The sequence below is a fragment of the Parasteatoda tepidariorum genome, chromosome 1 (genome assembly GCF_982258835.1).
Source record: "Parasteatoda tepidariorum strain Cologne lab strain chromosome 1, Ptep-v5.0, whole genome shotgun sequence".
Taxonomy (NCBI): domain Eukaryota; kingdom Metazoa; phylum Arthropoda; class Arachnida; order Araneae; family Theridiidae; genus Parasteatoda; species Parasteatoda tepidariorum.
In genome coordinates, this window is record NC_141755.1 from 45636491 (window position 1) to 45779383 (window position 142893).

Below are 142893 nucleotides of genomic sequence, written 5' to 3' on the forward strand. Positions count from 1 at the left end.
TATTTATTCTTTCTTTTCTTATATTTTTGTATGATTATAATTTCGATAATGCATCAACCATGACGTTGAAATTAAATGTTGAAGAATAAACATTGGTTAATCACATGCCAATTTCCCGTCTGCGTCAAAGTGCCTCATGTGCACGATTACGACGAATTGTTCAAGAACTACGATGAGCTATAATAATAATAATAACATTTTAATACGTAACGGAAATAAGTTAACACAAGCTGCGGAAGACCGCAGGCAATCCTTTCACATCACAATCACGACTACAACTACTGTATTACAAAAAACTTCCGGTTTCCGGAGGCAGCCGGTAGCTGCTTACTTCGCACTTTCGTTATTGGAATGTACGCTAAAGCGCCTTTTGCAAATTAATTCGGCACACCTCATCTACGCCAATTTCTCACTGCCCCATTTGCGTCAAGGATACTAAATGGTACTAAAATAATTTTGCCAACGATGCTTTTTTTTTAACAATATTAAGTAAAAACATTAACTTCCAAAACAGATAACTGTATTTTTTTTACGGTGTTTTATTAACATTTTTTTACGTAATTTTGTAATTTTTCGATTCATAAACTGTTATATATTATACAATATTTAGTTTATAATTCGGTATATTCGGTGTATAAACTGCTTTGTTATGCATGTGGAAAGTAAAGTTAGCAGGTCGGAATACTAAACATCATACTTATGACTTCATAAAGGAATGTTTACTTTTAAGGAATTAAATTAAACAATCCATTCCAGGTAGAAGTAATAGATAAGCATAAATCAGACTCCGAAATTCATTATTTCTGCCTTTATTTTGCGCAAATAAACTTTTTTGCTTACGGCGCTTAGCATATCTCGTTCACTTTTTGCACAAGCCGTAAGCAAAGGGTTAATGAACAGGTAGAAGAATGAAGAAAATCATTAAAAACTGTAGAATTTCAACACTGATTCATAACATTATATTTCACTTTCAGCTTATTTATTCAATTACGCGAAATATATGTCCTGTTTTAGCTATAAAAAAAAAGGATTTTTGTGTAAATGTCTGTTTTTTAGTTCTCTTTCTGTAATACTCTCCTAGAGCAGTTCCCATGAAAATAAATGCAGGGAATATTTAACATGTAAGTATGAAATCATGAACTGAATATCCTGTTTCATTAGGTTTGTTCATAAAATGTAAAATTAAATCATAATACTACTTATTAACATCTGGTCAAACAAAATGCTTAAAAATCAGCTTATGTTTATATTTTTAATATTTATCGAACACGATATTACTTTACTTCATTCATTCAAATACTTATTTGAATGTTATGCATCCAAAAACAATAAAAAAGAAAAAAATATCAAAAAAATCTTTAGTTGTTAACTGTGTTTAACACTAAGTAATTTAAACCTGTTGTAAATGATAAAAGAACCTTCGAGAAAAACTTAACTCATTTGCCTTGGAAAAGTTTAACCATACCCTTCTTAATACCTGGATATCGCATTTTCTGACTATCACATGGTTTTGGGCCACCAATCACCATTAGAGTGAGCACCAGTTACAATGATGTCACGCAGGTTGTGGCGTCGCTGCGGTAGCGATTACTATTGATGAAGCGAACTGAAGTAGTGCAGATCTTCAGAGTATAAAAGTGACGACGTGGATGCGATAATGGCTTTTTTCCACGTATTTTCTTCAACTGCTAGCTGTGCCGAACGAGAGCACGCTGGGCGTGTGAAATGTTTGTTTAATCTAATAAATGTTTTCTTTAGTTGTTTATTAGTCTCAAGTCTTATTTCCGGAACACAGGATAGTTCCAGAGCGTTCACCAGATGAAACTACAAGTGGTGACCCGGTGAGTTTAGCATTTCTTGTCGTAACTTTTCGGTTCAGTCAAGATGCTGAATATGAGATTTAGGTTAAAAAATTTTAAAATGAAATTAGTAGTTTAAATGTTAGACTGATGTTTTCATTGTTTTAAGTACTTAAGAAAAATTTCCCTACCATATTTAGAGTTGTTGCATTTCAAAATATTTACGCTATATTTATTACTGGTTTATAGTATAGAATTTGTAATATATTTTATGCGTATGTAGTTTTTTTTTCTAAATTGTTAAGTGCTACTGTAATGGAAGGGGAAACTTTACTTTCGAATAATGAAAAGTCAGTGTTTAAGAGTAGTTCATTTGGTGAAAATTCTACTGTAGCAATAAAGACTCCAGTTTTTTGGAATGATGAGCCTGAACTATGCTCTGCTCAGCTGGAATCCCAATTTAAATTAGCTAACATTACAGTTGATTCCACTAAATTTTATTATGTTGTTTCATCCTTAGGTAGTGATCATTTAACTTGAGTTTCAGATAATGTACTAAATAGACCTGATAGTGAATTTTAAAATGAAATTAGTAGTTTAAATGTTAGACTGATGTTTTCATTGTTTTAAGTACTTAAGAAAAATTTCCCTACCATATTTAGAGTTGTTGCATTTCAAAATATTTACGCTATATTTATTACTGGTTTATAGTATAGAATTTGTAATATATTTTATGCGTATGTAGTTTTTTTTTTCTAAATTGTTAAGTGCTACTGTAATGGAAGGGGAAACTTTACTTTCGAATAATGAAAAGTCAGTGTTTAAGAGTAGTTCATTTGGTGAAAATTCTACTGTAGCAATAAAGACTCCAGTTTTTTGGAATGATGAGCCTGAACTATGCTCTGCTCAGCTGGAATCCCAATTTAAATTAGCTAACATTACAGTTGATTCCACTAAATTTTATTATGTTGTTTCATCCTTAGGTAGTGATCATTTAACTTGCGTTTCAGATAATGTACTAAATAGACCTGATAGTGAAGCTTATACTCAAAGAAAAACTAGGTTAATTGCACAAAATGCTGATTCTGAGTCATTACGTTTAAAAAAAATTGCCTTCAGGTATTGAGTTAGGCGATAAAAAAAACCTCAAAACTTCTTTACGAGATGCAAAGTTTAGCTGCGGTGGCGATTACTATTGGTGAAGCGAACTGAAGTAGTGCAGATCTTCAGAGTATAAAAGTGACGACATGGATGCGATAATTGCTTTTCTCCACGTATTTTCTTCAACTGCTAGCTGTATCGAACGAGAGCACGCTGGGCGTGTGAAATGTTTGTTTAATCTAATAAATGTTTTCTTTAGTTGTTTATTAGTCTCAAGTCTTATTTCCGGAACACAGGATAGTTCCAGAGCGTTCACCAGATGAAACTACACAGGTCATCGGGCAATTTTTTGGCTCTAGCAACAAGAATATTTTTAAATACTGAGTACATACTCTCCGATTTTATTGGAAATATGTAATTAAATCAGAAAAGAAAGATGTTACGCAGAAAATAATTAGGATACTGAAAAAAAATGAAACAAATACTCTATTCACTTTTTTTCCCATTAAGATTAATAATGAGATATTACCAATGAGATATTAGCTAAAACAGCCGCAACTGCTGCTGCAATAACAATGACCTGGAATAAAAACATATATTTTAGGTTTAAAATTTTAATAAAGTAAACTTTGTTTTGTTAATCAAATAATAGGATGCGCAAAATTTTGTTACATTTGATTTGATTATTTACAGTGCACTAGAGCTAAGCTATTACACTATTTGACACTACTAGAGAATTCTTTAAATTTTGATTTGACTATAAAACTGAAAAAATATGTTAGAAAAATGTATATCAAGATTCAAGTTAGGAAAAAAGTTTTAAGCAATCTTTTCTATTTTTTTAAAAATCATTTTTCTTTTAATGCTAATAAATATTAAATAAATATTAAGTTATTACTGTCCATATTCTTAAACTAGAGTTTTGAATAGTTAAAAGTTAATAGAGCATTTATTTTATTTTATTTTTTCAATTTCAACAGTTAATATAATGAAATAAATGCTCTCATTAACTTATGATTTTAATTAATTATTTCATTGTGATGACGTTTAAGAAATTAAATCAAAATCGGTATTAGTTTAAATATAAGAAATTAATAGTTTTTCAAGTAACAACAAACCTCAACAAACAAGTACTCATAATATATCTTAAATTTCGTCAGGTCACCATAGATGCCCTCATGCTTGAAAAACTTAGCTATTGCTATACTGATGGAGGGTAAAGTGTGCAAAATGTCTTTTTTTTTCAATCTTTCGACCTTATCGTTGAAGTAGCGTGCAAGACTTGTAGCCAATTTGCCTTAATTTTGTTCCGTCAGCACTCCCTGGTTTTTCAAAAAAAGGTAGACTGCTTTAGTGTATTTTTGGAAATCTTGGTCTGATGTAACAATGCTTCCAATTTTTTTTTCCTTCATTAAAAATTTGTTTGGAAAGGCTCTCTGGAATCTTTACACCAGCTGCTTGATTGAAACCATTTATGGACTCACGCACAGCTTCTTTAAATTCCTTCATATTTCCATATGATACTGTAAAAAGTGTGTTGAAATTAATGTCCGGTATTTTGCTTCTTACTTCTTTCACAAATGATGTGCTTTTAAAATCATGACTTTGAGCATTGTCATAAATTTTATCTACCTCATCAAACAAGTACTCATAATATATCTTAAATTTCGTCAGGTCACCATAGATGCCCTAATGTTTGAAAAACTTAGCTATTGCTATACTGATGCAGGGTAAAGTGTGCAAAATGTCTTTTTTTCCAATCTTTCGACCTCATCGTTGAAGTAGCGTGCAAGACTTGTAGCCAATTTGCCTTAATTTTGTTCTGTCAGCACTCCCTGGTTTTTCAAAAAGAGGTAGACTGCTTTAGTGTATTTTTGGAAATCTTGGTCTGATGTAACAATGCTTCCAATTTTTTTTTCCTTCATTAAAAATTTGTTTGGAAAGGCTCTCTGGAATCTTTACACCAGCTGCTTGATTGAAACCATTTATGGACTCACGCACAGCTTCTATAAATTCCTTCATATTTCCATATGATACTGTAAAAAGTGTGTTGAAATTGTTGTCCGGTATTTTGCTTCTTACTTCTTTCACAAATGATGTGCTTTTAAAATCATGACTTTGAGCATTGTCATAAATTTTATCTACCTCATCAAACAAGTACTCATAATATATCTTAAATTTCGTCAGATCACCATAGATGCCCTCATGCTTGAAAAACTTAGCTATTGCTATACTGATGGAGGGTAAAGTGTGCAAATGTCTTTTTTTTCCAATCTTTCGACCTCATCGTTGAAGTTGCGTGCAAGACTTGTAGCCAATTTGCCTTCATTTTGTTCTGTCAGCACTCCCTGGTTTTTCAAAAAGAGGTAGACTGCTTTAGTGTATTTTTGGAAATCTTGGTCTGATGTAACAAAGCTTCCAATTTTTTCTCCTTCATTAAAAATTTGTTTGGAAAGGCTCTCTGGAATCTTTACACCAGCTGCTTGATTGAAACCATTTATGGACTTACGCACAGCTTCTTTAAATTCTTTCATATTTCCATATGATACTGTAAAAAGTGTGTTGAAATTGTTGTCCGGTATTTTGCTTCTTACTTCTTTTACAAATCCTTTCTCGTTGCAGTCACCATTTTTGACGATTCCAGAAAATATAATCACACTGAAAAGGAGTGGCAGTGAACTAGCCATGTTTAAATGATCCCAAGAACTATGTCCTTCGGATAATTTTTGTCGAATGATGGGAACTGCACTGTGACGTGGACAATATATATACACCAGGTAAATTAAAGAGTGATCATATATCATGTAGGATTTGGCACACTATCTAAAATTGATCTCACGTTGATTGATTGTTTGAACAGTTTGTAAAGTTAATTTATTTTAAATTTAATAAGCTCTCGGACACGTAGTGTAATAAAAGTACAATGTGATTTATGATTAAGTTGATGAGCAAATATTTTCGGATAACTGGGCTCATTATTTCATCATACAGTTGCAATTATTTTAGAACATGTGCCAGATCTCTTTTTTCCGTGGTTTGGAATCGGGTAATATTAGAAATATGTCGGATAAAAATTTTAACTTGAGTAGTACATTTTTTATACAACAACTGCATTTGTATATTAATTTTTTAAATTATTAGTTTATGACTAATATTTAAAACTAATTTTAAAATTTAACTACTTTATTTATCTTTATTTTAAAGTGTTTTTTCACTATGTATACTTATGATGACCTCGGAGTTCACACTACCCTCTATTGTTGTCTTCTAAAACAGGGCTCAAACGTACAGTACAGTTTTTGACTTAATGCAGCTACATTTCTGAACTCTTTTTTTGTTCCCATTTATAAATTTTTAAAAAAATACTATTAAGTTTAAATAAATAATTTTATTTCATAACCGTCGTAGAACAGCCGACCCAATTTTTTGGATTTATGACTACTAATGTTCAACAACATAGCCTTGTAATTTTAACCCAAATCTAGAAGACAAGGGAACTCCTGAATCAAGTGTTATTGGAAATTTTTCTTCGTGGAGGATTATTTGATGGAACCAACCCGCATTTGCGTTACAAGGAGCTTCCCACAAAAAAACATAATTAACCGCATAATAATAACCACATAACCAACATAATGATTCATAATTAACCAGAAAAGCTTCCCACGGTTAGCCTGACAGCATGGTGACTCTAAATCATGATCCATCTATCTCTGTGGTTGCTTAACGTCAGCACTGTAGTCGATGCAAGGCAGATGTGGATTTCATATTGATTCATATTTATATATATATATCTAGATTTAAGCATTTTTTTTAAACTTTTATATACTAATTGTCATGGCAATAAAACTCTTTCTGCACTCTAGCATCTTTTCTAATTTTACTTTTAAGATAAATACAATTCTTATTTTTTAGTTTATAAACATAAAACTTATTTTCTAATTTAAACCAGATTACAGTGCTCAAATTTAAATATTTTAATTTAATATTTAAATATTTTAAATTTAAATATTCACTCAAATAAACTAAAAAAGCTAAAAACCTACAACTAATAAACTAATAAATTATATTATTTCCCAGTCTGTTCTAAAGCAGTCATTAAACTTACACTACACCTACCTTAACTGTTAAATATTTTTGAATTTATTGAAACTAATATTTTTATTTCACATTTGTTTTAATTTTATTTTCAACCATGTTTTCTTTCTCTTATACACTAATAAGGAAAACTCCAAAATCCACTCTACACTCAATTGTTTTGCTGTTTATTCTAAAACAATACTTCACTTTAAAACAGTTCTAACTCTAACTGTCAATTTTTTCATTCATGAATTATAAAATAATTGTGAAATTTAAATAATCTTTTATCTTTTTTTCTATTTTTAACGTGTTAATGATTTTTTCTCGCTCAAATATACTAATAGCGATTACCACAAAATCTTTCTTTGCTCTATTGATTTGTTTCTTATCACGAAGCAATTTTTACTTTACTTCCTAACCATCGTTGAACAGCTGACCCAATGTTATAGATGTTTCAACTATCAATAACCAACTGCATAGCTTTCTAATTTTTGACCCAGTCCAGTAGACAAGGGATTTCCTGGATCTAGTTTTTGGAGAAATTTGTAATCGTGGAGGACTTTTTTTTTCTTGAACTAACCCACATTTTTATTAAATGGTGAGGAAAACCATGAAACCAGGTTAGCCTGACGGCATGGGGACTCTAACCCGTAATCCGTTTACCACGGATGTTATTTTAAGTCAGCACTGTGGTCGGTGCAATTATTGCAAAACAATTGCCAAAGTTGATTGCTTTAATATGTTAATCTTAACTCTGTTTTTAAATTAATTCAATTTTCAATTTGATCAATTTACTAAATTTGCTAAACTTTGATTAATTTACTAAAGTATTTTTTCTTTCAAATAACATCATCATGATTATCCTTCTAATAATTTTAACTTAGTTAAATTGCTTAGCTCAGTAAAAAAATACAAAAAAGTAAATAAAATAAAATAAAATAAAACGTAATCCAAAAAAGTTTTTTTTTCTTGCTACAGGTGGAGCAAAAGCACATTCTTCGATCTTGGGATGGTATACAATGAACATGGCATGCTTTTTTAAATTGTTTTACACCGTTAGCACAAACTACATCTTATTACTTTTAGAATTTTACTATTTCATTTCACACTAATACTTCTTTGTTTAACAGAGCTGTACTGTAACTTATACATTTAATTAACGTGCCTGTTGTTGATGCTGAGCTTAAACGTTTTACTTGTCTTTCAACGTCTTTCCTTTATGTTTTAAAAATGTTTATAATGGAAATTGGTGTATTTTCACAGAGAACTATCGAGAGAATTCTATAACGCAAACACTCCATAGAGTGTCAAATAAGAAATAAATAAGAGATTAATAACTTGAACAAATTGAAAAATTCGTAAAAATAATAATGGTGGATTTTGATTGATGTACAGTCCGCAAAAAAAAAAAAAAGATATCACCCTGAATAACTTTCGTTCTAATGATCGGATTTTCACGAACTAAGTGTCAATCTTAATGGTTCCAGGGGGTGACCTCAAATATGCTAATTAATTAGTGCTAACTATTAATTAAGTTACGAAATCAGACACAAAAACGTACTTTCTCTGAATAAACATGTATTTTTTTTTACAAATTTGGAATCCAGACACTTGAATTAGGGGGGGTAGACAAAATTTTGAAAAAATTGGGTCTTAAATTGCGTCACAATAAAGGTTTATATATTTGGCGATAGTCCAGAAAACCGCCAAAAAAACACGCCAGTGCAAATTAATATTTTAAGGTAACCCATTGACTAATTCAAAAGAAGAAGACTTAATTTCACTAGGTTGCTAAGCAACCAATTTCTGACTGTAAAAAAAAAAAAAAAATATATATATATATATATATATATATATATATATATATATATATATATATATATAATGCTCTGTGATTGCTCGGAGAGGTTTAATAGAAATATCTCAAAGTTAATAGAAAATATCTCAAAGTTTCTAGGGTATAAACAATTTTTAAGCTAATTTCTGTCCAAAAAGAAAAAAAAAATTTTATTTTAATCTCCTTTGAAAAGAAAATTTGAATCGATTTATAAATTATTTATGATTTTCTAAGTTTTTAGAATTTAAATACACGAACTTTTTATCTGATATTATTTAGATCAGGGGTCGGCAACCTGTTTGTCCTTAAGGGCGCAATACTAAATTTGAAAATCTCCGAGGGCGCATATTTTACAGATAATCATGCACAATCCTAAACTCAACTGACTACTTGCTGTATATCGCCGTTTGACAAGAGTTAAGTAGATCGTTCTGGCTATCATACATTTACATTAGTCCAGCAAGGGCGCATTAAAAATTGATCGGGGGCGCCATGGCGCCCGCGGGCGCCGCGTTGCCTACCCCTGATTTAGATTATATTGTTTTTGTTATACTTATTCGAGGATTTCATACTAAAATCAAATTAACATAACTTATTATGGCTCTATACAAAATTTTAGGGATAATCATTTTTACAGCTTTAATCGAGTGTTCTAGGCAAGAAAGTTTGAAGAAAAAGAAGTGCTTGAAAAATAAAATGTATATTGTATAGTAATTCTAATGCGCATTCACAAGGTTTTCTATAATTTACGATATTTCTTTTTTCTATAATTCAAGGAATTGCTGAATGTTTAGTGGTATTTTAAAAACATTGAAATATGTTATGTTTAAGAATAAGATATTGAAATAATATGTTGCATATTGTAAGATTCATTGTTTAAAAAATCGCTTCATTCTGCTAGATATTTAGGTTACAAGGCTTTCTTTGGATAAAGATGATTAGCAAATACCATCCTCATCTTTCGATACATTCTGAAACTTACATTCGCAAATTCACCATAAAATGTCGCAGAGCATATTCTTCAAATACGATTACAGCTACATTTACCATCAAATACTGCTACTAAGATTATTTTTGTTTTCTTATATATGTTACCGGACAAAGTATGAAACGCCGGTATTGAAAAGAATGCCTAGGCATTCTATACAATGCCGGATGTTTTCAGCAAAGTATGAAATGTGAGAGGTATTACATACTTTCCCTAGGCATTCTATAGAATGACAAATGTTATTTAGGCAAAATATGAAAAAAACATAGTGATGAGGTCATTATGTTATATTAATGATGTACATGTTACTGTGAATGACCAAAATCGGTGCTTGTTGACTTTCACCGGGGAATGTGGACAATCACATAGTCGCTTTGGTGAATGTCCGAAATATTTACTACATCCGATTTGATATTTATCTATTCGTGGATATAATTACATTTATTCGATATTTTAATACTTACTGACGATAGATTAGAAGAAACATCAGTGTTTGGAGTATCAGGCTAATATGTATCGGGCAATGGCACTGAACCTTAAAAAAACATCGGTGTAGGATATACCGGGCAGTGGCACTTGACCTTAAAAAAGCATCAGTTTCTGGTATACCGGGGAAATGTATACCAGGCAGTGACACTTGACCTTAAAAAAACATCAGTGTCTGGTATACCAGGCAAATGTATACCGGGCAGTGGCAATTAATTAGAACTAGTGTGACTAGACCTTTGGTAAATGCCCGAAATATATACTAAGTCTAGTTAAGTGCCATAACCCGGTAATACATTTGCCCGGTATATCCTACACTGATGTTTTTTTAAGGTCAAGTGCCACTGCCTGGTATACATTTGACCGGTATACCCTACAATGATGTTTTTTAAAGACAAGTGTCACTGCCCGGTATACCCTACACTGAAGTTTTTTTAAGGTCAAGTGCCATTGCCCGGTATGCATTTGTCCGGTTTACCCTACACTGATGTTTCTTCTAATCTATCGTCAGTGAGTGTTAAAATATTGATTAAATGTAATTATATCAGCGAATAAATTAATATCAAATCGGATGTAAGAAATATTTCAGACAATCACCAAAGCGACTGTGTGATTGTTGACATTCACCGGTGAAAGTCGACATTCTCCAGATTTCGGTCATTCACAGTAACATGCATTTCTCAAAAATAAAAATGTCATTCTGAAAAAAGAAAACTGAGAGTTCCTTTAAAAAACATTTATTCAAAATGTGTAAAGAAAAGTAAAAAGTTGTGCAGGACATAATTTATGCCTGTCTTATTAAGGGAAACAAAATTTCCACATAAAAAATAAGAAAATAACCTAATTGTCATTTTTGAATGACATTTTGACGAATGCATTTTATACTTTGCCGGTTTCTCACTTGGCATTCTATAGAATGCCTAGGAAATGTGTGAAATATACACCGAAGAGACATTACATTATAGCCACCCTGCTAATAACACGTAGGACGACCCTTAGCCCTTAAAAATGCTAGTACTCGCCGTGGCATTGATTCCACAAGGTTCTGATAGAGTCTGAGGTATCTGGTACCAAGCGCTCACCAACTGGTCCTGCAATTCCCTCACATTGCGAGGGGGTAGCGTGGCAGTATGAATTTGGTTTTCCAAGTAGGACCACAAATGCTCTATTGGATTAAGGTCAGGTGAATTGGGGGGCCAAGATATGACTTGAAAGTCACTGGAATGTTCCTCGAATCAATCCCTGACGTGAAAAATTTATTAGTATATTAATGATGAAATAATAAACGTAGTAGGGTAAAGAATAAGATTTTTAAAAATGTTAAAATTTAATTAAATAGTTGGTAAAATAGTTCTGCGAAACACTTCCGGATAGGTGATTAAAAAATTACTTTTAAGATTAAGACGACATATAAGATGTTGAGAAATTTACAATGATGTGAGAGATGCTTAAAAATGTTGACTACGTATTTTATTATTATTTATAAAAAATATATTCAAGAAATTGATAAATATTTTATTCCAAATCTATTCATACGTATGTATATTATAGAAATTGTATTAGTTATTGAGAAAAAAAACTAAAAAATAAAAAATAATCACATTAAATAAGCAAAATCTGGTGTATTAAATAGTTTATGTATGTGTTTATGTATGGTTATGTTATAGAATGTGATAGAATCACAAGCATGATTCTATCACAAGCATGCTTTTATAAAACTCAACATTCATTGATTAAAATGTTTTATTCAAATTTCTTTACTAAATTTCAAATAGAATTTTAGACGACTAAAAAAGAAATATCGTATTTTATAGTTTTAAAGAAATAAAAATAAAAAGATTAGCAAACGATTTTTAGCGAAAAAAACATGAATGAAATTTTACGCAACTCGCGCTAAGTCAAGTTCCTCGTAAGTTTATCACATTTTAATATTAATCGCCCCATTAAATCATTTCTTCATTGTCGCCAAATTATTTTTTTTAAATAATTAATTTGAATTTTTCTCATCTTCTAATAAATAAAAACAATAGAAACTTTAGATTTTTCAATTGAAAAATATGTTGATTAAAATGGTATAGAAAAATCCCTACCTTATAATTCAAAATTTTTTCATCCTCACTTTAATTAAATAATAAAAAATAATAAATAATTATTAAAAATTATTTTTTTCATGAAATTATCTTTGGGTAAATGAGTTTTATGAGTGGGTGCAATTTTTTTTTGAATTGCTTCATTAGTTTTTAAAATATGACTGAAAACACAAAAAACGAAATTAACATTAAAGGGTTCAAACTTTGAATCGCTCTCCTGACCAAACCATGGGGGCCACATTTCCCAGATTGCGGCTACCCCCTATATTTTGAAGATAAGGAATCCAAATATGCAAAAAAAATTATATGTTTATTCAGAGAAAGTACATTTTTGTGTCTGATTTCGTAACTTAATTAATAGTTAGCACTAATTAATTAGCATATTAGCCCGGAACCATTAAGATTGACACTTAGTTCGTGAAAATCCGATCATTAGAACGAAAGTTACACAGGGTGATATCTTTTTTTTTTGCGGACTGTACCTATATATATACATATATATACATATATATATATATATATATATATATATATATATATATATATATATATATATATTATATATATATATATATATATATATATATATATATATATATATATATATATATATATATATATATATATATATATATATATATATATATATATATATATTATATATATATATATATATATATATATATATATATATATATATATATATATATATATATATATATATATATTATATATATATATATATATATATATATATATATATATATATATATATATATATATATATATATATATATATATATATATATATATATATATATATATATATATATATATATATATATATATATATATATATATATATATATATATATATATACAATGAATTTTTCAATACGAATTTTTCAATTTGTTCAAGTTATTAATCTTTTATTTATTTCTTATTTGACACTCTATGGAGTGTTTGCGTTACAGAATTCTCTCGATAGTTCTCTGTGAAAATACACGAATTTCCATTATAAACATTTTAAAGCATAAAGGAAAGACGTTGAAAGACAAATAAAATGTTTAAGCTCAGCATCAACAACAGGCACGTTAATTAAATGTATAAGTTACAGTACAGCTCTGTTAAACAAAGAAGTATTAGTGTGAAATGAAATAGTAAAATTCTAAAAGTAATAAGATGTAGTTTGTGCTAACGGTGTAAAACAATTTAAAAAAGCATGCCATGTTTTGTATACCATCGCAGGATCGAAGAATGTGCTTTTGCTCCACCTGTAGCAAGAAAAAAAAACTTTTTTGGATTACGTTTTATTTTATTTTATTTTATTTACTTTTTTGTATTTTTTTACTGAGCTAAGCAATTTAACTAAGTTAAAATTATTAGAAGGATAATCATGATGATGTTATTTGAAAGAAAAAATACTTTAGTAAATTAATCAAAGTTTAGCAAATTTAGTAAATTGATCAAATTGAAAATTGAATTAATTTAAAAACAGAGTTAAGATTAACATATTAAAGCAATCAACTTTGACAATTGTTTTGCAATAATTGCACCGACCGCAGTGCTGACTTAAAATAACATCCGTGGTAAACGGATTACGGGTTAGAGTCCCCATGCCGTCAGGCTAACCTGGTTTCATGGTTTTCCTCACCATTTAATAAAAATGTGGGTTAGTTCAAGAAAAAAAAAGTCCTCCACGATTACAAATTTCTCCAAAAACTAGATCCAGGAAATCCCTTGTCTACTGGACTGGGTCAAAAATTAGAAAGCTATGCAGTTGGTTATTGATAGTTGAAACATCTATAACATTGGGTCAGCTGTTCAACGATGGTTAGGAAGTAAACTAAAAATTGCTTCGTGATAAAAAACAAATCAATAGAGCACAGAAAGATTTTGTGGTAATTACTGTTAGTATATTTGAGCGAGAAAAAATCATTAACACGTTAAAAATAGAAAAAAAGATAAAAGATTATTTAAATTTCACAATTATTTTATAATTCATGAATGAAAAAATTGACAGTTAGAGTTAGAACTGTTTTAAAGTGAAGTATTTGTTTTAGAATAAACAGCAAAACAATTGAGTGTAGAGTGGATTTTGGAGTTTTCCTTATTAGTGTATAAGAGAAAGAAAACATGGTTGAAAATAAAATTAAAACAAATGTGAAATGAAAATATTAGTTTCAATAAATTCAAAAATATTTAACAGTTAAGGTAGGTGTAGTGTAAGTTTAATGACTGCTTCAGAACAGACTGGGAAATAATATAATTTATTAGTTTATTAGTTGTAGGTTTTTAGCTTTATTAGTTTATTTGAGTGAATATTTAAATTTAAAATATTTAAATATTAAATTAAGATATTTAAATTTGAGCACTGTAATCTGGTTTAAATTAGAAAATAAGTTTTATGTTTATAAACTAAAAAATAAGAATTGTATTTATCTTAAAAGTAAAATTAGAAAAGATACTAGAGTGCAGAAAGAGTTTTATTGCCATGACAATTAGTATATAAAAGTTTAAAAAAAATGCTTAAATCTAGATATATATATGTGGCGTCATCAAAGACTCATCACATCGAACGTCACACAGAACGTCAGCTTCATTAAAATGCAACGAGGTTGGAAGAAACCGATCTCTCAAGATGCAAATCAGCTTTCCCGGACTGCGCGTGCCTGCACTCAAGAAGGATAAAAACCAGCTCACCGACGATCAGGATACCACTTCGACTTCAGCTCTCACCCGGAGATGTGTGCAGTACCTAAGCCACCTTGTCCCGAATTACTGATGTCTTCCTACTTACTCTGATGATAGACTTTATTTTGTAAAACCTTTTTTTAGTACTTTAGTTGTTTGTGAAGGAAATAAACCAAGTTATAGTTATAAAATGTCTGGTATCTTCCACATCCTTCCAAACACTAAAGATGGTGACCCCAGGACTAGAACTCATTTGAATGGAGTCTTGCAAGATTCAAGAAATTTCCGCACGTAAGTTCCTTATTTTTGCTCATAAAAGGTTTTTTTGATTGCCCTCTGCCGTACAAGGAATATTCTGTGCCTTTTTTGCATTATTTTCTACAATGCCTACAGATAGTGAAGTCATGCGTGTGGCTGTTAAAACACCTCCTGTTTGGAGGGATAATATAGAGTTGTGGTTTAGTAACATTGAGTCCCAATTCGAAATTGCGAACATTACTGCGGACTGTACCAAATTTCACTACGTTGTTTCTGCATTGGACAGTGAACTTTCGTCTTTTGTCTCTGACATAATAAAAAATCCTCCGGCTGAAGATTCCTACGCAGCTCTCAAAAAACGTCTAATCGATCAGTTTTCCGATTCTGAAAGTGCTCGTATTAGGACTTTATTATCTGATATGTCGTTGGGTGATCTGAGACCGTCTCAACTTTTACACAAAATGACTCAATTGTCCGCTACTAAAGTTTCAGATGAGGTACTTAAAATGCTCTGGCTTCAACGTTTACCATTAAACATTCAACAAATTTTATCAGTCAGTTCGGATAAGTTAGAAAGTTTGGCTACAATAGCCGACAAAATCTCTGAAATTACTAATATAACCCCTAACGTTTCTGCAATACAAGATGACTCTGATAGAATTAGTAGACTAGAAGCAACTGTTGCCGAACTGAATAAAACCATAAAGAGACTTTCATCATTTAGGTCAAAATCTCCCAGAAATAGATTGCGAAGCAAGTCTCCAGCAAGAAAACAGTATTCTACGTGCTGGTACCATTTTAAATTCGGAAATAAAGCGCTGAAATGCAAGCAACCATGCAGTTTTCAGGAAAACTAGCTTGCTCGCAAGTTTCGGCGACGGCTTCTGCGAGTTATGATCATAGTCGCTTATTTATTAAAGACCAAAATTCCGGTACGAAATTTCTGGTAGATAGCGGATCAACAGTTTCGGTTTATCCCGTTCAGCGTCCAGCAAAACATCTTGATAAAAATATCCAATTACTTGCTGCTAACGGCTCGAAAATTTCCACTTATGGGAAAAAGGTGCTTATATTAGATTTAGGATTTCCGCAAACTTTTCGGTGGACCTTCATTCTGACTGATGTGTCACGGCCGATTTTAGGTGCGGATTTCCTTGAACGATTCGAACTCATTCTGGATATTAAAAATCGTCAACTAATCGATAACACATCTGCAAAGCACATTCGTGGTTTTTACGCCTCTCAGCCGAGTAATAGCATTACCGCAATAGGTAAAAATTCGGTATATCATGAACTTTTATTTAAATTTCCGAATTTGACAAATCCTTCAGTTAATGTCGTAGTTAAGGATCACGGAACTACGCACTGTATTATCACAAAAGGTCCTCCTCTCTGTTCCCGAGCTCGTAGGTTGCCGCCTCATAAATTGGCTGCCGTTAAAGAGCAATTTCAGGAGATGGTCGACCAGGGAATTTGTCGTACTTCCAGCAGTCCTTGGAGCAGTCCCATACATCTCGTGCCAAAGGGGAAGAATAATTGGCGTATTTGTGGGGATTACCGCCGGCTCAACAGCGCCACGGAGCCGGACAGATATCCAATACCACACATTCAGGATTTTGCCTCTGAATTACATGGAAAAACAATTTTTACAAAACTGGATCTAAAACGCGCGTATCACCAGATACCTGTTGAACCTAGTGACATTCCAAAAACTGCTTTAATCACACCAATAGGGTTGTTTGAATTTAAGTACATGACTTTCGGATTAAGGAATGCAGCCCAAACCTTTCAACGGTTTATTGACGAAACATTAAGAGGTTTAAAATGTTTCGCATACCTTGACGACTTACTTATCGCGTCAACGGATTTTGAAACACATTTATCGGACTTGGAGGCTATTTTCACGCGTTTAAAGGCTAAAGGACTGGTTTTAAATTTGGATAAATGTATATTTGGTGCAAAAGAACTTACTTTTTTGGGATGTCTAGTTTCGAAAGAGGGAATCAAACCAGATCCCGACAAAGTTGCGGTACTTAGCAACTATCCAAAGCCAAACAAAGTTCGTGCCTTACGACGGTTTCTAGCAATGGTCAATTTCTATCGCAGATTTATTCCCAAAGCTGCAATTCAACAAATGGCACTTTACGATCTAACTAAGGGAAGGAAGAAGAATGACTCCACCCTTTTACAATGGACTGATGAATCTAATAAAGCTTTCAATATTTCCAAGGAATCAATCGCAAACGCTGCACTTTTAGCACATCCATACCCTAATGCTAAAATCTCTCTTTCAGTTGATGCTTCAGACCTTGGCATAGGAGCTGTATTACAACAGCATATAGCTGATGGGACCGAACCACTTGCGTTTTTTTCTCGTCGTTTAACACCTGCTGAAAGTAAATACAGTACTTACGACCGAGAATTGCTTGCGATTTATAGTGCTATTAAAAATTTCCATTATACACTGGAAGGTAGATCCTTCACAGTTTTTACAGACCATAAGCCGTTAATTTTTGCTTTTAGCCAGAAACACGAAAAAATCTCTCCCCGTCTACTCAGACACTTAGATTTTATTAGTCAATATACTACTGACATTAGATTTATTTCAGGCAGCGATAACGTTGTCGCAGATGCATTCTCTCGTATAGAGGTGATAGATTTACCTAGTACGATAGATTACGCAGCAATGGCGGAGGAGCAATCAAAAGACGCTGAGCTGAAGGAATTACAATCTAACCCTTCCTTGACGATCAAGCCTATCGTTTTTAGCTCAAGTGATCTACCACTATTTTGCGATACCTCTACGGGTAACATACGCCCGTATGTTCCAGAGAGCTTTAGACACCTTGTGTTCCAGTCAATACACAGCTTGTCTCATTCAGGCCCCAGACCGACTACTCACGCTGTTAAACAGCGATACATTTGGCGATCTCTGAAGAAAGACTGTGCGGAATGGTGCAAGAAATGTGTAGATTGTCAGCGATCAAAAATTTCACGACACACCAAAACTCCTCTTGGGCAATTTCCAACTGCTGTCGACAGATTTCGACACGTCCACTTGGACATAGTGGGACCACTTCCTCCATCGCAAGGATACACTTACATCCTCACGTGTATCGATCGCTTCACTCGATGGCCTGAAGCTATTCCCCTGAAAGATCAGTCTGCTGAAAGTGTTGCTAACGCTTTCTTTTCAGGATGGGTTGCTCGGTTCGGTGTGCCAGAGATTATTATGTCTGACCAGGGTCGTAACTTTGAAAGTAATTTATTTTTAGCTCTTTCGAAGTCTCTGGGTACCAAACGTAATAGAACCACAGCTTACCACCCTTCTGCAAATGGCTTGATAGAACGCTTTCACCGGCAGTTAAAGGGAGCCCTCAGGTGTAGTCTCGCCGGCACTGAAAGATGGATGGAAAAATTGCCGATCGTCCTCCTGGGAATACGAACTGCCTTAAAGGAAGATCTTAACACCTCGACAGCAGAACTGGTATACGGCTGTAATCTTCGCCTGCCTGGCGAATTTTTTTCTTCTATTTCAGGTACGAAATCTCCACAGCAACTGCTACTATCCTTGAAGGAGCACTTCCGGCAGATTCGACCAACACCTACCTCACGTCATGGATCAACGGAGATGTTTGTCCATGCTTCCCTGAAAGAAACCTCGCATGTTTTCATCCGTGACGATGCTGTCCGTCGTCCATCCCAGTCTCCTTACCTTGGTCCTTATCCTGTGATCGAACGCAAGCCGAAGTTTTTTCAAGTCCAGATCGGAACTAAGAAGAGATGGATCTCCACTGATAGACTTAAGCCTGCCCATTCTTTTTTACAGATTCAAGAGGCTCCAGTCATCCCGCCGTCGATACATCCCGAGAAGTCTGCTCTTAAGACGTCCACAACAACTCGGTCCGGTCGACACGTCCGTTTCCGGATTCCCGTACCTTAGCGTTCTGGACTGGTGGGGGAGTCCTGTGGCGTCATCAAAGACTCATCACATCGAACGTCACACAGAACGTCAGCTTCATTAAAATGCAACGAGGTTGGAAGAAACCGATCTCTCAAGATGCAAATCAGCTTTCCCGGACTGCGCGTGCCTGCACTCAAGAAGGATAAAAACCAGCTCACCGACGATCAGGATACCACTTCGACTTCAGCTCTCACCCGGAGATGTGTGCAGTACCTAAGCCACCTTGTCCCGAATTACTGATGTCTTCCTACTTACTCTGATGATAGACTTTATTTTGTAAAACCTTTTTTTAGTATTTTAGTTGTTTGTGAAGGAAATAAACCAAGTTATAGTTATAAAATGTCTGGTATCTTCCACATCCTTCCAAACACTAAATATATATAAATATGAATCAATATGAAATCCACATCTGCCTTGCATCGACTACAGTGCTGACGTTAAACAACCACAGAGATAGATGGATCATGATTTAGAGTCACCATGCTGTCAGGCTAACCGTGGGAAGCTTTTCTGGTTAATTATGAATCATTATGTTGGTTATGTGGTTATTATTATGCGGTTAATTATGTTTTTTTGTGGGAAGCTCCTTGTAACGCAAATGCGGGTTGGTTCCATCAAATAATCCTCCACGAAGAAAAATTTCCAATAACACTTGATTCAGGAGTTCCCTTGTCTTCTAGATTTGGGTTAAAATTACAAGGCTATGTTGTTGAACATTAGTAGTCATAAATCCAAAAAATTGGGTCGGCTGTTCTACGACGGTTATGAAATAAAATTATTTATTTAAACTTAATAGTATTTTTTTTAAAATTTATAAATGGGAACAAAAAAAGAGTTCAGAAATGTAGCTGCATTAAGTCAAAAACTGTACTGTACGTTTGAGCCCTGTTTTAGAAGACAACAATAGAGGGTAGTGTGAACTCCGAGGTCATCATAAGTATACATAGTGAAAAAACACTTTAAAATAAAGATAAATAAAGTAGTTAAATTTTAAAATTATTAGTTTATGACTAATATTTAAAACTAATGTAAAAAATTAATATACAAATGCAGATGTTGTATAAAAAATGTACTACTCAAGTTAAAATTTTTATCCGACATATATTTCTAATATTACCCGATTCCAAACCACGGAAAAAAGAGATCTGGCATATGTTCTAAAATAATTGCAACTGTATGATGAAATAATGAGCCCAGTTATCCGAAAATATTTGCTCATCAACTTAATCATAAATCACATTGTACTTTTATTACACTACGTGTCCGAGAGCTTATTCAATTTAAAATAAATTAACTTTACAAAGTGATCAAACAATCAATCAACGTGAGATCAATTTTAGATAGTGTGCCAAATCCTACATGATATATGATCACTCTTTAATTTACCTGGTGTATATATATTGTCCACGTCACAGTGCAGTTCCCATCATACGACAAAAATTATCCGAAGGACATAGTTCTTGGGATCATTTAAACATGGTTAGTTCACTGCCACTCCTTTTCAGTGTGATTATATTTTCTGGAATCGTCAAAAAAGGTGACTGCAACGAGAAAGGATTTGTAAAAGAAGTAAGAAGCAAAATACCGGACAACAATTTCAACACACTTTTTACAGTATCATATGGAAATATGAAAGAATTTAAAGAAGCTGTGCGTAAGTCCATAAATGGTTTCAATCAAGCAGCTGGTGTAAAGATTCCAGAGAGCCTTTCCAAACAAATTTTTAATGAAGGAGAAAAAATTGGAAGCATTGTTACATCAGACCAAGATTTCTAAAAATACACTAAAGCAGTCTACCTCTTTTTGAAAAACCAGGGAGTGCTGACAGAACAAAATGAAGGCAAATTGGCTACAAGTCTTGCACGCTACTTCAACGATGAGGTCGAAAGATTGGAAAAAAAGACATTTGCACACTTTACCCTCCATCAGTATAGCAATAGCTAAGTTTTTCAAGCATGAGGGCATCTATGGTGACCTGACGAAATTTAAGATATATTATGAGTACTTGTTTGATGAGGTAGATAAAATTTATGACAATGCTCAAAGTCATGATTTTAAAAGCACATCATTTGTGAAAGAAGTAAGAAGCAAAATTGCGGACAACAATTTCAACACACTTTTTACAGTATCATATGGAAATATGAAGGAATTTAAAGAAGCTGTGCGTGAGTCCATAAATGGTTTCAATCAAGCAGCTGGTGTAAAGATTCCAGAGAGCCTTTCCAAACAAATTTTTAATGAAGGAGAAAAAAATTGGAAGCATTGTTACATCAGACCAAGATTTCCAAAAATACACTAAAACAGTCTACCTCTTTTTGAAAAACCAGGGAGTGATGAGAGAACAAAATGAAGGCTAATTGGCTGCAAGTCTTGCACGCTACTTCAACGATGAGGTCGAAAGATTGGAAAAAAAGACATTTTGCACACTTTACCCTCCATCAGTATAGCAATAGCTAAGTTTTTCAAACATGAGGACATCTATGGTGACCTGACGAAATTTAAGATATATTATGAGTACTTGTTTGATGAGGTAGATAAAATTTATGACAATGCTCAAAGTCATGATTTTAAAAGCACATCATTTGTAAAAGAAGTAAGAAGCAAAATACCGGACAACAATTTCAACACACTTTTTACAGTATCATATGGAAATATGAAGGAATTTAAAGACGCTGTGCGTGAGTCCATAAATGGTTTCAATCAAGCAGCTGGTGTAAAGATTCCAGAGAGCCTTTCCAAACAAATTTTTAATGAAGGAGAAAAAATTGGAAGCATTGTTACATCAGACCAAGATTTCCAAAAATACACTAAAACAGTCTACCTCTTTTTGAAAAACCAGGGAGTGATGAGAGAACAAAATGAAGGCTAATTGGCTGCAAGTCTTGCACGCTACTTCAACGATGAGGTCGAAAGATTGGAAAAAAAGACATTTTGCACACTTTACCCTCCATCAGTATAGCAATAGCTAAGTTCTTCAAACATGAGGACATCTATGGTGACCTGACGAAATTTAAGATATATTATGAGTACTTGTTTGATGAGATAGATAAAATTTATGACAATGCTCAAAGTCATGATTTTAAAAGCACATCATTTGTAAAAGAAGTAAGAAGCAAAATACCGGACAACAATTTCAACACACTTTTTACAGTATCATATGGAAATATGAAGGAATTTAAAGAAGCTGTGCGTGAGTCCAGAAATGGTTTCAATCAAGCAGCTGGTGTAAAGATTCCAGAGCGCCTTTCCAAACAAATTTTTAATGAAGGAGAAAAAATTGGAAGCATTGTTACATCAGACAAAGATTTCCAAAAATACACTAAAGCAGTCTACCTCTTTTTGAAAAACCAGGGAGTGCTGACTGAACAAAATGAAGGCAAATTTGGCTACAAGTCTTGCCAGCTACTTCAACTATGAGGTCGAAAGATTGGGAAAAAAAGACATTTTGCACACTTTACCCTCCATCAGTATAGCAATAGCTAAGTTTTTCAAGCATGAGGGCATCTATGGTGACCTGACGAAATTTAAGATATATTATGAGTACTTGTTTGATGAGGTAGATAAAATTTATGACAATGCTCAAAGTCATGATTTTAAAAGCACATCATTTGTAAAAGAAGTAAGAAGCAAAATACCGGACAACAATTTCAACACACTTTTTACAGTATCATATGGAAATATGAAGGAATTTAAAGAAGCTGTGCGTGAGTCCATAAATGGCTTCAATCAAGCAGCTGGTGTAAAGATTCCAGAGAGCCTTTCCAAACAAATTTTTAATGAAGGAGAAAAAATTGGAAGCATTGTTACATCAGACCAAGATTTCCAAAAATACACTAAAGCAGTCTACCTCTTTTTGAAAAACCAGGGAGTGCTGACAGAACAAAATGAAGGCAAATTGGCTACAAGTCTTGCACGCTACTTCAACGATGAGATCGAAAGATTGAAAAAAAAAAGACATTTTGCACACTTTACCCTCCATCAGTATAGCAATAGCTAAGTTTTTCACGCATGAGGGCATCTATGGTGACCTGACGAAATTTAAGATATATTATGAGTACTTGTTTGATGAGGTAGATAAAATTTATGACAATGCTCAAAGTCATGATTTTAAAAGCACATCATTTGTAAAAGAAGTAAGAAGCAAAATACGGACAACAATTTCAACACACTTTTTACAGTATCATATGGAAATATGAAGGAATTTAAAGACGCTGTGCGTGAGTCCATAAATGGTTTCAATCAAGCAGCTGGTGTAAAGATTCCAGAGAGCCTTTCCAAACAAATTTTTAATGAAGGAGAAAAAATTGGAAGCATTGTTACATCAGACCAAGATTTCCAAAAATACACTTAAGCAGTCTACCTCTTTTTGAAAAACCAGGGAGTGCTGACAGAACAAAATGAATGCAAATTGGCTACAAGTCTTGCACGCTACTTCAACGATGAGGTCGAAAGATTGAAAAAAAAAGACATTTTGTACACTTTACCCTCCATCAGTATAGCAATAGCTAAGTTTTTCAAGCATGAGGGCATCTGTGGTGAACTGACGAAATTTAAGATATATTGTGAGTACTTTTTGATGAGGTAGATAAAATTTATGACAATGCTCAACGTCATGATTTTAAAAGCACATCATTTGTGAAAGAAGTAAGAAGCAAAATACCGGACATTAATTTCAACACACTTTTTACAGTATCATATGGAAATATGAAGGAATTTAAAGAAGCTGTGCGTGAGTCCATAAATGGTTTCAATCAAGCAGCTGGTGTAAAGATTCCAGAGAGCCTTTCCAAACAAATTTTTAATGAAGGAGAAAAAATTGGAAGCATTGTTACATCAGACCAAGATTTCCAAAAATACACTAAAACAGTCTACCTCTTTTTGAAAAACCAGGGAGTGATGAGAGAACAAAATGAAAGCTAATTGGCTGCAAGTCTTGCACGCTACTTCAACGATGAGGTCGAAAGATTGGAAAAAAAGACATTTTGCACACTTTACCCTCCATCAGTATAGCAATAGCTAAGTTCTTCAAACATGAGGACATCTATGGTGACCTGACGAAATTTAAGATATATTATGAGTACTTGTTTGATGAGGTAGATAAAATTTATGACAATGCTCAAAGTCATGATTTTAAAAGCACATCATTTGTAAAAGAAGTAAGAAGCAAAATACCGGACAACAATTTCAACACACTTTTTACAGTATCATATGGAAATATGAAGGAATTTAAAGAAGCTGTGCGTGAGTCCAGAAATGGTTTCAATCAAACAGCTGGTGTAAAGATTCCAGAGCGCCTTTCCAAACAAATTTTTAATGAAGGAGAAAAAATTGGAAGCATTGTTACATCAGACAAAGATTTCCAAAAATACACTAAAGCAGTCTACCTCTTTTTGAAAAACCAGGGAGTGCTGACTGAACAAAATGAAGGCAAATTTGGCTACAAGTCTTGCCAGCTACTTCAACTATGAGGTCGAAAGATTGGAAAAAAAAGACATTTTGCACACTTTACCCTCCATCAGTATAGCAATAGCTAAGTTTTTCAAGCATGAGGGCATCTATGGTGACCTGACGAAATTTAAGATATATTATGAGTACTTGTTTGATGAGGTAGATAAAATTTATGACAATGCTCAAAGTCATGATTTTAAAAGCACATCATTTGTAAAAGAAGTAAGAAGCAAAATAGCGGACAACAATTTCAACACACTTTTTACAGTATCATATGGAAATATGAAGGAATTTAAAGAAGCTGTGCGTGAGTCCATAAATGGTTTCAATCAAGCAGCTGGTGTAAAGATTCCAGAGAGCCTTTCCAAACAAATTTTTAATGAAGGAGAAAAAATTGGAAGCATTGTTACATCAGACCAAGATTTCCAAAAATACACTAAAGCAGTCTACCTCTTTTTGAAAAACCAGGGAGTGCTGACAGAACAAAATAAAGGCAAATTGGCTACAAGTCTTGCACGCTACTTCAACGATGAGGTCGAAAGATTGAAAAAAAAAGACATTTTGCACACTTTACCCTCCATCAGTATAGCAATAGCTAAGTTTTTCAAACATGAGGGCATCTATGGTGACCTGACGAAATTTAAGATATATTATGAGTACTTGTTTGATGAGGTAGATAAAATTTATGACAGTGCTCAAAGTCATGATTTTAAAAGCACATCATTTGTAAAAGAAGTAAGAAGCAAAATACGGACAACAATTTCAACACACTTTTAACAGTATCATATGGAAATATGAAGGAATTTAAAGACGCTGTGCGTGAGTCCATAAATGGTTTCAATCAAGCAGCTGGTGTAAAGATTCCAGAGAGCCTTTCCAAACAAATTTTTAATGAAGGAGAAAAAATTGGAAGCATTGTTACATCAGACCAAGATTTCCAAAAATACACTTAAGCAGTCTACCTCTTTTTGAAAAACCAGGGAGTGCAGACAGAACAAAATGAATGCAAATTGGCTACAAGTCTTGCACGCTACTTCAACGATGAGGTCGAAAGATTGAAAAAAAAAGACATTTTGTACACTTTACCCTCCATCAGTATAGCAATAGCTAAGTTTTTCAAGCATGACGGCATCTATGGTGACCTGACGAAATTTAAGATATATTATGAGTACTTGTTTGATGAGGTAGATAAAATTTATGACAATGCTCAAAGTCATGATTTTAAAAGCACATCATTTGTAAAAGAAGTAAGAAGCAAAATACCGGACAACAATTTCAACACACTTTTTACAGTATCATATGGAAATATGAAGGAATTTAAAGAAGCTGTGCGTGAGTCCATAAATGGCTTCAATCAAGCAGCTGGTGTAAAGATTCCAGAGAGCCTTTCCAAACAAATTTTTAATGAAGGAGAAAAAATTGGAAGCATTGTTACATCAGACCAAGATTTCCAAAAATACACTAAAGCAGTCTACCTCTTTTTGAAAAACCAGGGAGTGCTGACAGAACAAAATGAAGGCAAATTGGCTACAAGTCTTGCACGCTACTTCAACGATGAGATCGAAAGATTGAAAAAAAAAAGACATTTTGCACACTTTACCCTCCATCAGTATAGCAATAGCTAAGTTTTTCACGCATGAGGGCATCTATGGTGACCTGACGAAATTTAAGATATATTATGAGTACTTGTTTGATGAGGTAGATAAAATTTATGACAATGCTCAAAGTCATGATTTTAAAAGCACATCATTTGTAAAAGAAGTAAGAAGCAAAATACGGACAACAATTTCAACACACTTTTTACAGTATCATATGGAAATATGAAGGAATTTAAAGACGCTGTGCGTGAGTCCATAAATGGTTTCAATCAAGCAGCTGGTGTAAAGATTCCAGAGAGCCTTTCCAAACAAATTTTTAATGAAGGAGAAAAAATTGGAAGCATTGTTACATCAGACCAAGATTTCCAAAAATACACTTAAGCAGTCTACCTCTTTTTGAAAAACCAGGGAGTGCTGACAGAACAAAATGAATGCAAATTGGCTACAAGTCTTGCACGCTACTTCAACGATGAGGTCGAAAGATTGAAAAAAAAAGACATTTTGTACACTTTACCCTCCATCAGTATAGCAATAGCTAAGTTTTTCAAGCATGAGGGCATCTGTGGTGAACTGACGAAATTTAAGATATATTGTGAGTACTTTTTGATGAGGTAGATAAAATTTATGACAATGCTCAACGTCATGATTTTAAAAGCACATCATTTGTGAAAGAAGTAAGAAGCAAAATACCGGACATTAATTTCAACACACTTTTTACAGTATCATATGGAAATATGAAGGAATTTAAAGAAGCTGTGCGTGAGTCCATAAATGGTTTCAATCAAGCAGCTGGTGTAAAGATTCCAGAGAGCCTTTCCAAACAAATTTTTAATGAAGGAGAAAAAATTGGAAGCATTGTTACATCAGACCAAGATTTCCAAAAATACACTAAAACAGTCTACCTCTTTTTGAAAAACCAGGGAGTGATGAGAGAACAAAATGAAAGCTAATTGGCTGCAAGTCTTGCACGCTACTTCAACGATGAGGTCGAAAGATTGGAAAAAAAGACATTTTGCACACTTTACCCTCCATCAGTATAGCAATAGCTAAGTTCTTCAAACATGAGGACATCTATGGTGACCTGACGAAATTTAAGATATATTATGAGTACTTGTTTGATGAGGTAGATAAAATTTATGACAATGCTCAAAGTCATGATTTTAAAAGCACATCATTTGTAAAAGAAGTAAGAAGCAAAATACCGGACAACAATTTCAACACACTTTTTACAGTATCATATGGAAATATGAAGGAATTTAAAGAAGCTGTGCGTGAGTCCAGAAATGGTTTCAATCAAACAGCTGGTGTAAAGATTCCAGAGCGCCTTTCCAAACAAATTTTTAATGAAGGAGAAAAAATTGGAAGCATTGTTACATCAGACAAAGATTTCCAAAAATACACTAAAGCAGTCTACCTCTTTTTGAAAAACCAGGGAGTGCTGACTGAACAAAATGAAGGCAAATTTGGCTACAAGTCTTGCCAGCTACTTCAACTATGAGGTCGAAAGATTGGAAAAAAAAGACATTTTGCACACTTTACCCTCCATCAGTATAGCAATAGCTAAGTTTTTCAAGCATGAGGGCATCTATGGTGACCTGACGAAATTTAAGATATATTATGAGTACTTGTTTGATGAGGTAGATAAAATTTATGACAATGCTCAAAGTCATGATTTTAAAAGCACATCATTTGTAAAAGAAGTAAGAAGCAAAATAGCGGACAACAATTTCAACACACTTTTTACAGTATCATATGGAAATATGAAGGAATTTAAAGAAGCTGTGCGTGAGTCCATAAATGGTTTCAATCAAGCAGCTGGTGTAAAGATTCCAGAGAGCCTTTCCAAACAAATTTTTAATGAAGGAGAAAAAATTGGAAGCATTGTTACATCAGACCAAGATTTCCAAAAATACACTAAAGCAGTCTACCTCTTTTTGAAAAACCAGGGAGTGCTGACAGAACAAAATAAAGGCAAATTGGCTACAAGTCTTGCACGCTACTTCAACGATGAGGTCGAAAGATTGAAAAAAAAAGACATTTTGCACACTTTACCCTCCATCAGTATAGCAATAGCTAAGTTTTTCAAACATGAGGGCATCTATGGTGACCTGACGAAATTTAAGATATATTATGAGTACTTGTTTGATGAGGTAGATAAAATTTATGACAGTGCTCAAAGTCATGATTTTAAAAGCACATCATTTGTAAAAGAAGTAAGAAGCAAAATACGGACAACAATTTCAACACACTTTTAACAGTATCATATGGAAATATGAAGGAATTTAAAGACGCTGTGCGTGAGTCCATAAATGGTTTCAATCAAGCAGCTGGTGTAAAGATTCCAGAGAGCCTTTCCAAACAAATTTTTAATGAAGGAGAAAAAATTGGAAGCATTGTTACATCAGACCAAGATTTCCAAAAATACACTTAAGCAGTCTACCTCTTTTTGAAAAACCAGGGAGTGCTGACAGAACAAAATGAATGCAAATTGGCTACAAGTCTTGCACGCTACTTCAACGATGAGGTCGAAAGATTGAAAAAAAAAGACATTTTGTACACTTTACCCTCCATCAGTATAGCAATAGCTAAGTTTTTCAAGCATGAGGGCATCTATGGTGACCTGACGAAATTTAAGATATATTATGAGTACTTGTTTGATGAGGTAGATAAAATTTATGACAATGCTCAACGTCATGATTTTAAAAGCACATCATTTGTAAAAGAAGTAAGAAGCAAAATTCCGGACAACAATTTCAACACACTTTTTACAGTATCATATGGAAATATGAAGGAATTTAAAGAAGCTGTGCGTGAGTCCATAAATGGTTTCAATCAAGCAGCTGGTGTAAAGATTCCAGAGAGCCTTTCCAAACAAATTTTTAATGAAGGAGAAAAAATTGGAAGCATTGTTACATCACACCAAGATTTCCAAAAATACACTTTAGCAGTCTACCTCTTTTTGAAAAACCAGGGAGTGCTGACAGAACAAAATGAAGGCAAATTGGCTACAAGTCTTGCACGCTACTTCAACGATGAGGTCGAAAGATTGGGAAAAAAAGACATTTTGCACACTTTACCCTCCATCAGTATAGCAATAGCTAAGTTTTTCAAGCATGAGGGCATCTATGGTGACCTGACCAAATTTAAGATATATTATGAGTACTTGTTTGATGAGGTAGATAAAATTTATGACAATGCTCAAAGTCATGATTTTAAAATCACATCATTTGTAAAAGAAGTAAGAAGCAAAATACCGGACAACAATTTCAACACACTTTTTACAGTATCATATGGAAATATGAAGGAATTTAAAGCAGCTGAGCGTGAGTCCATAAATGGTTTCAATCAAGCAGCTGGTGTAAAGATTCCAGAGAGCATTTCCAAAGAAATTTATTGTGAAGGAGAAAAAATTGGAAGCATTGTTACATCAGACCAAGATTTCCAAAAATACACAAAAGCAGTCTACCTCTTTTTGAAAAACCAGGGAGTGCTGACAGAACAAAATGAAGGCAAATTGGCTACAAGTCTTGCACGCTACTTCAACGATGAGGTCGAAAGATTGGAAAAAAAAAGACATTTTGCACACTTTACCCTCCATCAGTGTTCCAGACGCAAGTGCGTGAACGCAGATGCAGTGATTACCAGACGCAAATGCGTGAACGCAGATGCGGTGATTATTTATTATATTATTTATTATATTATTTCTTACATTATTCTTTTGTTGGCAACATGTATATATTCTTTGTGTACTTTTGTGATAGTAAAAGAGTTTGTTCTATGAGATACTTGTTTTAGTGTTGATTGTAATTAGAAACATTTACGTTTACAACCAACACATTTTGGTGCCGAAACAACTCGGTTTAAAATTAAATACGAATCAGATGAATAATTTACGCAGTCACTCTTTTAAAAACTAACGAAACTTCAAACATCAGTATTACTCAATGATGGAGAAACCAAACGATAAAAAACTTGGCGATAGTCTGGCACTTTTGAAAAGAAAAAGAAGAACAGTGCGAGGTAATGTTACTCGATTTATTACTCAATTAAATACGATCTTTCTGCAACCTCTGACACTTTAAATGAAAATGTCGAATATATTAGTCATCTTCTATCCGATTGCTTGTTAGAAATGAAGAAATTGGATAACGACATTCATAGTTTATTAACAGATGGTGATTATGACAATGATATTATTCAATGTGAAGAATACGTGGATAATGCCGAACTCGCTATCTTTAAAGCAAAAAAATTTGGTAGTAGAACTAATTTTGAATATAATACTTTACAATCGCCAGAAGTAACCGTTTCTCAAATACCTGTTACACAAGTACCCGTTATGCAATTACCCGTTTCTCAATCTCACACAGTGAAACTTCCTACTATTAAACTGGATACTTTTCGAGGTGATATTGAACAATGGCAGTGTTTCTGGGAACAATTTCAATCTTCTATTGACGATAATAATAGTCTATCATTAATTGATAAACATGTGTTCTTGCGAGGATATTTAGAAGATGAACCAAGACGGTTAGTTGACGGGATCAGTGTTAGTGCCAGCACATATGAAACTACAAAAGCTCTTCTTCAAAATCGATATGGCGACAAAAACAGAATAATTCAAGCCCATTTAGACTTTTTGGAAAATATTTCGCCAATACGTAATCCCACTCCTATTGCATTGAATGAAGTATTTATAGAATGCAACAGAAGACTAAATGCTTTAACGGCTTTAGGAGAGGATATCAACGCTTATGGGCGAGTTTTGGCTCCAAAAATTTTACTTGCCTTTCCGGATGATATTTGTCGCCGATGGATCATTTACGCAAAAAGAGAGAAAATATCTGAAGGTGATATGAATAAACTAGTGGAATATTTATCTGAAGAAGTAGAAGGTGCTCTCACAACACTAAAAATTCGAGGTGAGCAAAACTTTGATTACACATTTAAGACATCTACAGCAGCCTTGCATGTGAATTTTAAAAAGATTAACCAGACTAAAAAACCATCTCCATTTTGCCCCTTCTGTGAAATTAACGGTCACTGGCCGCAAGATTGTACGAATATAAAGGTCTGGTTTCTTAGGACAAGCGCCTTATCTGGGCGTCAGCGGGACGTCAACGTCACGCTGACGCCAACAAAATACTGGTTTGTTAGCTCAAGGCCTGGTTTCTTAGAACTAACGCCTTATCTGGGCGTCAGAGGAAAGTTGACGTAGATCTGACGCCAAAAAAATACTTTTTTGTTAGCTCAGCGTGAGCAGTCGGTCCAACGCAGACATTATCTCTCATTGCGCATGCGTTAATAACGTAAACAAATATTTATTTTGAATTTGTATTGATTTTGTTATTGTCGACCAGTGTTTTAGAGAACAAATAATGACTTTGTTCAAGAAAAAACACATTATAGCTGAGCTAAATGAAGAGTGCTATGTTTAATGAAGAAGCTATGTTTAATGTCAAAATCAAAATCTTGGCTGATTTCAATGTGCTGTTGGATGTTGTCCGCCATTACTTCTGTGGTTAACGTCACGCTGTAATCCAACTGCAGTTGAGTTGGACGGCAATTGAAGTTCAAGATAAGCGTTCGATGACGTATACTATCCAACTCACAAATGGACCAATCAGAGGTTAGCGCTGATTTCCAGCTGACGGCGTCCTGTCCTAAGAAACCAAGCCTTAACTGATATTGATACTCGAATCCAAAAATTAAAAACCTCTGGTAGATGCTTCCTGTGTACTAATCGTGGCCATAGTATAAAAAATTGCCTTCGCAAAGATAAAGCGTTCTGCATAAGATGCAAAAAGAAGCACCATGTCTCTATTTGTAGAAACAACAGTTCAAATCAACCTAGCCAATCTATTTCTACAAATAACATAGATACTCGTACAACTAATTTTACTCACTTACAGACTGCTCGAGTATATATAACTGGCCCAACTGGCATTACTAAGCTTACAAGATGCATTTTAGATTGTGGAAGTCAAACCAGTTTCATTCATTCACATCTTGTAGACTACCTAAAATTAGATGTCATTAGCTCAGATTCACTTGAAATTCATGCATTCGAATCATCAAATCAGGCTCAATCGAGACGAAAAGTAAGATTTAAACTATCAAGTATTTGGAATCAGTCAGAAATTTATCTACATGCATTTGAAAGTCCTAATAGATATGCAGTTCATCCATCAGTTCCATTAGAGATTGCTTCTATGGCTAACAAGAAAAAATTTAAGCTTGCTGACCCGAATGACACTCTGCAAGACATGCCTATTGAAGTTTTGATTGGTGCAGATTTTTACTGGACGGTGGTGAATTCTGAGATTCCTTTCAGACTTTCGGAAACAATTGTGCTCATTCCATCAATCTTTGGCTGGATTTTGTCTGGATCCAGATCTCATACATCTGTCGCTTCTTTATCGTCAGTTCATAATATCAGCATCACATCACCATATATTTTGGATGATCAAGTTAGGAACTTCTGGGACTTAGATACTTTAGGTATTAAAGCCATGCAAGACAAAGAAATGTCCATTCGCAATTCTGAAATATGGGAAGACTTTCGAAGCTCTTATGAAGTCCTAGAAAATCGTCGTGTTGTTAGATTACCTTGGAAAAAAGACGTTACTCTTTCTTCAAATAACTATCACGTAGCATCAAAACGCTTCAATACATTGTGCAAGAAGCTCCAAACAGATCCTAGCTTAAAGGAAATGTATGTTTCACTCATGGAAGATTACATAGACAAAAGGCAAGTTGAAATAGCACCGGAAAATCATGATAAAGAAGAAAAAAGCTATTACATACCCCATCATGTAGTCATTAAAGAGAAGAACGCAGAAATTAAGGGACGAATAGTGTTCGACGCCTCTTCTCACACACCAGGCCATCCATCATTAAACGATGCTCTAGAACAAGGTCCCAACTTACTCCCAGAAATTTTAGCCACCTTATTACGATTTCGTCTTCACAAACAAGCAATTATTAGCGATGGAAGTCAGGCTTTCTTACAATTAACTTTGTGGGAAAAAGACAGATGTGCTACTAAGTTTCTATGGTTCAAAAGTAGGAAAAATGATGATGGACATTTGCAGCTAGAGAATGAAATTGTGGTCTATCAATTTACACGTTTACCCTTTGGATTAACCAGCAGCCCATTCCTTCTTTCAGCTACACTTGACGAATTATGCTGCATGTACTCCAACATTTATCCCACAGCAGCTAAACATCTAAAAGGCAATATTTTCATGGATGATTTCGTTGTGGGAGTTGATTCAGAAGTCGAAGCGAAGACCCTATTTCACGAAATGCAAGAACTCACGAGTCTTATAAGCCTTCCCTTAGCGAAATGGAGTACCAACTCACAAGTTTTGAAAAACGAATGGAGGAAAGAAAAAATAAAGTTTAAAAGTAAGACTCAAGTCTTAGGTGTTCATTGGGATACAGAAGAAGATTCGTTTCATCAAAATATTAAGGAGCATGACCACGATTTATTTAAGGATCCGGTTACTAAACGCTTACTTTTGAAAACAATCTCAAAGATTTTTGATCCCTTGGGAATTTTCTCACCATCTACTGTAATAGGAAAAATTCTCTTTCAAGATACATGGCTATGCGGTATTGAATGGGACGAACTTTTACCCCCATCTATCGCATCAAGGTTTTCAAAATGGATTATGGACTTGCCACATTTAAACAACATTCGAATCCCCAGATGGATTGGAATATCTTCTGCTGATGTTACCATTCACGTATTCTGCGATGCTTCGGAACGTGCTTACGGAACAGTGTTATATGTACGATTCAAAGAAGATACTAAATTTCATGTTCGAATGGTTTGCAGTCGTAATAGACTTTCTCCTCTGAAAAGAATAACACTTCCCCGCTTAGAGCTCTTAGCCGCATTATTGGGTGCTCGATTACTCCATTATTTTTGTACAGAAACTAAACTGGATAGGAACACAGCGACACTTTGGAGTGACTCAACAGTTGCCTTAAATTGGATACAAGGTGATCCAAATCGGTGGAAAACTTTTGTCTGTAACCGAACGAACGAAATTCTCAATTACACAAATCCAACACAATGGCGGCATTGCCCTGGCAATGAAAATCCTGCCGACCACTTGTCTCGTGGTGTTGCACCCACAGAGCTTGAATCCTTGGATCTTTGGTGGCTAGGACCAATCTGGCTAACACAATCATCAGAGTTTTGGCCTTCAAAACAACTGAGTTACGCTAATCCAGATATTCATGCTGAACTACGTAAACCAGCTTCTCAATCTTTATTGATAACTTCTTACCAACCTCTTATTGATATATCGCGGTTCAGTTCATATATGAAACTTCTTAGAGTTACAGCATGGATATTTCGTTTCTTGTATAACTGTCGATCCAAGCAACACATTTCTATTGATCTCACATGTGATGAGCTTAACACAGCAAAAAACTATTGGATTCTTACAGTGCAAAAGCAATGCTTTTCGGCAGAGCTTAATGCATTACAAAATAATTCCCCTTTGCCAAAATCTTCAAAAATTAGCCGTTTTAACCCGTTTCTTCAAGAAAATCTCATACGATTAGGAGGTAGATTACAGTTCGCATCGCTCAAAAATGAGCAAAAACACCCTTTGCTTCTTGATGGATCTCACCCATTTGTACATCTTTTCATATACTACACACACGTGAAGCTTCATCACTTAGGTGTTCAAATAGTACTTTCAGAGATTCGTTCCAGCTTCTAGATAATACGAGGACGTGAAGCCATTAAACGAGTGCTCTATAAATGCCTACCTTGTAAACTCTCACAGGCATCTAGAAGTCAACAAATCGAAGCTCCTTTACCAAGGAACAGAATTACACCTTGCCTTCCATTTACTACTATTGGCATAGATTTCGCTGGCACGCTACTTCAACGATGAGGTCGAAAGATTGGAAAAAAAGACATTTTGCACACTTTACCCTCCATCAGTATAGCAATAGCTAAGTTTTTCAAACATGAGGACATCTATGGTGACCTGACGAAATTTAAGATATATTATGAGTACTTGTTTGATGAGGTAGATAAAATTTATGACAATGCTCAAAGTCATGATTTTAAAAGCACATCATTTGTAAAAGAAGTAAGAAGCAAAATACCGGACAACAATTTCAACACACTTTTTACAGTATCATATGGAAATATGAAGGAATTTAAAGAAGCTGTGCGTGAGTCCAGAAATGGCTTCAATCAAGCAGCTGGTGTAAAGATTCCAGAGAGCCTTTCCAAACAAATTTTTAATGAAGGAGAAAAAATTGGAAGCATTGTTACATCAGACCAAGATTTCCAAAAATACACTAAAGCAGTCTACCTCTTTTTGAAAAACCAGGGAGTGCTGACAGAACAAAATAAAGGCAAATTGGCTACAAGTCTTGCACGCGACTTCAACGATGAGGTCGAAAGATTGAATAAAAAGACATTTTGCACACTTTACCCTCCATCAGTATAGCAATAGCTAAGTTTTTCAAACATGAGGGCATCTATGGTGACCTGACGAAATTTAAGATATATTATGAGTACTTGTTTGATGAGGTAGATAAAATTTATGACAATGCTCAAAGTCATGATTTTAAAAGCACATCATTTGTAAAAGAAGTAAGAAGCAAAATACCGGACAACAATTTCAACACACTTTTTACAGTATCATATGGAAATATGAAGGAATTTAAAGAAGCTGTGCGTGAGTCCATAAATGGTTTCAATCAAGCAGCTGGTGTAAAGATTCCAGAGAGCCTTTCCAAACAAATTTTTAATGAAGGAGAAAAAATTGGAAGCATTGTTACATCAGACCAAGATTTCCAAAAATACACTAAAGCAGTCTACCTCTTTTTGAAAAACCAGGGAGTGCTGACAGAACAAAATGAAGGCAAATTGGCTACAAGTCTTGCACGCTACTTCAACGATGAGGTCGAAAGATTGGGAAAAAAAGACATTTTGCACACTTTACCCTCTATCAGTATAGCAATAGCTAAGTTTTTCAAACATGAGGGCATCTATGGTGACCTGACGAAATTTAAGATATATTATGAGTACTTGTTTGATGAGGTAGATAAAATTTATGACAATGCTCAAAGTCATGATTTTAAAAGCACATCATTTGTAAAAGAAGTAAGAAGCAAAATACCGGACAACAATTTCAACACACTTTTTACAGTATCATATGGAAATATGAAGGAATTTAAAGAAGCTGTGCGTGAGTCCATAAATGGTTTCAATCAAGCAGCTGGTGTAAAGATTCCAGAGAGCCTATCCAAACAAATTTTTAATGAAGGAGAAAAAATTGGAAGCATTCTTACATCAGACCAAGATTTCCAAAAATACACTAAAGCAGTCTACCTCTTTTTGAAAAACCAGGGAGTGCTGACAGAACAAAATGAAGGCAAATTGGCTACAAGTCTTGCACGCTACTTCAACGATGAGGTCGAAAGATTGGGAAAAAAAGACATTTTGCACACTTTACCCTCCATCAGTATAGCAATAGCTAAGTTTTTCAAACATGAGGGCATCTATGGTGACCTGACGAAATTTAAGATATATTATGAGTACTTGTTTGATGAGGTAGATAAAATTTATTGCAATGCTCAAAGTCATGATTTTAAAAGCACATCATTTGTAAAAGAAGTAAGAAGCAAAATACCGGACAACAATTTCAACACATTTTTTACAGTATCATATGGAAATATGAAGGAATTTAAAGCAGCTGAGCGTGAGTCCATAAATGGTTTCAATCAAGCAGCTGGTGTAAAGATTCCAGAGAGCCTATCCAAAGAAATTTATTGTGAATGAGAAAAAATTGGAAGCATTGTTACATCAGACCAAGATTTCCAAAAATACACAAAAGCAGTCTACCTCTTTTTGAAAAACCAGGGAGTGCTGACAGAACAAAATGAAGGCAAATTGGCTACAAGTCTTGCACGCTACTCAACGATGAGGTCCAAAGATTGGAAAAAAAAGACATTTTGCACACTTTACCCTCCATCAGTATAGCAATAGCTAAGTTTTTCAAACATGAGGGCATCTATGGTGACCTGACGAAATTTAAGATATATTATGAGTACTTGTTTGATGAGGTAGATAAAATTTATGACAATGCTCATAATCAATCTTTGAAAAACTGAGTTAAATTCTTTTCAATATTCTTACGATAAATTCTTTGTAAGAAAAGAGAACTTTTTTTTATTTCTTTTTCGTATTTCGAATGATTTTAATGTTTCAAATTGTTTGATATTGAAGTTTAATTGAATATCTAGTTATGTTAAGATTATTATATCTGTTCTGTGATGTCTTTTATTTTGTAATGAAACATCTAGCCGTCTTTTAAAACTTTTTGTATGATGTTGAACTTTGACATTTTAATTAATTAGAAGATGCTGTAACCTATTCCAGAAAAAAAATTACATTTCTGAAGCAAGAATGTTGTTGTTCTTTTCTCATTGCTCTTCATAGTCATACGTAATTGTAGTATGGTATACTACATATTAATTAAAATCATTTGTTAATTCTAATTTAATTATCTAATTTCATTATCTAATCATCTAATTTATTTAATCATCATCATTCATCTAATTTAATAATCATTTGTTAATTGTTAATTTGTTAATAATGTATTAAACGCTTAAATAATTGTAACTGTTAAATTTGTGATAAACTTTTAATTGCATGTTTTTTTAATTTCTTCTTTTTACACTTGTAATTAATGTTATTTATTTATCAGTATTCAATAATTCTTTGCAATATATTTCATGTAATACTTAAGTTTTAAGCCTCAATTTGTTTTGTAACCTTGGGAAAGTAATCTTTCTCTGCATTTATGTTCTTCCTTTAAAAGAAGATTCCTCCTTTTGTTACTTGCTGACAGCAAGATGTATGTCCAGTCAGCAAACACCTTTTGTTGGTTCGAGAAGGAGTGACACCAAGTCCCCTTTCCCACGTTTCGGCTTGCATCAAATGCAAAGCGCCCCTTTTGATCTTATGATGGCGCCAAGAATGTTCCAGAACATTCCACAAAATTCTTTACCAGGTGTGTCACCACTTTAGACAACCCCGCTTCATGTTTGGCATGGAGTTTAACAATTAATTTCGCCAGTTGGCCAAAATTGGCAGCTCTGTGATTTGCCCCACTGATCCTTCTCCAACCAACCGAGGTGTTATTCGCAAAAGTTTAATTTTTTTTGGCGAGAGTTTTCTCCCCTATCTTCATAACGAAGAAATAGTCAGTAGCAGTTGTTTTTCTCTCAATTGTGTTTTTTTTTTTTTTTCGGCTTAGGCCGATTTTTTGTGTTGGCATGTTTGCCAAGCATTTTTACTTTTTTATAAATGTTATCTTTTATAAATAAACTATGTTTTTCTGCATCCTTAACTATGAGTCTGGTGAGTAATTTTACAGTATAAGTTGTTTTCTCTTCCTTTTTTTTCAGCATGCTCCATTGTCGCGCTTGCGACTTTACACATTGTCGACTCCCGGGCACCTCCACTCGCCACGGTTTTATTTGTCAACTGTTTCACCGCCTTATCTAGTAACCCTCACTCAGAGGCAACCCTACGCTCGCCTCAATAACTCGCAAAAGTCATAAACGAATCTTCGCGCTCATGGATATTTTTAAAAGTTGCTTGTTGAATTAAGTTAAAATTTTATCCTCGTTTAAGACTAGAAAAATTCAAATATCGAGAGCAAAATACTTCGTCCTTCTATAAAGAAAGAGGAAGAAAAATTTACGTACACACAATTATTTCAGTTAATTGCATACATATTTCGGTTAAAAAAAATTTCAAATAGAAACTATTCTTGTAAATTAAATAAAAATCTGGAGTAGTAAAATATTTATATCTTCAGAATAATCAATTTCTTTTGAATATCTTAATTAATAAGCAAAATTTTAAAAAATAATCCCCTATATAAATCATCACATTATTAAGTGTACATATTTTTAAAGATAAAACTATTAAAAAAATTTTTACGCAGTTTGAAAAATAATTATTTTCATTTCCTTCATTTTTACCAGGTTTTTTCAATTGTTTCTATTTTGGAAAAAATATGTATTCTTCAAAATGCTTACAATATCTTAAAAAAATTGCATATATTTTATACTGAACAACTTTTGATTGACAATATTTCCTTCATAAGAGAGTCTTTAAAAAAATTTGAAAATATTTTCATTAAATTTGTTCAAATATTTTCTGTAAAATGCGTGCTATTATGAAAACAAGGAGAAAAAATATTTTTAGTAAAGCCATGACATAAAGAAACAAATCTATGACATACTCACTACTATTTTCGTATAGTTAATTTATTTTTTATAACATCAAATCATATTTATTAAAACTTAAAGTTGTGGCTGCTTAACTTTTTTAATGTTTCTTAAATTTGTCAGGGAAAATTCCGATATTTTCCATTTTTCTTGCTTCTATCACTATTATTTGTATATAATCTGAAATTACTCACCTTCGTTTCAATTGTTTCCTAATTAATTTTATCATATATTTTGCTATATATATTTATCCTTTCATTCTATGCTTCATTAATTTCATAACTTATCCATCTTGTAACTTTTTATTCATAATTTTATAACAACTTTAGCTTATTAGATTCGATAACTCAACAATTGGTCTATATATTTTAAAAGTTTTTTATTCAAATTTTGGGCTTCTAAATAAGATATGGAAAAAATACTATTAAAATTATTACATTTATTGTCAATCTAAAATTAGGTCTTTTTTTTCCTCCTAAGTGCGAAAACACATTTACTAACTTAAGGTAACGTAATTTAACACGATTCATCTATTTTAATAAGAACGATTCAGAGAAAAGCAGGATCAGAAAAAGTGAGATGTGTATTTTAATTTATATTCTGCTTCAAAAATGAGACAAAAAAGACACAGAAAACTTTTCTGTTATTATTCAATAGTATTCATTAGTCTTTAAAATTCCAAAAGAATTTTTTAGTTGCTGGAATCATATAATAGTCTCATTTGTAACAACTTGTTTCTTAATTTTTTTTTACACAATAGCTTTTATTGTATGTAATTTGCTTTTATTGTATGTAATTTGCTTTAAAAGTTCAAATATTTATTCTTAGATTGTCATGCAGTCTGTGTGTCTGAAAACTGTATGACCTATTTTATTTTATTTGTCCCTTGCCGAATGGTAATAATTGTTTCTTATTTGATAATAAAAATCTTACTTTTGCTGAGATAACTGATCGCAAGAGTTTTGTTTTATTATCATAACATGGATTAATTTTTTTTAGAAAAGTGTAAGTCCTCAGCCTTTCAACCCAACTGTTTTAAAACTACTTTCTTTATTTAAAGTAAATTATTAAGTTTAAAAATTGTTAAGATTCTCTTATTTGACTCAATATCTTGTCTTTATTGAATCAAAAATAAATAAACAGATTGCCCTTAAATTGTTGTACAGTTATGATATGAGAATGTCAAAGTTGATGGTTACTGTTTACATTATATTTTTATTTTACAAATCATAAAAAGTTTTCTTTAATCAAAATTGTGTTCATCTCATAAATATACTTTAACTGCGACAAATTTTTAAGTCTTGGCGACCAAAGCTGTGGAATTGGCTAATGCGTATAAAGGAATTTATCGTTTGGGACATAACATTTACCAAAAAGTGGTAAATCTAAGTGCGATTGTTTGGACGCTAATATTATTGGCACTGTAAATGGGAATCATCACATCAAATTTAATCATAGATATCAGTGTCAGAAAAGTAAAAAAAATTTACTTTAGGTATAAAGCAGACAGCAACAATCTCCTCATCATTACACGTATATAAAAAGAAAATGCTTTAAACTCATAAATTGTGTAGTTACTTAAATTAAAGGTTTTAAAAACTAAACAATTTGGTACAAAACCCTGCTGCATTATTGAATATTGCGTCCACATACTTGGTAAAGACACCATAAAGTATTTGAAATAAATTTATAAAAATAATTAAAAAGCTATACCCTACTCATATATCCTGCACCCACAACAAAGCTTTATCCTAAAAAGGAAATAAAAAAGTAAGAATTAAATATGTGTTTCAGGAAAGTCCGAATAAAAAGAGACTGATAATACACAAAAACTTTTAAAGCAGCTAAATTTATTCACACCTCGTGCGTTTTTTAAATCGTATGTTGCAAGTGAAACATGCGCGAATTAGTATTCCAAGATTTTCGCGAGAAAATTTGAAACCCGACTTGGCGAATTTCAAAATACGGTGCCAAAGAAGTGCCTGGGAGTCGACAATGTGTAAAGTCGCTACCAGGAATACCAATATGTCCAGGTACCCATTGTAGGTACACCTTGTTACGATTAGAAAGGAGCACTCGCACACTAGTGAAGAGATCAATTTTCACCTTGATAGTGATAGAAGAGCAGCCTGACTGTCAGAGCAGATATATAAGATGAAAGAGAATGAAGAATTTACACACCGTAAAATACTAACTCCCGAAGACTATACTTTTAATAGTTATGATTAAGATTAAAGATCCAGAATTACTCTATGTGTTTTATTTTGAAATCGAGACACTTCGGTAGCAAGATATCTTGAAAAAGCAACTAAGAAAATAATAGAGTCGATGTTGTTTCCTTTTATAAGTTTTTGAATTGTTATCAAAATAAGCTTACCAGTGATTTCTTGCTGTTAAAAAAATAATATGATTTATTTAAAAATATTATAGTTTTCAAATACCAAGAAATGAGACTCTGAATTTCATTATTTAATTCAATTCACATTTTGATTTATACTTCACACTTAGGTACAATAATGGTTTGCATCCGGTTCCATTTTCAAAAACTTTCAAACTGAAACTTTTTAATGTCATTAAAATTAAATAAAAGTTTTACATTAAAACTACACATCATAAGCAGATAAAAAATGAGAGTTCTGGACCAGCGGAGCCGAGGAGCCGGCTCCGCAATGACGTCATTGCGGAGTCGAGTTGAGTTGTTCGCCTCCTGCTGCTGAGTAGAGTTGAGTTGTTCGCCTCCTGCTTTAGTTTTGGTTTCGGTTTCCAAAATTCCTTACTTCCGGTGGCAACACCTAATTTAGTTTCGGTTTTCAAAAAAAAGTCATTTACCTCCTATTTCTGCCCGCTTGCTTATTTCTGCCCGCTTGCTTATTTCTGCCCACTTGATTATCCGCTTTTAGTTTTGGTTTCGATTTTTAATATTATTTTTCAGTGGTGGCAACACTCCTTAATTTAAATTTCTTATTTAAGGATGGCAGCACCAATTTTTAGTTTCGGTTTTCAAAATATGTAGACGCCGCTCGTGGCTCCATCTAGTGATTAAAATAGCTACTAATTTAAAAAATATGAATATCTTATATTGGTGGCGCCATCTAGTGAATAAAATATTTACTAATTTCGTTCATTTAAAGTAGAAAAAATTTATTTATTATAAATAAATAATATAAATGCATGTATTTAATTCAGGATTCGAACTCACAATCTCTAGGACAAAATGCTTCCATGGGATACTGATTTGTCAGGCACGCTAACCAGTATCCCATGGACGCATACAGATACAAAGAAAACTTATGGTTTTAAGGAAATAAATTTAGACTCGCTGGCGGTTACGGATAAAATTTTAGTTTCATCTTTTTATTGATCTCATAATGACAAGGCACCACTGACTATTTCTGCCCGCTTTACGAACTGACTACTTTGAATTTATACTTTCAGTTTTGATTTTAATATTATTTTATAGTGGTGGCAACACTTTATTTATATTTATAGGATGGCAACGGCTCCGCAATGACACTTCTAAATTGATGACGTAATGTTACTTTCACTTTTACACGTTACAAATCGTGAGATATCCAATTCAAACAAGATTCAACAAGGTTGGTCTTGGTCTATGACGTGATAGTATTGAATTCAGCTCTTTTCACTGACACGTTCGTCACGCGACTGTTTCAAATTTTTCTCATTGGGTATTATTTATTTTACTTTATTAGAATGGTAACTGCATCCGCTACAGTTATACCTTATATGTATTGAATTTATAGTGTAAAAAAATCGTGTTCAAATTTAGCTTAAAAATTGTAATTAAATATTTTTTTCCATTAAACTTTTTAAAGCAACTCTAATATTTTTCAATTTTGAACTCAATACGCTTATTAAATTAATTTATTTAAAAAAAAATATTTAAAAAAAAAAAAAATCTTTCTTTTATCTTATTCTTTTTATTCACACATCTTTTAAATCTTTTCCCTACTCAGAGATAAATACATAATATAACTTGCCAGATCAAATGAGTGATTCAAGACTTTTCAAGCATTCCCCTTTTTATTTCATATCCATTCATATTCTATTGAATTGAATATGGAAGGAATATGAATGGGTGGGAAATGAAGGGGGTGAGTGTTTGAGAAACAGCATGGATGTTCCTTATCTATCAGCTTCTTGGGGGTTCTTTTGTGTAATATGAAGTTACTCCTGCTTAAACTAGAATGAAAACTCATTACTCATATCTCATTCCGGTTTATACTAGTTTGTAACAACTTGTGTGCAGAATCGCTCGTCGTTGTTCATTTGCGTTTAGAGGTGCTTGTTGTATATAGCATGTAGCTGTTTGCTTATGGACTTACTCCTGGATAACTTCGTTTTTTTTATTTTTAAATTTGTATCGTTCTTGTTCTAATATGGAAGTAAAAGAACGTATACAGTGTGAGGATTGTGATGCCACTTTTTCTGCGAGAAAAAATTATTTACGTCATCACAGAGCAAAGCATGAAAATGCTTCGTTTGTTTGCAGTGTTTGTGGACTATCATTTAATAGAAGTGATATTTTGTCAAGACACGTGAAAACACATGAACGTGTACCAAAGCGTAAAATTGTATCAACAACAACGGATAATTCTCGATCGAAGAAAGCGAGACCAATTGGAAATGTTGATAACCCAATGATTTTAGAATCAGCATTTCAAAGTCGTTTAAAGACAATTAGATTGGAAAATCCAGATGGGATATTAGATATCAGAGACTATTTAGAATCAAAACGGAAAGTATTTATTGATTCCGTATCAGAAGCATTGGTTGAAAATCAGTTAAAAGTAAACTGTTTTTTTCTCTGCATTTATGAGAAAGCTTCTGACGGTGGAGTGATTACGGAAGAAAAAGACTTTAAAACTAAAAACACTGTTGTACTCTTAAGTACAGATCTACAGGAACTATATACCAATGTTGTAGACAAACTATTATCTGAAACTACTGATTTCGAATCAAAAGGAAGTGGATGGACACTAAGCGAGATTCTTTATTTAGAAATTCGCATAAACAAATTCAACCCTTTGTACGCTTCCCAATACATAGATTTACCCAGATTTATTAAAAATAAACATGCAATCATAAATGTGAATAATAGAGATAACAAATGCTTTCAATGGGCTGTGCTTTCAGCTTTATATCCTTCAAATGATCACAGTGATCGTACATCATCTTACGAGGCTTTCACTGAAGAATTGAACTTTACGGGTATAGATTTTCCTGTCAAGTTAACAGATGTTAGAAAATTTGAAAAGAACAACAACATATCAATAAATGTGTATGGATTAGATGAAAAAAACAAAGTTTTTCCGCTTTTCATTACCGACGACGAAAAACAAAATCATGTCGATCTCCTTTATTTATCTGAAAGTGGGAATACACACTTCGCATGGATTAAAGACTTATCGAAACTTATCAGCTCACAAATTTCCAAGCACAATGGAAAAACTTTTATTTGCAGGAGATGTTTGCTTCATTTTACTACAGAATCTACACTTCAAAAGCATAAAAAGGACTGTAGCAGTCATGACGCCGTAAGAGTGGAAATGCCAAAAGATCCATATGTATATTTTAAAAACGTTAAAAATCTTTTCGAGGTACCTTTCGTCGGATACGCAGACTTTGAATGTATCACGACGCCTATTGACACTTGCGAGCCAAACAGTGCAAAATCCTTTACAAATGCTTACCAGAAACATCAACCCATCAGTTTTTGCCTATACATTCATTCTTTTGATGGAACTTTTAGAGATCCAATTTTATACAGAGGGATGGATGCCGCTAAAGTCTTTTTTGTTGAAGTACAAAAAATTGCGCATACAGTCCAAAACATCTACAAAAATCCAAAGGCTATGCATGTTCTTACCTCGGAAGAACTTACAAAGTATGAAGCAGCGACAGTGTGTTACATGTGCGGAAACGAATTCACACAAGATAATTATAAGGTAAATATATTTTCATACAGTTTTATTAGTTTATCATCTTCTACTTTTATTTAAATAATTTTTACTATTTCGAGTTATGTTTTAGGAATGTAATTAATGTTATTTAATAGCCTATTATAATTGCAAATAATCATTATAATTTGAAAAAAAACTTTATAATTTGAAATAAACTTTATAATTTAAAATTTACTCAATATAGTTTAAAATATTATAATAACAAATAATTGCTCTAGTTTACTATAACTAATTATAATTTATTCGTGTATGCAAATGAAGCACTTTAAAAAGTGTATGGATTACTACGAAATTATTTTTTTAGAAAAGTTCAAACATGCGCTTATTCTTTTAGTTTAATAATTATATATTTAATTGTAGGTTAGAGACCATTGTCACGTTAGTGGTTTTTATAGAGGTGCAAGCTGTAACAACTGCAATCTAAAGGCCACGACGCCAGACTTTTTACCTATTTTTTTACATAATTTGTCAGGATATGACAGCCACCTTTTCATCACAGAACTAGGTGCAGATGAAGGGGACATTGATGTAATTCCGCAGACAACAGAGAAGTATATCTCATTTTCAAAGAAACTTAAAAATGGTTTCAAAATAAGATTTTTAGATACCTTTAGATTCTTACCTAGCAGCTTGGATACACTTGCAAAGAATTTATGTCCGGATGAATATTACACAATAAGAAATTTCTTTCCTGCAGATAAGGTTGATTTGGTTTTGAGGAAGGGTGTTTACCCTTATGATTACATGAATTGTGTAGAAAAATTTGATGAGACGTCACTCCCCTCAAAAGATGCATTTTTTAACCACTTAGACGAAGTACCAATTTCCGATCAGGATTATGAGCATGCTAAACGCGTGTGGAATACTTTTAATATTAAAACAATGGGTGAATATTCGGATCTATATTTAAAAACTGATGTTCTGTTGTTAACGGATATTTTTCAAAATTTCCGGAAAGTTTGTTTAAAAACATATCACTTAGACCCCTCCTGGTATTTTACTTCCCCTGGTCTCTCTTGGGATGCAATGTTAAAGATGACAGGTGTAAAAATAGAGCTGTTAAAAGATTATGATATGCTTCTTTTTGTTGAGAAAGGAATAAGGGGCGGAATCTCCCAATGCTCCCACAGATATGGAAAAGCAAATAATCCCTATATACTCGATTATGATGCAAACTTACCAACAAATTACTTGTTATATTTGGACGCAAATAATCTCTACGGGTGGGCTATGTCCCAAAGCTTGCCTTTAAGTGATTTTAAATGGATAAATCCTGCTGATATTGATGTAAGAGAAATTTCAGATGAAAGTCCTTTAGGATACATTCTCGAGGTGGATCTGATTTATCCTCAAAACTTACACGATGATCATTCAGATCTTCCACTGGCACCTGAAAGTAGGGTTCCTCCTGGATGTAGAGAAAGACGACTTATCACCACACTATTTGATAAAAATAATTATGTCATGCACTACAGAAATTTAAAACAATGTTTAGCCTTAGGAATGAAACTAAAAAAAGTTCATAGAGTATTAGAATTTAAACAAGCCCCCTGGTTAAAAACTTATATAGACCTAAACACACATGAAAGATCCACAGCTAAGAGCGAATTCCAAAGAAATTTCTACAAGTTAATGAATAACTCTATTTTTGGTAAAACTATGGAAAATATAAGAAATCGTGTTAATGTTAAACTATGCAATAATGGAAGAAAGGCGGAAAAACTTATCGCGAAGCCAAACTTTGAGGATCGAACAATATTTGGTGAAAACCTTGCAGCTTTTCATATGCGAAAAACGCATTTAGAATTCAATAAACCGATGGTAATCGGTATGTGTATAATGGAAATTTCCAAAACATTAATGTATAGTTTCCATTACAACGAAATGAAACCAAAATATCATGATCGAATTAAATTATTGTACATAGACACGGATAGTTTTATATACGACATAAAAACCTCTAATGTTTATTTTGATATGAAAGATAGTGTTCATCTATATGACACTTCTGATTATTCTCCAGATAATGAGTATGGAATGCCATTAATGAATAAAAAAATGTTAGGAAAGATGAAAGACGAATGTAAAGGTAGGATAATGACTAATTTTATAGGTCTTCGATCAAAAATGTATACATTTCGTATAGGATCTAAAGAAACTAAGAAACTGAAAGGAGTGAAAAAATCCGCCATTAAAAACAAAATAACGTACGAGGATTATGAAAAGTGTCTTTTTGAAGACAGAAACCTTTTTACTTCTATGAATTTAATTCGATCGAAGAAACATGACATATTCTCGGTAACAACTAATAAACTAGCCTTATCCTCACGTGATGAAAAGCGTGTTATTTTGAATAATAAAATAAACACCCTTCCTCACGGACATTATTCTTTGCAAGAATAATTACTATTCATGTAAATGATACTTTTCTTTTTGAAATTATGTATAGCATATTAATCCATGAAGAATGTTATGTTTTAAATGTAAAATTGATTCAATAACAATCATGATTTAGTGTAGAAAGGAATTTTTTTGTATATTCAACAATAAAATTTGTTAAATTTGATTAATTGTTGAATGTTGTTGTAAAATTTGATTAATGGTTAACATGATATTGCTTTCAATAATTTAATTGGAAAAAAAATTCTGAAATAAGTAGCAGACTTATTTTTAAAATAAAGTTATAATATGTTTTATGGATATCACAAACAATTACACTATTTAAATTCAATTTATTTGTTACTTTCCTTCTTTTTAAAAAAAAAGAAAAAAGAAATGGAGTTTATTTATTTAAGACCGCCCTTCACGATGATCGTAGGTGGTCCAACAGGGTGTGGAAAAACAGAATTTGTTAAAAAAATAATTAATTATAAAATGATTGATCCTGTTCCTAAAAATGTAATTTGGTGTTATGGTGTATTTCAAAAACTTTATACAGAAATGCCTGGTGTTACATTTTATGAAGGAATTCCTTCTAATATTCATACACTAAATGATGCTTTAATTGTAGTAGATGATTTAATGAGTGAATTAGGAAGCGATTCAAGATTAACTAAAATGTTTACAAAGGGATCACATCACCAAAACCTTTCAATTATATTCATTGTTCAAAACATTTTTCATAAAGGGAAAGAAATGAGGGAAATCTCTTTAAATTCACACTACTTAGTACTGTTTAAAAATCCTAGAGATCGATCGCAAGTAGCTCATTTAGGGAGACAATTATATCCGTCAAAATCAAAATTTTTTCAAGAAAGCTTTGAGGATGCAACATCTAAACCATACTCCTATTTATTAATAGATTTAAAAAGTGATACAGATGACTCCTTACGCATGCGTACAGGACTGTTTCCTGGAGATACTTATTATATATACCAGCCCCGATAACTTTATTAAAGCAAACGATTTTGTGAAAGTAACATGTCTGCTGTCGTTATAGATTTCGAGGGGTTTCAATTACCTTCAGGGGGCTATATCGTGAAAGAATTAGCATTTCATTCGGTTAACAATAATAAAATGACGGGTATACTTACTTTTCAGCCACCGCATTCTTTTGAAAAGTTATTACCTCATCAGAAATTTCAGTACAAATGGGTGACGAGAAACATTCACGGCATAGAATGGGGAGAAGGAGAATTGCCTTACAATAAACTATATTCCATTTTAAATTTTTTATCCAATTTGTTTCCATTTATATACGTTAAAGGACTTGAGAAAAAGAATTTTATAGAATTTTTAATCGGTAGATTTTGTAAAAATTTAGAAGATATTGGATGTCCGAAAATTGATCAATTAAGTATAAATTCAGACTCGTGTTCTCTTCACACTTCTAATTTTAAAAGGTGCGCATTCACTAAAGTGAAAGCGTTTGTAAGGTTTTTAGAGGATGATAAATAGTCTCGAATAATAATTACATCATTCATTTGATTACAAGATGTCAGTGTGTACTGAACAAACTTTACAGCTCTTAAAATTAATTTCTAAAACTAAAAATTCAAAGTCTCTTTTGAAAAAGTGTTCAAAAAGTGAGATAAGAACTTTGTGTGAGTGTGTATTAAACGTGTTGTGTGGAAACATTGCCTTAACAAAAACTCAAAAAAGTCGATTATACCCTTTTAAAGAAAGCTTGCGAAAACTTTCAAACAAGAAAATACCCCTATATAAGAAAAAGAAAATTATTATTCAAAGGGGGGAAGGATTTTTGTCTATTTTATTACCAGCTGCCATATCAGTTATTAGTTCTTTAATTCATGGAGCACAGTAGGAAATTTGTATTAGTTCCAGAAGACAGGGTTCAAGTTCAAGAACTCTTATCAGAATTGGATCAACAAATGAAAAATATTCTACAGAACAAGGATTTAGCAGATCACGAGAAAGCAGCTTTGTATTTACAAATATTGCAAAAGTATGCGCATTTTTCAATTTCGAAACCGAATAAACCAGAACCTCAAACGAATGAGCAGGAAATTCCAAATAAAGAGGATCCTGTAATTGCGTCTGCGGAAGAGGACTCCTCAAATATCAAGAAAGAAACTGAGGACTTGGAGGAAAAAATTCTAACTGTAGTTCCACCTCGATTTCGAGAAAAAGCTAAAGATTTATATGAATTTTTAAAGAGTAATGAATCTCTCCTTTGGAACAATAAAGGTGAAATCATTCATGAAGATAAAGTAGTTCCAGGAAGTAATATAGTAAATCTTATAAATGACTTTTTACGAAATAGAAAATCAGCTCCAGTGGGGAGGAATGTATTTTTAAAAACTTTAAATGATGTTCAATTACCGACACATTTAGACGTTAATAAAAAATTGCATAGTAAAAATAAAATTGTCAAGAAACCTGTAATGTATGCTCGCAGAAATGCCTGGTTGAAACTTTAGAAAATAAAATAAATATTTATTGATTTAAACATTTTGTCTTTATCATCATCTTCAAAGTTTTCTTTTCAGATAAAAATTTTATATTTAGAAAAAATATCTTAAGTGAAATGTAAAAATATTAAAAAAATAATAGCTATAGATTTTCGTTTAAACAAATTCCTTTCAAGAAACTTTTTTCTTAGGTATAATATCCTTTCTAATTTTTTTTCCTTTGTATATGAAAGTTTTTAATATAAATATTATTTTTATTGAATATAATTTCTTAAGTAATCATTTTCAAATTTTTCTTAAGCATAAATTTTTTCGAAAATAGTTTTTTTTTCTATATATATAAAGATATATATAATTTGAAAATAATAATTTTAAAATACAAATGAAAATGTTAGACTTTCTTCTTTTTTTTTAAAGTAAGGAAATAAAGATGAAACAATAGGAAAACATACACAATTTTTAAATTTTATAATTTTTTTATTTTTATTTTCTAAACACAAATCTTACACCGTATCTTTTCTTTACAAATTGATACACTCGAAAATCATTTATATACGATTGATTTAAAATATGAAACATAGAATAGCCTTGACAGCGTTTAAGTAGAAAATAAATACAATATTGACCACACACATTTGAAGTCAGTGATTGATATATTTTAGAATTCCATTGTACAGCTGAGTAAGGAGATGTATTCATGCCGTAAAAGCTGGGTGGTCTGCCATAGGAGTCATACAATTCTAACTCGTTCTTCTCATTGATAAATATACCCAACCAGTGAGTTCCAGGTTGTGAGGATTCATCAGAGTTCATTATCGCACACGAATTTTCTTGTAAAATCGGTAGGGTGTCGATAGAATACACCCCTCGAAAATAAGGGGATGTCATCTTTTCTTTAGATAAAATATGAAACATCTGCAATCCATCCATTCTTTAGTTTCCGAAATCGTACAAAATATTTCTAGACTTGTTTACTTCAATTAAGTTTTCAAACTCAGCAAAAATGATAACACATACTGTATGTTCTAATGATTGACTGAATTTTAGTTCTAATCGTAAATTACTATGCTTTATTAAGTTTAAATGTTCTCCTGAACATAAATCCGGTGAAAGATTAAATCCGAACAATGTATTAGAGTTCTTATATTCTTCTCTGGAAATAAATATTCCTCTGTCTTGGCCCATTCGATCTGTTCCAACAAATAGAGTTTGATAGGCACGTATATATTGATTTTGAGAAAAATCAAGTTCCAAAGGATTGTGTGGTACGGGTTGTCCATCCACATACACTCCGATAAAATTTAAATTAAAATGTTTAAATTCGTAGGGAGATTTTGAAAATGTTCCATGAAAAGCATCATTTTCTACACATCCTACAATAATTTTTTTAGGCATTTGTCCAGAAAATATGTTATCTTGAATGAAAGACATGCTCCCTTTAGGAATCGAATACACTTTGCACAGAACTCTATTAATAGGATATTTTGCACTCGTTTTCTCCAATGCTTTAGCATGACCAAGAATAACTCCGGGATTCACGCGAACTTTTCGAATGAATAAAGAAACATGATCCAACACAACTTTAAAACCTTTGGATCCTTGTAAACAAAATTCAGGCTTGCTTCGTATTAATTTTATTTTCAAATCCACTAAATTAAGTAAGAGACGATCTTGATAAAATAAATCCGAATGAATACAGCCAATCATTTCTACTGCAGCACTTTCTTTAAAAAATTCAGTTCTTTTCTTGAGTCCATCTTCATTATCTTTGTAAAATAATTCAGCTGTTAATTGAGAAGTTTTGCTATCATATCCATGGTTTAAGAGAGTCTCAATATACGCTCGATAAGGGTAAGTATTATTTGAATTAGAAACCACGCGATCATTTAAGGATACATCTACTTGAGAAAATAAAGAATGTAGAAATAAATTCACAGGTCCTATAGTATCATTTGTAGTAATAGATGTATTGTCAACTTTTACTATTTTCGCTTTCACATATAGTTGTGTTTGACTGAGATCTATATAGTCTTCTCCACTTCCAGAAATGTGAAACTCTACAGGTGCGTTATCGAAAACGTTAGAAAGTGGATGAAATTGTATCCACTGCCCATCTTGAATAACTGTTTGAGTTCCGGGTAAATTAAAAAGTTCCAATTCAGACTTCACGCATTCGGGGGAATCTTTCAATAGAAATGTCATTATTACGGGTCGAATATATCGCGTCCACTCACTTTACGTGCTTTGGAAGAAATGAATCTCTTCTGTTTCTTACGCTTTCTTTTATATCCTCCTTTCCCTACCATTGATTGTACTTTATCGAGGGCTTTTTGCGTTAAATTCTTTCCGCTTTCTTTACTTCTTGTTTTTAGTGCTTCTTTAAAATTTTCTCCTGACAATACATCTGACGCGACACGACTGCCTGTTATTAATGCTTCTTTTGCAACAGTTTTACCACCTTTTACTAAAAAAGGTAATGCTGCTCTAAATAATCGACGAAATATCCCTCCGATTCCATAACCCTTCTGGAAATTAACACCTTTATAATAAGCTAATCCTGAGCCAATTTGACCCGCATAATGGTCTTCAAACTTTTTAGTGCAGCAAACATATGGTGCATTCATCTTGATGGTTATATCATTAAATGAGGATACAATAATTATGGTATACTATTTATAGTATTTGCCTCAGACGAAAATGTAGTACTAGGATCACTTTACCTCTTTCAAAGGGCACGAAATCACCTGAATTGAGTCTCAGTTCAACTTGTATAGTTTGGAATGAATGCCTCATTAACGGTAAGTATTGTGGTCTATCGTAATACTGACTAATCGTTTCCCCGTCTTCTCCTTTGATTCGAACGATTCGTAGTAAAGGGGCTTGTATATCGCCTACAATTTGTGGTGAAATTAAATCTGAGTAGACGTAAAACACGGAAAAGTTAGACAATGCATCAGCAGCAAACTCACTTTTCATGTTACCCGTTATGATTGTATCACGTTGGAATCCTAGCAATTCACCTAACTTTTCTAAATGAAGACTGCAACCCTCAACTGCATTAATTTTTACTCGTTTTGTAGCTTTATTGAAATGTAATGTAAACCGACTAGGATTTTTTGGTAAAGTAAGTTGTATAGCTGATACAATATCGAACATTGATTCATAACAACCCACATCAATTGTTTTCCTAACAGTCGATGTGATATTGCCATTACTTATTTTGTATAGAAAATAATTATTAGTTTCATTAACGTTATACCATGAATGAGGATATATGATTTCAGACAAACCGACTTCCCATTGTCCATTTAAATCAACCGGTACGGGTAATTGAGTCTTAAAATGAGATAATTTGTTTTCAGGAAAGAATCGCATAGAACTATCAGAAGGTAATGTTACATAGAACGACATTTTTGAAAATGAATCTGTAATAAACAAGATCTCCTATTTATACTTTTTGAATATCAGCTACCCAAGCATTAAACTTTTCTGGATAACCCAAAAATTTAACAAAATATTCAGTTACTCCTTGTCTCTTTCTTTTTTTAAGCACTTTTTCTACAGGATAGAAACCTGAATCTACAACTTTTTGTAATTCTGCTTCGTAGAAGGTACCTTTAATTTCTTCACCATCTAAATCTTTTAATTTATAAACGACTGGAATTCTTTTCACTGTTTCATGAATTTTAAAAAGTTCTCTGCTCCAATTTTGTTCATACCCCTTTTCGAAGTGAAGTTTTTGCTTACTTATGCGCACAACATCGCCTATTTTGAATTTAGTCACTTTAGGTTTCTCGTTTCTTAGGACACCGTATAAATTATATAATACCTCTCTCTTATTGTATTTATTTACAGAAGCGGGTTCCATCTTAATCGAACTGTGATAAGAATTATTATAACTGTATATTAATTTATCTATGACATCAATATAATTTTTAGTGTTCAACTCTGTGAAATACTTCCACATCTTAGTTTTTAATGTGCGGTTAAATCTCTCAACTACGCTAGATTTAGTTTCATTATTTGTAGAAAAATATTTTACATTCTCCCTTTTCAAATAATTCTGAACTATTTTATTCGTAAATTCCGTACCAGCATCTGTTTGTAACACTTTAGGTTTTCTTTCTTCAAATATAATTTCTATAGCAGACTTAACATTTTTTCCAGACTTATCTTTTAAGGGTATTGCCCATGCAAACTTTGAAAAGATATCTATGCATGTTAACAAATACTTATAACCTTTATTGAATTGAGACAAGGATTGCATATCAGCTAAATCAGCTTGAAACTGATGATCAATATCACTTACTAATACTCGATTCCGTTTAAATTTACGTTTAACCGGTTTATGAAGTGTATAAGAATCTTTATGCATTAACCATTGTTTAACATCTTTTCTATCATATTTACCTTTTATAGCACGATGTATTGATTCTACACCCCCAAAGCTATTTGGAGTTTCAGGATTTTTATAAAATCTAGCTAAATTTTGATTCATTGTCACTGTTAACCAAGACTTTGCGGAATATGATATAAGAAAATGTAGAATGTGCAATAAAAATAAATCGCACCAGGAATAGAAATATAAAGCAATATTAATAATAATTAAAAAAATGGTAAGTAAAATTAAATATTGACAGTATCAAATAGAGTGAATAAAAAAAGCAGTATAATAGAAACATAATAACATTTATTAAATTTAAAAACTTACTCAAAAATTTCACAAGAACAGAAATCATTTTTAGCTTTTAGTAACAGTTGATCCAAATGGATCTCGTTCAAATAATGTTCATTCATAAAGTTCATTAAAGGAACATTTTCAGGATAAAGCTGCTTCTCCTGTAGTTCCTTTTTAAAATCGTGAGCAATACTATATACATTTAAATACATACATGATTCATTAAAGTCAGATATCGAAACAACGTCTTGAGAATCCAGTAATTCATCAGCTATGATAGGAGGACTTAAGCCCTTTTTTTGTCCTATATGACGATAAAGTACTTGTTTTAGACACTGATTCATAAGATATTCAGCTTCACTGTAGCGGTTGCTTTCAGGCTTCTCTTCACTTATAGCACTCTTGTTGCACATTTTAAAAGTTTCTTTAAAGTCTCGGCACTTATACTTCACAGTAATGAAGCTTGTATTCACTTCATCACGAATTTTTCGTATTTGAGACCACTGAGCAAAGGTTATGTCTGTAGGAAATTTGTAAACTCGACCGCTTCTACACGTGTATTCGTGAGTGAGGGTGTAATTTCCACTATCACTCATGAGTAAATAAAAGTCTCTCACTCCATGAGGACTAACAGCTTCTAACTGTAGATTTATTTCTACTATATCAAAAATAGATGTTGGAGGTTCATGTGCGAAACACACATTATATTGTTCCGGCTGTAATGTTATTCCATCTGCTGAAGGATAATACATATCTCCATGTTTGTTATATCTCCGTATATGTATGCTGATCTTTGATTTGTATTCACTAACAGTCAGAAAGAAATTGTCTCCCAGAGGATACACATGGTCAGGAAAACATCCATCTTTGAATATTCCTTTTCTTGTTACACCCTAATAAACAATAAAAATAAAGTTTTGAGTCATCACACTAATAACAGAAATCAAAGCATCGAAGATATCAAATGTAATGGAGCATGTGATAGTACAAGTACAGTAAATATATTTGGATTTTATTATGTGACTGTGCAGATTAAAATAAAGCTTTGAACTTATTTAGATAATTAATTTTAAAAAAGCACATGTTATGATTTTTTTAAAGTTATGAAATTATTTTAAACTATACTAATTATAGCTAAGCGTTATGAAGCAAACTATCAGTAAGTAATAGAAAAGTTATGATCGTTAAAACATTTTATTTAAAGAAACCTTATTGCTAATAATAAATATCATTTACAAGTATTTCTTTTTTTTTTTTTTTAAGAATAGAATTTTAAAATATCGAAATAAGTACTTACTTGAGTTTCAGCATATTTTCTCTTTAAAGATATATTTCCGTCCATAATGAGGAAAAATATGCAATGTTAAAATTGCTATAAAAAAAGTTTAAACAATTATTTCAAACAAAATGAACATTCAACAAAGTATGGTGGAATAAAACCCACAGCACTAAAATGAGAATAAGAGTGAAATATGAATACACGACTGAAATTAAAGACTTTGCTATGCTCACCGTTGCCAAATTCAAAAAAGTAATACTCCAACAACCAATGGGAAAATTTGAAACAGTCACGTGACGAACGTGTCAGTGAAAAGAACTGAATTCAATACTATCACGTCATAGACCAAGACCAACCTTGTTGAATCTTGTTTGAATTGGATATCTCACGATTTGTAACGTGTAAAAGTGAAAGTAACATTACGTCATCAATTTAGAAGTGTCATTGCGGAGCCGTTGCCATCCTATAAATATAAATAAAGTGTTGCCACCACTATAAAATAATATTAAAATCAAAACTGAAAGTATAAATTCAAAGTAGTCAGTTCGTAAAGCGGGCAGAAATAGTCAGTGGTGCCTTGTCATTATGAGATCAATAAAAAGATGAAACTAAAATTTTATCCGTAACCGCCAGCGAGTCTAAATTTATTTCCTTAAAACCATAAGTTTTCTTTGTATCTGTATGCGTCCATGGGATACTGGTTAGCGTGCCTGACAAATCAGTATCCCATGGAAGCATTTTGTCCTAGAGATTGTGAGTTCGAATCCTGAATTAAATACATGCATTTATATTATTTATTTATAATAAATAAATTTTTTCTACTTTAAATGAACGAAATTAGTAAATATTTTATTCACTAGATGGCGCCACCAATATAAGATATTCATATTTTTTAAATTAGTAGCTATTTTAATCACTAGATGGAGCCACGAGCGGCGTCTACATATTTTGAAAACCGAAACTAAAAATTGGTGCTGCCATCCTTAAATAAGAAATTTAAATTAAGGAGTGTTGCCACCACTGAAAAATAATATTAAAAATCGAAACCAAAACTAAAAGCGGATAATCAAGTGGGCAGAAATAAGCAAGCGGGCAGAAATAAGCAAGCGGGCAGAAATAGGAGGTAAATGACTTTTTTTTGAAAACCGAAACTAAATTAGGTGTTGCCACCGGAAGTAAGGAATTTTGGAAACCGAAACCAAAACTAAAGCAGGAGGCGAACAACTCAACTCTACTCAGCAGCAGGAGGCGAACAACTCAACTCGACTCCGCAATGACGTCATTGCGGAGCCGGCTCCTCGGCTCCGCTGGTCCAGAACTCTCATTTTTTATCTGCTATCATACCATCTAATTGAGAAAAATTTTACAAACTGAACAAGTAAACTACCACTAATTTAAAACACAAAAATAATTACAATCAATAAGCTGTCTTGCATTTGAAATGCAAAAATAATAGAATCTGAACATTGCCTTTTTAAATGCAATATCAATAGAGTCTGAACTCTGTCTTTTATTTAAAATGCTTAAACAATGCATATGGTTGTTTTTTCTGTTCTGCTCAGCTCATATAATTACATTCAATTTCTCATCTATGGCACCAAATTGTTTTTTACTTAAATTAAAAGAAAATTTCATAAAAAAAGTTTAAATTTTATGAATTATATTTACGATTCATATCTATTTTTGCAAATCTCTTTTGAAAATGCATCATATTCCATGAGGGGAAAAAATACATTTTAAATATAATAATAACATTCGAAACAAAAAGCATGTGCATCCTTTCATATCTTTAAAAATATTTTTAAATAGATAATTGAAGTTATTGACTCACCTTTATCAGCAAAAAATGCTGAGCGTTAAAATAAATTGTTGATTTCAACCATACTATCTTTTAAAATGTCAGCATTATTTTAATGGAATTAATATTTATCTTCAAAAATGATAGATTCGTAAAGATACTATACGATAATCGAAATTATTTTTCAGTTACAAATATTTTCTGTGTTTCTGAGAATATATGCTATTCTAATTTATAAATAATGTTTCATATTTTCTGAATAAGTAACTTAAAAGGTCTAGTTTTTTCGCGAAAGAAATTTCTTTGTAAAACAAATTTTATCATCGTCAAAAAAAATTACACTTTTTCTTCGAAAAAATTAGTACTCAATTTTACTCATACAATTAGTACTCATTAGTACTAGAAAGTTTTGCTACGCTCTTATAAATGATACCTGTAAACTCCCCCCCCCCTCTCCTCTGAACGCTTACTCCTCTTGTGAGAGATATGTAGGTGATTTAAGGAAGAAAATTAAGTTTCTAGAAGAACTAAAAATGAGACATCGTTTTCGATGTATTTTTTTCATGCTTAAATTAATAAAATCTCATCTGAGACGAGCAAACTATTAGTTTAAAAGTTATAAGGGTTTCGTATACAGAAAAATTCAATTTTGCAATTCTACCTATGCACGCACCTGACATTGTTATGTAAACAAGTGAGACATTGCTTGCTTTGCATTTTTATAATAACTTGTGTTTTTTTATGCTAAAATGAAAGTGATGATACACAAGCCAATGGAGCGAATTGTTCACAATTTGGAAGGGTTTTAATTTATTAAAAATACTTCTTCTGACATGTGATTTTACATGTCAAGGGAATCTAAGGAAATTCGAGCATATAAAGTGAATTGTTCATGCAATTAAGTATGAAAAGGTACAAGAGAAGCAATGTCTCAATTGCCTGTCCAGAGCACATTCAATTCTCTCCCTTAAATCACCCCCATTTCCCTCAAAAAGAGGGGAAGGTACAGAGGAGAGGAAGAAAGTTTTTATGTATTATTTTTAATGACTCGGAAAAGCTTTCGGCCAAAAAAATATCTTGGTCAGTTTTTCAGCAAAAACATCTCTTTTTTTGCTCTAATTACTGGACTATAGATTTAATTTATTTGAAAAACAGCGTGCAACTGCCGACCCAATTATGAGTTTACGACTATCAATACTTAACTACGTGGCCTTGTAATTTTGAACCCAACTCAGAAAAAAAAGAAAATTCCGGAATTCCGGAATCCATTGGGACAAACTAGCCTTCGTGCCGGATTTTTCGATGGAACTAGCTTGACATTCGCGATACATGGAGAGGAAAGCTACGAAAACCTCTCACGGTTAACCAGCGTCAAAGGAATTATAACACATTGTACGTCTACCATTGAGGATATTTTTACATTAGTACTACGGTCGTTGAGAGCCGGATCCAGAATTCGTATAAACCAGCCATAAATAAAATTTTTATTGCAGAAAATTACTGAAAATTCGTATTAATTAACTAGAGTGGGTAATTTTACAATTTAAAAAAATTAAACAAATTATATTATTATATAAAAACACATTTTTGTAAAAGGAATTGTAAAATTTTTCTTTCAAAAATCATTAACTATTTTAGCCACTGCTTAATACTCGCGAATACATATAAAAATTAGTATATAGGCCTTGGAGATATAAAAATAACGCAATTGCAATTTTTTTTTTTTTTTTTTTTGTAAAATTCATATAAAATATTGTTCAAGCAGTACCACAAAAAATCTTCAAGGAGAATTTTAAAAAAATACAGCCTGTGAGATGTTGAGATGTTAGATGAGAAATAGATTTTTATTTTTTTCAAGTGGGTATGTGTCATTTTTAAAAGAAACATCTACAATGCAGAAGTTCAGCACATGAAGAAAACATTCAACACACAAAGTTTTTGTTTGACAAATTTGAATTGTGCATTTTAGATAACGTAAAATTATTAATATTTATAGTGGGTGGTTTAGTGAATGAGGAATTACCTTAACCATTACCTTTAAGATTTCCAGCATTAATTACATCTCGGACGGAAAGTCCCAGTTTGAACTGGAATAAGCGGAGGTTAATAGTGCAGATAAGCAGTAAATTTTTAATTTTTGATAAGGCCATTTCATTGTGGATGAAACTATATGCCTTTTAGGCAGAATAGCCCTGATGAGCGCAGATAGTAAAAGGCTAATAACTTGAAATTTAGCAGCAAAAGAAGATTCTTCCTGTTTAAAGAAATTCAAAAAATTTTCCCAAGCCTCATCAAACTTTTTGATCGTCCTAAATTCAGGTGAATTTTGGAAATATAAAAGAGCAGCCTGACAAAGGTTTCTTTTCAAAATATGCAATACTGCCGCATCAGTAAACTGATTAAGTGCTACAAGATCTTTAATCTAACCAACACACCACTCAACATTTTGAGAATTACCTAAAATTTAAGGTATACTAAAATTAAATTTATTTGAATTATTAACCCCTGCCACATTTGGCAAATCAATTGGTTCGAGCATGATAACACTTAATTGGTTAAAATTAGAATTTAATGACTAAAATTTACTGTGGATAATAGTTATGTTGTAATTACTACTCATGTATAATCAAAATTTATTTTAAACATTGTAAACAAAAGAGATTTCGAATTCATTGACCATATAAATTATATATAATGAAAAATATTTTCAATATTTTTTCTTTAAGGAATCTACTTGAAACAAATATTGCAAATGAAACTTAAAATAATTGATTACCAAGTAGGTAGTAGTTTACTATTGTATCAAAAAAAATAAAAATAGCATGAATTCTTACTCAAATTAATATAAAATATTGAAATAATTATGATTACAATTACTCAAAAAATCATAAATGTAAATTTTGCCAGAATTTAACCTTAAAATCATCAATTTTAATAACATTTAATTAACAATAAAATTTGTAAATTAAGTAGCTAAATAATTACTTTTCAAATTTAATACAAAGAAAGACATTTTCAAAAACAATCACCCAAAAACAAGTATACAAAATTGGATAAATATAAACAATATGTAATTGAATATTTCAAATTGTTACTATTTATTCTATTATCATCGAAAAATAAAATAAATGCTCAAAAATGTGTTATTTTAAATTAACCAAATTAAAAATCATTACATGAAACCATCTTAAACTTTAAATCAAAATTAAAATACCTAATCTTTTCAAATACAATAAGAGATTAAACAATTTTTTTTTTAAAAATTAGCATATTAAAACAATCATCAATTAAAACAAAGCAATTTCGTATTCAAATATTTCCAGATTAAATTTTGAAACGAAATAATAACTGCATCATGTGTGCCCTAATTGAAACTAAGTTATTGAAAATTAGGTAATTTACCATTTAAAAAAATAGTTCTCTAAATAAATTATACTATTGGAAATATATATTAAGAAATACGTAACAATCACGTTTAGTCAAAAATCACCGTGTACATCTGCCATAACTGTTTGCAAATTAAAGTTAAAACCTTGTTACGTATCTTCTTTTCATAATGTCCCTAAGTATTGTTCACTCAATTCGGATATCTTTCTGTTGCTAGTTTATTTACTTTAAAACGTTTCTGTTCCTTTTCTGCATTTATTTTTCTAAGGAAAATAAGTTGAAAATTATTTTCATAAAAATATATACCCTGCACAAAATAATTTTAATTAAAAAGATTAAAAGATATTATTATAAAATACATTTTTTAAAAATCTTATTATTAATTATTATAAAAAATAACGATTTTCCAAATTAATATTCAGAAAGAGTTTGCGGTAAGTTTCAGTACTATCATCTTTGATAACTACAGTATTTTTGCTCTCCAAATATATTTTGTATTACCTGCATTTTAAAAGTAAGTTAAAAGCAAAATATTAATCGAAATTCATCTTAAATGCCTCAAAACTTTTACATTAAACTGCATTATTAACTATTTTCCATTACATTATTATCTAATCATTTTCTCTATTTTCCTGATCAACTTTGAATTTTAAAAAAAATTTATTACAGCCACGAAATAAATGCATATTAATTTCGTTATTATAAGATAAAACATTATTTTTATCGGTTCACAGTCATTTGTGCATATCTAAAATTAGTTGTATGACTTGATAAGTGCACAATTTAATCATATTTATTTTTAAATGTTTAAAAATCACCTTTGATTGCAATCTTATCTTTGTTTAAAAGAAAAAAAACGCACCCGTAAAAATATTTAAACCTTTGTACCATGATAATATAAGAAAAGTGATTTTATTTTTGGCAACAACAGGATCTTCGTAAATAAAAAAAATAGTAAAAAAGTATTTATAAATTTTCGATGCATGATGAAAGTATTTTTAAACAGCTTAGGATTTTAAGACATGTATGGGTTTTGAAGGGGAAAATGACTGAAGATAAAGAGAATTTGAATTATAAAATTGAAAACAAAGATTATAATTTTTTATAAAGTGGAAAAGTCCTCACTATTAATTTTATACTTTAAAAAAATTTACGAAGCTTTAGTATTTAAATATAATGTCAGAGCCCGCATTATTGCATATCTAGATTATGCAACATTGGTTAAGTCGGGCAAATCAGGTTCACTTTAAAATTTAGATTTAAAAAACACTATGTGTTCGTCATCAGAATTCGATGACTCATCTATCTATCGGAACCTTAGACATAAACATCTTCTTTTTTTCATATTTTAGTGGGTAATTTTCCACTTTCTGTTTCAAATATGTTTTGTTTTCCTAATTCACGTCTGACGAGTTTTAAAAATGAGTTCTTTGAGCGCTTAGTAAAGTATGCTTCTTAGGCAAAGTATGAAATAAACGTTCTGATGAGGTTATTATGTAAATGATGTGCATGTTACTACGAATGATCGAAATCGGTGGTTGTTGACTTTCACCGGTAAATGTTAACAATCACATAGTCGCTTTAGTGAATGTCTGAAATATTTATTACATCCGATTTGATATTAATTTATTCGTGGATATAATTACATTAATTCGATATTTTAATACATACTGACGATAGATTAGAAGAAACATCAGTATTTGGAGCATCGGGCAAATATATACCGGGCAATGATACTTGACCTTAAAAAAATATCAGTATAGGGTATACCGGGCAATAGTTTTTTAAGGTTAAGTGCCATTGCCCGGTATACCCTACACTGATGTTTTTTTAAGGTCAAGAGCCACTGCCCGGTATACCCTACACTGATGTTTTATTAAGGTCACGGGTCTCTGCCCGGTATACCCTACACTGATGTTTTTTAAGGTCAAGTGCCAACTCCCGGTATACATTTGCCCGGTATACCCTACACTGATGTTTTTTAAGGTCAAGTGCCACAGTCCGGTATACATTTGCCCGGTATACCCTACACTGGTGTTTTTTTAAGGTCAAGTGCCATTGCCCGGTATTCATTTTCCTGGTATGTTTCATCAGTATACATCAGTAAAAAGCATCAGTATACCCTACACTGATGTTTTTTAAGGTCAAGGGTCACTGCTCGGTATACATTTGCCCGGTCTACCCTACACTGATGTTTTTTAAGATCAAGTGCCAACTCCCGGTATACATTTGCCCGGTATACCCTACACTGATGTTGTTTAAGGTCAAGTGCCACAGTCCGGTATACATTTGCCCGGTATACCCTACACTGATGTTTTATTAAGGTCACGGGTCTCTGCCCGGTATACCCTACACTGATGTTTTTTAAGGTCAAGGGTCACTGCTCGGTATACATTTGCCCGGTATACCCTACACTGATATTTTTTAAGGTCAAGTATCATTGCCCGGTATTTATTTGCCCGATACTCCAAGCACTTATGTTTCTTCTAATCTATCGTCAGTAAGTATTAAAATATCGAATAAATGTAATTATATCCTCGAATAAATTAATATCAAATCGGATATAATAAATATTTCGAACATTCACCAAAACGACTATGTAATTGTCAACATTCACCGGTGAAAGTCAACAACCACCGATTTCGGTCATTCACAGTAACATGCACATCATTTACATAATAACCTCATCAGAACCTTTTATTTCATACTTTGCCTAAATAGCATCCTGCGTTATATATAATGCCTATGCAATGTGTGAAATATAATCATTTCATACTTTGCCGGCTAGTCTTAGGCATTATATTTTGTGCCGGATTTCATACTTTGCCGGTAACATATATAACATAAAAACGATAATCTAGTTCATACAAAATATGTATTTCAATACAAAATATGTATTTTCTCATGAAAGTAAAAGGGATGCAGAAAAAACCTTTTCTAAATTTATTAAATGTCAGTAAGATGATAATATCTTAAATATTTCTTTAATGCCTGTATTTACCTTAGTTGCTTCTGCTCAATTACCGAAATATTTCCGCAAATTATTGTTGTGAGGAAATTGTTTTTCAATGAATCAGAATTTAAATGAGCATGTATCAAAATGAAATAACTTGCTGAAATAAGCTATTATATTTGATATATATTTTATTATAAACTTGTAAAATAAAGAGGAATAATGTAATAAATCTAAACTCTTGTTGGAGCATTGAATTTTTTCAGTCTTCATTTTAGAAATACTGAATTTGCTTGAGATACTGAGAAGCACCCACTAATCTAGGAGGCTTTGGGCATACCCTCATCGGTCTTAATTTTAGTGGGTGCTTCTCAGTATCTCAAGCAAATTCAGTATTTCTAAAATGAAGACTGAAAAAATTCAATGCTCCAACAAGAGTTTAGATTTATTACATTATTCCTCTTTATTTTACAAGTTTATAATAAAATATATATCAAATATAATAGCTTATTTCAGCAAGTTATTTCATTTTGATACATGCTCATTTAAATTCTGATTCATTGAAAAACAATTTCCTCACAACAATAATTTGCGGAAATATTTCGGTAATTGAGCAGAAGCAACTAAGGTAAATACAGGCATTAAAGAAATATTTAAGATATTATCATCTTACTGACATTTAATAAATTTAGAAAAGGTTTTTTCTGCATCCCTTTTACTTTCATGAGAAAATACATATTTTGTATTGAAATACATATTTTGTATGAACTAGATTATCGTTTTTATGTTATATATGTTACCGGCAAAGTATGAAATCCGGCACAAAATATAATGCCTAAGACTAGCCGGCAAAGTATGAAATGATTATATTTCACACATTGCATAGGCATTATATATAACGCAGGATGCTATTTAGGCAAAGTATGAAATAAAAGGTTCTGATGAGGTTATTATGTAAATGATGTGCATGTTACTGTGAATGACCGAAATCGGTGGTTGTTGACTTTCACCGGTGAATGTTGACAATCACATAGTCGTTTTGGTGAATGTTCGAAATATTTATTATATCCGATTTGATATTAATTTATTCGAGGATATAATTACATTTATTCGATATTTTAATACTTACTGACGATAGATTAGAAGAAACATAAGTGCTTGGAGTATCGGGCAAATAAATACCGGGCAATGATACTTGACCTTAAAAAATATCAGTGTAGGGTATACCGGGCAAATGTATACCGAGCAGTGACCCTTGACCTTAAAAAACATCAGTGTAGGGTATACCGGGCAGAGACCCGTGACCTTAATAAAACATCAGTGTAGGGTATACCGGGCAAATGTATACCGGACTGTGGCACTTGACCTTAAACAACATCAGTGTAGGGTATACCGGGCAAATGTATACCGGGAGTTGGCACTTGATCTTAAAAAACATCAGTGTAGGGTAGACCGGGCAAATGTATACCGAGCAGTGACCCTTGACCTTAAAAAACATCAGTGTAGGGTATACTGATGCTTTTTACTGATGTATACTGATGAAACATACCAGGAAAATGAATACCGGGCAATGGCACTTGACCTTAAAAAAACACCAGTGTAGGGTATACCGGGCAAATGTATACCGGACTGTGGCACTTGACCTTAAAAAACATCAGTGTAGGGTATACCGGGCAAATGTATACCGGGAGTTGGCACTTGACCTTAAAAAACATCAGTGTAGGGTATACCGGGCAGAGACCCGTGACCTTAATAAAACATCAGTGTAGGGTATACCGGGCAGTGGCTCTTGACCTTAAAAAAACATCAGTGTAGGGTATACCGGGCAATGGCACTTAACCTTAAAAAACTATTGCCCGGTATACCCTATACTGATATTTTTTTAAGGTCAAGTATCATTGCCCGGTATATATTTGCCCGATGCTCCAAATACTGATGTTTCTTCTAATCTATCGTCAGTATGTATTAAAATATCGAATTAATGTAATTATATCCACGAATAAATTAATATCAAATCGGATGTAATAAATATTTCAGACATTCACTAAAGCGACTATGTGATTGTTAACATTTACCGGTGAAAGTCAACAACCACCGATTTCGATCATTCGTAGTAACATGCACATCATTTACATAATAACCTCATCAGAACGTTTATTTCATACTTTGCCTAAGAAGCATACTTTACTAAGCGCTCAAAGAACTCATTTTTAAAACTCGTCAGACGTGAATTAGGAAAACAAAACATATTTGAAACAGAAAGTGGAAAATTACCCACTAAAATATGAAAAAAAGAAGATGTTTATGTCTAAGGTTCCGATAGATAGATGAGTCATCGAATTCTGATGACGAACACATAGTGTTTTTTAAATCTAAATTTTAAAGTGAACCTGATTTGCCCGACTTAACCAATGTTGCATAATCTAGATATGCAATAATGCGGGCTCTGACATTATATTTAAATACTAAAGCTTCGTAAATTTTTTTAAAGTATAAAATTAATAGTGAGGACTTTTCCACTTTATAAAAAATTGTAATCTTTGTTTTCAATTTTATAATTCAAATTCTCTTTATCTTCAGTCATTTTCCCCTTCAAAACCCATACATGTCTTAAAATCCTAAGCTGTTTAAAAATACTTTCATCATGCATCGAAAATTTATAAATACTTTTTTACTATTTTTTTTATTTACGAAGATCCTGTTGTTGCCAAAAATAAAATCACTTTTCTTATATTATCATGGTACAAAGGTTTAAATATTTTTACGGGTGCGTTTTTTTTCTTTTAAACAAAGATAAGATTGCAATCAAAGGTGATTTTTAAACATTTAAAAATAAATATGATTAAATTGTGCACTTATCAAGTCATACAACTAATTTTAGATATGCACAAATGACTGTGAACCGATAAAAATAATGTTTTATCTTATAATAACGAAATTAATATGCATTTATTTCGTGGCTGTAATAAATTTTTTTTAAAATTCAAAGTTGATCAGGAAAATAGAGAAAATGATTAGATAATAATGTAATGGAAAATAGTTAATAATGCAGTTTAATGTAAAAGTTTTGAGGCATTTAAGATGAATTTCGATTAATATTTTGCTTTTAACTTACTTTTAAAATGCAGGTAATACAAAATATATTTGGAGAGCAAAAATACTGTAGTTATCAAAGATGATAGTACTGAAACTTACCGCAAACTCTTTCTGAATATTAATTTGGAAAATCGTTATTTTTTATAATAATTAATAATAAGATTTTTAAAAAATGTATTTTATAATAATATCTTTTAATCTTTTTAATTAAAATTATTTTGTGCAGGGTATATATTTTTATGAAAATAATTTTCAACTTATTTTCCTTAGAAAAATAAATGCAGAAAAGGAACAGAAACGTTTTAAAGTAAATAAACTAGCAACAGAAAGATATCCGAATTGAGTGAACAATACTTAGGGACATTATGAAAAGAAGATACGTAACAAGGTTTTAACTTTAATTTGCAAACAGTTATGGCAGATGTACACGGTGATTTTTGACTAAACGTGATTGTTACGTATTTCTTAATATATATTTCCAATAGTATAATTTATTTAGAGAACTATTTTTTTAAATGGTAAATTACCTAATTTTCAATAACTTAGTTTCAATTAGGGCACACATGATGCAGTTATTATTTCGTTTCAAAATTTAATCTGGAAATATTTGAATACGAAATTGCTTTGTTTTAATTGATGATTGTTTTAATATGCTAATTTTTAAAAAAAAAATTGTTTAATCTCTTATTGTATTTGAAAAGATTAGGTATTTTAATTTTGATTTAAAGTTTAAGATGGTTTCATGTAATGATTTTTAATTTGGTTAATTTAAAATAACACATTTTTGAGCATTTATTTTATTTTTCGATGATAATAGAATAAATAGTAACAATTTGAAATATTCAATTACATATTGTTTATATTTATCCAATTTTGTATACTTGTTTTTGGGTGATTGTTTTTGAAAATGTCTTTCTTTGTATTAAATTTGAAAAGTAATTATTTAGCTACTTAATTTACAAATTTTATTGTTAATTAAATGTTATTAAAATTGATGATTTTAAGGTTAAATTCTGGCAAAATTTACATTTATGATTTTTTGAGTAATTGTAATCATAATTATTTCAATATTTTATATTAATTTGAGTAAGAATTCATGCTATTTTTATTTTTTTTGATACAATAGTAAACTACTACCTACTTGGTAATCAATTATTTTAAGTTTCATTTGCAATATTTGTTTCAAGTAGATTCCTTAAAGAAAAAATATTGAAAATATTTTTCATTATATATAATTTATATGGTCAATGAATTCGAAATCTCTTTTGTTTACAATGTTTAAAATAAATTTTGATTATACATGAGTAGTAATTACAACATAACTATTATCCACAGTAAATTTTAGTCATTAAATTCTAATTTTAACCAATTAAGTGTTATCATGCTCGAACCAATTGATTTGCCAAATGTGGCAGGGGTTAATAATTCAAATAAATTTAATTTTAGTATACCTTAAATTTTAGGTAATTCTCAAAATGTTGAGTGGTGTGTTGGTTAGATTAAAGATCTTGTAGCACTTAATCAGTTTACTGATGCGGCAGTATTGCATATTTTGAAAAGAAACCTTTGTCAGGCTGCTCTTTTATATTTCCAAAATTCACCTGAATTTAGGACGATCAAAAAGTTTGATGAGGCTTGGGAAAATTTTTTGAATTTCTTTAAACAGGAAGAATCTTCTTTTGCTGCTAAATTTCAAGTTATTAGCCTTTTACTATCTGCGCTCATCAGGGCTATTCTGCCTAAAAGGCATATAGTTTCATCCACAATGAAATGGCCTTATCAAAAATTAAAAATTTACTGCTTATCTGCACTATTAACCTCCGCTTATTCCAGTTCAAACTGGGACTTTCCGTCCGAGATGTAATTAATGCTGGAAATCTTAAAGGTAATGGTTAAGGTAATTCCTCATTCACTAAACCACCCACTATAAATATTAATAATTTTACGTTATCTAAAATGCACAATTCAAATTTGTCAAACAAAAACTTTGTGTGTTGAATGTTTTCTTCATGTGCTGAACTTCTGCATTGTAGATGTTTCTTTTAAAAATGACACATACCCACTTGAAAAAAATAAAAATCTATTTCTCATCTAACATCTCAACATCTCACAGGCTGTATTTTTTTAAAATTCTCCTTGAAGATTTTTTGTGGTACTGCTTGAACAATATTTTATATGAATTTTACAAAAAAAAAAAAAAAAAAAAATTGCAATTGCGTTATTTTTATATCTCCAAGGCCTATATACTAATTTTTATATGTATTCGCGAGTATTAAGCAGTGGCTAATATAGTTAATGATTTTTGAAAGAAAAATTTTACAATTCCTTTTACAAAAATGTGTTTTTATATAATAATATAATTTGTTTAATTTTTTTAAATTGTAAAATTACCCACTCTAGTTAATTAATACGAATTTTCAGTAATTTTCTGCAATAAAAATTTTATTTATGGCTGGTTTATACGAATTCTGGATCCGGCTCTCAACGACCGTAGTACTAATGTAAAAATATCCTCAATGGTAGACGTACAATGTGTTATAATTCCTTTGACGCTGGTTAACCGTGAGAGGTTTTCGTAGCTTTCCTCTCCATGTATCGCGAATGTCAAGCTAGTTCCATCGAAAAATCCGGCACGAAGGCTAGTTTGTCCCAATGGATTCCGGAATTCCGGAATTTTCTTTTTTTTCTGAGTTGGGTTCAAAATTACAAGGCCACGTAGTTAAGTATTGATAGTCGTAAACTCATAATTGGGTCGGCAGTTGCACGCTGTTTTTCAAATAAATTAAATCTATAGTCCAGTAATTAGAGCAAAAAAAGAGATGTTTTTGCTGAAAAACTGACCAAGATATTTTTTTGGCCGAAAGCTTTTCCGAGTCATTAAAAATAATACATAAAAACTTTCTTCCTCTCCTCTGTACCTTCCCCTCTTTTTGAGGGAAATGGGGGTGATTTAAGGGAGAGAATTGAATGTGCTCTGGACAGGCAATTGAGACATTGCTTCTCTTGTACCTTTTCATACTTAATTGCATGAACAATTCACTTTATATGCTCGAATTTCCTTAGATTCCCTTGACATGTAAAATCACATGTCAGAAGAAGTATTTTTAATAAATTGAAACCCTTCCAAATTGTGAACAATTCGCTCCATTGGCTTGTGTATCATCACTTTCATTTTAGCATAAAAAAACACAAGTTATTATAAAAATGCAAAGCAAGCAATGTCTCACTTGTTTACATAACAATGTCAGGTGCGTGCATAGGTAGAATTGCAAAATTGAATTTTTCTGTATACGAAACCCTTATAACTTTTAAACTAATAGTTTGCTCGTCTCAGATGAGATTTTATTAATTTAAGCATGAAAAAAATACATCGAAAACGATGTCTCATTTTTAGTTCTTCTAGAAACTTAATTTTCTTCCTTAAATCACCTACATATCTCTCACAAGAGGAGTAAGCGTTCAGAGGAGAGGGGGGGGGGGAGTTTACAGGTATCATTTATAAGAGCGTAGCAAAACTTTCTAGTACTAATGAGTACTAATTGTATGAGTAAAATTGAGTACTAATTTTTTCGAAGAAAAAGTGTAATTTTTTTTGACGATGATAAAATTTGTTTTACAAAGAAATTTCTTTCGCGAAAAAACTAGACCTTTTAAGTTACTTATTCAGAAAATATGAAACATTATTTATAAATTAGAATAGCATATATTCTCAGAAACACAGAAAATATTTGTAACTGAAAAATAATTTCGATTATCGTATAGTATCTTTACGAATCTATCATTTTTGAAGATAAATATTAATTCCATTAAAATAATGCTGACATTTTAAAAGATAGTATGGTTGAAATCAACAATTTATTTTAACGCTCAGCATTTTTTGCTGATAAAGGTGAGTCAATAACTTCAATTATCTATTTAAAAATATTTTTAAAGATATGAAAGGATGCACATGCTTTTTGTTTCGAATGTTATTATTATATTTAAAATGTATTTTTTCCCCTCATGGAATATGATGCATTTTCAAAAGAGATTTGCAAAAATAGATATGAATCGTAAATATAATTCATAAAATTTAAACTTTTTTTATGAAATTTTCTTTTAATTTAAGTAAAAAACAATTTGGTGCCATAGATGAGAAATTGAATGTAATTATATGAGCTGAGCAGAACAGAAAAAACAACCATATGCATTGTTTAAGCATTTTAAATAAAAGACAGAGTTCAGACTCTATTGATATTGCATTTAAAAAGGCAATGTTCAGATTCTATTATTTTTGCATTTCAAATGCAAGACAGCTTATTGATTGTAATTATTTTTGTGTTTTAAATTAGTGGTAGTTTACTTGTTCAGTTTGTAAAATTTTTCTCAATTAGATGGTATGATGTGTAGTTTTAATGTAAAACTTTTATTTAATTTTAATGACATTAAAAAGTTTCAGTTTGAAAGTTTTTGAAAATGGAACCGGATGCAAACCATTATTGTACCTAAGTGTGAAGTATAAATCAAAATGTGAATTGAATTAAATAATGAAATTCAGAGTCTCATTTCTTGGTATTTGAAAACTATAATATTTTTAAATAAATCATATTATTTTTTTAACAGCAAGAAATCACTGGTAAGCTTATTTTGATAACAATTCAAAAACTTATAAAAGGAAACAACATCGACTCTATTATTTTCTTAGTTGCTTTTTCAAGATATCTTGCTACCGAAGTGTCTCGATTTCAAAATAAAACACATAGAGTAATTCTGGATCTTTAATCTTAATCATAACTATTAAAAGTATAGTCTTCGGGAGTTAGTATTTTACGGTGTGTAAATTCTTCATTCTCTTTCATCTTATATATCTGCTCTGACAGTCAGGCTGCTCTTCTATCACTATCAAGGTGAAAATTGATCTCTTCACTAGTGTGCGAGTGCTCCTTTCTAATCGTAACAAGGTGTACCTACAATGGGTACCTGGACATATTGGTATTCCAGGTAGCGACTTTACACATTGTCGACTCCCAGGCACTTCTTTGGCACCGTATTTTGAAATTCGCCAAGTCGGGTTTCAAATTTTCTCGCGAAAATCTTGGAATACTAATTCGCGCATGTTTCACTTGCAACATACGATTTAAAAAACGCACGAGGTGTGAATAAATTTAGCTGCTTTAAAAGTTTTTGTGTATTATCAGTCTCTTTTTATTCGGACTTTCCTGAAACACATATTTAATTCTTACTTTTTTATTTCCTTTTTAGGATAAAGCTTTGTTGTGGGTGCAGGATATATGAGTAGGGTATAGCTTTTTAATTATTTTTATAAATTTATTTCAAATAATTTATGGTGTCTTTACCAAGTATGTGGACGCAATATTCAATAATGCAGCAGGGTTTTGTACCAAATTGTTTAGTTTTTAAAACCTTTAATTTAAGTAACTACACAATTTATGAGTTTAAAGCATTTTCTTTTTATATACGTGTAATGATGAGGAGATTGTTGCTGTCTGCTTTATACCTAAAGTAAATTTTTTTTACTTTTCTGACACTGATATCTATGATTAAATTTGATGTGATGATTCCCATTTACAGTGCCAATAATATTAGCGTCCAAACAATCGCACTTAGATTTACCACTTTTTGGTAAATGTTATGTCCCAAACGATAAATTCCTTTATACGCATTAGCCAATTCCACAGCTTTGGTCGCCAAGACTTAAAAATTTGTCGCAGTTAAAGTATATTTATGAGATGAACACAATTTTGATTAAAGAAAACTTTTTATGATTTGTAAAATAAAAATATAATGTAAACAGTAACCATCAACTTTGACATTCTCATATCATAACTGTACAACAATTTAAGGGCAATCTGTTTATTTATTTTTGATTCAATAAAGACAAGATATTGAGTCAAATAAGAGAATCTTAACAATTTTTAAACTTAATAATTTACTTTAAATAAAGAAAGTAGTTTTAAAACAGTTGGGTTGAAAGGCTGAGGACTTACACTTTTCTAAAAAAAATTAATCCATGTTATGATAATAAAACAAAACTCTTGCGATCAGTTATCTCAGCAAAAGTAAGATTTTTATTATCAAATAAGAAACAATTATTACCATTCGGCAAGGGACAAATAAAATAAAATAGGTCATACAGTTTTCAGACACACAGACTGCATGACAATCTAAGAATAAATATTTGAACTTTTAAAGCAAATTACATACAATAAAAGCAAATTACATACAATAAAAGCTATTGTGTAAAAAAAAATTAAGAAACAAGTTGTTACAAATGAGACTATTATATGATTCCAGCAACTAAAAAATTCTTTTGGAATTTTAAAGACTAATGAATACTATTGAATAATAACAGAAAAGTTTTCTGTGTCTTTTTTGTCTCATTTTTGAAGCAGAATATAAATTAAAATACACATCTCACTTTTTCTGATCCTGCTTTTCTCTGAATCGTTCTTATTAAAATAGATGAATCGTGTTAAATTACGTTACCTTAAGTTAGTAAATGTGTTTTCGCACTTAGGAGGAAAAAAAAGACCTAATTTTAGATTGACAATAAATGTAATAATTTTAATAGTATTTTTTCCATATCTTATTTAGAAGCCCAAAATTTGAATAAAAAACTTTTAAAATATATAGACCAATTGTTGAGTTATCGAATCTAATAAGCTAAAGTTGTTATAAAATTATGAATAAAAAGTTACAAGATGGATAAGTTATGAAATTAATGAAGCATAGAATGAAAGGATAAATATATATAGCAAAATATATGATAAAATTAATTAGGAAACAATTGAAACGAAGGTGAGTAATTTCAGATTATATACAAATAATAGTGATAGAAGCAAGAAAAATGGAAAATATCGGAATTTTCCCTGACAAATTTAAGAAACATTAAAAAAGTTAAGCAGCCACAACTTTAAGTTTTAATAAATATGATTTGATGTTATAAAAAATAAATTAACTATACGAAAATAGTAGTGAGTATGTCATAGATTTGTTTCTTTATGTCATGGCTTTACTAAAAATATTTTTTCTCCTTGTTTTCATAATAGCACGCATTTTACAGAAAATATTTGAACAAATTTAATGAAAATATTTTCAAATTTTTTTAAAGACTCTCTTATGAAGGAAATATTGTCAATCAAAAGTTGTTCAGTATAAAATATATGCAATTTTTTTAAGATATTGTAAGCATTTTGAAGAATACATATTTTTTCCAAAATAGAAACAATTGAAAAAACCTGGTAAAAATGAAGGAAATGAAAATAATTATTTTTCAAACTGCGTAAAAATTTTTTTAATAGTTTTATCTTTAAAAATATGTACACTTAATAATGTGATGATTTATATAGGGGATTATTTTTTAAAATTTTGCTTATTAATTAAGATATTCAAAAGAAATTGATTATTCTGAAGATATAAATATTTTACTACTCCAGATTTTTATTTAATTTACAAGAATAGTTTCTATTTGAAATTTTTTTTAACCGAAATATGTATGCAATTAACTGAAATAATTGTGTGTACGTAAATTTTTCTTCCTCTTTCTTTATAGAAGGACGAAGTATTTTGCTCTCGATATTTGAATTTTTCTAGTCTTAAACGAGGATAAAATTTTAACTTAATTCAACAAGCAACTTTTAAAAATATCCATGAGCGCGAAGATTCGTTTATGACTTTTGCGAGTTATTGAGGCGAGCGTAGGGTTGCCTCTGAGTGAGGGTTACTAGATAAGGCGGTGAAACAGTTGACAAATAAAACCGTGGCGAGTGGAGGTGCCCGGGAGTCGACAATGTGTAAAGTCGCAAGCGCGACAATGGAGCATGCTGAAAAAAAAGGAAGAGAAAACAACTTATACTGTAAAATTACTCACCAGACTCATAGTTAAGGATGCAGAAAAACATAGTTTATTTATAAAAGATAACATTTATAAAAAAGTAAAAATGCTTGGCAAACATGCCAACACAAAAAATCGGCCTAAGCCGAAAAAAAAAAAAAACACAATTGAGAGAAAAACAACTGCTACTGACTATTTCTTCGTTATGAAGATAGGGGAGAAAACTCTCGCCAAAAAAAATTAAACTTTTGCGAATAACACCTCGGTTGGTTGGAGAAGGATCAGTGGGGCAAATCACAGAGCTGCCAATTTTGGCCAACTGGCGAAATTAATTGTTAAACTCCATGCCAAACATGAAGCGGGGTTGTCTAAAGTGGTGACACACCTGGTAAAGAATTTTGTGGAATGTTCTGGAACATTCTTGGCGCCATCATAAGATCAAAAGGGGCGCTTTGCATTTGATGCAAGCCGAAACGTGGGAAAGGGGACTTGGTGTCACTCCTTCTCGAACCAACAAAAGGTGTTTGCTGACTGGACATACATCTTGCTGTCAGCAAGTAACAAAAGGAGGAATCTTCTTTTAAAGGAAGAACATAAATGCAGAGAAAGATTACTTTCCCAAGGTTACAAAACAAATTGAGGCTTAAAACTTAAGTATTACATGAAATATATTGCAAAGAATTATTGAATACTGATAAATAAATAACATTAATTACAAGTGTAAAAAGAAGAAATTAAAAAAACATGCAATTAAAAGTTTATCACAAATTTAACAGTTACAATTATTTAAGCGTTTAATACATTATTAACAAATTAACAATTAACAAATGATTATTAAATTAGATGAATGATGATGATTAAATAAATTAGATGATTAGATAATGAAATTAGATAATTAAATTAGAATTAACAAATGATTTTAATTAATATGTAGTATACCATACTACAATTACGTATGACTATGAAGAGCAATGAGAAAAGAACAACAACATTCTTGCTTCAGAAATGTAATTTTTTTTCTGGAATAGGTTACAGCATCTTCTAATTAATTAAAATGTCAAAGTTCAACATCATACAAAAAGTTTTAAAAGACGGCTAGATGTTTCATTACAAAATAAAAGACATCACAGAACAGATATAATAATCTTAACATAACTAGATATTCAATTAAACTTCAATATCAAACAATTTGAAACATTAAAATCATTCGAAATACGAAAAAGAAATAAAAAAAAGTTCTCTTTTCTTACAAAGAATTTATCGTAAGAATATTGAAAAGAATTTAACTCAGTTTTTCAAAGATTGATTATGAGCATTGTCATAAATTTTATCTACCTCATCAAACAAGTACTCATAATATATCTTAAATTTCGTCAGGTCACCATAGATGCCCTCATGTTTGAAAAACTTAGCTATTGCTATACTGATGGAGGGTAAAGTGTGCAAAATGTCTTTTTTTTCCAATCTTTCGACCTCATCGTTGAGTAGCGTGCAAGACTTGTAGCCAATTTGCCTTCATTTTGTTCTGTCAGCACTCCCTGGTTTTTCAAAAAGAGGTAGACTGCTTTTGTGTATTTTTGGAAATCTTGGTCTGATGTAACAATGCTTCCAATTTTTTCTCATTCACAATAAATTTCTTTGGATAGGCTCTCTGGAATCTTTACACCAGCTGCTTGATTGAAACCATTTATGGACTCACGCTCAGCTGCTTTAAATTCCTTCATATTTCCATATGATACTGTAAAAAATGTGTTGAAATTGTTGTCCGGTATTTTGCTTCTTACTTCTTTTACAAATGATGTGCTTTTAAAATCATGACTTTGAGCATTGCAATAAATTTTATCTACCTCATCAAACAAGTACTCATAATATATCTTAAATTTCGTCAGGTCACCATAGATGCCCTCATGTTTGAAAAACTTAGCTATTGCTATACTGATGGAGGGTAAAGTGTGCAAAATGTCTTTTTTTCCCAATCTTTCGACCTCATCGTTGAAGTAGCGTGCAAGACTTGTAGCCAATTTGCCTTCATTTTGTTCTGTCAGCACTCCCTGGTTTTTCAAAAAGAGGTAGACTGCTTTAGTGTATTTTTGGAAATCTTGGTCTGATGTAACAATGCTTCCAATTTTTTCTCCTTCATTAAAAATTTGTTTGGAAAGGCTCTCTGGAATCTTTACACCAGCTGCTTGATTGAAACCATTTATGGACTCACGCACAGCTTCTTTAAATTCCTTCATATTTCCATATGATACTGTAAAAAGTGTGTTGAAATTGTTGTCCGGTATTTTGCTTCTTACTTCTTTTACAAATGATGTGCTTTTAAAATCATGACTTTGAGCATTGTCATAAATTTTATCTACCTCATCAAACAAGTACTCATAATATATCTTAAATTTCGTCAGGTCACCATAGATGCCCTCATGTTTGAAAAACTTAGCTATTGCTATACTGATAGAGGGTAAAGTGTGCAAAATGTCTTTTTTTCCCAATCTTTCGACCTCATCGTTGAAGTAGCGTGCAAGACTTGTAGCCAATTTGCCTTCATTTTGTTCTGTCAGCACTCCCTGGTTTTTCAAAAAGAGGTAGACTGCTTTAGTGTATTTTTGGAAATCTTGGTCTGATGTAACAATGCTTCCAATTTTTTCTCCTTCATTAAAAATTTGTTTGGAAAGGCTCTCTGGAATCTTTACACCAGCTGCTTGATTGCAACCATTTATGGACTCACGCACAGCTTCTTTAAATTCCTTCATATTTCCATATGATACTGTAAAAAGTGTGTTGAAATTGTTGTCCGGTATTTTGCTTCTTACTTCTTTTACAAATGATGTGCTTTTAAAATCATGACTTTGAGCATTGTCATAAATTTTATCTACCTCATCAAACAAGTACTCATAATATATCTTAAATTTCGTCAGGTCACCATAGATGCCCTCATGTTTGAAAAACTTAGCTATTGCTATACTGATGGAGGGTAAAGTGTGCAAAATGTCTTTTTATTCAATCTTTCGACCTCATCGTTGAAGTCGCGTGCAAGACTTGTAGCCAATTTGCCTTTATTTTGTTCTGTCAGCACTCCCTGGTTTTTCAAAAAGAGGTAGACTGCTTTAGTGTATTTTTGGAAATCTTGGTCTGATGTAACAATGCTTCCAATTTTTTCTCCTTCATTAAAAATTTGTTTGGAAAGGCGCTCTGGAATCTTTACACCAGCTGCTTGATTGAAACCATTTCTGGACTCACGCACAGCTTCTTTAAATTCCTTCATATTTCCATATGATACTGTAAAAAGTGTGTTGAAATTGTTGTCCGGTATTTTGCTTCTTACTTCTTTTACAAATGATGTGCTTTTAAAATCATGACTTTGAGCATTGTCATAAATTTTATCTACCTCATCAAACAAGTACTCATAATATATCTTAAATTTCGTCAGGTCACCATAGATGTCCTTATGTTTGAAAAACTTAGCTATTGCTATACTGATGGAGGGTAAAGTGTGCAAAATGTCTTTTTTTCCAATCTTTCGACCTCATCGTTGAAGTAGCGTGCCAGCGAAATCTATGCCAATAGTAGTAAATGGAAGGCAAGGTGTAATTCTGTTCCTTGGTAAAGGAGCTTCGATTTGTTGACTTCTAGATGCCTGTGAGAGTTTACAAGGTAGGCATTTATAGAGCACTCGTTTAATGGCTTCACGTCCTCGTATTATCTAGAAGCTGGAACGAATCTCTGAAAGTACTATTTGAACACCTAAGTGATGAAGCTTCACGTGTGTGTAGTATATGAAAAGATGTACAAATGGGTGAGATCCATCAAGAAGCAAAGGGTGTTTTTGCTCATTTTTGAGCGATGCGAACTGTAATCTACCTCCTAATCGTATGAGATTTTCTTGAAGAAACGGGTTAAAACGGCTAATTTTTGAAGATTTTGGCAAAGGGGAATTATTTTGTAATGCATTAAGCTCTGCCGAAAAGCATTGCTTTTGCACTGTAAGAATCCAATAGTTTTTTGCTGTGTTAAGCTCATCACATGTGAGATCAATAGAAATGTGTTGCTTGGATCGACAGTTATACAAGAAACGAAATATCCATGCTGTAACTCTAAGAAGTTTCATATATGAACTGAACCGCGATATATCAATAAGAGGTTGGTAAGAAGTTATCAATAAAGATTGAGAAGCTGGTTTACGTAGTTCAGCATGAATATCTGGATTAGCGTAACTCAGTTGTTTTGAAGGCCAAAACTCTGATGATTGTGTTAGCCAGATTGGTCCTAGCCACCAAAGATCCAAGGATTCAAGCTCTGTGGGTGCAACACCACGAGACAAGTGGTCGGCAGGATTTTCATTGCCAGGGCAATGCCGCCATTGTGTTGGATTTGTGTAATTGAGAATTTCGTTCGTTCGGTTACAGACAAAAGTTTTCCACCGATTTGGATCACCTTGTATCCAATTTAAGGCAACTGTTGAGTCACTCCAAAGTGTCGCTGTGTTCCTATCCAGTTTAGTTTCTGTACAAAAATAATGGAGTAATCGAGCACCCAATAATGCGGCTAAGAGCTCTAAGCGGGGAAGTGTTATTCTTTTCAGAGGAGAAAGTCTATTACGACTGCAAACCATTCGAACATGAAATTTAGTATCTTCTTTGAATCGTACATATAACACTGTTCCGTAAGCACGTTCCGAAGCATCGCAGAATACGTGAATGGTAACATCAGCAGAAGATATTCCAATCCATCTGGGGATTCGAATGTTGTTTAAATGTGGCAAGTCCATAATCCATTTTGAAAACCTTGATGCGATAGATGGGGGTAAAAGTTCGTCCCATTCAATACCGCATAGCCATGTATCTTGAAAGAGAATTTTTCCTATTACAGTAGATGGTGAGAAAATTCCCAAGGGATCAAAAATCTTTGAGATTGTTTTCAAAAGTAAGCGTTTAGTAACCGGATCCTTAAATAAATCGTGGTCATGCTCCTTAATATTTTGATGAAACGAATCTTCTTCTGTATCCCAATGAACACCTAAGACTTGAGTCTTACTTTTAAACTTTATTTTTTCTTTCCTCCATTCGTTTTTCAAAACTTGTGAGTTGGTACTCCATTTCGCTAAGGGAAGGCTTATAAGACTCGTGAGTTCTTGCATTTCGTGAAATAGGGTCTTCGCTTCGACTTCTGAATCAACTCCCACAACGAAATCATCCATGAAAATATTGCCTTTTAGATGTTTAGCTGCTGTGGGATAAATGTTGGAGTACATGCAGCATAATTCGTCAAGTGTAGCTGAAAGAAGGAATGGGCTGCTGGTTAATCCAAAGGGTAAACGTGTAAATTGACGTGTAACTTCTGACGTGTAAAACGTGTAACTTCTATGGCTAACAAGAAAAAATTTAAGCTTGCTGACCCGAATGACACTCTGCAAGACATGCCTATTGAAGTTTTGATTGGTGCAGATTTTTACTGGACGGTGGTGAATTCTGAGATTCCTTTCAGACTTTCGGAAACAATTGTGCTCATTCCATCAATCTTTGGCTGGATTTTGTCTGGATCCAGATCTCATACATCTGTCGCTTCTTTATCGTCAGTTCATAATATCAGCATCACATCACCATATATTTTGGATGATCAAGTTAGGAACTTCTGGGACTTAGATACTTTAGGTATTAAAGCCATGCAAGACAAAGAAATGTCCATTCGCAATTCTGAAATATGGGAAGACTTTCGAAGCTCTTATGAAGTCCTAGAAAATCGTCGTGTTGTTAGATTACCTTGGAAAAAAGACGTTACTCTTTCTTCAAATAACTATCACGTAGCATCAAAACGCTTCAATACATTGTGCAAGAAGCTCCAAACAGATCCTAGCTTAAAGGAAATGTATGTTTCACTCATGGAAGATTACATAGACAAAAGGCAAGTTGAAATAGCACCGGAAAATCATGATAAAGAAGAAAAAAGCTATTACATACCCCATCATGTAGTCATTAAAGAGAAGAACGCAGAAATTAAGGGACGAATAGTGTTCGACGCCTCTTCTCACACACCAGGCCATCCATCATTAAACGATGCTCTAGAACAAGGTCCCAACTTACTCCCAGAAATTTTAGCCACCTTATTACGATTTCGTCTTCACAAACAAGCAATTATTAGCGATGGAAGTCAGGCTTTCTTACAATTAACTTTGTGGGAAAAAGACAGATGTGCTACTAAGTTTCTATGGTTCAAAAGTAGGAAAAATGATGATGGACATTTGCAGCTAGAGAATGAAATTGTGGTCTATCAATTTACACGTTTACCCTTTGGATTAACCAGCAGCCCATTCCTTCTTTCAGCTACACTTGACGAATTATGCTGCATGTACTCCAACATTTATCCCACAGCAGCTAAACATCTAAAAGGCAATATTTTCATGGATGATTTCGTTGTGGGAGTTGATTCAGAAGTCGAAGCGAAGACCCTATTTCACGAAATGCAAGAACTCACGAGTCTTATAAGCCTTCCCTTAGCGAAATGGAGTACCAACTCACAAGTTTTGAAAAACGAATGGAGGAAAGAAAAAATAAAGTTTAAAAGTAAGACTCAAGTCTTAGGTGTTCATTGGGATACAGAAGAAGATTCGTTTCATCAAAATATTAAGGAGCATGACCACGATTTATTTAAGGATCCGGTTACTAAACGCTTACTTTTGAAAACAATCTCAAAGATTTTTGATCCCTTGGGAATTTTCTCACCATCTACTGTAATAGGAAAAATTCTCTTTCAAGATACATGGCTATGCGGTATTGAATGGGACGAACTTTTACCCCCATCTATCGCATCAAGGTTTTCAAAATGGATTATGGACTTGCCACATTTAAACAACATTCGAATCCCCAGATGGATTGGAATATCTTCTGCTGATGTTACCATTCACGTATTCTGCGATGCTTCGGAACGTGCTTACGGAACAGTGTTATATGTACGATTCAAAGAAGATACTAAATTTCATGTTCGAATGGTTTGCAGTCGTAATAGACTTTCTCCTCTGAAAAGAATAACACTTCCCCGCTTAGAGCTCTTAGCCGCATTATTGGGTGCTCGATTACTCCATTATTTTTGTACAGAAACTAAACTGGATAGGAACACAGCGACACTTTGGAGTGACTCAACAGTTGCCTTAAATTGGATACAAGGTGATCCAAATCGGTGGAAAACTTTTGTCTGTAACCGAACGAACGAAATTCTCAATTACACAAATCCAACACAATGGCGGCATTGCCCTGGCAATGAAAATCCTGCCGACCACTTGTCTCGTGGTGTTGCACCCACAGAGCTTGAATCCTTGGATCTTTGGTGGCTAGGACCAATCTGGCTAACACAATCATCAGAGTTTTGGCCTTCAAAACAACTGAGTTACGCTAATCCAGATATTCATGCTGAACTACGTAAACCAGCTTCTCAATCTTTATTGATAACTTCTTACCAACCTCTTATTGATATATCGCGGTTCAGTTCATATATGAAACTTCTTAGAGTTACAGCATGGATATTTCGTTTCTTGTATAACTGTCGATCCAAGCAACACATTTCTATTGATCTCACATGTGATGAGCTTAACACAGCAAAAAACTATTGGATTCTTACAGTGCAAAAGCAATGCTTTTCGGCAGAGCTTAATGCATTACAAAATAATTCCCCTTTGCCAAAATCTTCAAAAATTAGCCGTTTTAACCCGTTTCTTCAAGAAAATCTCATACGATTAGGAGGTAGATTACAGTTCGCATCGCTCAAAAATGAGCAAAAACACCCTTTGCTTCTTGATGGATCTCACCCATTTGTACATCTTTTCATATACTACACACACGTGAAGCTTCATCACTTAGGTGTTCAAATAGTACTTTCAGAGATTCGTTGCAGCTTCTAGATAATACGAGGACGTGAAGCCATTAAACGAGTGCTCTATAAATGCCTACCTTGTAAACTCTCACAGGCATCTAGAAGTCAACAAATCGAAGCTCCTTTACCAAGGAACAGAATTACACCTTGCCTTCCATTTACTACTATTGGCATAGATTTCGCTGGCACGCTACTTCAACGATGAGGTCGAAAGATTGGAAAAAAAGACATTTTGCACACTTTACCCTCCATCAGTATAGCAATAGCTAAGTTTTTCAAACATGAGGACATCTATGGTGACCTGACGAAATTTAAGATATATTATGAGTACTTGTTTGATGAGGTAGATAAAATTTATGACAATGCTCAAAGTCATGATTTTAAAAGCACATCATTTGTAAAAGAAGTAAGAAGCAAAATACCGGACAACAATTTCAACACACTTTTTACAGTATCATATGGAAATATGAAGGAATTTAAAGAAGCTGTGCGTGAGTCCAGAAATGGTTTCAATCAAGCAGCTGGTGTAAAGATTCCAGAGCGCCTTTCCAAACAAATTTTTAATGAAGGAGAAAAAATTGGAAGCATTGTTACATCAGACCAAGATTTCCAAAAATACACTAAAGCAGTCTACCTCTTTTTGAAAAACCAGGGAGTGCTGACAGAACAAAATAAAGGCAAATTGGCTACAAGTCTTGCACGCGACTTCAACGATGAGGTCGAAAGATTGAATAAAAAGACATTTTGCACACTTTACCCTCCATCAGTATAGCAATAGCTAAGTTTTTCAAACATGAGGGCATCTATGGTGACCTGACGAAATTTAAGATATATTATGAGTACTTGTTTGATGAGGTAGATAAAATTTATGACAATGCTCAAAGTCATGATTTTAAAAGCACATCATTTGTAAAAGAAGTAAGAAGCAAAATACCGGACAACAATTTCAACACACTTTTTACAGTATCATATGGAAATATGAAGGAATTTAAAGAAGCTGTGCGTGAGTCCATAAATGGTTTCAATCAAGCAGCTGGTGTAAAGATTCCAGAGAGCCTTTCCAAACAAATTTTTAATGAAGGAGAAAAAATTGGAAGCATTGTTACATCAGACCAAGATTTCCAAAAATACACTAAAGCAGTCTACCTCTTTTTGAAAAACCAGGGAGTGCTGACAGAACAAAATGAAGGCAAATTGGCTACAAGTCTTGCACGCTACTTCAACGATGAGGTCGAAAGATTGGGAAAAAAAGACATTTTGCCCACTTTACCCTCTATCAGTATAGCAATAGCTAAGTTTTTCAAACATGAGGGCATCTATGGTGACCTGACGAAATTTAAGATATATTATGAGTACTTGTTTGATGAGGTAGATAAAATTTATGACAATGCTCAAAGTCATGATTTTAAAAGCACATCATTTGTAAAAGAAGTAAGAAGCAAAATACCGGACAACAATTTCAACACACTTTTTACAGTATCATATGGAAATATGAAGGAATTTAAAGAAGCTGTGCGTGAGTCCAGAAATGGTTTCAATCAAGCAGCTGGTGTAAAGATTCCAGAGCGCCTTTCCAAACAAATTTTTAATGAAGGAGAAAAAATTGGAAGCATTGTTACATCAGACCAAGATTTCCAAAAATACACTAAAGCAGTCTACCTCTTTTTGAAAAACCAGGGAGTGCTGACAGAACAAAATAAAGGCAAATTGGCTACAAGTCTTGCACGCGACTTCAACGATGAGGTCGAAAGATTGAATAAAAAGACATTTTGCACACTTTACCCTCCATCAGTATAGCAATAGCTAAGTTTTTCAAACATGAGGGCATCTATGGTGACCTGACGAAATTTAAGATATATTATGAGTACTTGTTTGATGAGGTAGATAAAATTTATGACAATGCTCAAAGTCATGATTTTAAAAGCACATCATTTGTAAAAGAAGTAAGAAGCAAAATACCGGACAACAATTTCAACACACTTTTTACAGTATCATATGGAAATATGAAGGAATTTAAAGAAGCTGTGCGTGAGTCCATAAATGGTTTCAATCAAGCAGCTGGTGTAAAGATTCCAGAGAGCCTTTCCAAACAAATTTTTAATGAAGGAGAAAAAATTGGAAGCATTGTTACATCAGACCAAGATTTCCAAAAATACACTAAAGCAGTCTACCTCTTTTTGAAAAACCAGGGAGTGCTGACAGAACAAAATGAAGGCAAATTGGCTACAAGTCTTGCACGCTACTTCAACGATGAGGTCGAAAGATTGGGAAAAAAAGACATTTTGCCCACTTTACCCTCTATCAGTATAGCAATAGCTAAGTTTTTCAAACATGAGGGCATCTATGGTGACCTGACGAAATTTAAGATATATTATGAGTACTTGTTTGATGAGGTAGATAAAATTTATGACAATGCTCAAAGTCATGATTTTAAAAGCACATCATTTGTAAAAGAAGTAAGAAGCAAAATACCGGACAACAATTTCAACACACTTTTTACAGTATCATATGGAAATATGAAGGAATTTAAAGAAGCTGTGCGTGAGTCCATAAATGGTTTCAATCAAGCAGCTGGTGTAAAGATTCCAGAGAGCCTTTCCAAACAAATTTTTAATGAAGGAGAAAAAATTGGAAGCATTGTTACATCAGACCAAGATTTCCAAAAATACACTAAAGCAGTCTACCTCTTTTTGAAAAACCAGGGAGTGCTGACAGAACAAAATGAAGGCAAATTGGCTACAAGTCTTGCACGCTACTTCAACGATGAGGTCGAAAGATTGGGAAAAAAAGACATTTTGCACACTTTACCCTCCATCAGTATAGCAATAGCTAAGTTTTTCAAACATGAGGGCATCTATGGTGACCTGACGAAATTTAAGATATATTATGAGTACTTGTTTGATGAGGTAGATAAAATTTATTGCAATGCTCAAAGTCATGATTTTAAAAGCACATCATTTGTAAAAGAAGTAAGAAGCAAAATACCGGACAACAATTTCAACACATTTTTTACAGTATCATATGGAAATATGAAGGAATTTAAAGCAGCTGAGCGTGAGTACATAAATGGTTTCAATCAAGCAGCTGGTGTAAAGATTCCAGAGAGCCTATCCAAAGAAATTTATTGTGAATGAGAAAAAATTGGAAGCATTGTTACATCAGACCAAGATTTCCAAAAATACACAAAAGCAGTCTACCTCTTTTTGAAAAACCAGGGAGTGCTGACAGAACAAAATGAAGGCAAATTGGCTACAAGTCTTGCACGCTACTCAACGATGAGGTCCAAAGATTGGAAAAAAAAGACATTTTGCACACTTTACCCTCCATCAGTATAGCAATAGCTAAGTTTTTCAAACATGAGGGCATCTATGGTGACCTGACGAAATTTAAGATATATTATGAGTACTTGTTTGATGAGGTAGATAAAATTTATGACAATGCTCATAATCAATCTTTGAAAAACTGAGTTAAATTCTTTTCAATATTCTTACGATAAATTCTTTGTAAGAAAAGAGAACTTTTTTTTATTTCTTTTTCGTATTTCGAATGATTTTAATGTTTCAAATTGTTTGATATTGAAGTTTAATTGAATATCTAGTTATGTTAAGATTATTATATCTGTTCTGTGATGTCTTTTATTTTGTAATGAAACATCTAGCCGTCTTTTAAAACTTTTTGTATGATGTTGAACTTTGACATTTTAATTAATTAGAAGATGCTGTAACCTATTCCAGAAAAAAAATTACATTTCTGAAGCAAGAATGTTGTTGTTCTTTTCTCATTGCTCTTCATAGTCATACGTAATTGTAGTATGGTATACTACATATTAATTAAAATCATTTGTTAATTCTAATTTAATTATCTAATTTCATTATCTAATCATCTAATTTATTTAATCATCATCATTCATCTAATTTAATAATCATTTGTTAATTGTTAATTTGTTAATAATGTATTAAACGCTTAAATAATTGTAACTGTTAAATTTGTGATAAACTTTTAATTGCATGTTTTTTTAATTTCTTCTTTTTACACTTGTAATTAATGTTATTTATTTATCAGTATTCAATAATTCTTTGCAATATATTTCATGTAATACTTAAGTTTTAAGCCTCAATTTGTTTTGTAACCTTGGGAAAGTAATCTTTCTCTGCATTTATGTTCTTCCTTTAAAAGAAGATTCCTCCTTTTGTTACTTGCTGACAGCAAGATGTATGTCCAGTCAGCAAACACCTTTTGTTGGTTCGAGAAGGAGTGACACCAAGTCCCCTTTCCCACGTTTCGGCTTGCATCAAATGCAAAGCGCCCCTTTTGATCTTATGATGGCGCCAAGAATGTTCCAGAACATTCCACAAAATTCTTTACCAGGTGTGTCACCACTTTAGACAACCCCGCTTCATGTTTGGCATGGAGTTTAACAATTAATTTCGCCAGTTGGCCAAAATTGGCAGCTCTGTGATTTGCCCCACTGATCCTTCTCCAACCAACCGAGGTGTTATTCGCAAAAGTTTAATTTTTTTTGGCGAGAGTTTTCTCCCCTATCTTCATAACGAAGAAATAGTCAGTAGCAGTTGTTTTTCTCTCAATTGTGTTTTTTTTTTTTTTTTCGGCTTAGGCCGATTTTTTGTGTTGGCATGTTTGCCAAGCATTTTTACTTTTTTATAAATGTTATCTTTTATAAATAAACTATGTTTTTCTGCATCCTTAACTATGAGTCTGGTGAGTAATTTTACAGTATAAGTTGTTTTCTCTTCCTTTTTTTTCAGCATGCTCCATTGTCGCGCTTGCGACTTTACACATTGTCGACTCCCGGGCACCTCCACTCGCCACGGTTTTATTTGTCAACTGTTTCACCGCCTTATCTAGTAACCCTCACTCAGAGGCAACCCTACGCTCGCCTCAATAACTCGCAAAAGTCATAAACGAATCTTCGCGCTCATGGATATTTTTAAAAGTTGCTTGTTGAATTAAGTTAAAATTTTATCCTCGTTTAAGACTAGAAAAATTCAAATATCGAGAGCAAAATACTTCGTCCTTCTATAAAGAAAGAGGAAGAAAAATTTACGTACACACAATTATTTCAGTTAATTGCATACATATTTCGGTTAAAAAAAATTTCAAATAGAAACTATTCTTGTAAATTAAATAAAAATCTGGAGTAGTAAAATATTTATATCTTCAGAATAATCAATTTCTTTTGAATATCTTAATTAATAAGCAAAATTTTAAAAAATAATCCCCTATATAAATCATCACATTATTAAGTGTACATATTTTTAAAGATAAAACTATTAAAAAAATTTTTACGCAGTTTGAAAAATAATTATTTTCATTTCCTTCATTTTTACCAGGTTTTTTCAATTGTTTCTATTTTGGAAAAAATATGTATTCTTCAAAATGCTTACAATATCTTAAAAAAATTGCATATATTTTATACTGAACAACTTTTGATTGACAATATTTCCTTCATAAGAGAGTCTTTAAAAAAATTTGAAAATATTTTCATTAAATTTGTTCAAATATTTTCTGTAAAATGCGTGCTATTATGAAAACAAGGAGAAAAAATATTTTTAGTAAAGCCATGACATAAAGAAACAAATCTATGACATACTCACTACTATTTTCGTATAGTTAATTTATTTTTTATAACATCAAATCATATTTATTAAAACTTAAAGTTGTGGCTGCTTAACTTTTTTAATGTTTCTTAAATTTGTCAGGGAAAATTCCGATATTTTCCATTTTTCTTGCTTCTATCACTATTATTTGTATATAATCTGAAATTACTCACCTTCGTTTCAATTGTTTCCTAATTAATTTTATCATATATTTTGCTATATATATTTATCCTTTCATTCTATGCTTCATTAATTTCATAACTTATCCATCTTGTAACTTTTTATTCATAATTTTATAACAACTTTAGCTTATTAGATTCGATAACTCAACAATTGGTCTATATATTTTAAAAGTTTTTTATTCAAATTTTGGGCTTCTAAATAAGATATGGAAAAAATACTATTAAAATTATTACATTTATTGTCAATCTAAAATTAGGTCTTTTTTTTCCTCCTAAGTGCGAAAACACATTTACTAACTTAAGGTAACGTAATTTAACACGATTCATCTATTTTAATAAGAACGATTCAGAGAAAAGCAGGATCAGAAAAAGTGAGATGTGTATTTTAATTTATATTCTGCTTCAAAAATGAGACAAAAAAGACACAGAAAACTTTTCTGTTATTATTCAATAGTATTCATTAGTCTTTAAAATTCCAAAAGAATTTTTTAGTTGCTGGAATCATATAATAGTCTCATATGTAACAACTTGTTTCTTAATTTTTTTTTACACAATAGCTTTTATTGTATGTAATTTGCTTTTATTGTATGTAATTTGCTTTAAAAGTTCAAATATTTATTCTTAGATTGTCATGCAGTCTGTGTGTCTGAAAACTGTATGACCTATTTTATTTTATTTGTCCCTTGCCGAATGGTAATAATTGTTTCTTATTTGATAATAAAAATCTTACTTTTGCTGAGATAACTGATCGCAAGAGTTTTGTTTTATTATCATAACATGGATTAATTTTTTTTAGAAAAGTGTAAGTCCTCAGCCTTTCAACCCAACTGTTTTAAAACTACTTTCTTTATTTAAAGTAAATTATTAAGTTTAAAAATTGTTAAGATTCTCTTATTTGACTCAATATCTTGTCTTTATTGAATCAAAAATAAATAAACAGATTGCCCTTAAATTGTTGTACAGTTATGATATGAGAATGTCAAAGTTGATGGTTACTGTTTACATTATATTTTTATTTTACAAATCATAAAAAGTTTTCTTTAATCAAAATTGTGTTCATCTCATAAATATACTTTAACTGCGACAAATTTTTAAGTCTTGGCGACCAAAGCTGTGGAATTGGCTAATGCGTATAAAGGAATTTATCGTTTGGGACATAACATTTACCAAAAAGTGGTAAATCTAAGTGCGATTGTTTGGACGCTAATATTATTGGCACTGTAAATGGGAATCATCACATCAAATTTAATCATAGATATCAGTGTCAGAAAAGTAAAAAAAATTTACTTTAGGTATAAAGCAGACAGCAACAATCTCCTCATCATTACACGTATATAAAAAGAAAATGCTTTAAACTCATAAATTGTGTAGTTACTTAAATTAAAGGTTTTAAAAACTAAACAATTTGGTACAAAACCCTGCTGCATTATTGAATATTGCGTCCACATACTTGGTAAAGACACCATAAATTATTTGAAATAAATTTATAAAAATAATTAAAAAGCTATACCCTACTCATATATCCTGCACCCACAACAAAGCTTTATCCTAAAAAGGAAATAAAAAAGTAAGAATTAAATATGTGTTTCAGGAAAGTCCGAATAAAAAGAGACTGATAATACACAAAAACTTTTAAAGCAGCTAAATTTATTCACACCTCGTGCGTTTTTTAAATCGTATGTTGCAAGTGAAACATGCGCGAATTAGTATTCCAAGATTTTCGCGAGAAAATTTGAAACCCGACTTGGCGAATTTCAAAATACGGTGCCAAAGAAGTGCCTGGGAGTCGACAATGTGTAAAGTCGCTACCAGGAATACCAATATGTCCAGGTACCCATTGTAGGTACACCTTGTTACGATTAGAAAGGAGCACTCGCACACTAGTGAAGAGATCAATTTTCACCTTGATAGTGATAGAAGAGCAGCCTGACTGTCAGAGCAGATATATAAGATGAAAGAGAATGAAGAATTTACACACCGTAAAATACTAACTCCCGAAGACTATACTTTTAATAGTTATGATTAAGATTAAAGATCCAGAATTACTCTATGTGTTTTATTTTGAAATCGAGACACTTCGGTAGCAAGATATCTTGAAAAAGCAACTAAGAAAATAATAGAGTCGATGTTGTTTCCTTTTATAAGTTTTTGAATTGTTATCAAAATAAGCTTACCAGTGATTTCTTGCTGTTAAAAAAATAATATGATTTATTTAAAAATATTATAGTTTTCAAATACCAAGAAATGAGACTCTGAATTTCATTATTTAATTCAATTCACATTTTGATTTATACTTCACACTTAGGTACAATAATGGTTTGCATCCGGTTCCATTTTCAAAAACTTTCAAACTGAAACTTTTTAATGTCATTAAAATTAAATAAAAGTTTTACATTAAAACTACACATCATACCATCTAATTGAGAAAAATTTTACAAACTGAACAAGTAAACTACCACTAATTTAAAACACAAAAATAATTACAATCAATAAGCTGTCTTGCATTTGAAATGCAAAAATAATAGAATCTGAACATTGCCTTTTTAAATGCAATATCAATAGAGTCTGAACTCTGTCTTTTATTTAAAATGCTTAAACAATGCATATGGTTGTTTTTTCTGTTCTGCTCAGCTCATATAATTACATTCAATTTCTCATCTATGGCACCAAATTGTTTTTTACTTAAATTAAAAGAAAATTTCATAAAAAAAGTTTAAATTTTATGAATTATATTTACGATTCATATCTATTTTTGCAAATCTCTTTTGAAAATGCATCATATTCCATGAGGGGAAAAAATACATTTTAAATATAATAATAACATTCGAAACAAAAAGCATGTGCATCCTTTCATATCTTTAAAAATATTTTTAAATAGATAATTGAAGTTATTGACTCACCTTTATCAGCAAAAAATGCTGAGCGTTAAAATAAATTGTTGATTTCAACCATACTATCTTTTAAAATGTCAGCATTATTTTAATGGAATTAATATTTATCTTCAAAAATGATAGATTCGTAAAGATACTATACGATAATCGAAATTATTTTTCAGTTACAAATATTTTCTGTGTTTCTGAGAATATATGCTATTCTAATTTATAAATAATGTTTCATATTTTCTGAATAAGTAACTTAAAAGGTCTAGTTTTTTCGCGAAAGAAATTTCTTTGTAAAACAAATTTTATCATCGTCAAAAAAAATTACACTTTTTCTTCGAAAAAATTAGTACTCAATTTTACTCATACAATTAGTACTCATTAGTACTAGAAAGTTTTGCTACGCTCTTATAAATGATACCTGTAAACTCCCCCCCCCCCTCTCCTCTGAACGCTTACTCCTCTTGTGAGAGATATGTAGGTGATTTAAGGAAGAAAATTAAGTTTCTAGAAGAACTAAAAATGAGACATCGTTTTCGATGTATTTTTTTCATGCTTAAATTAATAAAATCTCATCTGAGACGAGCAAACTATTAGTTTAAAAGTTATAAGGGTTTCGTATACAGAAAAATTCAATTTTGCAATTCTACCTATGCACGCACCTGACATTGTTATGTAAACAAGTGAGACATTGCTTGCTTTGCATTTTTATAATAACTTGTGTTTTTTTATGCTAAAATGAAAGTGATGATACACAAGCCAATGGAGCGAATTGTTCACAATTTGGAAGGGTTTCAATTTATTAAAAATACTTCTTCTGACATGTGATTTTACATGTCAAGGGAATCTAAGGAAATTCGAGCATATAAAGTGAATTGTTCATGCAATTAAGTATGAAAAGGTACAAGAGAAGCAATGTCTCAATTGCCTGTCCAGAGCACATTCAATTCTCTCCCTTAAATCACCCCCATTTCCCTCAAAAAGAGGGGAAGGTACAGAGGAGAGGAAGAAAGTTTTTATGTATTATTTTTAATGACTCGGAAAAGCTTTCGGCCAAAAAAATATCTTGGTCAGTTTTTCAGCAAAAACATCTCTTTTTTTGCTCTAATTACTGGACTATAGATTTAATTTATTTGAAAAACAGCGTGCAACTGCCGACCCAATTATGAGTTTACGACTATCAATACTTAACTACGTGGCCTTGTAATTTTGAACCCAACTCAGAAAAAAAAGAAAATTCCGGAATTCCGGAATCCATTGGGACAAACTAGCCTTCGTGCCGGATTTTTCGATGGAACTAGCTTGACATTCGCGATACATGGAGAGGAAAGCTACGAAAACCTCTCACGGTTAACCAGCGTCAAAGGAATTATAACACATTGTACGTCTACCATTGAGGATATTTTTACATTAGTACTACGGTCGTTGAGAGCCGGATCCAGAATTCGTATAAACCAGCCATAAATAAAATTTTTATTGCAGAAAATTACTGAAAATTCGTATTAATTAACTAGAGTGGGTAATTTTACAATTTAAAAAAATTAAACAAATTATATTATTATATAAAAACACATTTTTGTAAAAGGAATTGTAAAATTTTTCTTTCAAAAATCATTAACTATATTAGCCACTGCTTAATACTCGCGAATACATATAAAAATTAGTATATAGGCCTTGGAGATATAAAAATAACGCAATTGCAATTTTTTTTTTTTTTTTTTTTTTTTTGTAAAATTCATATAAAATATTGTTCAAGCAGTACCACAAAAAATCTTCAAGGAGAATTTTAAAAAAATACAGCCTGTGAGATGTTGAGATGTTAGATGAGAAATAGATTTTTATTTTTTTCAAGTGGGTATGTGTCATTTTTAAAAGAAACATCTACAATGCAGAAGTTCAGCACATGAAGAAAACATTCAACACACAAAGTTTTTGTTTGACAAATTTGAATTGTGCATTTTAGATAACGTAAAATTATTAATATTTATAGTGGGTGGTTTAGTGAATGAGGAATTACCTTAACCATTACCTTTAAGATTTCCAGCATTAATTACATCTCGGACGGAAAGTCCCAGTTTGAACTGGAATAAGCGGAGGTTAATAGTGCAGATAAGCAGTAAATTTTTAATTTTTGATAAGGCCATTTCATTGTGGATGAAACTATATGCCTTTTAGGCAGAATAGCCCTGATGAGCGCAGATAGTAAAAGGCTAATAACTTGAAATTTAGCAGCAAAAGAAGATTCTTCCTGTTTAAAGAAATTCAAAAAATTTTCCCAAGCCTCATCAAACTTTTTGATCGTCCTAAATTCAGGTGAATTTTGGAAATATAAAAGAGCAGCCTGACAAAGGTTTCTTTTCAAAATATGCAATACTGCCGCATCAGTAAACTGATTAAGTGCTACAAGATCTTTAATCTAACCAACACACCACTCAACATTTTGAGAATTACCTAAAATTTAAGGTATACTAAAATTAAATTTATTTGAATTATTAACCCCTGCCACATTTGGCAAATCAATTGGTTCGAGCATGATAACACTTAATTGGTTAAAATTAGAATTTAATGACTAAAATTTACTGTGGATAATAGTTATGTTGTAATTACTACTCATGTATAATCAAAATTTATTTTAAACATTGTAAACAAAAGAGATTTCGAATTCATTGACCATATAAATTATATATAATGAAAAATATTTTCAATATTTTTTCTTTAAGGAATCTACTTGAAACAAATATTGCAAATGAAACTTAAAATAATTGATTACCAAGTAGGTAGTAGTTTACTATTGTATCAAAAAAAATAAAAATAGCATGAATTCTTACTCAAATTAATATAAAATATTGAAATAATTATGATTACAATTACTCAAAAAATCATAAATGTAAATTTTGCCAGAATTTAACCTTAAAATCATCAATTTTAATAACATTTAATTAACAATAAAATTTGTAAATTAAGTAGCTAAATAATTACTTTTCAAATTTAATACAAAGAAAGACATTTTCAAAAACAATCACCCAAAAACAAGTATACAAAATTGGATAAATATAAACAATATGTAATTGAATATTTCAAATTGTTACTATTTATTCTATTATCATCGAAAAATAAAATAAATGCTCAAAAATGTGTTATTTTAAATTAACCAAATTAAAAATCATTACATGAAACCATCTTAAACTTTAAATCAAAATTAAAATACCTAATCTTTTCAAATACAATAAGAGATTAAACAATTTTTTTTTTAAAAATTAGCATATTAAAACAATCATCAATTAAAACAAAGCAATTTCGTATTCAAATATTTCCAGATTAAATTTTGAAACGAAATAATAACTGCATCATGTGTGCCCTAATTGAAACTAAGTTATTGAAAATTAGGTAATTTACCATTTAAAAAAATAGTTCTCTAAATAAATTATACTATTGGAAATATATATTAAGAAATACGTAACAATCACGTTTAGTCAAAAATCACCGTGTACATCTGCCATAACTGTTTGCAAATTAAAGTTAAAACCTTGTTACGTATCTTCTTTTCATAATGTCCCTAAGTATTGTTCACTCAATTCGGATATCTTTCTGTTGCTAGTTTATTTACTTTAAAACGTTTCTGTTCCTTTTCTGCATTTATTTTTCTAAGGAAAATAAGTTGAAAATTATTTTCATAAAAATATATACCCTGCACAAAATAATTTTAATTAAAAAGATTAAAAGATATTATTATAAAATACATTTTTTAAAAATCTTATTATTAATTATTATAAAAAATAACGATTTTCCAAATTAATATTCAGAAAGAGTTTGCGGTAAGTTTCAGTACTATCATCTTTGATAACTACAGTATTTTTGCTCTCCAAATATATTTTGTATTACCTGCATTTTAAAAGTAAGTTAAAAGCAAAATATTAATCGAAATTCATCTTAAATGCCTCAAAACTTTTACATTAAACTGCATTATTAACTATTTTCCATTACATTATTATCTAATCATTTTCTCTATTTTCCTGATCAACTTTGAATTTTAAAAAAAATTTATTACAGCCACGAAATAAATGCATATTAATTTCGTTATTATAAGATAAAACATTATTTTTATCGGTTCACAGTCATTTGTGCATATCTAAAATTAGTTGTATGACTTGATAAGTGCACAATTTAATCATATTTATTTTTAAATGTTTAAAAATCACCTTTGATTGCAATCTTATCTTTGTTTAAAAGAAAAAAAACGCACCCGTAAAAATATTTAAACCTTTGTACCATGATAATATAAGAAAAGTGATTTTATTTTTGGCAACAACAGGATCTTCGTAAATAAAAAAAATAGTAAAAAAGTATTTATAAATTTTCGATGCATGATGAAAGTATTTTTAAACAGCTTAGGATTTTAAGACATGTATGGGTTTTGAAGGGGAAAATGACTGAAGATAAAGAGAATTTGAATTATAAAATTGAAAACAAAGATTACAATTTTTTATAAAGTGGAAAAGTCCTCACTATTAATTTTATACTTTAAAAAAATTTACGAAGCTTTAGTATTTAAATATAATGTCAGAGCCCGCATTATTGCATATCTAGATTATGCAACATTGGTTAAGTCGGGCAAATCAGGTTCACTTTAAAATTTAGATTTAAAAAACACTATGTGTTCGTCATCAGAATTCGATGACTCATCTATCTATCGGAACCTTAGACATAAACATCTTCTTTTTTTCATATTTTAGTGGGTAATTTTCCACTTTCTGTTTCAAATATGTTTTGTTTTCCTAATTCACGTCTGACGAGTTTTAAAAATGAGTTCTTTGAGCGCTTAGTAAAGTATGCTTCTTAGGCAAAGTATGAAATAAACGTTCTGATGAGGTTATTATGTAAATGATGTGCATGTTACTACGAATGATCGAAATCGGTGGTTGTTGACTTTCACCGGTAAATGTTAACAATCACATAGTCGCTTTAGTGAATGTCTGAAATATTTATTACATCCGATTTGATATTAATTTATTCGTGGATATAATTACATTAATTCGATATTTTAATACATACTGACGATAGATTAGAAGAAACATCAGTATTTGGAGCATCGGGCAAATATATACCGGGCAATGATACTTGACCTTAAAAAAATATCAGTATAGGGTATACCGGGCAATAGTTTTTTAAGGTTAAGTGCCATTGCCCGGTATACCCTACACTGATGTTTTTTTAAGGTCAAGAGCCACTGCCCGGTATACCCTACACTGATGTTTTATTAAGGTCACGGGTCTCTGCCCGGTATACCCTACACTGATGTTTTTTAAGGTCAAGTGCCAACTCCCGGTATACATTTGCCCGGTATACCCTACACTGATGTTTTTTAAGGTCAAGTGCCACAGTCCGGTATACATTTGCCCGGTATACCCTACACTGGTGTTTTTTTAAGGTCAAGTGCCATTGCCCGGTATTCATTTTCCTGGTATGTTTCATCAGTATACATCAGTAAAAAGCATCAGTATACCCTACACTGATGTTTTTTAAGGTCAAGGGTCACTGCTCGGTATACATTTGCCCGGTCTACCCTACACTGATGTTTTTTAAGATCAAGTGCCAACTCCCGGTATACATTTGCCCGGTATACCCTACACTGATGTTGTTTAAGGTCAAGTGCCACAGTCCGGTATACATTTGCCCGGTATACCCTACACTGATGTTTTATTAAGGTCACGGGTCTCTGCCCGGTATACCCTACACTGATGTTTTTTAAGGTCAAGGGTCACTGCTCGGTATACATTTGCCCGGTATACCCTACACTGATATTTTTTAAGGTCAAGTATCATTGCCCGGTATTTATTTGCCCGATACTCCAAGCACTTATGTTTCTTCTAATCTATCGTCAGTAAGTATTAAAATATCGAATAAATGTAATTATATCCTCGAATAAATTAATATCAAATCGGATATAATAAATATTTCGAACATTCACCAAAACGACTATGTGATTGTCAACATTCACCGGTGAAAGTCAACAACCACCGATTTCGGTCATTCACAGTAACATGCACATCATTTACATAATAACCTCATCAGAACCTTTTATTTCATACTTTGCCTAAATAGCATCCTGCGTTATATATAATGCCTATGCAATGTGTGAAATATAATCATTTCATACTTTGCCGGCTAGTCTTAGGCATTATATTTTGTGCCGGATTTCATACTTTGCCGGTAACATATATAACATAAAAACGATAATCTAGTTCATACAAAATATGTATTTCAATACAAAATATGTATTTTCTCATGAAAGTAAAAGGGATGCAGAAAAAACCTTTTCTAAATTTATTAAATGTCAGTAAGATGATAATATCTTAAATATTTCTTTAATGCCTGTATTTACCTTAGTTGCTTCTGCTCAATTACCGAAATATTTCCGCAAATTATTGTTGTGAGGAAATTGTTTTTCAATGAATCAGAATTTAAATGAGCATGTATCAAAATGAAATAACTTGCTGAAATAAGCTATTATATTTGATATATATTTTATTATAAACTTGTAAAATAAAGAGGAATAATGTAATAAATCTAAACTCTTGTTGGAGCATTGAATTTTTTCAGTCTTCATTTTAGAAATACTGAATTTGCTTGAGATACTGAGAAGCACCCACTAAAATTAAGACCGATGAGGGTATGCCCTCACTCATATATTCGTGCAGCTTTGAAAATAAACTGAATAATGCTCTAAAGTGTTGCAAATAATTTCAGAACTATATGGGGATTTGGAAGTTTCTTTTTTCTATTGACACTTTGATATACATATGTGTATATATTTTTTTGTAATGAAAAAGGAAACAAAGCATTTTAAATGAAAGAAAAAGTGAAAATTATAAAAAAAATTTAAACAAATATTGAAAACTTGAAGGAATATTTGAAAAAAATTAATAAGAAATTTAAAAATTACAACGAAAAGAAATAATCTCGTCATTAACTCACACGATTATATCAGAAAAAATACTCTTTCTGATACTGTATTAATGGTAGCCAGAGAAAAATATATTAATACAATAGTGAAAGGAGCACGAAAAACATGAGACCAATTCCTTTACATAAAATATAAATGTAAAGAGAAACTGCAGTTTTGCTCTTTTTTTTCCAATGCCCAACTGTGTTAACATCCGTCAATTCAGGCATATACAGCGATTTTGTTGGCCTCTCTTTCAGGGGCATCATAGTAAGTGGGCCAACGTCGCTCCCACAGTGAGGACAGATAGTACGGAGAAGAAAAGAACATCCATGCCGTGCCCCGGATTCGAACCCAGAACCTTTCTGATGCAAGGACACTTCCCTGCCCCCTACGCAGGTCGGTCGGCAAAGATACTTAAGTTAAAAACTGTATCTGATTCGTCTGTCACTTAGGGTCGGCTCCAAAACAGGATTTGCACAAGGTAATAATATATTATGCTGGATAATTCAAAAGTTACAATTAATGAATATATATATATATATATATATATATATATATATATATATATATATATATATATATATATATATATATATATATATATATATATATATATTATAATTAATGGTTATGTTTTTTAAATGGTTTTCATCTAAATTTTTATTTATTTTGAATATTTTTCGTTTAAAATCCTTTTTACTTTGGTGTTCATTTAAGTTTTTGTGTTAATATCTTTTATTATGGGTTCTATTCACTTGCTGCTTATGCGCAGTTAATAAGACCTAATGAACATTAAAAACTGAATTTTTTTTTAATGTTTTTATATTTAAGTTGGGAAATAGTGAAAAGCTTTTTTATTGTTAATCTTTTGAGTTATTTGTTTACTTATTTTCAATAGTACCGGCTGCCTAAAATTTGATTTGATCCTTTTTTTTTGTGCATTTTGAACAAATTGACTTAGAAAGGAAAAGAAAAATAATAAATTATCAGAAAACTTTGCCCTAAAAATGGATTCCCAGCATTCAAGTATGTCACATGGTTTGTGTTGTCACCTCTGATAAAAATTTATTAAGCAGCCGAAGAACGCCTTCTGTAGGGATTATTTTGTTGTGTTCACCGTCAGCAGTTGTGGAGTACTTCGTTTCTAAGCAAAAGAGTAAGTCTCTGCATTTTTCGTCGCGTAAAAATGCTCTTAGTTTTTTTATTTCATTATTTTGTTTACAGGAATACAAACAGTTCTTTAAGCGAACGAGAAAGAAATGTGATTACTTTCAATTTATTGCATGATATTTATTAAGAGTTATTATTTTTTTCAACTACATCAAGAAATGTGTAATATTTCACATTATTTCTCGAATTTTTCCAACAAGTCAGTTTTGTTTCATTTAGCGAGAATATTTTATTTTCTATTGATCATGGTACGTCTGTGCGCAAAAAAAATAAATGAAAATCCCAGAATCTATTGATCAGATTTTTATGTACTAAAACTGATTTTTAATAATTTGAAATGATCACTTCAAAAATGCTTATTCATTGGTGAAGATTATAGTTTCAGTTACGAAATCAAATGCAAAAACGTACCTTCTCTGAATATACATAGCCTTTAGATTTGCGACCTTCAAAATATGGAGGGTGGTCGCTATCTGAGAAATTGGATTCCAATAGTTATGTAAGGAGAGCGGTCGAAAGTTAGGACCTATTTTCTTATGTTTACTTTACTTTTTATGTATTTCGCCATATCTTCGGAACTTTTTAAGCAAATCGAAAAAATTTTGCACGTAATTATATAATTCGTTTGTTGAAAGAAAATTCCATGAAAAAAGTAATTTTTAATGAAATTTTATTTATTCATTCATATTTAATTCTACCTTTTCCTCCCTGGTATTACAATCCAAGTTGCACCGTGATCTATCTATTAATTTTTCTCCAAAGCCACCTGTATATATATATATATATATATATATATATATATATATATATATATATATATATATATATATATATATATATATATATATATATATATATATATATATATATATATATATATATATATATATATATATATTTCTATCAACGCTCTATTCCCACTGGCGAGTGATACTGAAGGGTCCCACATTATTAATTATTACTCAGTTTTGTAGTAAACGGAAACATATAATGTATATTAATTCCAGTAACAAATAAAAAAATTATTTTAGTACACACAAATCCTTTTGTAATCGAGAAAAATCAAAACATTTCATATTCTTTGACATTTAAATATTTCTTTAGAAGTTATTTTGAAATGCTTTTATTGAATTTAATTATTTATACTCTTAGTAAACATTGGCATTGATTCCTACTGCACGATAAAATTTCCTGTTGTATAATTGCTAAAATAAATAATTTCATAATAATATCATTACTGCAAATAAAACAGGATCTAAGATTTTGAATTTATTAATTTCGAAAAATGATTGTAAAAAATGAAATAGCCACTGTGTTCTCCCACATGAACTGGAAAAAAAAATTATCGAACAAGAAAAATGCTTTCTTGATTTTTCTTTTTTTCATTCCTTTTTTACGCTTATTTTACTTATTTTAATCCTTCACTGCGTGAATTATTAATAACTAGAAGATCAATCCTGGAAATGCGCTCGTCAATCCTGGAAATGCTTTCGTAGTTAACATCGGATTTCGTTACAATTCGCGTTCGTTCATTAGACACGTGTTTTATTCTATCTTTTTGCCTTTTTTAAAATGAACCTCAAAAAATATGCAATACGTAAATCTTTTCTTACGCACATTTCATTCAATTTATGTACATTATAATTTAATATATATTACAGTGATATGGGAATTACATTTTCAAAATAATTCATAGAATTTCCTTTATACACAAATAAAAATTTTCATGTTTTTAATCACATTAGTTTTAAATTCTTTATGTTTTATTCCTGTACAAATTAGCGAAAACTAAAAAATAAACGAAGAAAAATGTATGAATAAATAATAATAAAAAATTAATTTAAAAAAAATCTGGTGAAGTAAATAAAGTCTTCCGGTCGATAAGCAAAAATGTAGGGGAAAAAATAATGAGCGAAATACTTTAAAATATATATATATATATATATAATGAGCGAAATGGTATAAAGAAAAAAATGAAGAAAAAAATATATTGAACAAAAATTTATATGAATAAATAGCATGAATCAACTAGTGATATCCCTCCATCGAATTCTATCACAGATAAAATTCTATGAGGGGAGTAATGTGGCGTAACTACCACTATATATATTAAATACCACTTTACTAGTATATAAGACATGTTAACTTGATTCTATCTGGAGGTACCTTTTGATAGATGAAGGTTGACATAGTCAATAATTAATTCCCCTCAAATCTTTCATTTCTACCCAACTCATGTAGCTGAATTTATTTCAAGTTTCCATTGCATAATTTGCAACTATGTACGTTTAAGCGCTCAGGCTTATGACTACTCACTCCCTTGATATTTCAATTTTCAGTTCTTTGTTACCAAATACTGTGTATTTTAATGCAACAATTGAATAAGGGGGAGACTGTGACTTTTTGATTGGAGGTGACCTTTCGGAAGCATTTAAGAAAAGGCTTGGGGAAAAAACAGCAAAGATAAAGTAAAAAATCTGCAACTTATTTAGATAAAATTTTAAAAATCAAATAAGCAATTGTTTGAATATTTGAAAGAGAAAAAAAAAAACTCTCTCTCTCTCCCCTCACACATTGCATTTGTAAACACAGAACTCTCACACTACTCAACAGATGGCAGCACTATACTTTTCGCTTGAAAATAAATAACGAAGAAAATGTCCATCAAATAAATGCAACTAAAATGTTTCATTTTTAAGATAATACCATAAAAACTTCTTTTAATGCAAATAAAAATTATATTAATTGGCTTTCGGTAAAATAGTTTCAACTTAAATGGGACAATTTGTAGTGTAGGTCTAACTAAATTTTCAGTATTGTACAATTAATTCGATATCGATGAAAGATGCTCTCGTGATTCTGAGAATTGAAACAAGATTAGAAACCACTGATGGACTACGCATAGGAACTTTCAAAACTCAAGACAGATACTTTTCATTTAAACGAACTAAACTCTATTTTTTTGTGCCTGAAAAATAGCCATAATTTGTGCTACATCTTACCACCATCTTTTTTTCTTTTCTTTTTTTTTAACAGCTATTTTTATCAAGTGAGAGGTTTAATTAAAATGTTGGAGAATCTCTACCCTAAAATTTTGCAGCTTACCTTAATGTATACAAACTGTATACAAAGTGGCGCCCCCTGAAATAATTTATTAATTTTAGGGGTTTAATAATTTTCTGAAATGTTTTGTGCAATAAAACCACTAATTACTCTGCATTATAAAATAAAATTTTGAGTCCTAAAACATTTCCTGCCAATTCTTACGTGAATTGTCGTCCTAAATCTAACAAGGAAAACTAGGGAAGTGTGACTCGCCAATTTTGAAATTAACTAGTGGGATGTATGCCTTATGAGGAATAATTTTAGGGGGCAACATTCGTTTCGGCCCATCATAGAAGGTCCTGTGAGAGATAAAAAATAATTCGATGCATAGAAAAATCGGTATTTTATTACTTCAATGCAGACTATTAGTTATTGTAATTGTCTCATACTCCAATTAATTTGTAACTAATTGGTTAAATAATTAATTTTCTAATTAATAAAGTGATTAGCAAATTAATTAATTAATTATTAGTTAATTATTATTTATTTATTTATTTATTAATTAGTTGATTTACGATTACATACTCCAATAATTTGGAAAATTTTTTGAAAAAAAAAATTAAAAAAATTTGATGTCAATTTTTTTTAAAATTTACCTAACAGGTTTTTCTGAAAAACTACAGATATATAAAATTTTCGAAATCAATTTTGTCAATAAATTTGCAATAAATATGCATAAATATGCATGTACGTGAAAGTACCACAAAATTAATTGGAGTATGAGATAATTACAATAACTAATAGTCTGCATTGTAGTACTAAAACACCGATTTCCTATTTTTTGAATTATTTTTTATCTCTCACAGGACCTTCTATGGGCCGAAACGAATGTTGCCCCATAAAATTATTCCTTATTTAATAAGGCATGCATCCCACTAGTTTATTTCAAAATTGGAAAATCACACTTCCCTAGTTTCCCTTGTAAGTGTGTCTCTTGTTTTCCCCAATCACACTTCGTTTTCTGAAAATATCTCCTCCATGTTAATCGATTTTCGATAATTTTAAGTATACTTGTATTTGTTATAGAAGAAGGAAAAAATAATTATTTTTATTGTTAAACTTCTTGGGAAGCGAAATTGGAAAAATAGTACCAAAACATGATCAAATGAAGTATAGAGGTGATTTTGAGGGATTAAATTGTAAAAACTTCTCTCTCTTTCAGTCAATTTGTAAATTATTTTCTACTTATTCCATCTTCTTCTCATTGGCACGACAGCCCAGGATGGGTCTTGGCCTTCTCAGCAAGCCTATGCCAAGACATTCTTCCCTTAGCCAAGGTTCTCCAGTTTATTATCTTTAAAACTTGCAGGTCCTTTTCAAGGCAGTCTAAAAATCTTAAGTTTGGTCGTCCTCTTTTTCTTGTACCTGTTGGCCTAGCGCTGAAAACGTTTTTTGTTGTACTTAATTAGTACTTAATTGTACTTGATTAGTAGCCCCTTTTTATTCCCTCTAACTGCAACTACTCATGAAATTTGACTGAAAGTGAGAGAAAGGAAGAAACTCTTCTAATAGTGAAGCTTCCAAACTTTCTCGCAAAAGCTTTCGAGGGCGAAAAAAATGATTATTTTTAAAGTTAAATTTCTTCTGATGGAATAGAAAGGAGAAAAGTTCTATCGTGTGAACAATTGTAGGGAGATATTGGTGAGTTTTTTTTTTTTTTCTTTACCCATCAAATTTTTAACAAAGTGATATATATGAGAGAAGGAGCTTCCTAGAAAACTGTGGGTGATGAAGAAAAACGGGGGGCATTTTACACAAAAATAACTAGGAATAGTATCGATGCTTATTTTTTATTTTTATGCAGCGCAATATTATTATTAAAATCTTAATGAAACTATTGATAATTCTGGTATTATTAATGAAACGAATATTATCAATGAAATGTATATTTTTAATGAAATGATTGTTTTTAATGGTTCTTTTCATCGTGCTTTGAAACGTACGACTGTGAAATGCGGTTTCATGTGCCTTTCATAGTTTTCAGAAAATGTTGCATCAAGCATTGCCTTTCTATTATCATTCTATATTAAATCGTAAGCGATGCTGCAACTGTTTTGAGTGTTCAACTTTACTCAAACTTTTCGACTTTACTAGCTTAACAAGCTTTTCAACTTAACAAGCTTTTTCAAGTTGAGTATTCAACTTCACTAAGCTTTTTTTTTTCTTTGCTTTGCTGCGCAAAAACAAAGAAAGAAAGCTAATAAACTTGAAACTTGTAGAAAACTATATGGAATGGAGCAGAATGGAAAAAAATTAACATTCTGTAGTTAGTCCGATAATTATTAACTGCTGAATTTGTAGTAAATATTCCCGTGCAGGCCGCTCTGCAACTCACAGAAATGGAACTTAATAGCAATAATTTTGTGCTAAAAGGTCCATTTCTATTCATAAACTTGAAATATTTCTTTTTTCGTTTTGGAAATTCCAACTGGAGAGAAAGTATTGAAAATTTTAAGGCTTTTTCGTGAATTTTTCCTTTATTTGCTCTTCTATCAATAATGATTATTTATACATAATTGTTGGAAATTTTATTTATCATGAGATTTTTTCTCAACATGAGATCTTTATTTAATAAGCACTCACTTGAGCTGCCATCCAAAGCAACAAAAAAAGTAATAAATAAATATTAGATGTCGTCAAATACAAATCTTAACATTTATATTGAAATTTTTGAAAATACAAAAAATTAATTTAAGACCATTAAGTACCGTTTCCAATTTGAACTGTTTTAACGACAAAAAGTTATTAGCGAGCAAAATTGCTTCTGATTTTCTTATTGCGCCAGGTAATTCCTAGGTTTGATTATTGTTTTCCAAGAATAGAATCTTTCATTTTTTTACAAAACGTACTTACATAAAATTCTTATAAGTTTTTTTAGCAAAATTATGTTTATTTTTTAAAAAATATCGACTTTTTAAGGAAAAGAACAAGGAATGAAAATCACTGACGGGCGTTGATGAGCAGAGTGAGCAAGAAATTGAGACTCCTAATTTATTTAAAAAATGCTTATATAAAAACAATTTGACAGTCATTTTATTTTTCCCCATCTCAAATCTACAGCTTATCGACAAAAGCAGCAAAAAAATTCTTTCTCTTCTAAACTTATTGAAAAGTAATTATTAGATAAATAAATTGGAAGTTATTTTTCTTTTACTTACAAAAACATGCTTTGAACTTTTATCAATATTAACAAAAGCATATTTCGAATATTTTTATCTTAATTCGATAAGAGCTGACACTTATCACAACGCCCTCCTTGTAAATTTTATCAAATTAGTTGTCAATGCTTGCTGGTTGGATCACAAGATAACAAAATCTCATGGTGCATTTACTATCAATTACACTTGTATCAAAAGAATAAATTTCTTATCACAAAATTTTTTGGTGAAAAACAATTCAAAGCTATTTCTCGTAATATCTAAACTGACTACCAAACGTATTATTACGCTATGAAAAAATAATGAATTCGATTTATTACGATTAATCACTTTTGCTACGTTTTACCTGTTATCTAGGTCTAGGACGAGATTCAAATAACAATAGTGGACTTAAAAATAGGCAATAAATTATGCTTTATTATGGGTAGAAATAACGAAAGGTTTGAGCTAATACTAAAGAGGGGAATAAATTGAGAGTAATACATTTGTGGAGTAATGAAATACTAAAGAAAAAATTCTCCTCAATCATGACACATACAATTTGGTTTAGTATCAGAGATATTTACAAAAACAGCAATAAATTATTTTTAACATGATCATGATAATTATTTTGATAAAAAAAAAGTCTTTCAGATTTATTTTTGAAAAAATAACATAGGTTCTGGAAAGGAGAAAATGGTTACATTTTTAAAATTCTTGATAAGAAAACACTTATAAATAAAAATCTTACAACAATCTTAAATCATATTACAAATTAAAATGTTTGTATTTTTCATGACGCAAATTTGCGAATATCTACTACTTTTTTGGAAAACATGTGCAATTTTTTTGAATGTGAAAAATGTTTCTTTGAAATTTTTGCGGAACCTAATACTCAAGTCAATTTTTTTAAAGTAACTATATCTGCAATTTATCTAAGTTAAATAAGAATTATTTAGAAGAATCCGGAAATTCAAAACAACAGCTTTATTTAGCAGCGAAAAAACATGATTAATGTTTGAGCTATTTTCCTCATGGTTTTGTATATTAAAATTAATTATTATTTGACTAATTGACTTGATATCGAAGTAATGACGAATTAATATAAAATTCAACTAAACTAGTTTATATTATACTAAACAATAATATGTGAACTAAAGTCCTTTTTTAGGACATGAACGCGTCACTGTATCAACACTTTTCTTCAACTAAATAGTTATGCATTAAGTCAATTATTTTTGTCATTGAACAAACTCGAATTTCAATTAAGCAAAGCATTTTTAGAAGGATTATTTTTGTTTTGTAATATATATATGTGTATACAAAAGGATAATATAATGTTTGAATATAATCGTGCATTAAAAAAATGCCAACAAAAATTCGTTTGTTTATATTTATTAAGGGATCTTTAAGAACAAATAAATTTTTTCTAAGTTTTAAATTACCTGCTTTTTAAATAAGAATTAAGTTTAACAAGCACAAGTGAGTTAACGACAAGTGAGTTAACAACAAAAAATTATAAATTATATATATTTTAACTTCACAATTTAGTTTAAAAAAAAGAAAGTTAAATAATCAATAAAAGTTCTGTAATATTTTTTTTAAATATTATTAATAATAATAAGCTGCATTCTTCATCGCGGAATTCATCCAATTCTATAATCTACTAAATTTTTCACCTCACAGATCTGTAGTTTTACTTAAAGGTAAGTATGTCACAGCTTTAAAGATATAGTCTACATCCATTGTAAACGTTTGTTCTGATTTTGCAGTAAAAGTTAAAATGATATCTTACGACGTTACCGTTTTCAACTTACTGTTTTTTACGAAATCTCTATTTTTCACTTATGTAAGTTTGATATTTTTTCACGGGCGCATGCGTGCTTCACCTGAACTGACTTGAAATCTTACGTACGGGAGTGTGCAGAGGCTAACATAAATTTGCAAAAGTTCCCATGTGTCCATTTTAAACACCGTTATACCAATTAGCACTTTCAACTATCATCTTAATTACAAATTCACCAGGATATGCATTTTAACCAATTCTTAAATATACCACAAAACGCATTAGATCTGAAAGTACGAAATACATAAGAGACAAATATTAAATCACTTAACAATATAAGTTAAATACTTACTCATGGTCTTAAGTTTTAAGTATACAATTTCAAATCTCAAATTACTTGAAAATATATTTTAAAAAGGCGGCTCATTTTGTCACCGAAGGCGGCGAGTTTTAAGATATAAGTTATATAATTATGTAACTAATATAATTACGTAAGTTATATGCGTGATGAAAAAATAATGAATAAAGGAAAAAAGTTCGTCTTTTCAATGTTTTACCCAAATTTAACAACAGAGCGAGGAATTTCAAAAGTACTTTCCCTTACTTTTTTAAAACACTAAGCGCAATCAGTACAGGACAAAGTACCGGACTGTGGGGTTTATTATTACAGGTGTAACTTTTGAGGCATCTCTTCGTATCAGTATATTGAACGATAAAGTGATTTTAAACACACTAAATTCATGCAAGGTATATTTAATACCAGTATTATAAATTTACAGCACCCGTAACAACCTAGTAAAACGACAATTGACTTTTAATATATATATATATTTTTAAAAATGTGTTAAGTGATTTTAGGCAAATGGACATCACATTACGAATTTATTTGGTTCCATTAGTTCATTCTTAAAATAAAAAAGAATAATAATTTTCATAAGAACGGGATCATATGCTGTGCGGAAAATGGGATCAAATGTTGTGCCTATTTTCTTAAGCATGCATCCGGAATAGGAAGATCACCTACGGTATCGGATCAGCCACCTAAACTCTGACCTCAGATCGTGATAGTGGAAAACTCTACTCACCACACCGATTATGCGTCTATTTGAAATGTACTATTTATTTAGCTCTTTAAATTTATTATTTGGCTATTTGAAATTAATCGAAAATTTTCAGTTTCAGTCATGCCTCACTACAAACTAATCGATTATAGTTATCCAACTTCTGGAGAATTGGCTCGACTCATATTTCAATACAAAGACATTCAATACGAAGATGAAAAAGTTGAATCACCTGACAGAATTTATGAAGCAGAAGAAGGTATAATTTATTTATTTTTTTGCATATTAAGTAAACATTCGCTGATATACAGAGATTCTAGTTATAATTTAATTTGCTTCAAAAATATTTGCTGAAAAAAATAGCAGCAATATCAGTTCAGAAAATTATCCATTAGTTTTATCGTTTTAAATAGAAATATTAACCTATAAATTTTTTCAAAATAATATATATATATATGTATATATATATATTATATATATATATATATATATTATATATATATATATATATATATATATATATATATATATATATATATATATATATATATATATATATATATATATATATATATATATATATATATATATATATATATATATATATATATATATATATATATATATATATATATATATATATATATATATATATATATATATATATATATATATATATATATATATATATATATATATATATATATATATATATATATATATACAGATGGGTGACAAAATAATACGAACACCTGTGAAATATCAGAAAATCTTTATTATAGGGAGTTGGACCACCCTTTGACTGAATTACAGATTTAATACGACGTGGGATCGATGCATAAAGGTCATGGACAACGTTTAAAGGAATATTAAGCCATTTCTCTTGCAAAGCGGCCTCTAATTCCAAAAGATTTGATGGAGGTGGGAATCGGGAACGAAGTTTAGACTCCAAATATTGCCACAAACGTTCAATAATATTTAAGTCCGGAGACTGAGGGGGTCAGGCGAGATGCTCAACTTCATTTTCATGCTCTTCGAACTATGTTTGAACGCACCTAACGTTGTGGGTAGGGGCGTTGTCGTCTTGAAAAATCGGTCGCTCTCCAGGGAATACAATCTGTTCAAAAGGATGAACATGATCCGCTAGAACGCTAAGATAGTCATTAGATTTGATTCTCTCATGCAGACGTACTAGTGGCCCAAGATCCCGCCAAGATATCGCACCCCAAACCATAATGGAGCCACCTCCATGCTTCACAGTTGGTAAGAGGCATTCAGGATCAAACGCTTCTTTGGGTGATCTCCAGACATAAACGCATCCGGTGGTCTGAAATAACGTGAAGGATGATTCATTGGACCATATTACCTGCTGCCACTGCTGTGGGGACCAGCCTTTGTGACCTTTACACCACTGACGGCGTTTGAAAGCATTGATTGCTGTCACCAAGGGTTTACGAATTGCCACTCTCCCATAAATGTTCGCTGCATGAAGTTCTCTTTGAACAGTTCTTGTTGAAACGGGGTCCTGAAGATGACTGTTCATGTCTGATGTTATCTCGGATAACGATTGCTTGTGTTTTCGAGCTACTACGCGCTGCAAAACACGTCTATCCCTATCATCAAGCTTTGACTTTCGGCCACTGCTTTGCTTTGAAGACTTCGTCTTACCTTCTTTCATGTATGCTGTCATAACGGCTGATACAGTACTTCTTGCAAACCCCAAAAGGTTTGATGTTTCTGTCACCGATGCTCCACTTAAACGCGCCCCAACAATCATCCCTCTCTGGAATTCTGACAGGTCAGACATTTCACCTTATAAAAGCTAGTTAGATACACTCATGCAACACCGGTGACTAATGTTGAGAGACTGATAGCTTCCTCTTCACGCTCGCTCACTAGATGGCAGACTTCTGTTGCAGGTGGCGCGGCTGTACTGCAGGTGTGAAATAAGTCACACTTTTTCACAGGTGTTCGTATTATTTTGTCACCCATCTGTATATATATATATATATATATATATATATATATATATATATATATATATATATATATATATATATATATATATATATATATATATATATATATATATATATATATATATATATATATATGCTGAGATATATAAAATGTGCAGCGTGAGTTTGAACACCCAAAACAAAAAATGTTAAACATAGTTTTCCAACATTTAAAGTTCTCTTTAAAACAAAATCCAGAAATAATTGAAAAATAATACTGATTTCCGCGCTGTAAAAAATTTTACAGTATCTTAACACCAAGGATGGTGGCGATTATTTTGCACCAAAATGCTGAAGTGAACAGCTTTCATAACGCTTGGTGTTTCGCTACACCATCAAGAAACAAGAATAGTTCCTGATGTAATCAAATACCTGGAATGTTCTTTTACACTATTTGGTGTTACTATTCTTGGTATTCGATAACACTAAAATGTATATTTATAGTAAAAAAAAGATACATATAAGAAGTCAGAAAAGTTATTTTTACGATATCATTAATTTAGGATATATATTTATGCATCAAACAATCAAACATACACACAGCAAGAGAGAACTTAAAGCTAAAATCGAACTAGGCCTAACAAAACAGAAGCAAATAGAAATAAAATGTTACTTCATTCAATTGGCAAATGTGTGTAAATCTTCTTATGGGAACCTAATTATCTTTATTAAATAACTAAAAAAGAAAGAGTCTTTTATGGTCGTGATCGATTGTAAGCAATTTAAGTAGGGTGGTTGACTATTTTATACTAAAGATTAGTCTCCTCAGACAAAAAAAATACAAAAATATTTCATGCGTCCAAATGCTGCCTGGTTCAGCTTATTCTGAAATATTTTAGTGGTAGATTTTGTTTGGAAACATGTTTTCAAAAGTGTAACTATTTTTCATGTAAAAGCTATGCCGAATTTTTTCTTAAACTATCCTGGAATTAAAACATTGGTTGTCTAAAAAAACACAGATTTTCATTCTGAATGAAACAATATAATATTTTGTGTTTTCAGAATCACCGTTCGGCTATTTACCTGTTCTGTTGGTGGATGGAAAACATGTCGCTCAAGGACAAGGCATTACAAGATATCTCGCAAGAGAATTCGGTATTACTTTTAAATATTCAATAAAACTAATTGATTTACGTTTATCTTCTGTGAACTTAATGTTAAACAGTTTGTTAAATAGGAAAATCGAATATTTTTAAAGATTTTGTCTTACAAAAGGGGGAAGTAATCCCCAAAATCTCCCTCTTTTCATTAACTGTATGTTTTAAAACTTTTCCCTCTCTAGTTCTAGTAAGAATTTTAACAGTAAAAATAACCCTTTTTTTTAAAAAAAATTTTTCATGGCCATGAACTTATCGAAAAATGATAAATAGTGGGGGTGTTAAAGAGGTTATTTTACATAAGAATCCGCAGAAATAGTATCCAGACTCAGGTTTTCTTTCTTTTTTTCTGATTTTTCTTCAATGGTCCTTTGAAGAAATATCCTTTGATTATTTTAATTTTGTCTTTTTAGTGACTGAAATGATTCATCATTTGATTAGAGTTTCCTTTTTTTTTTCCATTTAAGTTCAACAATGTAAAGTCAAATGATTCACGAGTCCAACAATGTAGGTCCTAAAAGACGTGTTTAATTAGTGTTCTTAGAAAACTCGCAATTGACATAATATGTCAAACATGTGGCACACTGTCCAACATGGTGCTGTTGACATGCTACCTTCTAAAACGTTGTGTAGAGAGTTCTAAATCATGTTGAACTAAATGAATTATTATTTTCCTTTAGTTTATTATTATGTTGTTGTAGTTCATTTACGTCGCACTAGAGCTGCTCAATGGGCTATTGGCGACTGTCTGGGAAACATCCCTGAAAATGATCCGAAGACATGCCATCACAATTTTGATCCTCTGCAGAGGGGTTGGCATCCCCGCTTCGGTAGCTCGACGACCTGCACGCGAAGTTGAGCACTTTACGGTAGAACAGTTTAACGAGGACCAATACCGCACACCCTCGGTCCCTACGCAAACTGATCCAAGTGGTCACCCACCCGCACACTAACCGCAGTCAGTGATGCTTGACTTCGCTGATCTGCTGGGAATCGTGTCTTAACGATCAGTCCACTGCGGGACTAGTTTATTATGTAAAAAGAATCTAATGAGGCGACATTCGAAGCATTTGTAATATCTCTTCTTCTTTTAAAATTTCTCCTTTTTGATACACTTATTCGTTTGTTCGCTTCTAAATAATTTACTTTTCCCGATTAAATAGCAGCAAAATTCATACATTCTTAATGAATTTATGAATGAGTTAGAAATGAACTATGAATATTAATAGCAAATGTTACTTCAATTACAATTTAAGAAGCTATATCAACAGTAAAATTGTAAAAGTTATGTTAATTTATGTTTGTTTGTTTTTTAAATTAATAATATTTACTTTCTATATTTTATCTCTTTTTGTCTTTGCAAAAATATTAGTTGTAAAGCTATTGCTGTTTTCAACAATATTTAAGAAATGACAAAACTATACTCTATCTATTTTTATAGTTAAACTATTTTCATTAAAAAAAAACGCGTTTTTACAGACTTAGTGGGCAAAACTAATGAAGAGGCAGCAATTTGTGACATGATCATGGATGGTTTAGGAGTGATGTTCGCCAAGATGAGAAACATACACGTTGCTAGTTTAGATATAAAACAACAGGTATCAATTTTCCCCATTATTTTAGATCAGAAATTGAAAATTAACACTAGATTGCCTAAGGAAGTCATTTTGACTGCTTTTAATTTCAATTAGAAAAACAATGATGTATATAATGACGCAATTTCTTAGAATTTTGTGACTTTTTGTACAACATATAATTTTTTTTATTATTAATATTTACTAATAACTTGTTATATAACTGTAAATAATATAAAAAATTTTACAAATTAATTTTAAACAAATTTATTTGCGCATTCACAATGCAGTCATTTTGACTGCTTTTGGGCAATATAGGTATGTACTAATTTTCCGTCTTTCTAGTATTAAAGAATATGCAGGATGCCTTGAATTAGACTGACGATTTTTAATAATTCATATTAGGAAAAATATTTGAAAGCGAAGAAAAAAAAATCATCGCGTGATGAATCCAAGACATAAATTTTTCCTCTGAGAGTTTATGTTCTTAAGTCAAACATTTTTCAACTGATGGAACAATCGTATTTATTAAAAAAAAAATTACATCAAATTGTGCCGAAATATTTCTATGGATGAAACTCTCAGTCACAGTGATGTTTTTGACATGTTCACCACACACTCTACAATTAATTTGTAATCGGAGATATAATCTGAATGCAAAGGATAAATCCCTTGTAAGGACTTATAACTGTATCTGTCAAAAACGTTTTGAATTAAAAATGTGAAATGTTAAATTTTGAAAGTACTCTTTGATACTGATGTGAGAGAAAAAAAGTTATATCTATGATCACTCAAATTTACTGCACTAATGGTTTATTCTTCTTCTTTTTTAACAGGCTTAATATTCTATTAGGTTTTATTAATGTGATTTACGTTTTAATTTACGCGTAATTTTACCATTCCTGCTATTATTAAATTCTAACTGCCTGTGAGCCTAAAACAAATTTAAGAAAATTAATATCACAACATAAATAAAGTGAATTTATATCCCTTATCCTAAGTGCATCCCTTATTTGGCTATATTTGTGTAAAATATCTCCGTTAGTTATTTTTTGGGTTGCATCTTCCAGGGCACGACATGCTTGGGGAATCTTCCGAATTCTCATGCTGTTCGTTTCGTTGACGTTTAAATTTTATAAACGCGTTATTTTGTAAACACTACAAGTATAATAATATTTGATGGCACTCTTTTTCAAGCTTAGAAGTAAAAATTAATCAGAAGTAGTAACCTGGAAATCTTACGACGAATTTTAACCCCTAGAGCCGTCTGTGCTAACCCCTTAACCCCTAGAGCAGCAAAATGTAAAATTTCAGAGAAATCGGTCGAATAGTTCCTGAGAAATCAAATTTCAAAAGAATTTGACTGATTTCGCACAAATTTTGTATTTTGCTACGTAATGTTACATTCTTTGAAATGATGAAAAAAATAAATAAATAAACTGTATACCTTACAATTCAGAACTTTTTTTGACTTAAAATCCGAATCCATCATACAAAATGTATGTTCATTCAGAGAAAGTTCTGTTTTTGTCTCTGATTTCATAACTTTAAATACCGTCTGCATTAATTAATTAGCATATTTGAGGTCACCTCCTCCAGCCACTAAGATTAAGTCCGAGAACGTGAAAATCTGATCATTAAAACAAAAATTATGCAGAATAATCCTTTTTTTTTTAGCTGTACTCTAATTTCTGGATAACTAATAATTGTCTTCTCAATAGGTAGCTTTATTGAAAGAAATGATGGAAGAGGATGTACCCCGATATTTAACTAAATATGAGAAATTCCTTGAAAGATCCAGCAGTGCGAATGGTTTTTTTGCCAGTGAACAAGTAAATGATACGTCATTTGTTAATAAACACATAAAAGTAAAAAAATTGACGCTTCATAAACACATAATTTTTTGTCCTGTTCTTTATGAAATACATAAAAATAATACTCAGTGCGCGATATTTGCGATTAGATTGACTGGCCACCTATAGGTAATGCCACCTATAACATTTTCAGAAGCAGCTGTTTCTCAAAATACCGATATCAAACGTCATATCATGATATTGATAATAGGAAGACAATAGAAACAACAAAAACTAAATATGTATAAATATAGACAGCCAAGTCATGGGCTGAACTGTATTGTTTGACTCATATAATTTAATCAATTGCTATAATTTTGTGGTTGTGAATGGCAGCCAGTTGTACACACTATTTTCATTGGATGATTCTAATTTCATTCTACAGCATATGAACAGATGAACACAAAGTATTAGCGGACACAGAAAAATAAACCCGCTTTTCAATCAAATATTTAAAAAGCTCTCGTTCGAGAACCAGAGTGTAAGTGTGTAGTAGGGGCCGAGATTGTCCTAGAGCATGTGATGAGCGCATGTACGCAATGATGAAATTAAGTGATGTAATTGAAATTCCCAACATCCTCCCACCACTCAGTTTTTTTTTTTTTTTTTGTTTTTTTTTTTATCAAGACACTGAAATACGTTTCTTCAAAACATCTTTTTCGTTTTCACCAACTTAAAAAGGAAACAATCTGTATGTCGGTCGTAGAACATACAGTATTGGAGGATTACTTGGTGACACAATAGGAAATAGGAAATTCTCCAAGACTTTTCTTCAGTAAGACTCGATTCTTTGTTCGAAAAAGACCATTATCATCCACAAGAACTTGGAGATTTTGTAGTCGTTTGTCAAGTTGTCCTATGAAAGATTTTGGCTCTGTTATTTTTAGCAACGAAATTCCAAATCTGTTTCGTTCTTCCACGATTATGATTCCAAATTTTCTAACATCTTTATTCAATCTACAAACATCCAAAAATCTGTAAACCAAAGTAATAACAATAGCTTCGAATAATCGGTGAAAATATCACAAATTTTGTCTTCATTTTATGCATTTGAAACGCTTACAGCTGGGTTTTTTTCTGCATTTATAATTTCTTCACCGTGAAAAGTATTGGATTTAGGCCAATTTTCAGGGTGATTTTGCAACCAGGTCGGTCCTTGTCCCTATTTAGACATAACTTAAGTTTTAATACCACATCCTCGAGATGGCGAATCAAACGGATTTCACTGACCGGAGAAGTGATTAAAATAATCTGAGTCGCCCAAAAATGCAATTTCTTTAACGCAATTAAATATAAAATTAGCCCAGTTTTCATTTTTCTTAATCTAGGAAAGAGTAATGTTGGAATCAGACCAATATCGTGTAGTAGTTTTTTCCATTCCTAAGTCTTGCTCCTATATTATACAAGTTCTAACACTACAAGTTCTAACCTACATACTGATATAGGCTACAGTGGAGTGACCCTTGATCAAGCCTGCATTAATAAGAAAACAATTCAATCCTCTGTTTCACTCCTAAAAAACATTCAAGCAGCATACGCTTTTTCGGAGGTATCACAAAAGACGTGCAATGTTAATTCTCTAACTGCCTCATTTTATCTAAACGCCTAGAGATAGAAATTTCTTTTACAAAATTAGGTTTGTCTTTCCACTTAATAAATTTCCTAGCCATCCAAGATAACAACTCAGCATCCCAAGACAATTTTACTTTCCAGAATTCAATATTAATTTTAGCATTGATGTTACAGGACAAATGACTCCAATAGGATCAAAAATTTTGCGTACTGATGGGAAAATATTTATTTTAGTTACTGGTTGATTTTCTGCAATGGGATCTAAATCTCTTAAATCAATAAATGAAATAGCCGTTTTAGTATACCATTTTAAACCTAATACAAGGACTGGTTTGATTTCGATAAATTCTGGTTCACTTTTCTCGAAAGGGTGATTCTCTTGTGATTTGAATTTTTCGGAAGCAAGAATTTCTTGTGATTCATTAATATGCCTAACTTATTCTCTTTTGTTTTAACCACTGTGTACACAATTGTCTGCATAAAAAAATTTCAAAAGCTTTTAAAACATTTTTTTGTATTCAGAAGGTACATTGTTTAAATAAAATTTAAGAGTAGCTCCTAGTAAGAAAGGACTTGAGGATATTCCAAAAATAACTCTTTCATGCTGAAAAGTTCTCAAGTGTTCTTTTTTCCTTTCTGCCACCATGAAAGTTTTAAATAAGGTTTATCTTGTTCATATAGTTCAATTAGCAAAATTATTTTTTTCAATATCATATACAGCTCTATGTTTTCGTATTCTAAATCTGTTTATCCAGAAGGAATAAGTACTACGTAGTTGGACCTTTTTTCTAAACAGTACTTGCTTGAAGGCGATTCTTTATCTCGAGCATAGCCATCAAAGACAGGTCTAACATTCGTTGTCGAATTTTCTTTAATGACAGGGTGCTGATGCAAATAGTGTTCTAGTTAGAACTATACGCCATTTCTATTATACCCTGACCTAACCAGTCATCAAAAAAATTTTGTATTTAGTAATTTTGTTTAATTTCTTAAGACATATCATACCATTTTTGAGTCTTTCCTTTAAAAATACCCTTATAATTTTTTAAGTTGGGAGGTCAATCAGTCCAGGGCAATTGAATTTGATAACTCTTTTCAATGTCTCTGGTCACAGTTCTAAAAAATTCTCTTTCGCCGATTGTTCTAATCCTTGTGATTATCATAAACCATCTCTACCAGTTCTTTTACGCAAGGGAATTAAGTTATTCTAGAAATATTAAAAACAAATTACTTCCTGGTCTAATACTTCAAAATTTATATGGTAACTATTATCTACATAACTTACATGCTAACTATCTTTTACGTTTTTCTGTTTTGATCACCCCAAATAAAGAATGTAAAATAGATTCTTCACCGATAACATCATATTTTATACATGCTGCAACGCATTTCGAAATGTTCGGTAGCTGCGAACCCGTATCAAAGAAAATTTAAATCAATTTAGTTATGTTATTCCCACGTATTCGTACCATTATGTTTGTAAAGCTGACGCATCATGTAATGATAATTAAAGAGCTTTCCGTAACAATTTTTACTTCTGACCTTTTTCTATTAATTTTATTGCCATGAAATATTTAATTTTTTCACCCAAACGTAACAAGTGTTGCCCATTCGAACAGTTTACAATAGCACACAATATGCCTAGGACTTATAAGTTAAGCAGGGAAAACAGATGCCCTTCTCTATAAACAGTGCTCCCCGACCCTCGGGGCTCCCAAAGAGCATTATATTTCTATTTTGTTTACTTTGGTGTATTTCTCTCTCTCTCTCTCTCTCGAGTTTGCGCAACCAGAGGGGAGGCTAAAAAGCAATTCACAGTGGATGAAGAATTGATCTCCATTAAGAACATTTGCTCTGAACTTTAAGGATAAGTTGCTGTGAAAGAGATAGCATATTTGCCTTTGTCGACTAGCACTGTGACTAGGGGCATACATTTAGACAAAGTTGTTTGAAAAGAATCACCGTATTATACACTCCAGGTTGACGAAACTTTATAGTGAACTTTATAGTGAACGAAACTTTATAACCTCATCAACTACAATTATTAAAATGGCAGATTAGTGAAAGCGAATCTAAGTATTCTTAAGAGTGCCAGACTGATCTACATTATTCTACCAATAAATATTTGCACGCTCATGTTCATCAGCGGAGGTATGGTTCCTTCGATATAGACTCAGATCAGTGGTTCAGATTCAGGGTAAACTCATAACAGACACCTAAGCCAGTGTGCTTACTCTGTGGCGGTTGTTTCACGGATTGAGCTCATGTTATTTCCAGGGCAGCAACGCTAACTTTCATTAAAGGAATTATTCAATGAAACTGAAGGCGGAAAGATATACTTAATATAAAAACTTCCTTTATTTCATAAATCATAGAAGTGGAAGAAGTTGATAGGTTTCGAGAGCTCAAAAATAAGCCCCCATTCTCATAACTCGCCAGACGCGAATTTGAAAATCAAAACAGATTTGAAACAGAAAGCTTAAAATTACCAACGAAAATATAACCAAAGGGGCAAATCAAAACTAAAAAAGAAGCATTATTCATATGAGGCAAATCAGGCATTTCCTTGCTCAGGTGGTTAGATCATTCACTAGAGAATCGGTCTTCATATGAATGAAACACGATTTCAGAGCATTAAGATACTTTTATAAGACAGCTGTTGAAAGAATTTTGACATTATCGAAATTAAATGTAAGTCCAAGGTCCGAACAATGTCAGAAAATGGATGATTTATATGTTATGTTCTAAGGTCAACCATCCATTGGTAGGGTAACCATGTGGTTAACTGAAACTAGCCTGGCTAAAGCACACACATGAACCATATCGGTATACCTCTAAGAGGACAACCGAATTAAGGAGTGAAGGAACTTATATACCTTATCCAAACCAAATAAGAGAGAATATCACAGGATGCCATAGAGAAACTCGAAGATAAGTATGGCCCTAAGTGGAGAAATTTCCTCTCATGGCGGCATTACCATCAACTGTTGAATACGAATAAATATTGTTTTTCCTATCAATCACAGAAGCATGAATATTAATTGGGATTTACTGTAATAGATGTTTTCACGTGCCTCCATTCCAAAATAAATTTGCGTAGTTGCTCGTTCGTGAACACTACTGATCAATTCCTTGTAGCGGATAGCCACTATTCATGAAGTTTGTAAAAAACAGTAAATAGCCTGGAACAGGGAGGCTATTATGTTTTCATCATAGTGTAAGCTTAAAGCAAATAGTATTCGTGTTTTCCACAACTTCTTCCTTACTTTAACTTTATTTCTAAGTCTTCTTTTTTTCCTTTCAGCTCACATGGTGTGATCTTGGAGTTGGACTGACTTTAGCCGGCTTGCAAATCCGACAGCCAAAGTTACTGGATAACAATCCACGACTAAAAGCTTTTGTTCAAAAAGTTTCTTCAAATCCAGTGGTTGAAGATTTCATACAGTCTGAATTGGCTCAATCAGTAATTATCAGGAAAAACAGCATGTGATGTTATTCTAAATAAAATTCTCTAATTCTCTGTTTTTAACTTAGTTTTCAACGGTGTCTTTATGTTTTCAAATTTAATTCAATAAAAACAAATCTCACTGTTATTGTTTCATTTATTTAGTAATTGGGTGAAACAGCATTCAAACATTAGTAACACAAGAAAGATTGAAATTTGCTTTGTACCAAGGAAAACGGACGGAGACAATGTAGCCATTCTCAATTTGTTGATGTAGATCATATAAAATATATATCTAGAATCAAAATATAAAGTCTACACATATATGTTTCTGACAATATATATATATATATATATATATATATATATATATATGGTAATACTTTTACTTCCGTTACATATAACGAAAGTGAAAGTAAAAAAGAAGTAATTTAACTTATACTTCGTTGCTTTTTTAAATTTAGTACTTTTATATGTTTTTCCGTTACTTTTTTTGAGAAAAAATACAAATATTTGTAACAAAAATGTGAAAAGAAATCGCTCCTTTTTTTTAAAAAAACTTCTTTAAAAAGTTTCCTCAGTAAATTATTATTATTATTATTGAAATTTTTGAACATTTTCCTTCAGACACATCTCTATTTTCTCTTCCAAGACCTTATGCTAAATATTAAGGCCATCAAACATGAGGAGTCTTTTATTAAAAGAAACCATGTAACTGGGAGTGGGATAAAACATGAAACTCATTAACTGGCCAGAAAAAATAGCAATTTCGGTGAGAAACCCGAATCTGAAAGGGCGAAGGTCATGGGGTGTTTCCCAGCTCAATGGCCAGCTGTCTCCAAGCTTATCTTTTTATATGCTTGTGCAACTTCCATTTAATTAGCTGTGAACATCTCTCTGAAAAAACGTTTTCCGAAAACTGTTGAATAGATTTAACCCCTATTGTAAATTGTCGAGGAAGAAGAAAAAACACACATCCCTCCACAGAGAATGGCGGTGAGGAATCCCTATAACAAATACAAAAAAGGAGGCAATTCTGCCTCGCTTGACAACAAATTTCAACCAATCAAGCAATTTTAGATTGAATACTGTTCTAAAAACTAAGAACAGTAGCAAGTTGCGCGTTTAAAAAATGTATGTAGTTCCTATTTTTAAATTTTAAATGTAAAAATAAGAAGATTTTTATTTTCTATTTGATCCTAAAAAGCAACTACTACGGTAAATAAATATTTTCAAAATATTTAAATAAATTTTATTGAATTGAGCTTTGCCTAATTTGTTTACATCCGTCAGATATGAAAAAATTTGTTACTACTAGCTAAGGTAGAGCATATAAACGACTGTATTGCTGAATTACTGAAGTATTGTAAACTTTCTGCAGACGATTTTGTAGTCTGGACCGAAAATCCTAAAACACAAGCTAAACTACAATCTGAAACTACCTTAAATCAGGCTCTAACTAAAGGCCAGTGATTGGTGGTAGTTAAATTAGTGACTCCTGTAAAGATATTGAATGGTGTCACGTCAATAATATAGAAATAAATTTAGAAAAAAACTGCATATCAAACTTTTTCCCTCACCCCTCAACTGATCAAGCTGAACTTAATTTACCAAAACTCCCCCGTTCTTCAAATCAACTCTATCAACTCTTAATATAATAATAACAAAATAACAGTCAAAAATATCTGACTGCTATTTTTGACTGACACGTAAAGAGCACGTTTAAGACATATTGGAAGAGCTACCAAGATGCATAAATTAATGAAAAGAATTGGGGAGGAGCGTGGGGACGCTGTAGAACAACCCTGGACTTGACTTTTAATTCTTATATTTTGACATTTTTGACTTACTGTTCCGAACCTCTGGTGTCGGCAAGTAAACAGGTTATTGATTCCCTAGTAAGATTCCAAATCCTAGCCCTTCTGCTTATTATGGGAGCTGTTAAAACAACCCCACGACTGATGCGATTTTGATATCCACCCAACATTTGAATATAAAATCAATTATAGGGGAGAAGGCACTAAATTTACACTCAAAATATCATAAAACTACCAGATTGCTTTCCCTTGTGGAATAACCCTTTGTCATCATTTACACAGAATCTTAAAACCCAAAATAGTTTCCCTCAGAAAGTCATCGAAATAAAAGAACAACTAGAACTGAACTGGGAGAAGGAAAATCTTATCAACCCACAATGTCCAACTGAAGGAAGGAAGTACGTGGTTAGAACAAACCTGTCAAATAAGGTTTCTAAGAAAGAAACAAATGACTTCTCTAGCGCCAGCGTTAATATATATTAACGCTGGAGCTGGGGTCTCCACAAGACAATTCTCATTTTCTTGTCGGACTCTTGTCATTTACTCTTGTCGGAAGGTATAAAACTACCTATGGAGTGGAGATCTTAGCCATCAGACAGTCTAGTCACAGTTACAATGTCAAATTAAAATATTTTCAAGTGCCATCACACTATCAAATTCTAGGGCTGTCCTCCTAACCATTGCTTCATCTGAGACTCTGGAGTTAACTGCCAGCGCTTTGTGAACTCCAGGGAAATTAAATAGCTGATTCCCCAGGGCCGGATTTACGTATAAGCTAAATAAGCTATAGCTTGGGGCCCCGAGATGACAAGGGCCCCCAGATAATACTTCCCCCCCCCCTCTTTTTTTAAAATTTTATTCGGAGCTGGGGCCCTCAGAAGCCCAAAATGCATTTTTTTTTCTTTTTTACATTGTCGGACATAATAAATATAAATAAATGACTGAATAAATAAAAAACTTCGTTGTGATTAGTAGGGAACATATCTTTCAAGCAATTTGAGTATTAATAAATTATTTATAACTTTTTAGTTTTAAACAATTTTTTAGTTTTTTTTGTCCCATCATTCGATCATTAGACTATTTAATATTTGTTTCTAAGAATCAGAATTCCCTTTTATTTTACTTTAAAATTGTACAAATGATATATTTAATGCTTTCATGTGATAAGCAGAAGTTATAAATAGCACTTTGAAATATCTAAAAAAGGACAAAAATTGTCAGTTCAAAAAAAAATTTAACTAATGCTTTTGAATAAGAATTTAAATAACTAGACACCTTTGTTTTACTATCTCATTCTATATAGCATTACTTAGAGTAGACAGTTGCGTGTGGGTGTGATGATGACGTAATAAAAGAGGCATACAGAAAAGTTTAAATATTATATTTTTAAACTCCTCGAAAATGTAGTAAAAGAGGTATACAAATTAACTGTCGCAAACAAATTAATATTAAGTAGGAACGAAACAAAAATGATATCGAAATATGCTGAATCACTAATGAGACCGGTATGAAAGACATCGAAACCTACTTGATTGAATAGTATAACTAGAAGGTGTTTCTAAAATTCTGAAATCTACGAGGCTTCAATTTTTTTTTTTCTGTCACAAACTTCATCAGTAATTAAAAATAATAAATTCGTTAGATTTCAATATTGGCTCTCTTTTTTCGTTGATTAAATGTTAAAAATTAACAGATATTTGTCTTTTAAAACATTTCATTCTATAATAAGATAATTATTCTACAATTGTAATTATCTAAAACTAATTGCTAATTGATATAAAGCCTTAGTGTGTTCCATTGATATGTTGAATGCTCGTTTTGGCTGGATCCCCGGGACTGTTGCTCATTCACATCCTAGCCACTGTACACCATCAAGAGCAGAGCTGATACTTTAAACTCGTATGACATATATTCTCTCTGATATTTAATAGACCCTTTAATAAATCCTTAAAAATATAAGCCAAAAATTTACATAAATGATGACAATTTTTTTTCTTGCACAAAAATTTAACAAATGTACTGAAAATAATTAACAAGAAAGCAAAAATAATGAAGAAATCTTTTCAATATAAACATCATTTAAATAATATCAGTTTACGAAATGTTCTTTTTATTTTTACACACAGTATTAATATAACGGCCCTCACCTGCTCCAGGGACTGCTGGAATGGGTTCAAAATTACAAGGCTAAGGAGTTGAATATTAGTAGCCGTAAACTCGAAATTGGGTCGACTGTTCAGCGACGGTTATAAAATAAACTAATAAATTTGGCCGGGATAGCCTGGTTGATAGGGCGTTGGACTCGTGTTCGTGAGAATGGGAATTTGAATCCAACCGGCAGAAGAATACCCAAGTATAAAATGGTGACTGGTGCATGTTAAATCTGTCGGAGTCACAAAGTCCTCCAAGTTCTCATAACAAATAAATACCTCTGGTTACTAATATAGCAGTTCCCTTGTCTTCTGGATTAGGTTCAAAATTACAAGGCCACAGAGTTGAATATTAGTAGTCGTAAACTCTAAATTGGGTCGGCTGTTTAATGACTGTTATAAAATAAACTAATAAATTTGGCCGGGATAGCCTGGTTGATAGGGCGTTGGACTCGTGTTCGTGAGAATGGGAGTTTGAATCCAGCCGGCAGAAGAATACCCATGTATAAAATGGTGACTGGTGCATGTTAAATCTGTCGGAGTCACAAAGTCCTCCAAGTTCTCATAACAAATAAATACCTCTGGTTACTCATATAGCAGTTCCCTTGTCTTCTGGATTGGGTTCAAAATTACAAGGCCACAGAGTTGAATATTAGTAGTCGTAAACTCTAAATTGGGTCGGCTGTTTAATGACTGTTATAAAATAAACTAATAAATTTGGCCGGGATAGCCTGGTTGATAGGGCGTTGGACTCGTGTTCGTGAGAATGGGAGTTTGAATCCAGCCGGCAGAAGAATACCCATGTATAAAATGGTGACTGGTGCATGTTAAATCTGTCGGAGTCGCAAAGTCCTCCAAGTTCTCATAACAAATAAATACCTCTGGTTACTAATATAGCAGTTCCCTTGTCTTCTGGATTGGGTTCAAAATTACAAGGCCACAGAGTTGAATATTAGTAGTCGAAAACTCTAAATTGGGTCGGCTGTTTAATGACTGTTATAAAATAAACTAATAAATTTGGCCGGGATAGCCTGGTTGATAGGGCGTTGGACTCGTGTTCGTGAGAATGGGAATTTGAATCCAGCCGGCAGAAGAATACCCATGTATAAAATGGTGACTGGTGCATGTTAAATCTGTTGGGGTCGCAAAGTCCTCCAACCCCTCATAACAAATAAATACCTCTTTGTTCTAATCTCACAGTTCTTCTGGATTGGGTTCAAAATTACAAAGCTACGGAGTTAAACATTGGTAGCCGTAAACTCAAAATTCAGTCGGTTCTTCAACGGCGGTTATAAAAGAAATAAAACTAATAATCAAATTGTATTTTCTTGTTTTCTTTCTAACTCTTTGCATATTTTCTACGCCCATTCAAAATTTCATGCTTCTAAGTCTTATACATTTTGTAACGTAAAGAAAAAAACAATTGAGAAAAAAAATCGCGAAAAAAGCATTAAAAATTGCAAATAAAATATATTCAAAATGAATCTAAAAAAAAAAACTCTGTTAAATGTATAGTGGCCCAGTACGCCAAATTTTTACCCAGTGCTTAAAATGTGTTTCTTTTGTAACTTTTTTTCCCTCGTTCAAAAAATATGTTCCATAAAAGAAAGGTTCTACATAACATAATAGTCTCATCACAATTAATATATTTAACAATAAAGTATCATTATCAAATTTTTTAATAATATAATGTTAATACTCAACAATAAAAAATAATGACAGTTTACTTTAGGTGTATAGAAATGAAATTGAACTTATAAGGGCCCCATCATTTTCAATAGCTTAGGGCCCCACCAAGCTTAAATCCGGCCCTGTGATTCCCTGGCAAAAAAAGCAATCAAAATTGATCAAATAACGAATAAACCGATTCCTTTCTTTACCACCAAGCGGTTACTTAAAATATAGATTAGAGAGAGCTTTAGGTGTAATATAAGAGTGGCAAATAAAGACAAGAAATGGGTAGAAGAAATCACAAATATTCCACTGTGGCCAAAAGGACAAATCGGTTGCTACTTTTTGCTTCATTACTGGTCACAATTGCCTCTCCAAGTGAGCGATTTATAGACTAACTGTAGTTTCAGTTTTGTTACTGTTGTCTCTGTTTTTTGTTCGAATTTTAGTGTTTGCTATTCTGTCTACAGTTGTCTTCCAATCTGCCGTAAGAAATAAAAAGAAAGAAAAAAGAAAACTATGGTATGGCATCAATGAAGGAATCAAAAAGAAACATTCACATTCCCCTCCCTTAAAGTCTAATAAATTAAAAATTATATTTTATAATTTTTAAATGTTGCTTCTTTTTAATTTTCATTGGCAAAATTTTCTTTGTGATAATTATTTTTACAAACTTATTTCATAAAAAAAAAAAATTTTAATTTAATGTCATAAACAATTTATAGACATGCGTTTCGTGAAATGTTAATGCAACCGTAAGACAGTTTTTTCAATTGCGTGTACTATATTTAGTTTGAAGTATTCTAATTTCTTACTAATAAATTGAAATAATATCAAAATACTGAACTTTTTACAAAAAACCTTTTGTTCAGTAAGCAAATTATTGAAATTGTATTTTAAAATTTAGGATGACAAAAATCAAAGTACTTTTTAAAATTAAAAAGTAAAAATTACTTGAGTTTTTAAATATTTTGAAGAATTTTTTCTATTTGCAGTCTCTTTCTGAAAATAATTACTGTGGATATTTTTGGTTGCTAATACATTAGCAATTTTGGGATTTTAATCCTTAATTTGACTGAAAAATTGTATCTCATCAAGCAATTATCTTTATGAAAAATCATTTTTTAAATATGAACATTGATAAATCTGAAATAAATATTATACATAATATTATAATAATATTATACATAATATTATACATAACATAAATATTATACTCTCACTTATGCACCACCTCTTTTATACACCTTTTTCATTTATACGACGATTTTTATAGGTCCCAGTACATTAGATAGGAAAATAATGATTAACATCCTTCGTTTATGCGTCGCTCTAAAAATAAATTTTTCAATTATGCGCCGAAATTTTAGGCTAACATATAAATTTTTTTATCTTTTAAATATTTTTCCTGTTTTAAAAAAATGTTTTAACTTAAAAATGAAGCAAATAAGCAATCCTTGTTACAGATAAAAAGAAATATATGTTGTTAGATCCTATTGAATTTGCTTCCCCCTGTGACCTTTTCATTTTTGCTGTTTCTGGAAAGACATTCTTTCTAGAATTTTGAATAGGGTGTCTTATCTGTTACACCAACAATGAAAGCCTATTCATCGTTAAGAAAATGACCATTCCTCTTGTCCAGAGGTTAGCTTTACTCCCATGCTGTTTTCTAGAAAGAAAAAAAAGACACCTGGAATACGAAAGATGAAAGAGACCGCGATCACTTACTTGCAGTCAGATGGACATTACGAGTAAATAAAAGGAGGTGCTAGTGACAGTAGTAATTGAACAACTTATTGTGCAGCATATTATGACGTCAAGTACTTTTCTTAGAAATTTATCATGTGATGTTTCACCCCCTCCCATAAAACTCAAATTTTTTGTGAAGAACTGTTCATTTATATCTAACTAAAATTTGTGGACGATGAGAACGTGGTGGATGATACTGACGAGGATGATGAAGTTCCTCCAAATCACACAGCAGTATTGGAAGCTTTAGACACGATTCGTGACTATTTACAATTTAATGTTGCTTCTGAAACTCCCCCTTATCCCATTTATATGAACTGGAAAACACTGTTTTTGAAATACTTCGGCAAAAGCAAATACAAACATGTATTAAAGTTATTTTGTAAGAAAATAAATTGTCTTAAGGTATGTTAAATTTTTTCTTTGTATAATTATAGTAAATACCAAAACAGTATAAATATTAACATTTAGTCTTTAGAAACATATTTATTCATATTGTCACTGCAATTTACGATGCGTTTCAGAATTTTGAAGTTTTTCACTTATGCGCCTCTTTCACTTATGCGCTTTTTTCTCTTGGCCCCTTACACCGGTGCATAAGTGAGAGTTCACTGTAATTGAATGTTGTCTTTGTTAATTGTATTGCTATTGAAATTAAATACCTACCTTAATGACAACAGCAACTTATGTTGAAATTTCAAATGTTTCTTTCTAAGCATATAAATTTCTTGAGAAAATATTGAATTTTGATTTCTTATTTAGTGTTTGGATATTTTCCATGCTTATCACGTTCACCGTCAAAATCTCAGGAACTGTAAATAAAGAATGATATTGCAGTATATCAAATTTCTTAAATTGAAACTTTACCCTTTACTTCCAAAGATTTAGCAAAAGCCACTCAATTCAATTGATATTTGAAACTTTTAATTTTGAAAATATTACAGTATGAAGGCCAGTTAAAAAGGAAGGAGAAGTATATCTTAAAGGATGGGTGTATTATGTATGGGCAAAAAGTTTCAGACTGCTACAAAGCAAAAATATCAGATTAATTGCATCATGAGCATCTTGGTTTAGTAAAAATGAAAGTACTTGTCAAATAGTACGCGCCCTGGCAAGACATTGACGAGAACATAGAAAATTCAACAAAAACCGTTTGGATTGTGCTAGGTTCAAAACGGACCCAGTAAAAGCAAAAGTTCATCAATGGGAATATCTCTGTGTGCACCATGGGAAAGAGTGCACATTGATTTTGCAGGACCTCTATTTGAAAGGATGCTTCTACTCATTGCTGACGCCCACTAAAATGGTTTGAAGTTTATCCTATGAAGACAGCCAACTCGTTCAAAATAATTTAATGTCTCTGAGACTGTTTTTCACTGTTTGGACTACCTGTAGTTTTAGTTTCAGACAACGGTACGCATTTTACTTCCACTGGATTTCCAAACAATTATACGAAGCAATGGCATAAGGCATAAAACTTGCGCCGATTTCAAACCATCCAGCAACGGGCGAAAGCAGAGCGCTATGTATACACATTATAAAGTAAACACTCTGTGTCATGTAGAACTTAGCAGGAAATACCCAGCAAAAGGATAAAATCTTCTTTATGCAATATTGCAAGGCTCCTAATATGACAACTATGATTAGCCTGGCTGTGCTTTTCTACCAGAGGAACATTAGAAGTAGAACAGATCTTGTTCTCCCTGACTTGGTCGAGCGAGTCAATGAGAAGATCAGAAAAACCACTTATACTTTTGAAGATCATATCATTCACAAAGGTAACAAAGTGGCTATTCGAGGCAATCGTTCACCTAATACAAGGTGGAAATTTAGAACTGTTATGAGAAAGAATGGAGCTCTTCATTATACAGTTAATGTTGTACACGATACATTTTATAAACGCCACGCAAACCAAATGCAACCAACTGTGGACCAGATCTTGGACATGACTGCTCACTTGCGTCCTGCAGTTTCTCAAAATATATCCGGTGACAGATTAATTGGAAAACTGAGCTTTCAATTAGCTTTTTTCCCTTTCTAAAGCTTTTTTGGAAGGCCCCGTGCTTTCTCGAGACTTCTCGTTTTTCTTTTACTTTTGAAACCCTCGTACGTCTTGTTAACATCCTGCTCAATTGGTATTGTCGACGCTCAGGTAAATATGAACTCGCTCAATAAACAAAAAGAAGCGGACTGTATATTTGCACAATATTTATTTATTATTATTTGGAAGAGAGCTTTTTTGTAGCTCGTTACAACTCTCCTTCCACACACACTCTCTCTCACTCAGTGTTACAAGTTATACTAGGTGGCGCTACAAATCCGTGCGGATACATACCGCCGGGCGTTGCATTGTTTTAACAATCAACAATATTACTACAACTACACAAATATTACTATACTAACAATTACTATTACACGATAAATTTCACATTTTACATGATTATGAAAAGTAATATAAATTTTTTTTAAAAAAATATTCATTCAATTGGCAATAAACAAATCTTGGAAATGGGCCTTTTAAAGATCCCTTTGTTTGTTTTAATACTACAAACACGAACTCTGCCATCCTTTCCCGGAAAGACCTCCACAATTCTACCAATTGGAAAATTACATATAGCCAAATTATCTTCCTTTATCAAAACCATAAGTCCAGGTTTAATGTTTTGTTTCTTAATGTACCATTTCGACCTTTGTTGCAAAGTTGACAAATAATCTTTGTGCTACTTTTTCCATATTAATTGCACGAATTTAGTGGTTTTGTGCCATAAACTCAACCTATTTTCAGATACATTGGTTACATCTGGTTCAACAATTGATGCGAACGGTCTTCCGATCAGGAAATGGCCTGGAGTGAGAACGCTCAAATCATTGGCATCTGAAGATAACGGGGTAAGCGGTCTTGAATTTAAAACGGACTCAATTTGAGTAGTTACAGTCAAAAAATCTTCATAAGTTAATTTTTTATCACCCACTACTCTCTTCAGATGATATTTGAAGGATCTCACTCCAGCTTCCCAGAGCCCTCCAAAATTCGGACTCCTAGGTGGCAAAAATTTCCATTTGATATTTTCATGACTCATATAATTACATCAACTCTTATAAGGATTTTTAACTAAGCTAAATAATCGTTGTAACTCATTATTACTCCCAACGAAATTAGTCGCATTATCTGAGTACAGAATACTGCTTTTTCCTCTACGCGAAAAAAATCTCTTTAATGTAGCTATAAATGCTTGAGAGCTCAACTCTGTCACAAGCTCCAAATGAATCGCTTTTGTGACGAAACATACAAAAATCGCGACATAAATTTTTTGAAAAGTACCTTTCCGTTGGTTCTTGTATTTAATTGTAAATGGACCGCAAAAGTCCACACCTGAAATGGCAAATGGAAAGTTTTGACTCACACGATTTTTGGGTAGATCACCCATAAGTTGATCACAAGTTATTGGTTTAGCTTTAAAGCACGACAAACACTCACGAACTACTTTTCTACAAATAGATCTGCCATTTATTGGCCAAAATCTTTGCCTTATAATAAACAATAATGTTTGAGGCCCAACATGTAAATTCTTAATATGATTACAATTATCAATTGTGTTAATTTATGTTTTTCTGGCAACAATAATGGGAATTTTTTGTCAAAGCACAATTCACTATTGGACAAACGTCCACCTACTCTTAAGAGGCATTCTTTATCAATGAAGGGACATAACTTTCTTACCTTACTCTGCTTTGAAACTTCACCTGTAGTTTCTAAATCTCTAATTTCCTTGCTGAACTCCCGTTTCTGCACTAAACTTACCAATTTCAGTTCAGCTCTTTTAAGTTCATCTGGAGACAAAGACCCAGTTGATGTGTCATAAGTGCTCCGACAATTATCGATGAACCTATATACAAAACTTAATACACGAATGAGTTTACTATAATTATTACTAATTTCTAAAAAATTATCAAGAAAATTACTATTATCACTAATAAAACAATTAAAGTCACTAAATGGTTTAAATTCATTAGAAAATTCATCTTCAATAATTCTGGATGGAATGTCTCTATTTGGATATTCACTGTTACACAAGAAATTTGGTCCTTCAAACCACAATCTACATTGTGAAAGTTTATCAGGATCGAGACCTCTGGAGATAATGTCTGCGGGGTTCTCAGTTGATGGTACATATCTCCAACTGTCAATGTTAGTTAAGTCTTGAATCTGGGATACACGATTGGCTACGAAAGTCTTAAGTAGAAATGACTCCTTAAGTATCCAAGAAAGCACAATCATGCTATCACTCCATAAGTAAATGTTGGGTATAGGCAAATCAAGAGCTTTTATCACTTTTTTCACTAATTTGGCTAGAAGCAGTGAGGCGCAGAGTTCTAGTCTTGGGATGGTTACTCTTTTCAAAGGTGATACACGACTTTTGCTAGCAATCAATTTGATAGTCGCTGCTTGACCATTTTTAACACACTTACAGTAAACAACAGCACCGTAAGCAACCTCTGACGCGTCGGCGAATCCATGAATTTCAATCATGTCAGCTCCCTCTGTAAGTATACATCTATCAAATTCCATGTTGTTAACACTCTCTAAAGCTTCGACAAACTTTTTCCACTCTTGGACTTGTTTCTCAGGTAGTTCTTCATGCCAGTCCAGTTTTAAAGACCATAGCTGTTGCAAAAATATCTTTGTTTTTGACACTACTGGTCCAAGCAATCCAAGGGGGTCGAAAAGGCGTGCAATTGTGGATAAGACACAACGCTTCGTAACCTTCGAGTCTTTTCTATGTGATGCACTACAGGTAACTTTAAAATAAAGACTATCTTTCTTCGGACTCCAGGAAACTCCTAGCACTTGAGTTCCATCACAATTAGTAAAATTATATATTTCTTCACCATCAGAAACTAACGCTGCGCAGTTGCTATGCCATTTGTGGAGTTGCATGCCAGCATTTCCTAAAATACCAATTAACTGATTTTTAAGTTCCTTTGCAGTTGTTAAATTATCAGAGCCGGTCAACACATCATCGATGTAGAAATCATTTTCAATGACTGGAGCAACAAGAGGATAATTTTCTCCTTCATCAATAGCTATTTGCTTTAATGTACGAGTTGATAGAAATGGTGCACACACCGTACCGTAAGTGACGGTATTCAACTCGTAGGTTTTGACAGGTCCTTTCTCTTTTTCTTTCCAAAGAATACGCTGCAATTTTCTTTGGCTTTGATGAATTAAGATCATTCGGTACATTTTCTTAATGTTTGCTGTGAATGCATAGACATATTTACGGAACCTTGTCATGATGGAAAATAAATCACTCTGAACTATGCCTCCATTTAATTGCAAAGAATTTAAGGAGTTACCAGCTGAGGTAGGATAACTCGCATTAAAAACAACTCTTAGGACAGTTGATTGCTTATCAGGGCGGTAAACTCCTAAATGGGGAATGTAGTAAGTGGCTTCTTCCTCCTCATCATCCGAAATTTTTGACGTGTGTCCCATCTCTAAATATTCATGAAGGAAATCTTTATATAAAGATAAATAATTTGGCTCCTTAATTAAACGTTTCCACATCAGATTTAATTTCTTCAACGCAAACTCTTTAGATTTTCCCAAATGCTTAGGATCCTCTTTTAAAGGCATCATTACTATGTACCGTCCCTCAGAATTTCTAGCACAGTTGTTTTTAAAATGTTCTTCACAAATAATTTTTTCTTTACTCTCAATAATTTCATTTTCTATATTTTCTATCTCCCAAAAACTTCTAACAGTTTGTTCTAAATCAAGAGTTTCTTTAACTAACCCACAATGGATTTTATTATCCTCCATATTTGATATGCTTCCACTAACTAAATAACCAAACACAGAATTTTGTAAGATTAAATTCGAGTTAGGAGGGTAAATTTGCCCAGGTTTTATTAGCTCAAAAAAGGATTCCGCACCAATTAATAAATCAACTCTCTGCGGAATGTGAAAATACTCATCAGCTAAGTTAATGTTTTCTAATCCTTCTATACACTTGTTTATTTTCTTTGAGGGTGTGAGATCCGTAATTCTAGGAACAACTAATAAATTTAGATCTGCGTTAAAAGTTCGGGATTTATTTATTAAAGTAGCACAAACTTGAGACCTAACAGAAATAGCTGAATCATTCAACCCAGACACTACTATGTTTATTTTATTCTTTCTCAATTGTAGGCGATCTGCACATTCTTTACTTATGAAATTAGACATAGATCCCGAATCTAATAAAACACGAACTTCACTCTCATTTCCAAAAGAATCACATAAATAACAAATAGCAGTACTCAAAAGAACTGTTTTGTGTTTATTCCAGACATAACTACTCGTGGCCGAAAAGATATTGGCGCCTGTGTTTTGCTCTTCGCATGCTGCTGGTGTAAATTCAGAAGCAAGCGGGGAGAGGGGGGATTTCCTCTATCAATTTGTTTTTTATTTGATTCTGAATTCATAATGTTCTCCTCTTTTAATTTCGATTTCTCTGAATAATTATGTTCTCGATTAAAGTGTAATGAAATATGATGCCTTTTACCACATTTTGCACAAGAATATTTTGATTTGCAAGACATCACTTTATGTTTACCAAGACAATTAAAACAAAATTCATTATCTTTAACAAATTGTATTTTCTCATACACAGATAATTTCTTATAAGTAGAACACATATAAAGGGGGTGATTTTCATCACATAAAATGCACTTCGAACTCTTAAAATCAGACAAAAAGGTTTTAGAAATATTTCTTTCATTATGACTTTTATTATAAGAGCTCTTAGTTAAACATTTTCCGCGAGATGTCATAAATAAATCTATTTCCTTTCCTAGTTTAATTGGTTCAAACCAGGTGTCCGATTGTTTTACACTTATATAAGTAGCGGTTTCCCTGTCCAATGTTTGAAAGAGTTTATCAGAAATTATTAGCTGATTTAATGTTTTGAAATCTGTCACATTTCTTAATTCGCGATCGCAACGAACTATAGGGGGCGTTGTTGTATGAGACGCATACCTGCGATTTCTATATGAACCGTCATTCATTTACTCTGGAGACGTCGTTAATGTAGCGTGTAGCATTGCAACGTTCCTTCTTTAATGTGGCTTATTAAATTTAAAAAAGAAAAATGCTTGATCTTCTTTCTTGTACAACCGAAAACAAAATGGTATCTCTTTTTATTAGAGAAGGAACATCCAAAACACATCGGAAAAATATTTGTACATTAACAGAAAAAAATATGTATATTCTTATAAGAGTTAAAACCTAATGCCCGAGAAATAGTATTACTAAATTTAATGATATAACATGAAAGGCCCATTTAAACTTTACATTCTATAGTTTTAAGAATCATATTAGTTCAAAAATTAAAATGAACAAAAAGTATACATAAGCCTCATAATTTTATGAAATTTAATTTTGTAAACAACGTTTTTTGACAACAATTTTTATCAAAAAATTTCAAGTTTCAATAAAAATCATTATTTAGAAACTAAGAAACGTAAAATAAAGAATGCTGACGAAACAAAAACAAAAAACAATTCTTTTTTGTCGCCATTTTTAGTGCTACGAATATTCGTCTTTGGGATTTGCCAAAAACAAAACAAGATGCAATTTTATTTTTTCAGGAGGGAAATATTTTACCGAAAAAACGAAAATGTACCAATTCCCACAACATAAAACTTTATCTTGGTAAACGTTCGTTTTGGAAATGTTATTTCATTTGGAATCTTATTCATCAGAGTTCATATGGCGATATGATTGTTTTGAATCTATGCTAAACTCTATATCGGCTCATTTTCCACCGAAATCCGATTAACTATTTTGATTTTAAATAAAGTGTTTTATTTTATGAATTGTCGCAAAAATTTTAAGTGTAGATTGGCGGCACTTAAGAACCGCCAAATCTGTAGCGGCGGTGGCGTTAATATGTAAGTACCGAATTTTTATTCCATACTTTTCTGAATCATATTGTTTCAAACATTGGAATATACAAGAAGTATACATAAACACATAATGTTATACCATTTAATTTTTCAAAAGTATTTTGAGAACAATTTTTATCAAAAAATTATAAACTAAAAAACGGAAAATAAAGAATTCTTAGGATAAAAAAAACGATTTTAAGAATTCTTAACATTGAAATAAAAACTTTCATATTGTTTCTTTTTTTATTATTCTTATAGTTCTTAATCAGACGTAAAAAACCATTCTGTAGAGAACCATCATCAAATGAAAAAAAAATATTTACAAGCAAATTTTTTATTGTAAAAATCATTGCACTTACCTGATTTATGATTCCCGGAGAATTCCAAAATGATAAGTTCCTTGTTTGAAAACTTTATTCTCAAATAATAGATACATAGTTTATACCTTCATTACTTTTAGATAACATACTACACAGCAAAATTTTATAATTGATATGAATTTGAATATGTAGCTAAAAACAGAATAGCTGAATTCTAGTTGAAATTCTTTCAAAATTAAAAAAAACTTACCAAGAAAACGATTTAAATTAATTAAGAATCAGCACAAATGGCACTATTTCAAGTAACTTGGATAATTTTTTATTGTTGTTTTCCGAATTATATGGATACAGAAATATATACTATTCTATAACGAAGAAGAATATGCATAAGAATTCTATTACAATTCTGTATGTTCTGAATTCATATTTATTCACTGGAATGACGAAAGCAATGTTGACTTCACTTTAATTCGTAATGAATTGAAGACAGAAGAAATGCATTTTACCTTAATACACACATCTGTAACAGTATTCGCGATCGCAACGAACTATAGGGGGCGTTGTTGTATGAGACGCTTACCTGCGATTTCTATATGAACCGTCATTCAGTTACTCTGGAGACGTCGTTAATGTAGCGTGTAGCATTGCAACGTTCCTTCTTTAATGTGGCTTATTAAATTTAAAAAAGAAAAATGCTTGATCTTCTTTCTTGTACAACCGAAAACAAAATGGTATCTCTTTTTATTAGAGAAGGAACATCCAAAACACATCGGAAAAATATTTGTACATTAACAGAAAAAAATATGTATATTCTTATAAGAGTTAAAACCTAATGCCCGAGAAATAGTATTATTAAATTTAATGATATAACATGAAAGGCCCATTTAAACTTTACATTCTATAGTTTTAAGAATCATATTAGTTCAAAAATTAAAATGAACAAAAAGTATACATAAGCCTCATAATTTTATGAAATTTAATTTTGTAAACAACGTTTTTTGACAACAATTTTTATCAAAAAATTTCAAGTTTCAATAAAAATCATTATTTAGAAACTAAGAAACGTAAAATAAAGAATGCTGACGAAACAAAAACAAAAAAAAAACAATTCTTTTTTGTCGCCATTTTTAGTGCTACGAATATTCGTCTTTGGGATTTGCCAAAAACAAAACAAGATGCAATTTTATTTTTTCAGGAGGGAAATATTTTACCGAAAAAACGAAAATGTACCAATTCCCACAACATAAAACTTTATCTTGGTAAACGTTCGTTTTGGAAATGTTATTTCATTTGGAATCTTATTCATCAGAGTTCATATGGCGATATGATTGTTTTGAATCTATGCTAAACTCTATATCGGCTCATTTTCCACCGAAATCCGATTAACTATTTTGATTTTAAATAAAGTGTTTTATTTTATGAATTGTCGCAAAAATTTTAAGTGTAGATTGGCGGCACTTAAGAACCGCCAAATCTGTAGCGGCGGTGGCGTTAATATGTAAGTACCGAATTTTTATTCCATACTTTTCTGAATCATATTATTTCAAACATTGGAATATACAAGAAGTATACATAAACACATAATGTTATACCATTTAATTTTTCAAAAGTATTTTGAGAACAATTTTTATCAAAAAATTATAAACTAAAAAACGGAAAATAAAGAATTCTTAGGATAAAAAAAACGATTTTAAGAATTCTTAACATTGAAATAAAAACTTTCATATTGTTTCTTTTTTTATTATTCTTATAGTTCTTAATCAGACGTAAAAAACCATTCTGTAGAGAACCATCATCAAATGAAAAAAAAATATTTACAAGCAAATTTTTTATTGTAAAAATCATTGCACTTACCTGATTTATGATTCCCGGAGAATTCCAAAATGATAAGTTCCTTGTTTGAAAACTTTATTCTCAAATAATAGATACATAGTTTATACCTTCATTACTTTTAGATAACATACTACACAGCAAAATTTTATAATTGATATGAATTTGAATATGTAGCTAAAAACAGAATAGCTGAATTCTAGTTGAACTTATTCTTTCAAAATTAAAAAAAACTTACCAAGAAAACGATTTAAATTAATTAAGAATCAGCACAAATGGCACTATTTCAAGTAACTTGGATAATTTTTTATTGTTGTTTTCCGAATTATATGGATACAGAAATATATACTATTCTATAACGAAGAAGAATATGCATAAGAATTCTATTACAATTCTGTATGTTCTGAATTCATATTTATTCACTGGAATGACGAAAGCAATGTTGACTTCACTTTAATTCGTAATGAATTGAAGACAGAAGAAATGCATTTTACCTTAATACACACATCTGTAACAGTATTCGCGATCGCAACGAACTATAGGGGGCGTTGTTGTATGAGACGCTTACCTGCGATTTCTATATGAACCGTCATTCAGTTACTCTGGAGACGTCGTTAATGTAGCGTGTAGCATTGCAACGTTCCTTCTTTAATGTGGCTTATTAAATTTAAAAAAGAAAAATGCTTGATCTTCTTTCTTGTACAACCGAAAACAAAATGGTATCTCTTTTTATTAGAGAAGGAACATCCAAAACACATCGGAAAAATATTTGTACATTAACAGAAAAAAATATGTATATTCTTATAAGAGTTAAAACCTAATGCCCGAGAAATAGTATTACTAAATTTAATGATATAACATGAAAGGCCCATTTAAACTTTACATTCTATAGTTTTAAGAATCATATTAGTTCAAAAATTAAAATGAACAAAAAGTATACATAAGCCTCATAATTTTATGAAATTTAATTTTGTAAACAACGTTTTTTGACAGCAATTTTTATCAAAAAATTTCAAGTTTCAATAAAAATCATTATTTAGAAACTAAGAAACGTAAAATAAAGAATGCTGACGAAACAAAAAAAAAAAAAACAATTCTTTTTTGTCGCCATTTTTAGTGCTACGAATATTCGTCTTTGGGATTTGCCAAAAACAAAACAAGATGCAATTTTATTTTTTTAGGAGGGATATATTTTACCGAAAAAACGAAAATGTACCAATTCCCACAACATAAAACTTTATCTTGGTAAACGTACGTTTTGGAAATGTTATTTCATTTGGAATCTTATTCATCAGAGTTCATATGGCGATATGATTGTTTTGAATCTATGCTAAACTCTATATCGGCTCATTTTCCACCGAAATCCGATTGACTATTTTGATTTTAAATAAAGTGTTTTATTTCATGAATTGTCGCAAAAATTTTAAGTGTAGATTGGCGGCACTTAAAAACCGCCAAATCTGTAGCGGCGGTGGCGTTAATACTTAAGTACCGAATTTTTATTCCATACTTTTCTGAATCATATTATTTCAAACATTGGAATATACAAGAAGTATACATAAACACATAATGTTATACCATTTAATTTTTCAAAAGTATTTTGAGAACAATTTTTATCAAAAAATTATAAACTAAAAAACGGAAAATAAAGAATTCTTAGGATAAAAAAAACGATTTTAAGAATTCTTAACATTGAAATAAAAACTTTCATATTGTTTCTTTTTTTATTATTCTTATAGTTCTTAATCAGACGTAAAAAACCATTCTGTAGAGAACCATCATCAAATGAAAAAAAAATATTTACAAGCAAATTTTTTATTGTAAAAATCATTGCACTTACCTGATTTATGATTCCCGGAGAATTCCAAAATGATAAGTTCCTTGTTTGAAAACTTTATTCTCAAATAATAGATACATAGTTTATACCTTCATTACTTTTAGATAACATACTACACAGCAAAATTTTATAATTGATATGAATTTGAATATGTAGCTAAAAACAGAATAGCTGAATTCTAGTTGAACTTATTCTTTCAAAATTAAAAAAAACTTACCAAGAAAACGATTTAAATTAATTAAGAATCAGCACAAATGGCACTATTTCAAGTAACTTGGATAATTTTTTATTGTTGTTTTCCGAATTATATGGATACAGAAATATATACTATTCTATAACGAAGAAGAATATGCTATGACTATTACAATTCTGTATGTTCTGAATTCATATTTATTCACTGGAATGACGAAATCAATGTTGACTTCACTTTAATTCGTAATGAATTGAAGACAGAAGAAATGCATTTTACCTTAATACACACATCTGTAACAGTATCCGAAATCGGAAGTCATCAGTTGCAAGTTTGTTGATAATAGAAATTAAAAATTATTGAGGTATTTTTCTTCAAATGTTTGGCGTGTTCTGTTCCTGAAAGATTTACTAATATTCTGGAGATTTTTTTCAAGTTCTTCGGCCTTTTCCTTAGGGAAATTTTGTTTCTTATTTGCTGCTAAAAAATGGCGTCTGATTCAGTCAATGACTTTGATGGAACTAAATGAAAACGTGATAAATTAATGTCCGATATTTACAGGCTCCCGCTAGACGGCGTACTCGAGCGTTGCGATCGCGAATCCGAATTCGGAAGTCATCAGTTGCAAGTTTGTTGATAATAGAAATTAAAAATTATTGAGGAATTTTTCTTCAAATGTTTGGCGTGTTCTGTTCCTGAAAGATTTACTAATATTCTGGAGATTTTTTTTCAAGTTCTTCGGCCTTTTCCTTAGGGAAATTTTGTTTCTTATTTGCTGCTAAAAAAATGGCGTCTGATTCAGTCAATGACTTTGATGGAACTAAATGAAAACGTGATAAATTAATGTCCGATATTTACAGGCTCCCGCTAGACGGCGTACTCGAGCGTTGCGATCGCGAATTTTAAATAGTACTCCCAACTAGTTGTTAAACGTGACGCAAACTGAACGTGCGTTTCATTTGACTGTCGCGTGGTTGTTTTGAAATTGTCCAGACAAGATTGAGCCGTTGGCTGAAATTCTCTAAGTACTATTTCTTTCACTTTTTCATAATTATTAAGATCATCATCACTTATATATGTGATAATATTAGACGATCTTTCACCAAGCAGATTAAGAAGAATCTCAGATTTATATTTATCTGGCACACACTTAATTATAAATGCTCGTTCTAACGATGTAAAGAAGAATCCCCAATTTTCGGGTTTACTCGGCACTTTAATGGTCAATGTTCTAATGCTCTTAATCAAAGAATCTAGGGAGTTATTAGATTCAATTAGCTCTATATTATTCTCTTTTGGCTCAGAACGAATGCGTGCAATTTCTAATTCAGTTTTTGTTCTCTCGAGCTCTTTCGGCTCAGCACGAATACGTGCAATTTCTAGTTCAGTTTTTGCTCTCTCGAGCTTTATATTCTCTAACTTTAATTGTTTTGATTCTTCAGACTTGCGCTCTTCTACTATTAAATTTATAAGATCACTAACAGTTTCAGAGTCAGTTTTATATTTTTCACAACTTTTAATTATATCAATTAAGTTTACCACAGTCATATCATCACTAATCTCTAGATCTAGTTCACAGGCAATAAGCCTTAAATCATCTTTTTTACAATTCTTAAACATTGTAAATTAAAGTATTTTATTAAAAAATCAAAACAATCCTACTTTGAATGAGAAAGCACGAATCCACAGTTTTCTCGTAACACTGTCCACAATGGTTATCTCTTAGAACTCAAAACGAAACTCTTTTCGTTAATTATTTTTATTTTACTGATTATTTCTCCTGGTGAGCGGACCACTTATGTCGACGCTCAGGTAAATATGAACTCGCTCAATAAACAAAAAGAAGCGGACTGTATATTTGCACAATATTTATTTATTATTATTTGGAAGAGAGCTTTTTTGTAGCTCGTTACAGCTCTCCTTCCACACACACTCTCTCTCATTCAGTGTTACAAGTTATACTAGGTGGCGCTACAAATCCGTGCGGATACAGGTATATAAGGAGCTGCAGAGAGGCAGTGACTCCTATCATTCTTAGCTGCTTTAAAAGTCTTTCAACATAATAGGGATCGAGGATATTAGACCATTGAGCAATGAAATTAATTTGTCTATGCAGAGCCTGACTAAGGCAGGGGTATGCGGGGCAATTGCCCTGGGCCCCCACATCAGAAAGGGGTCTCAAATCGAATAGAAAGTTTATTTTACGCTTCCTTCTTTATTGAACTTTTTTTGAACAAAATATCAGTACACTGTAAAATCAGTCAGTTCTATGTTAACTTCTTCATTAATCTATCGCATGAACACAAAAGAATCTATGTTTTGTAAATCCATTGCCTTCTAGGGCAAATTTGGCCAATCATAACCCTTTATTTTTACATATCACAAAATGCGATATGTTTACGAAAATACAGGTTTCTGATTGGCTTAATTGAGCGATCGTAATTGTGAAAACTTAGTTGAATTCCACCGAGATGTAAGCAAGGATATGAATTTTTTGCAGCTAATTACAAAATTAATAATCAGAAAACTGAATTTCAGAGACTGCCTTCGCATGATGGACATAGCGATAGACCGAATTGACAGAACGATATT

General features: G+C 31.6%; 7 protein-coding genes across 11 annotated transcripts; 4 read left to right on the forward strand and 3 right to left on the reverse strand.

Moving 5' to 3' along the window:
• Positions 1-952: 952 nt before the first annotated feature.
• LOC107450189 (glutathione S-transferase 1) lies at positions 953-120953 on the forward strand. 4 transcript variants are annotated; one of them, XM_087162575.1, is made up of 7 exons: positions 1663-1841; positions 99245-99468; positions 109362-109505; positions 112267-112359; positions 113841-113959; positions 115657-115767; positions 120665-120953. In XM_087162575.1, the coding sequence occupies exons 3-7, from the start codon at positions 109370-109372 to the stop codon at positions 120848-120850; spliced, it is 645 nt and encodes a 214-aa protein (XP_087018701.1). In that variant the 5' UTR covers positions 1663-1841; positions 99245-99468; positions 109362-109369; the 3' UTR covers positions 120851-120953. The 4 variants fall into 4 exon arrangements, with proteins under 4 accessions (XP_087018697.1, XP_087018701.1, XP_087018700.1 ...); XM_087162574.1 differs by lacking the exon at positions 99245-99468; XM_087162573.1 differs by lacking the exons at positions 1663-1841; positions 99245-99468 and adding an exon at positions 99963-100143.
• On the forward strand, positions 15457-16153 carry LOC147816430 (uncharacterized). Its single transcript, XM_087154858.1, has 2 exons — positions 15457-15994; positions 16056-16153. Exons 1-2 carry the CDS (start codon positions 15457-15459, stop codon positions 16151-16153), a joined length of 636 nt encoding a protein of 211 aa, XP_087010984.1.
• LOC107436112 (uncharacterized) lies at positions 43701-48126 on the forward strand. Its single transcript, XM_016047688.4, has 2 exons — positions 43701-45591; positions 45967-48126. The coding sequence occupies exons 1-2, from the start codon at positions 44023-44025 to the stop codon at positions 48007-48009; spliced, it is 3612 nt and encodes a 1203-aa protein (XP_015903174.3). The 5' UTR covers positions 43701-44022; the 3' UTR covers positions 48010-48126.
• LOC147816431 (uncharacterized protein F54H12.2-like) lies at positions 51411-52184 on the reverse strand. Its single transcript, XM_087154923.1, has one exon. The coding sequence runs from the start codon at positions 52182-52184 to the stop codon at positions 51411-51413; it is 774 nt and encodes a 257-aa protein (XP_087011049.1).
• On the reverse strand, positions 55150-57690 carry LOC147816432 (uncharacterized). Of its 2 annotated transcripts, XM_087162570.1 has the most exons (3): positions 56668-57690; positions 56453-56527; positions 55150-56048 (listed from the first exon to the last, which is right to left on the reverse strand). In XM_087162570.1, exons 2-3 carry the CDS (start codon positions 56495-56497, stop codon positions 55185-55187), a joined length of 909 nt encoding a protein of 302 aa, XP_087018696.1. In that variant the 5' UTR covers positions 56498-56527; positions 56668-57690; the 3' UTR covers positions 55150-55184. The 2 variants fall into 2 exon arrangements, with proteins under 2 accessions (XP_087018696.1, XP_087018695.1); XM_087162569.1 differs by having other exon boundaries at positions 56453-57690.
• LOC107452158 (uncharacterized) lies at positions 79203-80750 on the reverse strand. Its single transcript, XM_087154954.1, has one exon. The coding sequence runs from the start codon at positions 80748-80750 to the stop codon at positions 79203-79205; it is 1548 nt and encodes a 515-aa protein (XP_087011080.1).
• LOC147816433 (uncharacterized) lies at positions 80862-83390 on the forward strand. The gene has a single exon (XM_087154981.1). It carries the CDS (start codon positions 80862-80864, stop codon positions 83388-83390), a length of 2529 nt encoding a protein of 842 aa, XP_087011107.1.
• Positions 120954-142893: the final 21940 nt, after the last annotated feature.

Excerpts from the sequence above, each read along its gene's own strand:
- LOC147816433 (XM_087154981.1), top strand. The coding sequence starts at position 80,862 with ATGGCTAACAAGAAAAAATTTAAGCTTGCTGACCCGAATGACACTCTG.
- LOC147816431 (XM_087154923.1), bottom strand. The coding sequence starts at position 52,184 with ATGATTGGCTGTATTCATTCGGATTTATTTTATCAAGATCGTCTCTTA.
- LOC147816432 (XM_087162570.1), bottom strand. The coding sequence starts at position 56,497 with ATGGACGGAAATATATCTTTAAAGAGAAAATATGCTGAAACTCAA. Across the intron at positions 56,049-56,452 it reads GAAAATATGCTGAAACTCAA|GGTGTAACAAGAAAAGGAAT; the intron begins GTAAGTACTTAT and ends ATTGTTTATTAG.
- LOC107436112 (XM_016047688.4), top strand. The coding sequence starts at position 44,023 with ATGGAAGTAAAAGAACGTATACAGTGTGAGGATTGTGATGCCACTTTT. Across the intron at positions 45,592-45,966 it reads TCACACAAGATAATTATAAG|GTTAGAGACCATTGTCACGT; the intron begins GTAAATATATTT and ends ATTTAATTGTAG.
- LOC107450189 (XM_087162571.1), top strand. The coding sequence starts at position 16,155 with ATGCAAGCAACCATGCAGTTTTCAGGAAAACTAGCTTGCTCGCAAGTT.
- LOC147816430 (XM_087154858.1), top strand. The coding sequence starts at position 15,457 with ATGCCTACAGATAGTGAAGTCATGCGTGTGGCTGTTAAAACACCTCCT. Across the intron at positions 15,995-16,055 it reads AGATGACTCTGATAGAATTA|GTCAAAATCTCCCAGAAATA; the intron begins GTAGACTAGAAG and ends TTCATCATTTAG.
- LOC107452158 (XM_087154954.1), bottom strand. The coding sequence starts at position 80,750 with ATGTACTCCAACATTTATCCCACAGCAGCTAAACATCTAAAAGGCAAT.